This window comes from Neurospora hispaniola (assembly GCF_033458365.1).
Source record: "Neurospora hispaniola strain FGSC 10403 chromosome Unknown B0T23scaffold_3, whole genome shotgun sequence".
NCBI classification, from domain to species: domain Eukaryota; kingdom Fungi; phylum Ascomycota; class Sordariomycetes; order Sordariales; family Sordariaceae; genus Neurospora; species Neurospora hispaniola.
Genome location: NW_026944408.1, coordinates 900,361 through 1,022,256, shown reverse-complemented (window position 1 = coordinate 1,022,256; position 121,896 = coordinate 900,361). Strand labels below are relative to the sequence as shown.

At 45.8% G+C, this 121,896-nt stretch overlaps 31 protein-coding genes, 1 non-coding gene and 1 pseudogene across 33 annotated transcripts; 14 read left to right on the top strand and 19 right to left on the bottom strand.

The window, feature by feature from the left end:
- Window positions 1-3,936: 3,936 nt before the first annotated feature.
- On the top strand, window positions 3,937-5,742 carry B0T23DRAFT_376296 (AAR2 protein-domain-containing protein). Its single transcript, XM_062836947.1, has 2 exons — window positions 3,937-5,353; window positions 5,524-5,742. Exons 1-2 carry the CDS (start codon window positions 3,993-3,995, stop codon window positions 5,564-5,566), a joined length of 1,404 nt encoding a protein of 467 aa, XP_062693748.1. The 5' UTR covers window positions 3,937-3,992; the 3' UTR covers window positions 5,567-5,742.
- Window positions 5,743-5,853: 111 nt separating this feature from the next.
- B0T23DRAFT_105473 (EAP30/Vps36 family-domain-containing protein) lies at window positions 5,854-7,252 on the top strand. Its single transcript, XM_062831765.1, has 2 exons — window positions 5,854-6,628; window positions 6,750-7,252. Exons 1-2 carry the CDS (start codon window positions 6,156-6,158, stop codon window positions 7,078-7,080), a joined length of 804 nt encoding a protein of 267 aa, XP_062693747.1. The 5' UTR covers window positions 5,854-6,155; the 3' UTR covers window positions 7,081-7,252.
- A 776-nt stretch (window positions 7,253-8,028) lies between these two features.
- B0T23DRAFT_105483 (uncharacterized protein) lies at window positions 8,029-9,392 on the bottom strand. Its single transcript, XM_062831766.1, has 3 exons — window positions 9,131-9,392; window positions 8,706-8,981; window positions 8,029-8,640 (listed from the first exon to the last, which is right to left on the bottom strand). The coding sequence occupies exons 1-3, from the start codon at window positions 9,296-9,298 to the stop codon at window positions 8,161-8,163; spliced, it is 924 nt and encodes a 307-aa protein (XP_062693746.1). The 5' UTR covers window positions 9,299-9,392; the 3' UTR covers window positions 8,029-8,160.
- A 2,289-nt stretch (window positions 9,393-11,681) lies between these two features.
- On the top strand, window positions 11,682-13,594 carry B0T23DRAFT_313172 (uncharacterized protein; the record flags this gene model as incomplete). Its single annotated transcript, XM_062834731.1, has 4 exons — window positions 11,682-12,197; window positions 12,263-12,565; window positions 12,624-13,000; window positions 13,057-13,594. 4 exons carry the CDS (start codon window positions 11,682-11,684, stop codon window positions 13,592-13,594), a joined length of 1,734 nt encoding a protein of 577 aa, XP_062693745.1.
- A 569-nt stretch (window positions 13,595-14,163) lies between these two features.
- Window positions 14,164-17,168, top strand: B0T23DRAFT_376284 (heterokaryon incompatibility protein-domain-containing protein). Its single transcript, XM_062836946.1, has one exon. The coding sequence runs from the start codon at window positions 14,228-14,230 to the stop codon at window positions 16,853-16,855; it is 2,628 nt and encodes an 875-aa protein (XP_062693744.1). The 5' UTR covers window positions 14,164-14,227; the 3' UTR covers window positions 16,856-17,168.
- A 1,363-nt stretch (window positions 17,169-18,531) lies between these two features.
- On the bottom strand, window positions 18,532-20,952 carry B0T23DRAFT_394448 (ATP-dependent RNA helicase dbp-2; the record flags this gene model as incomplete). Its single annotated transcript, XM_062838128.1, has 6 exons — window positions 18,532-18,605; window positions 18,663-18,812; window positions 18,876-19,004; window positions 19,113-19,226; window positions 19,525-20,750; window positions 20,837-20,952. 6 exons carry the CDS (start codon window positions 20,950-20,952, stop codon window positions 18,532-18,534), a joined length of 1,809 nt encoding a protein of 602 aa, XP_062693743.1.
- Window positions 20,953-21,790: 838 nt separating this feature from the next.
- On the bottom strand, window positions 21,791-23,026 carry B0T23DRAFT_419061 (uncharacterized protein; the record flags this gene model as incomplete). Its single annotated transcript, XM_062839691.1, has 4 exons — window positions 21,791-21,957; window positions 22,002-22,016; window positions 22,336-22,661; window positions 22,704-23,026. The coding sequence occupies 4 exons, from the start codon at window positions 23,024-23,026 to the stop codon at window positions 21,791-21,793; spliced, it is 831 nt and encodes a 276-aa protein (XP_062693742.1).
- Window positions 23,027-23,055: 29 nt separating this feature from the next.
- On the bottom strand, window positions 23,056-27,552 carry B0T23DRAFT_355148 (SNF2 family N-terminal domain-containing protein). The gene is made up of 2 exons (XM_062836150.1): window positions 25,785-27,552; window positions 23,056-25,726 (listed from the first exon to the last, which is right to left on the bottom strand). Exons 1-2 carry the CDS (start codon window positions 27,061-27,063, stop codon window positions 23,484-23,486), a joined length of 3,522 nt encoding a protein of 1,173 aa, XP_062693741.1. The 5' UTR covers window positions 27,064-27,552; the 3' UTR covers window positions 23,056-23,483.
- A 172-nt stretch (window positions 27,553-27,724) lies between these two features.
- On the top strand, window positions 27,725-29,636 carry B0T23DRAFT_376277 (ketopantoate reductase PanE/ApbA C terminal-domain-containing protein). Its single transcript, XM_062836945.1, has one exon. It carries the CDS (start codon window positions 27,944-27,946, stop codon window positions 29,270-29,272), a length of 1,329 nt encoding a protein of 442 aa, XP_062693740.1. The 5' UTR covers window positions 27,725-27,943; the 3' UTR covers window positions 29,273-29,636.
- Window positions 29,637-37,318: 7,682 nt separating this feature from the next.
- B0T23DRAFT_105336 (uncharacterized protein) lies at window positions 37,319-38,486 on the bottom strand. Its single transcript, XM_062831764.1, has 2 exons — window positions 37,781-38,486; window positions 37,319-37,693 (listed from the first exon to the last, which is right to left on the bottom strand). The coding sequence occupies exons 1-2, from the start codon at window positions 38,360-38,362 to the stop codon at window positions 37,559-37,561; spliced, it is 717 nt and encodes a 238-aa protein (XP_062693739.1). The 5' UTR covers window positions 38,363-38,486; the 3' UTR covers window positions 37,319-37,558.
- A 3,738-nt stretch (window positions 38,487-42,224) lies between these two features.
- Window positions 42,225-42,586, top strand: B0T23DRAFT_312884 (uncharacterized protein; the record flags this gene model as incomplete). The annotated part of the gene is made up of 2 exons (XM_062834712.1): window positions 42,225-42,252; window positions 42,363-42,586. Coding segments are annotated over 2 exons (252 nt in total), but the record flags the coding sequence as incomplete, so codon positions are not given.
- Window positions 42,587-44,070: 1,484 nt separating this feature from the next.
- B0T23DRAFT_105310 (pre-mRNA processing splicing factor 8) lies at window positions 44,071-51,514 on the bottom strand. The gene is made up of 2 exons (XM_062831763.1): window positions 46,685-51,514; window positions 44,071-46,606 (listed from the first exon to the last, which is right to left on the bottom strand). Exons 1-2 carry the CDS (start codon window positions 51,369-51,371, stop codon window positions 44,169-44,171), a joined length of 7,125 nt encoding a protein of 2,374 aa, XP_062693737.1. The 5' UTR covers window positions 51,372-51,514; the 3' UTR covers window positions 44,071-44,168.
- Window positions 51,515-52,419: 905 nt separating this feature from the next.
- On the top strand, window positions 52,420-55,480 carry B0T23DRAFT_439696 (eukaryotic translation initiation factor 3 subunit C; the record flags this gene model as incomplete). Its single annotated transcript, XM_062840702.1, has 3 exons — window positions 52,420-53,102; window positions 53,177-54,159; window positions 54,218-55,480. Exons 1-3 carry the CDS (start codon window positions 52,730-52,732, stop codon window positions 55,478-55,480), a joined length of 2,619 nt encoding a protein of 872 aa, XP_062693736.1. The 5' UTR covers window positions 52,420-52,729.
- A 1,365-nt stretch (window positions 55,481-56,845) lies between these two features.
- On the bottom strand, window positions 56,846-58,203 carry B0T23DRAFT_376259 (40S ribosomal protein S14). The gene is made up of 4 exons (XM_062836944.1): window positions 57,990-58,203; window positions 57,862-57,916; window positions 57,486-57,646; window positions 56,846-57,430 (listed from the first exon to the last, which is right to left on the bottom strand). Exons 1-4 carry the CDS (start codon window positions 58,072-58,074, stop codon window positions 57,279-57,281), a joined length of 453 nt encoding a protein of 150 aa, XP_062693735.1. The 5' UTR covers window positions 58,075-58,203; the 3' UTR covers window positions 56,846-57,278.
- Window positions 58,204-58,251: 48 nt separating this feature from the next.
- B0T23DRAFT_105154 (60S ribosomal protein L7) lies at window positions 58,252-60,088 on the top strand. The gene is made up of 3 exons (XM_062831762.1): window positions 58,252-58,427; window positions 58,971-59,082; window positions 59,266-60,088. Exons 1-3 carry the CDS (start codon window positions 58,420-58,422, stop codon window positions 59,890-59,892), a joined length of 747 nt encoding a protein of 248 aa, XP_062693734.1. The 5' UTR covers window positions 58,252-58,419; the 3' UTR covers window positions 59,893-60,088.
- A 195-nt stretch (window positions 60,089-60,283) lies between these two features.
- On the bottom strand, window positions 60,284-61,103 carry B0T23DRAFT_403302 (uncharacterized protein; the record flags this gene model as incomplete). The annotated part of the gene is made up of 2 exons (XM_062838770.1): window positions 60,284-60,679; window positions 60,795-61,103. The coding sequence occupies 2 exons, from the start codon at window positions 61,101-61,103 to the stop codon at window positions 60,284-60,286; spliced, it is 705 nt and encodes a 234-aa protein (XP_062693733.1).
- A 1,055-nt stretch (window positions 61,104-62,158) lies between these two features.
- B0T23DRAFT_439692 (uncharacterized protein) lies at window positions 62,159-63,898 on the bottom strand (the record flags this gene model as incomplete). The annotated part of the gene is made up of 4 exons (XM_062840701.1): window positions 63,606-63,898; window positions 63,298-63,553; window positions 62,381-63,237; window positions 62,159-62,344 (listed from the first exon to the last, which is right to left on the bottom strand). Exons 1-4 carry the CDS (start codon window positions 63,762-63,764, stop codon window positions 62,159-62,161), a joined length of 1,458 nt encoding a protein of 485 aa, XP_062693732.1. The 5' UTR covers window positions 63,765-63,898.
- Window positions 63,899-65,380: 1,482 nt separating this feature from the next.
- Window positions 65,381-66,602, top strand: B0T23DRAFT_376245 (40S ribosomal protein S19). The gene is made up of 4 exons (XM_062836943.1): window positions 65,381-65,549; window positions 65,838-65,901; window positions 65,965-66,270; window positions 66,329-66,602. Exons 1-4 carry the CDS (start codon window positions 65,517-65,519, stop codon window positions 66,373-66,375), a joined length of 450 nt encoding a protein of 149 aa, XP_062693731.1. The 5' UTR covers window positions 65,381-65,516; the 3' UTR covers window positions 66,376-66,602.
- A 642-nt stretch (window positions 66,603-67,244) lies between these two features.
- B0T23DRAFT_312840 (uncharacterized protein) lies at window positions 67,245-69,940 on the top strand (the record flags this gene model as incomplete). The annotated part of the gene is made up of 5 exons (XM_062834709.1): window positions 67,245-67,984; window positions 68,038-68,193; window positions 68,266-68,365; window positions 68,411-68,881; window positions 69,122-69,940. 5 exons carry the CDS (start codon window positions 67,245-67,247, stop codon window positions 69,938-69,940), a joined length of 2,286 nt encoding a protein of 761 aa, XP_062693730.1.
- Window positions 69,941-70,017: 77 nt separating this feature from the next.
- B0T23DRAFT_105030 (mitochondrial distribution and morphology protein 10) lies at window positions 70,018-71,740 on the bottom strand. Its single transcript, XM_062831760.1, has 2 exons — window positions 71,504-71,740; window positions 70,018-71,431 (listed from the first exon to the last, which is right to left on the bottom strand). Exons 1-2 carry the CDS (start codon window positions 71,598-71,600, stop codon window positions 70,095-70,097), a joined length of 1,434 nt encoding a protein of 477 aa, XP_062693729.1. The 5' UTR covers window positions 71,601-71,740; the 3' UTR covers window positions 70,018-70,094.
- A 156-nt stretch (window positions 71,741-71,896) lies between these two features.
- Window positions 71,897-73,074, bottom strand: B0T23DRAFT_104881 (scytalone dehydratase). The gene is made up of 3 exons (XM_062831757.1): window positions 72,654-73,074; window positions 72,502-72,599; window positions 71,897-72,447 (listed from the first exon to the last, which is right to left on the bottom strand). The coding sequence occupies exons 1-3, from the start codon at window positions 72,694-72,696 to the stop codon at window positions 72,064-72,066; spliced, it is 525 nt and encodes a 174-aa protein (XP_062693728.1). The 5' UTR covers window positions 72,697-73,074; the 3' UTR covers window positions 71,897-72,063.
- B0T23DRAFT_104889 (uncharacterized protein) lies at window positions 72,616-73,319 on the top strand. The gene has a single exon (XM_062831758.1). It carries the CDS (start codon window positions 72,769-72,771, stop codon window positions 73,183-73,185), a length of 417 nt encoding a protein of 138 aa, XP_062693727.1. The 5' UTR covers window positions 72,616-72,768; the 3' UTR covers window positions 73,186-73,319.
- Window positions 73,320-74,911, bottom strand: B0T23DRAFT_104911 (uncharacterized protein). The gene is made up of 2 exons (XM_062831759.1): window positions 74,882-74,911; window positions 73,320-74,818 (listed from the first exon to the last, which is right to left on the bottom strand). The coding sequence occupies exon 2, from the start codon at window positions 74,477-74,479 to the stop codon at window positions 73,454-73,456; it is 1,026 nt and encodes a 341-aa protein (XP_062693726.1). The 5' UTR covers window positions 74,480-74,818; window positions 74,882-74,911; the 3' UTR covers window positions 73,320-73,453.
- Window positions 74,912-74,993: 82 nt separating this feature from the next.
- B0T23DRAFT_376235 (FAD/NAD(P)-binding domain-containing protein) lies at window positions 74,994-77,503 on the bottom strand. Its single transcript, XM_062836942.1, has one exon. It carries the CDS (start codon window positions 77,008-77,010, stop codon window positions 75,274-75,276), a length of 1,737 nt encoding a protein of 578 aa, XP_062693725.1. The 5' UTR covers window positions 77,011-77,503; the 3' UTR covers window positions 74,994-75,273.
- A 269-nt stretch (window positions 77,504-77,772) lies between these two features.
- B0T23DRAFT_104868 (major facilitator superfamily domain-containing protein) lies at window positions 77,773-79,677 on the bottom strand. Its single transcript, XM_062831756.1, has 2 exons — window positions 79,032-79,677; window positions 77,773-78,969 (listed from the first exon to the last, which is right to left on the bottom strand). Exons 1-2 carry the CDS (start codon window positions 79,409-79,411, stop codon window positions 77,847-77,849), a joined length of 1,503 nt encoding a protein of 500 aa, XP_062693724.1. The 5' UTR covers window positions 79,412-79,677; the 3' UTR covers window positions 77,773-77,846.
- Window positions 79,678-80,478: 801 nt separating this feature from the next.
- B0T23DRAFT_104844 (uncharacterized protein) lies at window positions 80,479-81,745 on the top strand. Its single transcript, XM_062831755.1, has one exon. It carries the CDS (start codon window positions 80,559-80,561, stop codon window positions 81,558-81,560), a length of 1,002 nt encoding a protein of 333 aa, XP_062693723.1. The 5' UTR covers window positions 80,479-80,558; the 3' UTR covers window positions 81,561-81,745.
- A 186-nt stretch (window positions 81,746-81,931) lies between these two features.
- On the bottom strand, window positions 81,932-83,244 carry B0T23DRAFT_403292 (S-adenosyl-L-methionine-dependent methyltransferase; the record flags this gene model as incomplete). Its single annotated transcript, XM_062838769.1, has 2 exons — window positions 81,932-82,969; window positions 83,002-83,244. The coding sequence occupies 2 exons, from the start codon at window positions 83,242-83,244 to the stop codon at window positions 81,932-81,934; spliced, it is 1,281 nt and encodes a 426-aa protein (XP_062693722.1).
- A 1,283-nt stretch (window positions 83,245-84,527) lies between these two features.
- On the bottom strand, window positions 84,528-85,344 carry B0T23DRAFT_313059 (carbohydrate binding-domain-containing protein; the record flags this gene model as incomplete). Its single annotated transcript, XM_062834723.1, has 2 exons — window positions 84,528-85,175; window positions 85,243-85,344. The coding sequence occupies 2 exons, from the start codon at window positions 85,342-85,344 to the stop codon at window positions 84,528-84,530; spliced, it is 750 nt and encodes a 249-aa protein (XP_062693721.1).
- A 1,981-nt stretch (window positions 85,345-87,325) lies between these two features.
- Window positions 87,326-90,232, bottom strand: B0T23DRAFT_403290 (uncharacterized protein; the record flags this gene model as incomplete). The annotated part of the gene is made up of 6 exons (XM_062838768.1): window positions 87,326-87,441; window positions 87,488-87,554; window positions 88,176-88,254; window positions 88,311-88,937; window positions 89,446-89,752; window positions 89,812-90,232. 6 exons carry the CDS (start codon window positions 90,230-90,232, stop codon window positions 87,326-87,328), a joined length of 1,617 nt encoding a protein of 538 aa, XP_062693720.1.
- A 541-nt stretch (window positions 90,233-90,773) lies between these two features.
- On the bottom strand, window positions 90,774-90,863 carry B0T23DRAFT_t125. The gene has a single exon. It is a non-coding gene; the product is annotated as a tRNA-Pro (tRNA).
- Window positions 90,864-91,257: 394 nt separating this feature from the next.
- B0T23DRAFT_376206 (S-adenosyl-L-methionine-dependent methyltransferase) lies at window positions 91,258-93,199 on the bottom strand. The gene is made up of 2 exons (XM_062836941.1): window positions 91,822-93,199; window positions 91,258-91,688 (listed from the first exon to the last, which is right to left on the bottom strand). The coding sequence occupies exons 1-2, from the start codon at window positions 92,761-92,763 to the stop codon at window positions 91,455-91,457; spliced, it is 1,176 nt and encodes a 391-aa protein (XP_062693719.1). The 5' UTR covers window positions 92,764-93,199; the 3' UTR covers window positions 91,258-91,454.
- A 3,023-nt stretch (window positions 93,200-96,222) lies between these two features.
- B0T23DRAFT_403288 (uncharacterized protein) lies at window positions 96,223-97,989 on the top strand (the record flags this gene model as incomplete). Its single annotated transcript, XM_062838767.1, has 9 exons — window positions 96,223-96,225; window positions 96,256-96,327; window positions 96,526-96,634; window positions 96,710-96,711; window positions 97,006-97,144; window positions 97,184-97,268; window positions 97,450-97,454; window positions 97,484-97,514; window positions 97,794-97,989. The coding sequence occupies 9 exons, from the start codon at window positions 96,223-96,225 to the stop codon at window positions 97,987-97,989; spliced, it is 642 nt and encodes a 213-aa protein (XP_062693718.1).
- An 8,970-nt stretch (window positions 97,990-106,959) lies between these two features.
- Window positions 106,960-107,046, top strand: B0T23DRAFT_t157 (annotated as a pseudogene). The gene has a single exon. The product of its transcript is annotated as a tRNA-OTHER (tRNA).
- The last annotated feature ends 14,850 nt before the right edge of the window (window positions 107,047-121,896 follow it).

Here is a 121,896-nt window from a genome sequence, read left to right as displayed (position 1 = left end):
AAATAATTTAAGGACGGGCGTACTTTTGTAGTACCGTCTTTATCGATCCTATTAATATAGAATTTTACTTTTTATTCCTCCGCCGTATTTACAATTTACTATTGGCCGGATACCCGGGCCGCAAAAAGACCTATTCATTACTATCGCAATCCTTCTTTTAGCTAAGGATATACGCCACCGTTAAATTGTATTATAAAGCGTATCTAACATACGCCAAGTCCAAACTATTACAATATACCCTCTATAATTTCTTAAAACCGCTAGTAATACTGTTCGTACTATAGAAGGATATTTCTATTGATTATATTACTCCATTAATTCTATACCTATACCGCGGGCAAGAATTTAAATATATTATAATTATCGTCGACCGCCTAACTAAAATAAAGTATTATATCCCTACCATTAGCCTAATAGTAGAAGAATTAGTAGAATATTTTATTAAAAAAGTCTATAGTATTTATAATCTACCAGACTCTATTATTTCTAATTATAATACCTAATTTATTTCGCAATTCTAAAGAACTTTATTATTATAATTAAAAATTACCCTTAAACCCTCCTCTATTTTCTACCCTACTATTAATAATTAAATTAAATGTATTAATATAAAAATAGAAAAATATCTACGTCTTTATATTAATTAGGCTTAAGATAATTGGGTAGATTAATTACCAATCGCAGAATTTATTAGTAACAATCTAGTATTTAAAACTACTAATATCTCCCCCTTCTTTATTAATTATAGATTTCACCCCCGTATAAGCATTAAACTAGTAAAACTATACCCGCCGGAAATATCAATAATATAACAAATAGAATACTTCAAAATTAACGAACTAGCCGACCGTTTTAAAAAAATTTTAAACTTCATTATTAATTAGGCCTATTAAATACAACAACATTACAAAGGCAATACGAACATTCAACGGTCGGACGCCCTAAAATATAAGGCAGGAGATAAGGTCCTTCTTAATACTAAGAACCTTAATATTAATTGCCCCTACACTAAATTTACACCTCTCTTCGAGGGCCCTTTTAAAATCCTTAAAATAAATAACCATCGGGTAATACTTAAATTTCTAATTAATATAAAATATAATCCGACGTTCTATATTAATAAAATTAAACTATAGGATAAAGAGGGTCTCCTAGGATAAATAAATTTAAAAGAATAGAACGTTCGTACTAACTATAGCCGGACTATAAGGAGGATTAACAATAAGGAGGATTCTATTAAATATAAATTCAAGAGGATAGATAGATATTAAAAGAATAATAAAGGTTATTAAAAATATTTTATAGTCTAAGTACCCCCGTATATACTATTATAATAATTGCGTACTAATATATTTATAGCCCCCGATATAGTACGGGCCTTCTACGATGGATACCCGGAAGTACTATACCTACTAGCCTAAGTAGTAGTAAAGAAAAAGCGGAAGGAGAAGGAGAAGGAGGTAGAGTAGGAGGTTCCAACTCCGCGGCGGAGGTTATAACGATAACTACTAGCGGTAATAAGGATTTTTCAAGAGCGGACCGTTCGTTTAATAGGGATTTCTATTATTTTATATAATATTAATCAACTATATAGCTTCTTTTAGTCTAGGGAAGTATTATAAGGTTAGTCTATATACTTTATACCTAGTACTAACGTATAACAGCTTCTAAGACTACCGTACGCTGTCATCACCGCCGGCAAGCCGACTATTGCCGGTAGTTGATTGGTTAGAACGCTGCCTGCCGCGGGTCTGTCAGACCCGCCGGCGGTTACCTTTATAAGGCTAGCCTTCTGGGTACTCGGCTGCACTTCTCTTCCTTTCTCCTTCGTGCAATTACGCATAATCACATCTACCACCTACCCTTTGCCCGTGATAATATTAAAAATATATTATATATTAATTTAATTTTACTTTATTATTTTACTTTCTTATAATTATTATTAATATTATATTCTATAAATTATAAATTATTTAAAACTTTAAAACTATATAAAATAATATTTTCTAAGAAGTTTTTTTAAATTTATTTATAAAAAAATCTAAGTAAGGAGTAAAGTTATATATTAGTAATAAAATATTATATATAAAATTGAATTTAAATTTTCTTATTTTTAATATTTATATTCGCTTACTATTTACAAATATATTTATAATATATTTATAATATATTTAAAATTATATTAAATTAACTATAATTGAAAAATATAATAAAATATTCATTTTATCTCTTCTTAATATATTAAAAATTAATTTTTATTAAAAGTATATTAATTAAATTACTTAACTTTTTTCTATATAAATATAAGTAGTATAATAGTTAATTAGACTATAAAATAAATAAGATACTCTTTTGGGGTTTAATTAACTAAGTTTCCTTATAAATAAAGATAATATAATAATTAAGTAAAGTAGAGTATATATTAAATACTTTCTTTAAATTATATATATTTATATAAATGAAAAATGATAATTAAATTATATATTAAATAGTAAATTTAAATATATAAAGTATTCTAAACGTTATATAATACTTAGAACTAATATAAAGTAACTTAAATAAAAAGTAAATAAGAATAAAAAAAAAAAGTCTTTCTATAGAAACTTTTGAATAATTGCTAATTATTCTTTATATAATCCAATTTATATATTATAATAAGTTCTTTTATAATATTCTGGATATTTTTAATAGAAAAAAAGTAAATAAGAAAGTAATATAATTAATTAATAGATATTTATAGCTATAAAATAATAAAAGTCTAAATTTCTTATAAAAAAGGAAAAAAAAAAGAAACTACAACGTAAATCGAACCTATAACCTTAATACCAACAATTAGCATATTAACCGCTATACTACACTTATTAGAAAATATTATTATTTATTTTATTTATATACCCTCCTTACACTACTAACCCTTCTAAATTCTCTTTACCTCTTATCTCTTCAAAATCTTATCCTTATCTTTTACTACTACCCTTATCTTACTACTTATTTCTATTTACTTAATTAATTTATTTACTATATAGAGATATTATATATTAATATATTAATAATATATTTTTAATATATTGAACCTTATATTAATTAGGGTATAATTATAAAATGTAATAAAAGTTAAAAAATTGGTATAATATATTAATAATATATTTCTAATATATTGAACCTTACACTAATTAGAATATAACTATAGAATGTAATAAAAGTGAAGAAATTGGTATAATATATTAATAATACATTCTCAATATATTAAACCTTATACTAATTAGAATATAATTATAAAATATAATAAAAATCAAAAATCTATTATAATATATTAATAATATATTATTAATATATTCAATCTAACACTAATTAGAATATAATTATAAAATGTAATAAAAGTCAAAAATCCATTATAATATATTAATAATATATTATGAATATATTCAATCTAATACTAATTAGAATATAATTATAAAATGTAATAAAAGTCAAAAATCCATTATAATATATTAATAATATATTATTAATATATTTAATCTAACACGAATTGGAGTATAATTATAAAATATAATAAAAGTTGAAAATCTATTATATATATATTCCTAATTAATTAATAATCAATTTATTCTGTACTATATTTTAGATACTATTTTAACCTTAGATTACTTCTATAAATATCCACCAATAAGAAAATTCAAAGAATATACAATACGAAAATTTATTATTAAGGTATCCGGCTTCGGCTGAGTTTTTTCTACAGTGTGGGGCAGTACCCTTGTTGTGGTCTTGGCGTTCCGATTGAGGGCCGAGGTCGAGGGCATGTGTGAGGTGAGCTACCCACTCACTTCTGGCCGGGGATCCCGGAGTCGGCAGGCAGTAATAGCGCCCCACTCTGTCATAACATCAGCCAATCGTCGAACTTGCCGAAACTGTTACTTCAATATCGGACTCTCCCCCAACAAGTCCAGACTTCCAGCGACTTGTATCTCACGCCATTCCCATCCACCAATATGAGCTTTACCGCCAGAGATGATGAAGCGGACCATGACATGCCACCGCTGGCGCAGTCGAGCAGCAGCATTGGCCACGGAGATGTCTTTTTACTTCTATCTCTCCCCAAAGACTTCATCGTCGGCCATGACGACATGGCCATAACCACCAGCGAAAGCCTTCTCGGTTTTCGTGACATACCTGCCGGCACTCATCTTCTGTGGGTTCAGCAACCCGGTGCCACATCCCGAAACGGATATTGGTATGTCACCCAGGAACAAAACAGCCGAGTGCACGTGAAGCAATGGAATCAGTACAACGAGGTCCTCTCCAGCCTCCCAAATCAAGCCGAGGAACGACACCAGGCCGAAAGGCTCGAGTCCATATACCCTAAGCTAAAGCCGTACGACATGCGCGGTGGTTCCAAGAGGAGGTCTGCCAGAGCCTCGCAGCCCATGCCGTTCTCCATCGCTGGCCGGAACGAGCCATCATTCATCACAGACCCAGCCAAGATGTGGCAGCAGCTAACCCACGCCATATCCGAGCCATTCCTAACTCGAATCACTGGCATAAAGTCAGTCGACGCCTGGCTCGTCGACTCCGCCGACTGTGCTGCTGGAGAATCATACAGAGCCCAATACAAGTCGGTGCAGTCCAGCGAGTTCAACTTCCTCTTTGCCCAAGACTTTAAGGATTTAGAGCTTCTCGACTCTGACCCGACTAGACGAGACGTGGTCGAGGACACCACGGATCGAGTTCTGGCTCTTCTTCGGAGCACCGACTCCAATTTTGACCCGTGTGAGATCATCGCCGAGCTTCAGTTCACGTTCTTGACAGGCACCCATCTGGGCAACCACGCTTGCATGGAGCAGTGGTGGGATCTTGTGCTCAAGATCATCGTGCGCGCGTACCGCCTGGTTCTCTTTTACCCGGTCCTCACTATTGAACTTATTAGGACGCTGCATGCGCAGATTATCTATACGGAGGAAAATGTCGAGTCTACCTCGGAGGAAGAACAAGAGAAGGGCCGCAGTGAGCATACCATCGGGCCGTGCCCGGACAGACCCATTTACCAGTTCAATCTCCAAAATCGGCGAAGGCTGAGAACTGCACTGGCTAAGTACGCCAGGAAGCTTGAGGAGGTATTAAATGGGCTGGGCGATGCGGTGACCATGGAGCAGTCGACAGCGAGGGCTATTTTTGGCGAACTCGAGTCATGGTTGTTTACCCGCGGATGGGACCTGGGGTCCAAGAATGCGAAGGTTGAGGAAACCAAACAGCGGGATGAGATAGGCGAGGATGATGACGATGATGACGATATGCCGGTTGTGGTGGATCTGGATGAGCATGGAAGGGAGGTTGGATTGGTTTCGTTCAATGACTGAGGAGATGAAGTACGGTTGGGTTGTTAGTCCACAACACGGACAAGAGATTGCTCGCATAGCATAAACTTGTGAGTTGAGAGTGATGATATGTGAAAGAAACACTATAATGTGCATCTAATGGAGCATGAACCTCGCTGTTTCCATGGTCATCTGTATGCATACGTACATTGTTGGATAAACAAGAAAGAAGTGTGTTGGTTAAGTTGTGAGATGGTGCCGTCGCTCGTTTGATGGTCTTACCTCGCCAGTCCAAGCAAGGTCTCAACGCGTCCACATCATCTATGCAACCAGGGTACAATGGTATTTTCATAGAATGTCGATGTTAAACTCCAATATCACGAGCAAGGGAACAAATTGAAGCGTACGGTAGACATACCTATGTAACTACATACGTAACAATGGAACTTCCCTGTTCTGGTGACGGGACGGGAAGGGGCTACTTATGTACTCATGCGCCCCACATGCCACATGCCCAGCACTCCATCAACCCGCTTCCCGAATCCCACTCCGACTGTTCCACCCAACGTCAACCTCACTTCTCCGCTTTTGACTTTCCATCTTCATCCTCATTCCCAGCTTCACTCAATCCCGCTATCACGTCTCACCTATACAAACAAAGGCCTTTGGATCTCCAATCCATCCCATTCAGTCATCACCCAACAAACCATCTCTATTGGCAGCCACCAGAATACCCACACACTCAAACCACATAACCGAACAGACTAAGCAACCGTCACAACTCACACCCCCATCACGCACTCACCCGCTTCCACTCTCCCCCGGCCCCCCCCAAAAAAAATGTCCCACCGCAAGAACAAAGCAGTCGGCCTCGCAGCCTTTGACCGCTCCCGCCTCACCTCCGCACAATACGCCACGCACGGCTCCGCCTTGCGCTCCTCGCAAGCCTCGGCTCTCGAGACCCAACTCTCCGTCTTCCGCTCCCTGTTACAGCAATTCGCCGCCACGCACGCCAAAGACATCAAGTCCAACCCTACTTTCCGGGCACAGTTTGCGCGCATGTGCGCGGCTATCGGGGTGGATCCGCTTTTGGCTAGTAGTGGACATGGCGACAGCAAGGGGAAAGGGGATAGTATGTGGGCGCAGTTGCTGGGGCGGACGGTGAATGATTTTTATTTTGAGCTGGCGGTGAGGGTGGTGGAGGTCTGTGGGGAGACGAGAGGGGAGAACGGAGGGCTGATTGAGGTGGGGATGGTGAGGGAGAGGGTGGTGAAGGGACGGGTAGAGGGGATGGGGGTTCAGGGGGTTACTGAGTAGGTTAATCCTTCTGCTTTTTTTTTCTTTTGGCTTTTTTTAATTTGTTTTCTTGGACCTTCTAAGAGTGTGTCGGTGGGTGGATCAACGAATGAATGGAGAGGCTGACACGATTAACAGAGATGATATTCTTCGCGCCGTAGGGACACTTAAGCCTCTTGGGTCGGCTTATTCGGTTATTAAGGTTGGGAGCAAGCAGTATATTCGCTCTGTGCCCAAGGAACTAAATACGGATCAGAGCGCCGTGCTAGAAGCGGCCCAGGTGTTGGGATACGTCAGCGTGTCAATGTTGATGGATAACCTGCGATGGACGAGAGCACGAGCGCAAACGGCGTTGGAGGATCTTGTGGGCGAGGGTATGCTTTGGGTTGACAAGCAGGGTATTGAGTGGGAGTATTGGAGCCCTGGGTTTATGCTCGAGGGTGATCTTCCATTAGAAGGGTTTGACTGAGCGGCGACGGTGTGAAGACAACATCGGCATGAGATTGGCCAGAACGTCGCTATGGGTTCTCCCGATAGGCACGCACTGAGTTGCTGGTCCCAAGATAGCAGTGTCTTCACGTGGATCAGCGATGACCGGGCACTGTCGCGCGCCGTGGTAATTGGGAAAGCACCCAAGTTCACCGCATTCTCCGGAACGCTCCAACCATGTCTCGCAGCCCGTGCCGACTGTCAGGTGGAGGGAATGGAAGGAAAGGCACAAAAAGCAGCCCGTGGCAAAATAGGCACTTCACATCTCGCATGTCCATCAGACAATCCTGGGCGTCAGCTGGAAAGCTTTAGGCAATGTTTGGATGCTGGAGGAAGGTGCTATCATGGGATACGTACGAGCCTGGCTGGACTATGATGTGACTAGGCTCGGTTGGAGTTGTGCAGTCTATTCCAACTGCTGGAACAGATTTCATTTTCCGCTGAAAGCGAGAAGAGCGGGTGGTACCTGTATCGAGGGTAATGTCATTTCATCATTCCATTCCCCTTCCCAATCACCGAGAACTAGAACATGTAGTCTAGGGACCGAGAATGGAGATCAGAGCAGGAGTTCATAAACAGTAAACGCGGACATCTCAGTGACACATTCAAGTATCCATCGTCAAATAAGCACACGTAATAACAGAGATAATACATTCATTCACACGCAGCATCCAACTTGCTCCGGCTTTTTCCCGCGCCTTGCAACAAAAAAAGATGTCAAAGAAGCCAGTTTTCAAAAGATCTCGTTTCTTCCTTAATTCTCCTCTCTCCAGTGTACAACCCCAATGTATCTTCATCTACACATAATCGTTTCGTCAGGAGATCCGTTGTATTAGTGTCGCTTTATGTGTGTGGCTGGGTTATACCTGTCTTCTTGTGGTGGGCCTACCTGGCGGACTGGCGCGGATGTTGGTTCAACGAGGACCCCACTCTCATAATTGGTATCATATATCAGGGGTAATCCCGGGGCAGTGTGTTCACATAGCAGTCACGATCCATCCGCAGCTCGAACTCGATGTCCATCACCGTAACTTGAGCTGGCCCGATGAAGCATTTATGCTTAGTAACGGGGGTTCTGGCCGAGAGAAGGGTAGTCCTGAGGAGGCGGGACGGGACCACCTCCGTGATGGCTGCCGAGAGTAGGGTTGATGGGACGGCCGCCGTGGGAAGGGCCGTGACCGTGAGGGGGGCTGCTATGGCGCTCACGCTCACGATCACGCTCCCGCTCACGATCATGTCTATGGTCGCCGTGAGCACCGTCGCCAAAGTGCTTCCTGCGCAAAGCGGCGAGGCGCTTCTTCTTGGTAATGTAGTTGATATAGGTACCGATGAAGAAGGAAACAAGGTTGAAGAAGGGCATCCAGGCGGCTTCGGGCAAGAACTTCTGGGCAAAGGCCAGGCAGAGGGGCGATGAGAGCCAGCTGACCTTCATGACCTTCCAGAAGCCGACACGTACGGTCGCTTGGACTTGCTTCCATGTCTTGGCGCCGGCGATAATGGCCATGGCAACAAGATATACCGAGTTTTGAATCGGGGCAACCTGGACATGAAAGAAGATAGGGTTAACCACGCTCAGGGCATAAGGGTCAGGGGACATTGACGCACAATCAAGTTGCTGACAAGAATCTGGAGGATCTTGGCCCTCAAGCTCTTGCGGTTCTGGAACATCTTCTGAAGGATCCAGATGAGGAAATGGCCTAAGGGAGCGCTAACAAGGGCGCCGTAGGTGGCCATCTTGGGGACGCGGGCCGTGAAGTAGTTGCCATTCTTGTTGCGATCCTTGGCGAGCCATGATGCGAGCAATTCTTGACTACCTGCCAGGGTACCGGCAGTGAGCATCTTGGTACGGAGGGGGTTGGTCTCCAGCTGCTTGAGGTAGGCCTGAGGTGGACGATGAGGTCAGTATCCATCACCATGATGCTTTCAATCCTTTATGACGGCCTTCCCCTGTACCTGTTCGACTTCATGGTGTTGCCGTATGAGCGCATCTAGGACGCGCATGTGGAAGAGGGAGTGACGGGATGACGTACAGTCAAATAGCCCTTAGTGCCGGCATTTTGCCTGCCGCCGGTGATGGCAGTACCAATGACGGCCGAGATGGGATGGTGGCCCTTGGTACCGGGCAAGTCACCGTGGGCAGCTTCGGCGACAGCCTCGGCGATGGCACCAACAGTGCTGTGGTGTTCTTTTACCGACATGGCGAGAGGAAGGTAGCGGCGGTCAAATCGACATCTAATAATTGGGATGCGTCAAGCCTGCGGAGGAAGGGCAGTAGTCAGCGGGGGCGCACGGGTATATGGTAGCGGTACCGGTACGGTACGGGCAGGCACCGATAACAAAGGGAGAACGTTAGTGTGAATCGGCGGGCGCGGACAAAATCGCCGTGATGCGACGGTCGCGCCCGGAGCGGTTGCGACGGGTTTCTCTCCGTGATTACGGGGCATCCGGCCGGGGAAGCTGGGAGCTTTCGCTGGAGGTTGGGGCTTTTGGGGGGCCGTTCGGAGTGGATAATGCGAGTTGCCAATGCTCCGCAATGACGCCCCGTCAGGCCCCTAGCCCGCGCCGTCCGGGCCCGTCACCGACTGTTTGGGACTCCTTCTGTTCGGGTTCCAAAGGGCTTCTCTGTGAGCATCCAAAAAAGAACAGCAAACTCACCGACGATGGGATGTACGCAGCGACAGGTGGAGAGGACAGCAGAACAGCACGAGTCGACGTCGATTGGAACCGCTAGAAGCGCAAGCAAAAAAGAGTGAAAGAGGGTCAGGGTTTGGCAACTGGCGCGATCCGGGGGGTGGTTCGAGGGAAGGGGAAATAGCAAATTGCGAGTCTTGAAGGCCTTTACGAGGAGGCTGGTAAACAGGAGCTGACCAGCCCCAGCTTGCGCCCAGGTCCCCGGCCCAGGAGCTGACCAGGAGCTGAGGGCTTGCGACTTGCGAGGGCTCTCTGCGTTTGCCAGATCGCCGCCGTGTCGCTCCCAATATCAAACCCCCGTGGCTCCCCAGGGTGGCTTCCAAAACAGGGACTGGAGCGCTGAGCTGCCCGAGCTCGAGCTCTCAGAGGTCCATCGCAGCTGCACAGGTTTGTTGTGGGGACCTGAAATCTAGGCCTGCCGGGGTCCAGTCCCGACGTGATTGGTGTTTTTACCCAACCGGCCGAGGTACCATTTCGTTTCCCAACCCAGAAGAGAAACAGACCGGGGCCGCACAGATCATCGACCCGCCCCCAGTGTTCGCTAGCGTTCGCCTGAGTGACATCCCTGTCCTAGTGTTCCTTGCATTCTCTGCGAGTGCTGGTCCACGATGCAGCCTTCCATCGCCGGCCGGCCGTGAGCGCGTTTTATTGGTTGTACTGGACCTCTGACTTTCTTTGCTGCTTCTTTGGGCATTAGGGCGCTGGGCTCACCGGGGCCAGGATCTGCTGCCGTCATCGATGCTTTTGTCCCTGTTGGCTCTCGGTTCTCCACAGATCGGAAAGTGTCATGTTCCCCTGAGTCCAGGCCGGCAAATGGTAGGGCAGCCAGGGGAAAAGAAGGCATGACATGCTTTTGAGCCGCATTGGTAGATTGGGTATCAGCTTCCTTTTCCCCCCCCCCCCCCCCGTTGGACAGGTCAGCACATGTATGACGACACATGCGACGACTAGAGCCCATGTCATGGGATCGACAAGTGGTACCGAGAACCGAAGGTGATCTGGAGAAAAGGCCATTAGCAGCCAAGAGCGAGAAGGGAGGGATATGGTGGAGGGATTCGACGTCTGGCAAGTGCCATGCCATTCTTCAGAGAGTGATAATGGATATCCCATCAGGGGAAATCTGAAAGACTGTTGTGTCGCGCGGTCAAGGGAGAGATGATTTCTTATTTTCGAATGGTGATACAGAGACTGTGGATGTTGCGAATGGTGGTCGATCAAGGGGATCAATTTGCTGGGTGTTGTAGGCTAAAGATGAGCCGTTTGGAGCGGGAGTTGGTTGACTATTTCCCATTAATTTTTTTTTTTTTTTTTTTTTCTGTGCGTCTTGCGTCCAAAGCGGGCTTGGGACAACTTGACAAGGTTGAAGGAAGGCGCGATGAATTGGATAGTTTTGGCAAGTGTCCACCAACGCAGATCCGTCCATTTGTGCAGTTCAGTCTTTCGAAAATCTGGGGGGACGGGATTTTAAGTTGATCTCATCTGCGTCGATGGAGCGACTTTGGCATGTAATGGAGGATGCTGACAGAACACTGGCTAGAACTTGATGTTGGTGCAGGATGTGGGCATCCAATTCTTGTCATCCGGTTTTACTGCCCTCGAGGTTTGCAGATGCTCGACGCGGGCACCACCGTCGCCTCACTTCGTCTTCGGCCTACTCACAGCGTTTGTCCGACAACGACACCAGCCCATTGACGCCTCCCAAGGTATCGTCCTGCAAACATTGCGAGGATTCTTGGTCGAGCTGGTCTTCGCTGGTCTTCATCCTTCTCCTTCGGCATGGCCAAAGACTTCATCGCAGCTTTCTCCACCGCCATCTATTGACGATAGCTCCTACAGTGACAGTATTCACGACTGCGACCGCGCCAGCAACTGCTCTTCCCTGCCGACATTATGGCCGGCCCTGACCTCCCGCGACAGCTTCCTGTCCGTCCTCGAACGCCAAGGCATATTGTCGACGCAATGGAGGCGCCCGACATGGGAAAGCCGCTTCCGGCGTTGCCAATCGCGACTCTTGCGTTTCCACCTTTAGCCATCCCCTTGTCCAATTTCGCCATCTATTCTCAGCGTTCCTCGAAGCGCCGATTCCAAACCAGATGCTCTCACTCTGTCATGACCCGCTTCTACTCTACGCGAGACAAGTGTGCTCTTTGCAGGCGAAAGGGCGATTTCGGTTGGGTCTACAGGTGTATCGTTGATCGCGATGCCCTGATCATGGGCAGAAAGGCCAATGGAATTCCTGTGGCCTTTGACGGCATTGGCTGTAAGTTCGCTGAGAAGATGACTCTTGGGAAGCATGGTCCAGACGCCCGCCACGAGGATTATAGCTTTCTCAGGGAGATTACTCCCGAACAGATGGTTTCTTACACCCCGTCTCAAATCCAGAAGATACTGAGCCAGCGCGAGAACGTACGTCTGCGTGTAGCTTGAGTTCAAAAGGCATTCGGTTTACTAACGTAAGCACAAACTCAAAGGTCAAGAATACTATAGCAGAAGAACGCCACCAATTCGATCACCCGCGCTACAAGCATGCTAAAAAGAGATTCCCCGACGACGACCAACCGTGGATGCCAAGCCGTGAAACAGAGTGCAGCTTCACTGTCTGTCACAATTGCTGCCCTAGCGCCACCGAAAAGAATCGTATCAACATCGATTCGGTGGTCGAAGACGATATCCAACCAACCGTGGCTGTCGGCTATGGCTTTAGCAAGTTAAAGTCAAGGCCCTACGCAAAGGCTGAAATTGTGCGCAGCATTGGCTACCGACCTGTTCCTGTGGTATGCTGTATATCGGCCCCACCTACACGGTTCCTTGTCTAACATCAAGTTGAAACAGCCCATTGAACGCTCTGAACACCATTCGGCCAACGCTTGGCTCTCCATACAAAGCAATGAGGCCCTGGATATCGCTGACCAGTACCTCGGGATGGCTGCGCATGATGGTTCCTCTGACGCCGGGAACATGATCACTCCGGTATTACCGTGCCGCTTGAGTCCGCCTGGCACGCATCCCCATTCACAATGTATGGTTGGTTCCTCAACGGATACGTTCGACTTTGCGTACGCGAACGGTTCATTTGCGAGCGATTTTCTCCATGTTCGACCTCCGTGGACTCCTCCACCGACACCCCAAGACACCCCGGAAGATGGCATCAATGAATCCGAGACACTCCCTACTTTCGATATCCGTTATCTCGTCTGCAATGGGCGCAGGTTTGTATCTGGCCTCTCCCACTGTCAATGACCTATCCCATCTGACTATTCCATAGCCCAGCTTCACTGAAAGTCAGTCCCGCAATGAGAAACATGGCCTTCTCCTCGGTGATCGATTTGCCAGTTTCTGAGCGTCAAAGGGGAACAGAGAGCACATTGGCCGAGCTTTGTCCTGAATTTTTGGACGAAGATCAGATCCCTATGCAGTGCGAAGAGGAGTACAACCCTAGCCCGATTCAAACCCTGAAGAGTAAGGTATACGTCGAGGCATGCACTACACCTCTTCCCCGACCCAACATGGACGAGATCATGTTTTTCAGCAATCGGGCTTTGCCGAGAAAGCCGAGTCTTAGACGGCACCGTTCTCAGTGCGAATTTGGAAGAGGTCCAAGACCTCTTACGCCAATTTCAGTCGCGGGGCAAGATAAAAAAGTAATGAAGTCCTTGAGTTCCGAGCCGATTACCTTCCTCAAAGGCATCGCTATCACTGAAGAGGCAGCGGAGTTTGGCACTCCTGATATTTCTGTGGCGGTTGATATGCAGCCGGTAACCTCTGCTTATCCCAAGCAGGGTGGCAAGGCGCTCAAGTTCTGAGTAAACTTCGGACTTTGTTGATCGATGGCTGTCTGATGAACCAGAGGCACCCGACATGAAGAAAGCCTAAAGGAAACAGGGTCAGCACACACCAACTGTGCTTGCGCTACGCCACCGTCTTGGTGACACAAGAACAAAGTCCTGTGGATTGTTTACCACCGCCCAAGCCAGAAAATCCACAAATTTACAAAGCGTGGATGTCTGAAAGCGTTGCGGGAAGGACTATCTAATGATGAGCAGCGTCTCAGTGGGCCCTAGGTCACTTGTTCAGATTTTATTGCTGGTAAGAAGTTCCATAGCCTGACAGTTGAGGATTTTCGAGTGGCAGTGAGATCGGCACCTCACTTGATCTATGAACGTCTTCAAAGTCTAAAAGACTCTTTCTTAATTCCGCATGAGAACTCGTCACTGCTTACCAGCTAGTCACAATGCACCTGTTTGAGTATTCATTTGTGGGAGGCGGAGTTGCGGCGGTGCATTAAAGACTGCCCGTGCAACTTTGCCTCCTGACCAACCAACTCGCTAGACCTATATACAGCCTCACTGTGGCCCTGATTATATATTGAAGCCTTATTTCGAGTTGAAGGCGATGAGTTCAGAGAGGCCATCATTCACGCTAAATGAAACAACTCAATGATGGAAGCCATCAAGACGCTGTTCCACAAATTGCAAGAAACCGTGACGCCGAATTCTGCTGCCATAGGGAACCCCGACAACGGCCGTATCAGTCTCTTGGCCATGAACGACGAGAATCACTCGAACGAAATCCAAGATGCCACTCCTCAAATCCAATTGAGCCCTCAACAACTATACTCTCACCTCCGCCTAGACCCTTCCAACCCATCCATTCGCGTTTTGGACATCGATCCACCCCACCCAAGAAAGAACCCAGACGCTCCTCTCCAGGGTACCCTCCGCGTAGTCCAACTATCCGACCTCCCCGCCTTTACCGCCCTTTCATACACCTGGGGTTCTTACTCTTCTCCTATCGTGGACACCATCCGTTGCAATGGCTATTGTGACATACCCATTACTAAGAACGGCCGCGATGCACTTCTCGCTCTTCGAAAACGGCATCATGCGGGGGATCCGGTGCGGAGTAGGACAACTTTCCCGCTTACTATTTGGATTGATGCCATCTGCATCAACCAGGCTGATGACACGGAGAAGGCCGGGCAAATCGGGCTGATGGCTGAGGTGTACACGTGGGCGAGGACGGTGTGGGTGTGGCTGGGGAAAGGGAACGAGAGGACCGCCAGGGCCGTAAGGGTTTTGGAGAGAGCGGCAAAACTCAGGATTGTGCCTGTTGGGGTGCCGTGGATTGAAGAGGACATGTACGCCGCCCGCGGTCCGAGGTCGGTGGCGTACTACAAGATGCAACTGGCCAAGAGTATGGTCAGGGTGTTCTTGCGGACCTACTGGCACCCCGTTCTATCGTTTCTCGAAGCATGTGCCCTTGGCAGACCTCAGAAGGGCGGTTTGCTGGCGTCCGGAGATATCGATTGCTTGCTGGATAGGGAGTGGCTGGAGCGAGTGTGGACATTCCAGGAGATTGTGCTGGCGAGCAATCCCATCATTGTCTGTGGAGAGGAGACGATCGGTTGGGCGCAATTACAGCAGGGGCTCGACTGCCTTAATCGGATGAGGCCGTCCTTTCCAAGCACGGGCAGCATCTGGGGCGACAGCAGCAGAGACGGGCCCCCTTCATCCATCAAGGTGCGGTACCAGCTTTTCAAGGGCTGGGCCATTTCCGAAGACTTCCAAACTGGCAGCGATTTGATAAGTCGGGCTGATGAGTCCATGACAATATCAGATGTTTCACAGCGATGGTCGAACCTTTTCCAGGTCTGGCGAACGGTTGCTCGCCCCACGAGCTGGAATGGACGAGCTTTTCGCAGTGTGCCCAAGCTGAATGGCCCAGAGCAGAACGGCAACAGCTTACAGAGCGGAAGCTATGCAAACTATGTCTCCGTCAAGGAATACGAAGGCCAATTCAACATCGGGAGAATATGGAATCAAGTTAGACCCGTGATCCTACTCCCATACGTCGGGCTCCTGATAGTTTTCATTGCCATCGCAATATGGGCTATATCTAGCTTTCTATTGGCTGATGACTTCGCAGAGGTAAAAACGACATATTTCTTCACTTTCATGTTTGCAGCAATGCTTTTTTTGATCAATATCGCTCCATTTCTTTATTACGTTTCTTTTACCATGGGCTATCCTACTGTAGGGACACATGCGCAGTCCGACGTCGATGCGGCCAGCGGTCTGGTTGCAATCATCCGCGTCCTTAGGGACCGTAAGGCCCAAAAGGCCCACGACAAATCCTTTGCAACGCATGGTGTGCTGAAGCGACTGGGTATATCGCTTCCACAGCCTGACTACACAAAACCGCTTGGGAAGGTGTATCACGAGCTATACACCGAGTTGGTAAAACGGGACCCATCGTGTATCGCCCTCCTATCGGACGTAAAAGGGTCAGCACTGCAAGGAGCACCGAGCTGGGTTCCGGGCTGGGGATCAGAGAAGCTACATTGGGTGAAAGATGATGCTATCTACAGCCGCATCGAAGGTTCGGCAAGGCCAGACTCTTTTGACTTGGTGAAGTGGAATTCGGAAACCGAGATCGTCGTCAGGGGACTCTTCATTGGAGAATTAAGCTACACTTCACAGCCTATCGGACGCGAGGACCGGGTTAATAGCATTGAGCCCGTATGGCGTGGCTCCCTCACTGCTATTGACGAGTGGCGGCGAGAGCTCGTCGAGTTATACGCACGACAAACGCCCCGGTGCGAGTACAACTCGTTCTCGATATCTCTGACGCTGTGCCCATCCAGTCAGTCATCACCAGCAGATTGGTGTGAAGAGGACTTCAGGCGATGGCACAAGATTCTGGCCTCACCTGGCTATGATGATGCCTCTAGGCATGAGTTGGTTAAATTGGCGCTGTCAGAGCGGGAGTTTCAAGCGCGCAGATTTACCGATTATATCTGCCGTGGTTTTGCCGGCACTGCCAGCTTGTTTGTTTCGAATGACGGATTTGTTGGAAAAGGACCGAGCGGGATAGAGAAGGGAGATGAGATATACCTGATCGATGGTGTCGGTCAGCCCATGATAATGCGGAAGCAGGGGGTCAGTGGCAAATATAGAGTCATCGGTCCAGCTTTTGCTTGCCATCTTAAAGATCTTCATACATTCGAAGATGGAGACCAAGGGGTCCTGGACAGCAAACGGTGGGGGCCGGTTACCCTTGTTTGAGTGCTCTACAGCCAACTTTCATTCGTTTAGGATTTGAGGCGGAGGAAAATTGCTAGCTTGAAGTTCGACAAACGAAAGAAAGAAATATCCACGTGAACGATTCGGGAAGAGGTTCATAGAAACTGAACGTGCTGCTAAAACTCATATCTTTCGCACCTGCCACTCGTTAGCCTTTTCACAACATACATACCTCAAGTCGTTCTCTCCTTACCTCGAATCGCTCCTTCCTCACTATCATTAATCACTTGACGATCGGACCTCAGCAGACACTCGAACCCATATGTTAAGCTGATGGCCATTTACCAAAATCAACACCGGAACCATAACGCTATAGTAGTCGTGATGTTGAAGCCCGCAAGTCCCTGGTTGGAGGTTGCTCATTTTTCTGACCTAATCATAAGACTAACCTATCAAAGCACACAATTCATACTAACCTTGAAACGCAGCACAAATTGTGCCAAGTGGCTTCTCTATAGTCAGTCAGTACCTCATAGTGAGAGTAGAACCGGAAATACTCTGCGAACATAAAGTACAGACCATCTAAACCGAATGTTACGAGACACATATATCAGGGAGATGCTCATATTGATATTTTATATGGAAGTGAAGGACTACTTCGTAGACAAGACTCATCGAAGTGAAACCCACAGCTTTATCGCGAGAAATCCAGAATCAAATCCTCAAATTACCCTACGATTCTGGGCCATCGTCACAGGTACACTTGAGCGAGACATCCACTTGAGCGTAAACCTCAAAACATTCAACCTCAATCACATTGACAGCGAGCTAGGACAGAGACCTCTAGCGTAAATGTTCTTTCTCATCTAAGCATGAAGGGTATCTTTCTTTGAAGACCTACCTAGTTCATTTCTACTACCCTCTCTCGGTGACAATTACCGTAAACATCCCACCCAGCTGGTGAGCAGTAGTCTTGCAGCGCCCAAGGGCGCAAACAAAGCGCGTGTTTATCTCTGACTCTCTTGGTGACTAGACAGATCCTTCGAAAATCTTTCAAGCCGTGATGCTTTGAAAAGGATCCTCTTCCTATTGTACAACACAAAAAGCTGAGGATAGTACCTATCGACTGCTACCACAAGTCTGCGGTAAGATCATCACTAATCAACGAGGATGAGAGGCGAGATGCCTGCGCCCGTCCTGTTAGGGAAACAAGAGAGTTGAAATCTCCTGTTCACACCTCGACTGATAAGCCGTCGTCATAAGTCATATAATGCCTTGACAGAGCAATGGCATGACGAGATATGGTGAAGGGTATAAAACCCGGCCATCTTGACCTGGACAGTTTGATGATCTGCAAGTGCAGTTGTGGTGCAACATGACCTGTAGATGAGACTTTCCGGAAAAATAAAGGAAAATTTTGGAACCCCGGCTGACCTCAGTGAAAATAGTAACCCGCAAAGCATGACAATAAGGGAATACGAGAAAAAAAAAAGAACAAAGCCACACCCATACCACCTAGACGTCAAGGTGAAAACAGACACCAGTGAGCGTCTGAAAGCAATAAACCAACCTCTAGACCGTATCCTCTACTAAAACGCCGTGATCATGTTCGAGGTCGAGATTGTCGCTGTCATGGGCCATTCGTCGTGTGGAATGACCATGGCGACAAGGGACCAGGAAGGTCAATCGATATGTGCTGTTTCGCTTCAAGTGGTGCTTTACCACCGGCGGTTGTTAAGCGGAAGGGCATTAGCACCACCGACGGAGCCGCCGCCACCACCGCCGCCACGGCCTAATGAGGGTTATTAGGATTGGAACTGCCAAATTCACCTGCGTGAAAATGACTTACCACCGCGCCATCCACCGCCGCCACGGCCGCGATAGCCACCGAAGCGGCCACCTCCACCACCACTGTAGCGAGCCATCTCGGCAAGTCTAGGGTCAATCTGCTGCTTAGCTTCTTGAAGGACACCGACGAGCTCACGAGCCTGCTTGGAGTCTGTAGAGGGATAACATTAACATTTCGTTCGGCTAAGGATGGGCAGATTCAGGTGACACTTACTGTCAGTGGTGAAGAAAGTAATGGCAGTACCCTTCGCACCGGCACGACCAGTTCGGCCGATACGATGGATGTAATCCTCGGAGTTGTTGGGGTAGTCATAGTTGAGCACGTGAGTAATGTTGCGCACATCTTATTTGAAGGACCGTGGTTAGCAATAGCAGGGTTTGGAATAACGACATTCCAGAACGGACGGAGAACACGAATATCTAGGTATGTTCTGTGATCCTCTGGTAGTACTTTTCTCCTTGGCAGGTGGGCTGTCCATTGCGAAAAATATGCCGGGTTGGGATCCAAGGTTCCAGAGATCCTTGGGCCATGCATGCAAATCCCCTTGGGAATCTTGGAGACAAGCTTGACGGGAATCAAGAAATGCCTACTCCTCGCTTGTACCACAACTGGGATAAAAAGGTACAATTGAAGAATCACGCGGGCGTAGCATAGTCCACTGTTTCTGCTACGTCACGAACCCAAGACTCCACTCAGATAGACCGAGTCGACACAAGGTCAGGCAAGTTCGCGCAATCAAGAGAGCCCCTAGACATAAGAGTAAAGCACAAGCACATACGTATGCTGGAAGTCGCCTGAGATGGGGGAGAGAAGAAGGGGGGGAGGGGTTTGGGCAGGGCGGAGGGGTAAGATGGATACATACCGATACCACGAGAAGCCACGTCGGTGGCAACCATGATAGGGCTCTTGCCAGTCTTGAACTGGTCCAAAACCCAGTCACGCTCGTTCTGTTGCTTGTCGCCGTGGATGGAAAGAGCGGGCCAGCCGTCCTGGCGGAGGAAGCGGGTAATGTCGTCGGCGACACGCTTGGTGCCGGTGAAGATGAGGATCTTGTTCTGGTTCTCGCGGCCCTCCATAATCTTCTCAAGATGCTTGATCATGCGATCACGCTTCTCGGACTCGGAAACAACCTCGACGATCTGGGTGATGCGGTGGTTGGCAGCCAAGTCCATGGAACCGATGTTGACCTGGATGAAGTCGGTCAAGAAGTCGGCGGCCAAGTTGCGGACCTCCTTGGGCCAGGTAGCGGACCACATGAGAGTCTGACGATCAGGGCGAATCTGACCAATGATCTTGCGAATTTGGGGCTCGAAACCCATGTCCAACATGCGATCAGCCTCATCGAGGACAAGGTAGGTGACACGACGGAGGTTGGTCTTGCCAGACTCAAGCATATCGATCAAACGGCCGGGAGTGGCGATACAGACCTCGACTCCCCTGGAAAGATCGCGAATCTGAGGACCCTTGGGGACACCACCGTAGACGCAGGTGTTGCGAATGCGGGACGACTTGCCGAACTTGGAGATTTCTTGCTGAATCTGGACAGCCAACTCGCGGGTAGGGGCGAGGATAAGGACGATAGGACCGTCGCCGGGAGCGAGGAGAGGTTGAGCGTTGATGTGAACGATGGCGGGAAGGCAGTAGGTGAGCGTCTTTCCGGAACCGGTCTCGGCAATACCGACGACATCGCGACCAGAAAGAGCCATGGGCCAGCCCTGCGACTGAATGGCGGTAGGAGCAGGGAAACCCTGAGCCTTGACCTCGTCCATAACGTAACGAGGGAAACCAGCCTCGTCGAAGGTCTCGACAGGCTTGGGAACGTTGTTACCGAAGACGGCAATGGAGTGGTCTGCGCGGAACTTGTCGACCTCAGCAGGAGAGCGGTTGGCGACGCTAGGATGCTCTTGGTAGAAGGACTTCTCGAACTTGGGAAGAGCGCTCATGTCCCAGTTCTGCTTCTGCAGGCCGGCACCGAGAGCAGACATCCTGTCACCGCCGCCACCACCACCGTAGCCGCCGCCGCCGCCTCCGTAGCCACCACCACCGCCGCCATATCCTCCGCCGCCGCCTCCGTAGCCATTCGAGCCACTGTTGAACCAGATGTTAGCGATTTGATCTTGACATGCAGAGAGAGAGAGTGAGAAAATGAGCAGGTTCGCGCTAAAACATCATACCCGTGTGAGGAGTAGTTGTTAGAGTAGCCGCCGCCATTGCGATCGTACCCGTTAGAATATCCACCACCACCGCCACCGCGGCCACCGTAGCCGCCGCCGCCGTAAGATCCGGACATGTTTGCTGGTTGTTTGAAAAAGGTTGACGATTGAAGATCGGTTGTTATTGGGGTTGCTGAAGGGTAGACCGAAACGACAAGCAAACAAGGCCTAGAGGCGCAAGGGTATCGATTGTCGGGAAAAGAAGACGTCGGAAAAGACAGACGTCTAGAGACAAGAACCAAACGACACGCGTGAAGTGGTTACAAGTAAGCAGTCCGACTGGTTAGAGACGGAAGGATCGCAGATGAAGAATCTTGCAGGATCGCAAGAAGTAGGCGGGAAGGGATATTGGAGATGGAGGGTGGGTGGAAGGAAGGAAGAAAAGGGCTGTTGCGAAGGGTGAAGTGCAAGTTTTTCTGGACGGAAGTCGAAACGAAAAAAAACTCTGGGGGCACTGGACAAGGACCCGTCACGTAAGGTTAGTATGGGAAAAGAACCTGACCAAAGGGAGATTTCGATGGAGGATTGGTGGGTTCCGCTGTGCAGTGCTAGTGGATGTGAGATGCGGATCCTGTGCCAGACCCGACTCGCCTCCAAGCGGGAAGAAAAAGTCTTTCCTTTTGTTGGAGGCGGAAGGCGCAACGCGTCCCTTGCGTGCAAGTGCCCCAGAAAAATATTTTTTTTTTCTTCCCTTGGTTCCCTTTCACTGTATGTAGTCAGGTCGTTACAGCGAAGGCGGATTTGAGGGGACCATTGCCGTACCTGTCCCCCAGATTACCATGTAGGGGCGGTCTGGCACCAAAAAAAAAAAACTGGACCCGACTGGCAACACTTGGCGGGCCTGCATTCTTTCACTGTTGACAAGCACAGATAAGCACAGATAAAGCGCCGATAAGGCATATGTGGCCTTACTATTCAGGCAGAAGTCCACTTTGAACTGGCGTCACCTGGTTCACCGACTCCGCTTTGCCAGAAGGGTTCTTGCTTCACTGGTGGATTGTGCTTGGCAGTCTTTGCTGCGCGTCGCGGTTGTTGGGCAATCATCCGTCGTCGTTCACCTGTCAGGGAACGGAAGAGAGAATCTGTAATTTTGACCACATTCTATAGCAGTTGCCTGTTCACATACATGTCATGATCGATGCTAGCATGTTTCTACACAGCCGTACTTAGACCTCATATCGCCATCCATCTCCCATCTGAAGACTTAGGGAGCAGCAACTTCCAGTCCATTCCGCAGCCGACCAGGATGTACACAAAGAGTGGCAATAAATCCATCACCACCGCCTGGTCTAGTCCACCACCATCAGCCATACTCTCAACACAAATCACTACTTCCATGTCCTGAAACATTTCTCGATCACTACACTACTCACGGCCTTCAAACCCCTTCCCTGACTTGCCCTCTTCGTTTCTTTCGGACAACAACAATCTCTTCGTTTCCTCAAAACTCCAAAACTTACTCATCTTCTCCTCTCCGCCCCAACTCCTCCACCTCCTAATTATGTCCAAGTGGATGGTACGGTGTTGTTGGATTAATTCACGGTTCGCTGCTTCTTCCATGTCCTCCTTTGGCCCCCCTGATACTCTTCTTCCGTTTCGCTTACGATGCTGATGCTGCTGCTGCTGCTGTTGATGATGATGATGATGATGACGACGACGTTGACGATCATGGGCCTTGATGGCAGCTCGGAATTGAGGCATTTGCTTTGCTATAAGGAGATCATGCAACTGAAGTCTTTGATGGATTGGTGAGCTTCTAGGTAGCGAGTGAAACGGAGCCCGCATTCTATGGGTTGTCGTTCAGTCAGTCCTGCTGTGCCTTGATTACCGTTGTCCCAGGTACAGGCTGTGTCGAGCGTATTGCACATCGAGCGAAAGTGATTGTGCTTTCATTTGATATTGAGGAATAGGGTGCAGGACAGGATGAGCACAGACAAAGTAGTCCATCTGCTCGGCCAGTCGGTGGTACACTGTATAGTCTCCTGGTGAGAGCGGTGGTGGCGCCCCATCGGTTACATTGCCGGCATTGGAAACTGCATCCGAAGTGACAACATTGCCGAGTCTCAGTCCGGCTCCGGCTCCAGTCTCTTGGGCTTGCACATCGCTGACAGCGATGTGCTCGATATCATGTTCAAGTTGAGGTTTGTGCATTTGATAAAGGCAGCGAATTGTCGCTGTTAGTGCTGGAGCGTGAAGAGCACCTTAAGTCTGTTGGTTACCAAATCTTTACAACCATTTATCTACGCGATTGATTAAGCAGGCAAGATTGGCCATGATTAAAGTCGACGCTTGGTTCTTGTCTTCTTTTCTTTTCCTGTTTTCTCTTTTTTTTTTTTCCTTAAAAAAAAGCTACAAACGTTGGTATCATAAACGCAACGAAAAGGCGACGCGATAACCCGTCCACTCTCTTCCAAGGTGGTGTAAGCTCCCAGGCATACATACCCCAATAGTGTCCTCCATAATCTTCTCCAGACCACCATCTAAATCTTGTACAAATCCATTGATGTACTTCAGGATTCCAGTCCGTCTTGGCAAGTTCGAGATCAAAACCGCCCTTATACCTCTGGCTGCCAATGTGAACCTTACCCGTGCATTGTCCGAAAGAACATCACTGATACTCCGGACGAACAGTCCAAATGCCCCGCATGCTCGACCCCTTCTTCTCCAACTTGGCCACCTTCTCCAAAGCAACCTTGAACATATCTGCCTGTCTCGCTCCCGTGCAATAGTGATTGAAGTGGTCGACGAGCGACTTCGATGGGACCCTGCCACCATGTCGTTTAATGAACGCCGGAATCATTTTTTCAAAGTCCTCTGCTTTCAGGTTTCTGTTATCAGACGGTGTCGCCGGTCTCGACGCTCTCGACGGACCCGCACCGCCTGCTGCACCGCGAACACCTACTGAGCTGGAACCTCCGCGTTCATGACGGGGCGCCGGACGACCAGCTTCGCCGTACTCGCCCGTCCAAGTGACCGTGCCGATGGGCACATTTCTGGCTTCCTCACCCGCACGGCGGAGAGCCAAGGCCGCTTGAGCAGCAACTCGGTCCGCCTCTGCTTGGAGAATTCTGCGGTCTGCCTTGACCGTTGGCTTTTTGCCGTTCATGATCTCGTCGTGTTCAAGAGCGCTGTGAATGGAACGTGCAAAGATACCCTCCATCAGACGGTCCTCCTCGTTCGGTGCAGGGGCCGGTCCATCGTCGTTGAATGTTTCCAATCCTGCAACTCCTTCAAGATGACGGAGGTTGCTTGTCTCGTCCTCACTTGTGGATTCGTCCTTGACTTCCACTGGTTTGCTGGCTCCAGGGGCCCGGAGAACTGGCGTGTCGTTACCAGGCAAGACTATCTCCGTGGGTCCTGAAGACAGGCGTTTGACTTCACTGCCCTTAAATAGCTCTGCTGTCTCGGTCTTCCCGTCTTCATACGAGCTTAGACTGAACAGGTCATGAAGGTCATTTAAATTGAATGAGGTCTGCTGCTTCGGGTCCTTCAATACCTTGTTTGACAGGAACTGCTTGAAGATCTGGCGGTGGTAGATTTTTTCTTCGATAGTTCCAGCTGTCATAAGCCGGTAAATAGTGACTTCCTTCTTTTGTCCCAACCGCCATGCACGTTCTCTGGCCTGGACATCGGTTGATGGGTTCCAGTCTGGGTCAAAGATGATGACCCGGTTAGCTCCCGTCAGGTTGGTGCCAAGTCCGCCCACTTTGGTGGTTAAAAGGAAGAGATGTAAGTCCGGGTCATTGTTGAACTGGTCGACAAGCGTCTGCCGATCTTTGACGGGCGTCTTGCCATCCATACGTAGGTAGTTGATGCCATCCTGGCGCCTCACAAATGCCTCGATGATGTCCAGCATTTGAGTACCCTGGCAGAACAACAGCGTTTTATGGCCTAGACGTTTCCACATGGGAAGTAATGACTTCACCACTGCCATTTTCCCCGACTTGCTGGTACTGCCCCACTTGTAAGAGGGATCATCTTTGAGCTGCGGATCAAGCAAATCGGGATGATTACATATTTTACGCAAGATATCAATACCGTAGAGGGACTGGCGCGTCCTGTTGAGAATGGCAGTCATGTCATCCGACTTGAGGAATAGCTCGTACGCCTCGCGCTGGGGCTTGGACAGCTTACAAAATAGGACCTGTTCGCTTTTCTTGGGTAAATCGGCAGCCACGTCTACTTTGAGCCGCTGAAGTAGGTAGGGGCTGATGGTCTCTTTCAACGTCTCTGCACATTTCTGAGCAGTCATGATCTGAAGGTTGGTTGCGTTGGCATAACCGCCAAGTTTGATCGGGATCTCGAACTGATTTCGAAAGGCAACCAAGGTGCCGAGACGCATGGGGTAGATGAAATCAAAGAGAGACCATAGTTCTGTCAAGTTGTTCTGCATTGGCGTGCCGGAGAGAATCACACGGTTGGGCGTCCGAAGTTCCTTGCAGTAAATGGTGATTGCTGTGTTTGGATTTCGGATTTTATGTCCTTCGTCCAGAACAGCATAGCCCCAGTCGACCGGGATCAATATATCGCCGTACGTCTGCAAACCGGCATAAGTTGTCACCAGCACATGGCCATGCTTAACAACGCGATCGACGATCTTCTTTGCAGCCTGGCTTGACTTTTTAGGCTTTCTCTTGCCGTAGTCATCCTCTCTGTCATCAAGCGCTCCTTCGTTGCGGACATTGAGCATGCCACTGCCAGACGAGTGAAGGATGGATACTCGAAGTGGTGGCCACCAGCGGTGAAACTCGTTTACCCATTGACGCAGAACTGTTGCCGGGGCTACAACAATGACGGGTTTGTCGAGCTTTTGACTGTAGTGTAACGCAGCCACGAAAGAAATCAGTTGCACTACATCTCGTCAGCAACGTTCCGTGGATTCCCAGGGGGGACATCGGAGAGAACATACCAGTCTTTCCTAAACCCATCTCATCTCCAACTATACCTCCAACTTGCTGCGCGTACAGCTCAGCTAGCCACTGTACGCTGGTCTTCTGATAGTCGAAGAGAGCTGGGTAAATGTCACCTGGCAATTTCAGCCCGTTTTCGAACTGGTGGTCAGGCTGGTCAGGCGCTGGCTTGAACCATTCCTCTGTCCCATCATCATTCTTATCAATTGGCTGGCCGAGCCTCTGCTGACGAGCCCGTCGTGCATTGCTCCTGCGCGTTACCCAGCCTTTCAGTCTTGCTTGATAGACTTTTTCGTTGCCATCATCGATCCCGCTCAGATCGACCTTGTCATCACCATCGGCTTCTCTGACTGCTTTCTTCCGCTTCTTGAGTGTGGTGCCCGCCATTTCATAATCATCGTAATCGTCGGATGCGTCGGCCTCAGGAGAAGCCGCTTCAGATCCAGACTCTCCCGGCACAAACTCATTGTCGGATTCGGGCGGCGGCTGGACCCTACGCCTCTTTCGAGAACGTAGAGAAAATTCGTCCGCGACAGCTACGGTAGCGACCTCATTTTCGTCGGCAAAGCCAGGGAGACGAAGATTTTGATGGGATCGAGGGCCGTCGTTTTCCTTTTCTTCCAGCTCTTCAGCGACAGCCTCGTCTTCTGCGTCGACAATGGCGTTGGCGAGATCACCTTCAACCTCGGCAGGCCTGGGTCCACCAAATTTGGCAAACGGCGTGATCTTGCCCGTTCGGATGAGATATTCTCGTTGGGTCTCGTTAGGGAGTATTTTGCCGGTGGCCGGGGCCAGTGTACCCGTCTCGCCCTGCTGGTTGCGCTGTTCGATGCGGGCACGGAAATCGGCAATGTCTTTGTCGCAAAGTTCGATTTCGGCATCAATTCGCGCTATCTCCTGTTGTATGCGTAATCGTGCAGTTGGATTGGTGATGCCAGGTCGCAGTTTCTGTTGCTGTGTTTTCTTCTGGTTCTCGAGTCTCGTACGAGTGGCCTCGGCCTTTTCGATGCGTTTCTGATCTCTCTTGTCTTCGGCTTCGATCAAGGCACGGCTGGCTTGTAGGGTGATATCACGTTCCAAATCGTCTTGGTCTCGAACGTTTTCAGTAAGATTCTTGAGCGCAGCCTCTTCGTCGAGCTCGTCAGCATTTGGCGCACTTGGTGTATCAGCGGTCGAGTTTTTGTTGTCGAGTGTCATTGCTTCTGTGTGTTCGGCATTGGGCGTCGACTCGGGCAAGGCCTCGGTTGTCTTTGAACATTGAGTTGTATCAGGGTCCATGATGGAAGAAAGAATGCAATGCCATTGACTAGAGCAAGCAAAATGGAGGGAGGAATGGCAAACAGGTATAGATAGCACTTGTGATTGTCGACTGTCTAGTCTAAGATCTCAGCGTTGGCTGAAAATCTTGGCTGGTTCCAGGTGACAAAGAAGCGAGGGACGATGGACAGTGTGGTCAAATATTGCAATGGACGGGATGAATAGGGTAGGTGAGCTCTTTCTGGTGGAAGTAGTACAACTGGACCTCAGGCGGAATCAACGAGTGGCATTAGAGAAGCGACGGATCGTAGCGGAGTCTTCCGAACTGGAGGCAAACGGAATGATGGATTCAGTTGTTGCGATGAAAAGTCAGAAGCCGCAGTTTACAGATCGAAGCTGCAGTGCTGTTGCCTGTTCTCTGCTTTTTGCGCCCGCTTTTGCTGCGTGTGATAGGCATTACTTGCGCAAGTCCTGGCAGGCGCAACATTAGGTATCAAACCCTGGCCCCCGATGACGCATTGCAAGTTCAGGGTTCGCGGAAGCGTTGGAGATCCTCTGCTTTTGGCGACGTACTTGTACCGACACGTCGTCATGTGACCTGGGCAAAGTGATTACTAAGCATCCCGATATCGCGACTGCGCGTAGTGCTTGCTCTGTTTCCACTCAGGCTCACGGTATGTAGGTTACAAAGGCGTAGCATATACTTTGTCATTCATTGCGAGCATCTCCTCTGCTTCGATTTCTCTTTTCCGGTTCCCTTATGCTATCACATGAGTTTAGCTGAATCCTTTTCATCATCCCTTCCTTCTGCTCTCAAACTTTAGTTCCATTTCTTCTCTACCACCACGAGAATCCCTAAAAGACCCATATTCCTCGCTCTAATCAGGTGCTTATAGCTGGTATGGCTCGATTCGTCACAAACATGTCGACGACAACACGCCTACTCGCACAATCAGTCCCTAAGAACGGTGTGACACTACCACCATGGCTTCACAACATCACTCAAAGTATTTCAGCTGCGCCCAAGCTCTATGCCTGGACTCCCGAAAACCTACCAAATAGCCGAAACAATGGACAATTCCAGTCGGCAACGCCAAAGGATCTTCAAAGACGCATCTTTATTCTTGGCATTGGTAACCTCGGTAGGCTCTATGCCAACTCCCTGGGAAAACTGGGTGAAGAAGTCCCGGTGACACTCGTCCTTCACCGGAAAAGTTTGTTAGAGCACTGGGTTTCCGAGCCGGGTATTGAGCTGACACGACACGGCGTTACCGAAAAAATATCATCTTTCGACGTAGAATGGTGGACAGAGGAAGCACCAGCACATGGGCCTGTGAGGGAGGTCTGTGACGGGCACAAGATCGCTAACCTTTTGGTCGCCACCAAGGCCCCAGACGCTCTGCCTCAGGTAGACAGACTGCGGCGCTATCTTGATGGGAACTCAACTGTCGGGTTTGTTCAGAATGGCATGAACAAGTTGTGGCCGCCTTACGGCGCCATATATAGTGAGCATCGCTTCCCGCCTAGACAACACCCGAACTGGCTGGTCTGTGTGACGACCCACGGCGTGTTTTCTCTGGGTACCTTCAAGAGTGTTCATGCCGCTCCCGCTGATATCGCCATGGGCTTGGTGTTGCCCAACCCAAACACGGCACACGCAGCAGACTACCTCATGGAACAAATTGGGAGGGCGCCCGAGCTGGAGGCTCGTAAAGTGCCACGGAATGCACTCTGGGTTCTTCAACTGGAAAAGCTCATCATCAACTCACTTATCAACCCCTTGACAGCTGTCATCCGTTGCATGAACGGTCATCTTTTTGACCAGCCAGCACCTGAGCTGAAGAAGCTCATGGACATTTTGGTAGATGAGGCCAGTCAAATACTCCAGGCTTTGGCTCAACACCCGAGTAGCAAAGATATTCTCTCTGGTGCTGACTCGGCCCCGGACGCCGACTTGAGCAAGGAAGCTCTCGTAGAGCGTTTCTCGGCTGTGCGGCTTAACGCAATGCTGCAACGAGTTGGAGAAAAGGTGAAAGACAACAGGAGCTCCATGTGTCAGGATGTTATGGCTGGGAAACAAACCGAAGTTCGAGAGTTCAACGGCTGGTTGGTACAGATGGCGGAATATCTTGGCTTGGAAGCGCCCAACCATAAAAAACTCTGCGAGCTTGTGGAAGGCGGTGTTATCGGAGAAACAAGCCTCCTGGAGGCTTACTTTGGCAAGAAGTAAATGCCTTATATCAAGGAGAAGGTCGTCCTGTACCCAGTTTACCATGATGTCAATGGAGTGCCAAGCAACAACGTCTGGCCTTTGTTGTCGAGTACAAACCACAATCGCCCATTGGAAGGCTCTCGGTAGCCACAGGGACGGTACGCCGACTTGAGGCACTGACGGATGCCAGCGTTCCCAGGAACCGAAACACCATTCACCAAGCGGTGCCAGTCGCCTTGTCCAACAGTAGGGTGCTTCTACGGAGGAAGTCCCGTTCGGTCCTGCCTACCCACTGCCCCTCCATTGCTGAATCACTGCTTTTCCGTATCTGACACTGCTCCAGGAGCTCTGCGTCACATCTTTCAGTCTCACACTTGTCGCCACCCCCCCGCCCCCCCCCCCCCCCCCCCCCCCCCCCCCCTACTCTACTCTCACACCCTCCTTTACATACATGAGTCCCAGCGAGCGGGCATACAATTCATTACTGGATTGTTTGTTAGCTTGGTTCTTCAAGTATGGGCTGAACAGGGAAGTTTTGGAGCTCTCATTGGCCTTTCAAGAGAGGTACTGTCTTCCGTTCGAAGCGACATGGGATAACGGCAAGGGTTTGGGACGCCACAAAGCCTCTGATGGCTGTCCTTTTATACTTGTCTCCGTCTCCTTCAAGGCCTTCACGATTGAAGATATAAATCGTACAGCGTTCACCTTTTTGAAAGCTGAACACTTTCCTTTGTCCTAGAAAGCTTTGGTTTTCTTGTACTAGGGCTCACAAACAAACCAGAGCTGGATTGTACTGCGTGGTAAGAAGCTGCGGAAAGCGGGGAGGAAGCGGGACCACCACTTCCCAAGCATCCCACAGACTTGGTTTGCCCTGTCACGCATGCTTTTCACGCCAACTTTCCGAATCGGCACCAAGCCTGTGACCCTCGGGCGGTGCGAAGGTATCCTCCTTGTTTCTCTTCCATCGAATCGAATACTTTTTCTCAGCTCATCCTATCCTTTCCTGGAGCGTGTCTCCGTGTGTCCCTGTCGTCTGTACGTGCGTCTCGGACTGGAGGGTGGGTGGACGGCGGAGCCTTAAAGCAGGGCCGATATATCATATTAGAATGGTTGATATAAGCCGGGTTTTGCGCAGTATAAAACATACCATTATTGCAGAATTGGACAGCGAGTTAGCGAGTAGCAAGTGCGGAATCATCATCCATCATCACACAGCCATCGCATTCCCGATTATCCTTCCCGTTCCCTCCACCATGGCTCCAGCCTGGCTCGTCGCCTCTCTCTTCCCCCCTTCGCTGATTTCTTTCGTTTGAAATGATGTGGTTTCCCTGCTCTCTTTCCATTATGTCTCCCTCGTCCGGACCTTCCGTTGTTTGATTTTGTTCTTCTCCACCCCATCGTGGCCGAAGGCCAGAGGTAGTCGTCATTCGAGGCTGTGTTTGGGCAAGAAGCTCATAGGTACCTAGGTAGTCGCGTCATCTCGTCATCGTTTCTTTTTGCTCGATTGTCCTCAGGCTAGTGGCCTAGGGTTCTGCAATGTGTCGTGCGTCTCTAGCGTGCTTTTTCGTGAGGCGGCCGAAGGTAACAACAAACCTGCCATGTGAGTCATGCAGGTCATTATCCTAATGTTCATCCCCGCGTCGGTGGCTTCGTCTCTTCACCGATAGTGACCGGTATTTGTCAAGAACCGCACTATCGTACAGTCCACCCTGTGCCTTCCTTCACGGAGGGCAAACACCATCGGACAAAATCTGAAGCACCTGCGCCGCCGTGCTTGCCTTGCCAACCTGAACCCAGGCCAAGTTGGCAGGATCTCCTCGAGGTCATATAACTCAACTGATCTCATTGAGGGTCTCTTCAATGTGCCCTACCCCGCTCCACGGTCCGGCGTTCGATCCGATTGCACGCCACGATTTCGCATTGAGCAAAGCTGGGATTTCAATTGTCGACACGTCCCCCGTAGCCGTTGCTGAGGAGAATAGTAGTGCCCTACTACTGTGGATCTTGTTTTCTCTTTGATTCATTTCCTGTTCACCACCCTTGGTGAGAGGAGGTGAAGCCGAGAAAGGAGCTGAGCTGGTAGTGAAAAGTGACGTCCCTGCTGCCAAATTCTGACAACAGCAAACGATTGATGGTCTGAACAATTATCACCACCAAGAAAAGGAAGAAGGTGTGCACGACGGAGCGAAGCATAGGATCAAAGTAGGGAAGAACGCATTGAAGAGGCAAGAGCCAATAAATTGTCTTGATTCGGACATTTCATTTCCGATTTGGTCCATCGTCCGTGTGAGGTCCCCTCGGACTGCCTCGCTTGTTGTAAGTGCCGGTCTTTCCCGGACATGCAATCAAGACCTAGCGGGAAAAGCTCCGGACTAGCATCATTGCCTTTTTGGGGACCGCCTTCTTCTTCGAGACAAGAGAGGGACAGACCGAGACTGTCTTTGTGGACAGAGACGAGACATTTGGAGATCCTCGACCGCAGTATACGTGGGTACTAGCCTCGTTCGGAGAATCCGTCCATTTGGGTGGCATTCGGCTACGGAGGGCAGAGTAACAGTCGAGTCATTTCGGGCTGAATGGTCGATCTCGCAAACACCTTTCGCAAGAAACATCTCTTTCCAGACAGTCTTTTGATCCACTCTCTATCTTGGTGTTATTCAAGCCATACACCTTGTAGCAGAGGGCGTTAATCCCATGTGGACCGCAGGGAACTCAGCTTGTTTGGGATAGGTACAGGTAAGGGAAGCAAAGGTTATCCATAATGGAGTGGCTATTGTATATGTCAGGCTCGTAGAGATTCCCCTTCCACACCTCATCTACTTATCACCATCTACCAACCTCGGAAAGTCATGTCGAACAAATCAGGTAAGCAAGCTTTCTACCAGGAACCGCTGGATCAACGTGACACCAAGTAGGGCTTACTCGGCGCGAAACTTCACACAGGCGCCAAACTTCTTTTTTTCAGATGTAACTACGAAAGCTAGAGGCATAACCCCTGCCCTGCCCTGCCCTGCCCTGTCTCCAGATGTCATCACTCACCCAAGGCTTACAAGACGCCCAGAGGGTGTTAGTTGGACAAAAAAAAAAAAAAAAAAAAAAAAAAAAAACATGACCTTGTGCTGATTCCTCTTCCCGCCTCACGGTCAAGACTACATGTAGCATCATGTTTAGTGCTGCGTGACATAACGAGATGTGATTGCCGAGAGAGCATCCTACGGTACACTGCTTCTTTACAACATCACAGCACGACATCACTACCCGTTGCGGGGCGCACAAGCCGAAAGAAGGGCAGAATCCTCGCTTTCTCGCTCGCTTCACTTCCTACAACGGCTAACGAGCGACGAAATGGGCGAGACGGGCAGGCAGGCACGCAGATAGGTTCCGTTATGTAGGTAGGTAGCGTGACGTGAGATCAACGAGTACTACACGACAGGGTAGTAAGGCAGGGCATTGTACGATGTATGGACCGTTTCACCGTCCATCTCCCCGCAAGATCCTGGCCCTTGTTCATTCACATCGAGGGTCAAACTACCTAGTTACCTACCTATGTTCATTTCGGTCGCTCAGTGACATCTCTGGAGAGTATTGAGTAAGTACCCTTAAGAGATGTCTGTTGTTGGATGAGAGCTACCATAGCAGGAAGACTGGCCTAAAAAAAGCGACAGGGGAGCGAAGCCTCACTGTCCAGTTCATCAACTTAGTCTCGCAGTATCAGCTATGGATGGTGGACGATACGTCATCATGGAAGAAAAGAGCACGATTTCCCTGCGTTAATATGAAGACGAGACTGGAGACGAAGGGCTTCAATCCCAGCGACAACCCTGCTGCCTAGGTAACGAGAGTAGGAAAGGAACCAAGCTATTGGATACTGGACGTGTTTCAGAAAACGCCGTTGGTTTGAGAAACAGCAACTTAGTCTGTGTAAGGCATGAAAGACGGGAAGTCGAAAACATATCAGATTGCTCTTTGCACTTGGCGCATACAAGTCGGTACTCGGAAGTTTTCGTCATCGTCAAGACTAGGTAGGTAGGTATTGTTGGTTGGCCTTTCCATGATGTCTCCGCCCCTGCCTCTCTGTCCAACATTGACTCCCAAAGGTGGGTGGTCTCTACACTAGTTCCTACCTGATGGGGCGGGTTGGATGTTCGAATCTCATTGATCAGTAATGTGTACGTATAAACTTACTGAAGTACCGATGATGTTCCCTTTGATGTTCTTGCACGGTGCTATTCCTGGTACACCGGATCATCTGTCCTGGATCATGGACAGAACAAGGTTGCTGGATACGAACAGAGTGATAAGAGGGATGAACTGTGAAAGACCGACATCAATAGTGGAGCAGTAGTAACCTTATTACCATACTGAGCAGGGACTTTGTTTTCCAAGATGACGCTAACGTTAATTTCCGAATAACCGTTGAGAAATCGCCTCATTCGGTATGCATTGCAGCTCGGCTCAAGAGACTCGTCTGGATCGTCTAAGCGCAATGCCAGGGGAAAGCGAAGGGCCGACTTGGCGATCGTCGTTCATTACACTAGTCCCCAGAGCCCCCGCTTACACCGCAAACTTACAGTGCTAGTTTAGTGCAGCGTCTTGTAGCCTGCTGTGACGGGTCGTTTGTCTCGATCCGAAACCTCGTTCGCCGTGATTCCGAACGCCCCAACAACCCCCACGGTAGGCAAATAGGTATGTTCCTTTTTCAACGAATGATACAATGCACAGTGGAGGGAGACAGACGCGAGGAGGGGAAAAGCGATAACTCACAAAGGGCTGTTTCAAGCGCCGGCGGGCAGGATGGGCCGGAGCATAGCAGAGAAGGCACCGTGTCAATAAAAATCCCAATGTTGTGCCTGAAGTACAATGGTCGAAGTGAGTGATCATGCAAGGTAGGTTATTTGGTCTCAGGAAGCATAGTCAAGTCAACGAGGAGGAGGGGATTAGAGAATCAAAGAGGGAATTGAGCGATTTGATTGACAGACAAGTACCGAAACGTCCTCTAGATCAAGGGTTTCATGACTTTCATCGACATGGCAACAGTATGGGGAAGCGGTAATGTCTTGGCAGTGAGTCGCTCCTCTGGTCTGATATCGAACGCAGAACATGAAGGATCTCCACTCGTATATCAAATACTCGGTGAGAGTGTATCAGGAAAGCTTTATTTTTGGCTCTCGTCCCCAGCGTGCCAATCGGTGAGCGGTTGAGGAGGCTGAATACATAGCGCAGGCTTCCTTAAAGAACCGCAGGATTGACATTGTTTGGCCAGATTTAGTGGAGGCGAATTACAAAACCGACAATGGCGTTGAACGACTGTTGTTCGCTTCGCGGCAAACTAACAAAAGATCCCCTGTCCACTCTAGTTGCTGGTGTAGTTTCGTCTGGCGGCTGGAGAGAACCGGACGAGATGAGATGGAACGAAATATAGAGAAACACAACTTGTAAGAGAACGTTGGAATTATGCAGAGATCAAGCAACCGGAGGTTTCGTATTCACTGAGAAAGGATACTATCAATTCACATCCTTCCTGCCTTGACGCAACAGGAACCCAGCACGTTGGTTTAAACCCCTTTCAGCACGCGGATCTGCGACCGTTTTAGACGACCCTACCGAACCGAACCGAACAACCGAGCGAAATCACAACCAATGGAGCCGAGGGGACTGACTAACCGACAGACTGCCGGACCCTTTCAAGGTCCTGGATCGATGCTAACGTTGTACCTTATAGTGGGTAACACAAATAAACGCAACACTGGTCATTTCCTCGTAGAACTCGTACGAACTTATTAGGTCGTTGAACAACAATACGATCGAGGTTCAACCAATCTGTAAATCTTAGTGTATCAAACATTTTACTGAGCTATCAAAATAAGGAGTTTGTTTGGCATTTTGCTTGAGTACCTAGTGCGCAACTCACAAGGCACCTAACAAGGTTAGTATTGAAAGGAGAAGCCAGTGTCCTAACCATTATGAGTCTCTACAAGCCCGCTGTAACTAACATGCCAAGCTAGATACCCTTGAATAATACCACTCTTTCACCACCATAGATCACCAAGATCGCACGAAACCCTCATGGGCTTACAATGGTTTACAGAATATCAACCTGAGAAAATACCTACTTTTGTTTGCAGATATGGTGATGTGGTCAAATTGAGGAGTGACGAAGGCGACCTTTTTAGCCTTTTTGGCGGGAAAATTTCAAGTTGTGCGTTCATTCATGGTACCCACTGTAACTAGGTACCATGTATGACCGTTATTGATATGACCGATCATCGTCAACGGTCGATGCTGGAACATCGGACATGGGGCACGGTGCTTAACTTCTGGGGACAGGGAGGGCATCGTCAATCTCCGTGCTCCTAGACTCCCAACAATGGCGTCAACGGCACATGACAGCCATTCAAAGGGTAGCGTACCTCGAGCGTACCTACACTAGGGCCACCCGTCGACGGGCGATGTAACGGTGCCTGTGTTTAGTTCCAAGAATGAAATAAATATCAGACCATTTTTTCACAGTCGCGTTCCTGTTTTGCTGGGTAGGGGACATCACTGCCCAGAGACCTGACAGGCTGACATGGGAACCGGCTAAGATGAACACAATCTTGTGGTTCAAGATAGCGGTCTACTATGTAGTCATTTATCCAACGCCTTTTAAGACGCCTCGTCGCCGAATAGGAAGGTGGCAAAGTGACAGGTTCGGCAGCCAAGAAATCAACCACACAATGTCGATTGTTGATTGGGATCCCATCTTCCCAGCGGACGGTCAGTTACGCACCGTGAGAATAGCGTCTATTTGGCGTCTTCCTCATTTTCACCTTCACTTTCAACAGCCCGCTGTGTGATGCATCATTGTGTTACACTTGGAATATCTGCGGTGAGACACAGCATGCCTCAGGTAGTTCCCCATTCCAACCACACCGTAGAGTACATTGAGCTCGCTTAAGTGGAGGGCAAATCGAAAAGACCAGCCCAGTTAAACATTAAACACAACGGTCTGAGACCAAAAATAAACCTAAGGTATACACACAAATTATGTGAGGGGAAGCAGCAAGTGTTCTGAAAAACAACGACATAGGGAAAATATGAAAACAGATCGTAGTGAGTGCTGCACTGTGCTGGGTATCGCGGAATGTGATAGACAAAGGAAAGATAGGTTGAAGTTCGACGATGTGTGCTTGTAATGGTGGTTGTTATGCACGCTCTCTCGAAAAAAAAAAGCCTTCCGCAACCCAACCAAATTTCCTGCATGAAATGAAGTACCCAACCAACTCCAAGAGACAAGCGGACTAGTGTTTGCCGGTTCTGTTCCTGACATGTTCCGCCCAAGCAACTATTAACCCGCCCAGGTGTTCATATTGCTGTTCTTCGAGTCTTGTCTCCCAAATCCTGCCCCCGCTCTGGCATCGAAGTGACTATCCCATTGCCTCTTTGAAATCTTTGCCTGAATCGATCACCAATTCCTCTTGGGCTCCAAATCAATGCCAGAGTTGTGGGCTTTTCTGGAACCAACAGACGTATAAACCATCCATCAAGCCCTGTTCCACCACGACCGCACGTCGGAGACCGATCTGAATCTTGTGTATATCGTCATCATCCATTTCGGTCGTGAAAGCCTGTATGGTAGCGAAGTGGCTGAGTATCGTTGTATAATGGTCATCCTTTTCCAATCTCATCAAGCCGCCTCCTATTGAAAACCTAAAAAAAAAAAAAAAAAAAAAAAAAAAAAAAAAAACACCAGCGCAAGACCCAGCACACCGCAATAGGAAATAAGGAAAAAAGGTTACTAAACGTTAATGTTAGATATAATACTTGTTGTGTATGGGGTATCTAGGTGTATAATGCCGCCTTCTCAAAGAATAATATCTCCCCAAATGATGATACAACTGATGAATCAAGCCAACAAGAGAATAAATATTAAAAGAAGGTAGAGAAAGAAGAAATGGAGTAATAAGGGCAAATAAATAGGGATAGGGGGTAAGGACGACAGAGAACTCCTGTGCACCTTCCTATCCCTGAGTGTCTCTGAATTTTGGTAGCCACGAAATTGGCTACTAACTTGGTCGTTCGCTCTCCACGAACGGAAAGCTTCGCGCGGTTGGTGTATTTGTTTGATTCGACTCGGCCGCGTTTGACTCAATCTTTGCCCCGTCAAATCGATTGTCATCGGATATTGGCCGAGTTTTTGACGTTGCGCATGGGGTATTGACGTGGTAGATCTTGTGCACTGCGGTGTGCTGCTCACTGGAGTTGTGAGGAATAGACGGTGTCCCCAGACACAGAAGCCGAAACTCCTGGTGGGGACATTGATTGCTATAAGTCCTCTCCCATCAACTCCGCCGCTCTCTCACGACATGCTACTGGGGTGAATCCTGTCCCAACTTTGTTGGCAATAATCCTCCACTTCTCGTTTTCGTAGTCTTGCAGCGCCGTCTTGAGCTTTTGGTCCTGCATGTAAGAATTAGTCAGAAAGCAAGTTACGTGGACAGCTAAGTCATTCATCCGGTAGAAAGAGATACGGTTGATCAGACTTACCGTTTCATCCGTCCATTGTGTTGTTTTCGCCTTCAACTTTGTACAGTATCGCACCTGAAGAGTTCCTGAAGATCGCCCAGGGAAAAAGTCGGCAATCTGCTTCCAGGTTAAGCTCTTGTTTTCCTTCAGGTCGATCAACAGCTGGTCGTCCTCTGGCGTAAACTTGAGCTTGGGGCCTCTTGGTCTCGGGGCTGGAGGTGGCATTCCTGCTTGTCCAACTACACTGGGAGCTCCACCACCGCCGCTACCTTCCCCTTCCCGTCTTAAAAGCTTGTTTGGGGGGCCGGTGTCTGGTAGGCGGTGATGATGATGCTGAGGCGGGGCCGCTGCTGCTTGTGCGTAGGCTGCTCCCAACGATGTATGTTGCATGGAGTCCAGGTCATTTTGCTCAAGGTTCGGGATTCCAGGCATTGTGAGATCGAGATCTTCGGGCCGTTGTCGTTTCAACCCACCGCCATGTCCGTGGTTATGCGTCAAAGGCGGGTAAAGCGGCGCAACTACAGTGTGTGGCGAAGGGCCCGGTCCGCCAAAGTGAGGTGGTCCGGAATGACCCATGTGTCGTGCGCCAGGATGTCCGCCCATGTGGCCCGAATCTGTGAGGATCGGAAGAGGATGATGGGCTTGGGCATAATGTTGGGACAGGCCATGATGGGGTTGGTGAGTGGGCGGCTCGTGCAAGCTCGGCAGGCCGGCATGTTGGAGAGACGGTCGGTGGTGGTGCGCTTCATAGGAGTGCGGAGCCTGGCTCTGCTCGGCCGTATGCGGCTCCTGTGACGAATAGTCGACATGGTAGTCCGGACCTACTCGGTAATTGCCCGCCAGCGTGACCGCTATGCATGAGGTCCGCCAGAGCGGACCGCTCTGGCTGGTCGCCGGGCTCTGAATTGCGAGAATTTGGAAAGATTGAGCCCCGCAGGGCTACTTTGGAAACGAGAGTGGCGTATAATTTGATCTGAGGTGGGCCTCAGATGCTGCGAGTTGATTTTTTGAGGGGTACTTGAGCTCAGTTGAAAAGAGACAGGTGTCGGTATGAACCCAGAGCACATGTATTCAAGCGAAGTCTTCGCAAACGAGTCGGTGGCGGTAGAAAGGCGACCGATGGTGATGTGGGGGTATATGATCTTCAGAGGTACGAGACGGTAGGTTGATTCTCGGATAGGCTGGCTGGACAATGAGGGCACTCTTAACGATTCCTCCTTCGTAAGCTCATTGCGTGCTGAAACTGGCTGGTATGACCGTTTTCTGTGGATACTGGTACTTGGTGTGTAGTTTGTCGACCCTCCCAGTTCAGCCTAGCTTCCAAAACGAACGGTTTCTTCTTCGTTGGTGGACTTAACGATAAAGCCAAAGTAGAATCAGAGCAGAGGAAAAGAAGCAGCGGGTAACGACCGTGATATATCTTGTGGTGTTTGATACTGAGCAGAGAAGCAAGTGATAGCCGCCTTGGAGGGACGGGGACGGAGTGGATATATGGATTTGACCCGCCTACTAATCCAAGGAATAAGCATACAAGCAACGATAAGTACGAGCCGTATTTGTAGCTTGAAATGTGGAGTTCAAGTCGGGTTCGACGACCGATGACGGTGGCATAATTTGAGGATCTTATGCCATGGACTGTCTTCCGGATATAGAACAGAACCCCGGCTTCAGGTAGTGATGCACCGAGCGGGCATGACAGCTCGTAGCTCAGATTGCTGGACAGGGTTGCCGCAGGACTAATTATCGAGGTCCAAGAAATTCCGGGCGCTCTAACTCGATTCAGATATTCAGTGAACTTGACGATCCAAAGAAAACGAAGCTTCGAAAACGCAAAGACAGAGTCAAAACATCAAGCTCGACAATGTATAGGATGAAACAAGCCCTGCCATGCGGCTGGGCCGCAGCATGGCAAGAAGCGAATTAGGAGATGCTCGTAGCAGTGTTCTTCTCTACAGACAACCATGGACAGCAGCGGCACCCGACTCACAAGGAATGCCAGTAACGAGAGTCTTACACTTGCAAGGCAGAGGGAGACAGGCAGACGATGGCGAGCGGGAGGGGAGCTTGCCGGGAGGGGTGGCAATGTGGCCGAGTCCATCTCCGTACACAGCCAGGAAGGTGGATGTAAGTCCCCGCAGTGAACAGTGTGCGGTCAAGCAAGGTACCCGGCCTTTCCAGGAGAGCCAGAAGAAGTCACTCGGAAGTACTAAAGCAGGAACATGATAGCGACAGCATACCTTGGCTGCTGCTGGGGGGATGTCCAGTTCTGGGTGTGGTGGAGTGTCGTAGGTGGCAAGCGGAGAGGGCATTGAGGAGTGGGAAATTCCATGGTCTCTGAAAAGGGAAAGATATTAAGACGGGGGGGAGCTATAACAGGTGCCCGGAAACAGATCGATGCCCTGACATACGATAGGGTCCCGGGGGTTAAGCCGCCTTGGAGAAGGGGTAGCATCCACCCGTGATGAAGGTAGGAATGCTGGATTGCCGAGCAGGGGCGAAAGAGAGGCTATAGAGTGAGGATACCATGCAGTGACCCTGCCCGCGTGAAATCTGAACCACATCATCTGAGATGTCTGATGTGACCCCAATCCCAAAGAGACCAGAGAGCTGCCGCAGGCGGTCTGGCAGGGCCCTCAAACTGAACAGGATGGTTTTGACAGGGTATCAAGTAGTCCAAGGTAGGTACTGTCTGTGCCTGTTCGGCCCGTCGATATATGGCGTCTGTGAAAGTGGGAAAGGTTTGACGAAGCTGCCGCCAGAAATGTAGCCGCATCATGGGGGAGAGAAGGCACACCTTCATCCCGGAATGAGGCACTAGCCCGCCAAAGGCAGGTATTGAAGCGAGAGTATTTGGGAGACGAAGATATTTTGGCAGACCGGGTCTAGGTTCTGTCCACTCGGTGACCTTGCTGAGCCTGGTCACCGCATGCGATCATGACGGTCATATGGATGGGTTCCAGACGCGCCAGACGCGCACCTTGACGTGATGTCTCTGGCTAGGCCTTGCGAGGAGATGCCGTTCGGGTACAGTAAAATTTCGTGGCTACCACTTGGATTATGCCATGACGATGATTGTCTTCCATATGGTCAGGTGAAGAGGTTGACGTTCGGCAACTCCAAAATTGCGCTTGTTGGGTGTCAATGTGACTGACGAATCGAGGCTGGAAGCTGCCGCAAAATAGCCCATTGCAATTGTCAGCTTCCTGTTAAGCATAGTAAGGCCGAAGTGAGAAGAGCTGCAATGAACAGGGCAAGGCAGCAGTATGCAGGCCGGAAAAGAGCGATACTCGGCACGACAGTTGTGATGGTGTTGGAGTGAGGGGGAGATGCCGTGGGGAGATGCCGTGAAGGAGTGGACGGTGTAGAATGTAGACCGAAGGAGTGTGGCCAAGATGTGCGCATGAAGGAAAAGTGTTTCATTCAAACCTTGCAATTAAAGGCTGCATTATGCTCCGCGCAAAGGCAGGATGGGCGTGATTTCGGAAGTTTTCTAGAAGGAGACAAAGCTGCTTCTAGCGCAGACCGGGGTAAGCTCTACTAGTGTGTTCTAGTGAGTGTAGTGGCAGTCAGAGGATAGCTATCGCCGTGGACATTGATGATCCCTCGATGGGCTGATGCCGCTGCCGTTGATATTCCGGCGTTCAAAGACGGTTGCCCGGGCACTTGACTGTGGTTGTCACAGGCGGGCAACTTCATGATGGTAGCGTGCAATTGGTGGTGGTAGTGGTAGTGATGATGCGGTGAAGCAAGGTGAAGGGTAGAACTTGAATGGTGACGGCGGTGAGAACCACAAGGGTCTAGGGCATTTCGATACAACCTGAACTATTCCCAGCTTGGCGACTGTCGCTAACAAAGCTTGACGCCCAGAGGTTTCGAATGGGTGGGTAGAGACTATGTTGCTGTTAGTGACAAACCTTGAGCTGGGGTTATGGAGATATTCGGGCAGTTGTGAACAAGGAAAAATAAACAAAACAACACAACACAACAAAACACGCAATGCTTCGGTTCAGTGAGCTGTGTTCAGTTGTGGTACTTGGTGTGGAACTGAAGAGGGACTCAATGAACCGAAGAATTTTCACATCGTTCGATTCTGACCAGTTGTGCCCTGTGACTGGACACCTAGTGTCGTCAAAAATACCAGGGAAAGTGTCGAGGGGCTCCCAAGATCGTCGTCGATGCTGTTTTTTTAACCTCAGCTACCTCTACCTAGTTCTTTCCTCCCCAGAGGCGCAAACCAACCAAACTACCTGTACTAACCCCCCTCCCACACAAACGATGTGGATGAAAGTCGCAGCCGCAGTCGCAGCCGAACAGCTCCTTCCCCTTGAAACTGCGTCATTGTCTCAACAGGGTGAATTTTCAGTCATGATGCCCCTCCCAGTGCGACTCCAACTCTCCAAAGCGCTCTGACTCTGCACAATGTCACCGGACGTCGTCTTCACCTGGAACTTGACCATCCAACGGAACTCTCAACCCATCACCAGGGCATGACCGTCTGTTGCTATATTGATCACATCAAAATGACAACAGCAACGACGACGACACCACCGTCACCACCACCACCACCGTGTTTCAAACGATCGACACAACGGCATTGATACAGCTGCTAATCCGGGACCGATACAATACCACGCCTTCTTTCGCGCTTCCATCATGCTTCCAAACATGACAAGCGAAAGTCACCAGATAAAACTTGATAAGTTGAGGCTGCTAAGCTGGAGGCCCAATGGAAGGAAGGGTAGCTTGGGGTGGGTTGCAGACATCATGTCATTCTGCATTGACATCTCGTACCTGCATCAACATGAACTTGCTAATGAATGCGTGTAGGCCTATGAGGTTGTAGGTAGGTAGGTAGGTAGGTAGGTAGGTACCGTAGGTAGTGCAGAGAACGACCGACATTGTGCAATGGCCATGTCCGGGTCTTCAAAACTAGTTCACAATCCTTTTCGCAGCCTCCACTTCTTTTGCTCAGTCGAGCCAAGAACCGCGGCTTAGAGGTACCTCTACCCAAGTGGGCCAAGGTTAGATTAGGTTGTCATCCGTTATAACGTATTTCCACATCGTGGGGAAGCGAGCAACGGCTAAATGTGCCACGGAGAGATTTCCGGGACTATCCGGTCCTCCCGCGCGGAAGTTACCCGTTTCTTCTCCGGCATCCGGACCGATCGCAAGCTTAATCTTGAGGACCGATGACAAGACAGCAAAGGAGTTCCGCAGCCTCCGGTGGGACCGCTGGAATGAGGCTGGAATGTGCCGTGACAATTTCGGATCACGGACGACGTTTCTAGACATAGTCAGGCCTAGTCTTGGCAGCCGTTGCTAGTCTGTCGTTCTTTCAATGCAAAAACCGATGCATGGAAGTCGGGACTCTGCGTCGGCCCATTCTGATCGGCCCCCGTGATTTGGGAATGTGGACTTTCCGAGTTGGGCCAGGTGTGCCCAAGGCCAATACCCCCATCCGTGATCCATCCCATCCCATCTCACCCCGAAGCAGAGGTACCTCAGGGTTTTTGACCAGCTCCCCCGGCTTATCCGCTTCCCAGTATGACCTTCCTTCCCGGCAATACCATCACATGCCATCCCCTTCCCACATCCCACATCCGGAAAGCAGACAGGGTATGTTGTCTTTACTATTCATAGCTAATCTGCCTTGTTACCAGGTGACGTCCCTTGCTTGACCCGAATCTTCATCCTACCTAGAGGTACCCCTCCATCCAAATACACCATCGCGCCAGCCTCGGAGATATGTCCGCGCTTAGCTTTACAATAAACCCAAGCCACATCGCCTAAAGCATAGATGCATGAAGCGTAATCTCTCGCCAACACCGTCATCACTTTGAATAGCGTAACATGGTTTAGCCTCCAGCATGTCTGGTGGGGGAACAACATGACGTACCCAGAAAGAATCTCCAGCACGGTTATTCCGCTTCCCGATGCTCGGGAAAACCTGAACGGGGTGCTATCTTGCATTGACCGTTCCCTGGGGTTCCCGTCGTGTCCAGATACATGGGGGGTCCCAAAAGTTTTGGGTAACCTCCCACACACGTGTCGAAGCTGTTGTCACACTGCTACCTCTGCATATCCACGGATTCCACATGTTAACAAACGGTGCGTTCCAAAAAAAAAAATACATGCTCATTGTTGCAAAAACTAACCACTATTGCCGAGTCCAAACCAGACGACATCCTGCCTTTATCCATGTCGTAGACTGTAAAACACGCTTTTGTGTTAAATACATATTTGTGAGACGGCCTAGCCTCAAATGCAGAACGCCGTGCGAAAACATGGATGATAATAAATGGTACACTCTCGTTATACACTCGGCTCTTTAGTCATAAACTTTAACCAACACATTCTTCTGTTCGCCTTCTCTCACACACACACATATACACACACCGTACTGCCTCTTTTAGGCAAAGTTATCCTGCCTATCAACCCAGATATCCTCTAACTCGTTGAAGCTCGAGAAGTGAATAGGTCTGTGCTGGTCGCTGTAAAAGGGCAGCGGCGTATCCAGCTTGACATGCACCGGCTTTTTCTCCAGGCCTCCAAACGCGCTGCCCATGAAGCTGTAGTTCCACTTGCCGCCATCCGGCACCAGGAAAAAGCCCCGGAACTTCTCGCTGAGGAGGAGCTGGCGCTTTTCGCCCATGCTGGTTGTGAACCCCTGCGGCTGGTCGCTAGCTATGTCCTTGTTCTCCACGCCCCACTTAAAGCCCTGAGGCGTGAGCGCCCAGGCCGACAACGACACACTGCCGGGCGTAAAGGAGACGGCGACGGTGAGTGTGTTTTGCTTGTCCCAATTCGGGTGGGCATCAAGCAGGCGTGCGTGCTCCGTAACGTCCATGGCGGACATATACGGTAGCTCGTTGCCCGACTGTGTGTGAATGATGCCGAGTGGCTCCATGTCCTTAAGGTACTCGTGCTGGGGAAGCTGGTGAGGCAGCTGAACGTTGCGCAGACCACCGATCTGAGGCACCATGACGATGCACTTGATCTCCTTGACCTGGTCGTTGTCGGCGGGCGAGGCACCGTAGAGGTAACCGGCAACTTGGACACGGAGATCGGCAATGGCGATGAAGCGCTTGAGGATGTTCTTGGGCATGACATAGGTCACGTCGTCCAGGTCACTATCCACGGGCGACACGTACATGTTGTTAGCCCTGGTGCGTAAGTTCGAGGTGGCGATGGCTCTGGTGCGCCACTCGGTCTTGGAGGCGAACGTCTGCTGTTCGAACTGCGAAGTGGTCGTCACAATGATCTCCTCGCCGTGCACGTTCTGCGTCTTGGTAGTGACGGCGGTGAGCTGCTGCTGCTCTTGCTGCTGCTTCTCAATCTCCGCGGCCTGCTGCCTCTGCAGCGAGGGGGCTGAGATCTCCATACCAAGAATGATATCACGGACTTCACTGCTAGTCAAACTGGACACGTTGACATTGTTCTTCTTGCCGTAGTCGTTGAGGATAAGGTCGCGGAGCTGCGTTTCAACCTTGATCCAGTCCTCATCGGACAGCGAGGGCCAGATGTGATGATCCTGCGTGATGACGGTCTTGTCGGGGCGCAAGATGAGCTTCGTCTTATCCTGGTTAACGTGCAGGGCACGCAGGATGAGAATGAGACGGGAGAAGGCAGTGTAGGAAGAGATGCTCTTCAGCCACTCGTCGTAGAGATTGAACAAAACCATCTGCGGCTCGGTGGCACGCAAGATCATGTCACCCAGCTTTTCGACCTTCATGGCGGCCTGGAAGGGAAGCTGCAACTCGGACGCGCGGATGGAGATGTTGGGGAAATCAAGCAAATTGACTTCCAAAGGATCCAACAGACCCTTTCTGGTGACGATAAGTTGCTTTGGCTGCTCTTCGACGGGTAGCGATCTGATAAGGGCTGCGACTTCTTCGGCAGTCTTCCACTTGGCCAACTGTCCCAAACGCTTTTGACCCGCCCAAACGCTGGTGTGAATAATCTTCAAGAACAACTGACCGGTACGGGGGTTGAAGATGAAGATGGCACCGTTGATCGGCTTGGTCGTCAAGTTACCTTCGAAGGTCTTGTGGATGGTAACACGGTAGACGTTAGTATCATCGATAAAGAGCTGAGTCTGGTTGCTGAACAGCTCCGAGTAGTTCTGCGAGTTCAGGAACTCCTGGTTGCTCTCGGAGGCGTAGAGCTGCAGACCCTTGCGGATACGCTCACGAAGAACGTAGAGCGCAGGGTTTGCCTTCATGATCTTGCCCATAGCCTGCTGGATCAAGAGCTTCAAGCCTGGGAAGTATTGACCGTAGGCAGAGTACAAGTTGTAAGCCAGATCGATGCCGATCATGAGACCGGTAGGAGATGGGTAAAGACTCATGCTGTCGGTGGTGTAGTCCAGATACTTGGCCCTCACGTATCTCTCAATATCGTGAGAGTCGTAGTCACCATAGCGAAGCTGAACATCAATCCAGAACTTGTTTGTCGTAGTGGACTCGATGACATCCTTGGTATCGAAAAGGAGCGATGGGCGAGTAACGTTCCATTTGTGGCTGGCAAAGAGCTGGATATCCGCGCAGGAGCTGTTCATCTTGTAAGATTTTCTGGGATGAATGGTTTCCTTTTGGACCGATTCGATGCTTAGAGCCTCAAGCTCCTGATCGAAGACCTGGCAAAGATCCATGACCACTGACTCGTGGATCTTCTGCCACAAATGGGCTCGGAAGATCTGGATCAGGGAGATCTTGAGAGTAGGAATCTTGCCGTGCAAGAAGATACCAGTAAGATCCAACTGCACTTGGAAACCGACGTAGACATTGGCTCTGTTGATGGTAGGCGACCACCAAAGCGTGAAACGACGATTAGGAATCTGGTTGAGACCTGCGCATTTCAAGAGTCAGTATATGTGCGTGCATATGATCATCAATTCATGGTAGAGAAATGGTGTGTTGAACTTACCGCTCCTCTGGGCATTTGTCAACTTCTTGAACTTCATCGACTCCTCGAAACCACTGGCCTTCTCCCAGAAGAGACCTTCCCAAGACGGGAAACCAGTTGCCTTGAACAAGGTATGCTCCAAGATGGTTTCGACACCACCAAGCGCCTGGATGACATCGGTACGATATGCGTTAAGGTTCCAAAGTTTACCGTCATGCCTTTGGCTTGTCCACCAGAAGGGATTGCTCTTCATCAACTGATAGATCTTGAACTCGGAACGGGCACGGAAACCCTTGTCGAAGCTTAACGTGCTACGGTCCTTTTGGAAAAGAGTGTTGATACGGGGCAGGCCGCGATCCCAGCTGTCCTCCAGATCCTCTAGGGTCAATCTGCGGTTCTGCTGGTTGGCCTCAAGACGCTTCTGCGAGTATTCCGTCCACACACGCTGGGAGTCGATAAACTCAGCTTCCCACGGGATGATGTAGCGGAAGATGTTGGGGATCAGCGTTTCCTCATCGTGCGACATGCCCGCACGGTAATGAGTAACTCCGAGATCTGTCTGTTTAGACCAGCGCTTGTCGCTAGTAGGGATAAGAATGTGTGATCCGGAAATCATACCCAACCCACCAAGCTCCTTGGGAGTGTAGAAAACGGCAGGAGGGAAACGGGAAGGCATCTTGGAGTTGAGACCAATTTTGACACGAGTCTGGATTTTGGTTTCACACTTGACAATCGTGTCAAGCAGGTTCACGGTCGAAACAGCAGCCTCGCGGTAGTACGTAAAGAGGGCAATCAGCGCCGTGTTCCACTTGTTAGCAATCTTGGTGAATGTAGTCGAGCCAGACGACATGAGAATCTGACGGATCCTGTTATTGAATTTCTGAATGTCCTCTTCGGTGACTTGTAGGAAAGCGTGAGCAGTGCGTTCCTTGGTCGTGTTGTCCACTAGCGACCAGACACTGTCTTTCACAGGGAACTCATCGTTCTGGTTGCGGATCTTGGGCAAGATGCGCACTTCGAAGCCGCACATGGAGAACAGGAGGTTCGGGTTATCCCTGCTGTACACGCTGGCGAAGGTGTCTTCCCATTCAATCGTCGTCACGGATCTTGGGAGGCGGTTCTTGAGATCCCAGAACACAGCTCTGCCGAGGTTGACGTCGTGCCTCATGAGACGCATACGCGAATCTCTGGGCCAGCACTTCTTGCTCTTGTAACCAATCACGTTCTCGAAGTTGGGATCAGGCTGCTCTGTCAAGAATCGCTGGATTAGGTCGCGAGATTCATCCGCGGTGAACCTCAAGAACACCCAGATCTTGTCGATGTACCTGGTGTACAACCTAATCGGGTGTCTTGTTTCAGTCTCCCGGTCCTTGAACTGGAGGAAGTCATTGGGTGCGTGGGGAGGACCGGCGATCTCGCTAGCACGCTGCGGGCCAAGCAACAGCAGATCGAGAATGAGACCATAGTACTGGAAAACGAAGGCTGAGAACTGCAGGCCACGAATCATACCATAGCTGTTGACATGGTTCATGTCCTTGTAAGTTAGGGTAACGTTATTCTTGGCCGTGATGTAGTCCGCAAGATTGTGGTCCATAATCAACCGAAGAAGCGAGTTGAGCAAGGTCAGCTCAATCTTCTCGTAGACCTTGGAGAGCTGCGTCTCAATCATGACATTGCACTCGCCATTCGCGGTCTCCCAAACCCTGTCGAGGTTGTTTATGCCTTGAGCCCACTTGTACACAAGCAAAGGTGGCACCTCCGAATCGGAAGGCTTAATCCAAGCGGGGAACAGATGGCGCTGGTCAGCTTGATACCACAAGTACTGGTCGAGATAAGCATCGCTAATCTTCTCGATCGGTTCAATATCGTAGACCGGGTTGATGGTGCTGTAGTTGTCGTTCATATCGATGCCGACTTCCTTGAAAGCTCTTTGAGTGAGTAGGAAGCGTTTGATACGCTCGAGGGTAGTGCCTGGACTGTCATAGGCCTGCTCAATCAAGGCCAACTCCTCACGCTGACTCTGGTTCAATCTTCCCTTGGTCGAGTAAGCCTCACGCAGGCGCTCCAGCGCCAAGATAAGGATCTTGGTGTCATGCTTGTAAGACACACTGGGGAAGGGGATGGGAGAGAATTTTCTCGATTCAAGCCAGTGCACCGTAGTGGTGTAAATGGCAACAGCCTCCTCAGAAGAGACGTAGGGACCATCCTTCATATGGTTGTGCTGGCGTTCTTGCTCGGCCTTGAGCCACAGACGCGTTAGGCGGCCAACGTTCTTCTTGGCAACGGTCTTATCGACGGTGGCACCCCGACGAATACGCTCACGGTTGTAATGAGCAACCGAAATCCACCAATCGGCCTTGGACTTGACGTAACGCAGAATGATGTTCTCAATGGCTGCGGGAAGTCCAGGAACCTTCCAAGGAATGTTACTCTTCCAGCATCTCCAGGCCTCAGAAAGATGTTGAAGAACCGTGTTGACCTTGCTCTGCTTGATACCTTCCGGCATCATGTCCAGCAGATCAGCCATGACGGAAGCACGAAGCTCGAGATCGAAGTGAGATTCAACACGCTGCTTGGTAACGGTCTTGGCAACTCCCTTGCTGTGGCGACCTTCGAACTGACGGGAAAGGAGGTTGCCAAGCCATCTTTCGAGAAGGGGAATGATACCGCGCATGAAGAAGAGCCACACACGCCATGCCGGCGCCCAGAAACCGCAGCCTGGACCCTTACCAACCGGGCCAGCGTTGAAGCGATAGTAGATGAGATGCTTGAGATCCTTGCATGACCGGATCTGGTGCATCAACTTGTACTTGTAACGATACATACCGGTCAACTGTCCGACATGGTTGAAGGCATACAGGATACCATCGGCAAGCTGGAAGGCGTCAATGTTGCCAAGACGGTACTGTACTTGGGCATCGACAATGAGCTTGGTCAAGCGCAGAATTTCACGCATAAGATGGAAGGCATTTCCGAATCTAGACTTCTTTCGCTCCTTGGTTGTCAGCGTCTTGACGGGCTTCAGGTTGAAGTTGTAGTCCAAATGGAGATATGTGAGGTTCTTGCGGTGGATAAGTAGGTTGAGCATGTTAAAGCCCTGTCGGCAGACTTGCAAGCCGGCTTCAACCCAATCGATCGTTGTCTGCTGGAAGAACTTTGTCTGTTTCAAGGTCCGCAGCAAGTTTTGCTTCTGAAGAGATTTTGGATGCTTCTTGTGCAGCTCATTGAGGACGTAGTTCTTGAGAAGCTTCTGGTACGAGACGCGCACCTTGACGGGCTGCTTCGGCGGGCAGTGCTCCAAGTACCAATGCTTTACGAGAGGTACATCCTGGGCACGAACCGTACGTCCAGAGCGGCGGTCGAAGGGGAACGGCGCCCACCAAAGCTCGATGGCCGATGCCGTCTCATCCGTATACAGCGATTCCTCGGCCATGAAAGACTCAACGCCAGCGGGCAGCTCAAACGCGTCCTCTTCCGGCTCCTCGATGTTGCCAGGTCCGAAGAGCTCATCTTCATGGCTGACTGTAAGGTTCTTGGGGGCAACAGCCCGCGAAGAAATCGGGTTGATGCTCGTGTCAAAGTAGAAAGCGGGAAGGTTGTAGTCTTCTGTGCGCGTATAGACAACTTGCGGGTATGAGTGGACTGACAACTGGACGCTTCTCGGAAGTGCATTATAAAGATGGGGGTAAGCTACACGGCACTCTGTTCGGATAGGGTTCCTGAAGATGATGCGATCCATAGCGTTGAACTCGCCAAAATCCTCATCATTGGGGTCAATGTCCTTGTAAAGTGGCTCGAAGCGAGGCCCGCCTGGTAAAGCCGCATTCAGGGCCTTTGCTGTGAGGAAACTCTTGAGCTCAAAGAGGTAGTAGTAGTTCTTGTCGACAACCTCAGACACCAACGGTCGGCTTAGACGGTATAAACTCGCCATTTGCGGCAGGGTGAGATTCCACTTCTTGTAACTGGGTCCGTTGACGTGGGGCGTGTCGAGAAGCGGCTTGTGGTCATAGAACCACTCATAGATTGCTGCTTCTTCGTCCTCATCCAACTCCATCTGAATGGGTTCAAGTGGCTCGACGTCCTCGATGTTCTCGGACCAGGACAGGGGCGGTTCTTCGTCGTCGAAAGGCGGAAATCGCATGCGCTTGAACAGCCGGCGGTCGCTCTTTTCCTTGCGCATTACCGTCCACATACTGGCCCACTGTGCAAAGAAGACGGGCTCAATGACTCTCGGGATCTCATTCACGAGGGTCAGACAGCCGTTGACGTGATAGAGAACCTTGACCTCTCTGGCAGCCTCCCAAGGCATGGGCATGTTCTCAAGCAGCTTCAGCACAGCATGGGGCATGAACTTGAGCGCCCCAAGATAGCTGCGCTTGTCACTGGTGTACTTTTTCTGCGAGACATCTCCAATATCCTTGACGATCTTCCGCAAGTGCTCTGGTGGCATGTCGGCCTTTTCCGTCTCAACAAACCCGCCCTTCCTCTTCTCGCCGAAGCGATTCCTCTGCGTGCGAAGCCATTCCTTCTTCTTCTGGGCGAACTTGGCAACATGGGGGTCGGTTGGTGGAAAGAACCCAGGCGGCGGCGGTGCTGGGAGGGCAGGAGGAGGTGGGAGAGAGGACGGGGGCGGCGGCGGCGGAGGTGCTGATGGCGGCGGAGGAGCGCCCCAGCCGGGGGGAGGAGGTGGTGGTGGCGGATAGGACATTTTTTCGATTTCTGCTCGATGAAGCTTTGTTGACGTTTATGTGGTTGTTTCGTTGTGATCGTCTTCGTCAGAAGCGTATACCAGTAGGCGTTGGCGACGAGATGGATAGAAGGCTGGATACCGTGAAGTCGCCTGTCCGCGCGATGGCGGTTTGCAGTGCGCGTGCGTCGTTCCAAGGCCTGTCTCGCTGAGGAAGAGAAAAAAGGACTGGCAAATATTAGATTCCCATTGGTTTTGGATGGAAATGGGCGTAGGTCGACCTCGCACCAAATCGCGGCGATGGTCGATCAAGCTGAGAATGGGAAGGTGGATGTTGTATTCGTGATGGTTGTGGTTTGGTGGCGCCAGGATGCTGGCGTTGACGTTGGCAGGTTCGCCTCGTTACGAAAAACTTGAACAGCCTCGCGACAGCTGCGTGGGCGGTCGATAAAGTTCAGAGGTCGGGGCGGGCGGTCCAGGTGCTGGCGCGCAAAACGGGAAACCTGGCAGCGGGATTCTTCGCTGTGCAGGTGCTTGTTGGCAGCTGCAGCCAGGTAAGCGTCCCCGCCACTCCAGTTAGTGAAAGAGGGCCTGGGGTTGGTTGCCTGCAGCGAATGGGCAGGCTGAGCTGTCACTTTTCACTTCGTGGCGAATCGTCTCCTGTTACGTACTGTAACTTTCAATACGCAATCCCCGTTACGTGGTAGATCTGGCTTGACAAGCTCACAGCACGTCTCAGATGCATGTAACCGAGTATAGTGATACATATCAGTTTAGGTAGCTGATACTTTTAAGGTGGGGCATCAGCTGGCTGGCTGTTTGCGCCCAAGTACCCAAACGACAGGTGTTGAACCTCATAGTGAGGCCTGACAAAGCAATGCTTGATATTGTTCCCTCGCTCCGGTCGCCAAAGTGCACATAAAAACCCGTCCCTCTGACAGCTCCCTCATGCGAACATCTGCAAGGTTCAGACCTTATCTTCATCTTCTAGGACTCCCGTCCTGCGATCTCCAAGCGGAAGCAGGTACATTCAGCTCATAAGTTCAGCCTCCCCCCCGCGGAGCAAGTATCCTCTCCCCCCACATCCCTTGCTCGGATTAAGTCATACCCAATCATTACAGCGCTCGAGGCCCAAACAGCTCCGCTCGATTCGCTAAGCCCCAAATCGCCCCCACCAAAACGGCCTTTCAGTGAAAATTAATTCTTTGACCCCTCTGTCCGCCTCGCCGCAGCCGGGTTTTGCTTTGCCAACCATCCGGACCATCACCACTTCCGTCCACCACTCCAAGTACCCATACCGGTAACCCGGACTTCTGCCTCGCGCCCATACCCCCGGAACCCGCATATTTATTCCGAGTCTATCGAAAGAGACCGCAACCATGTCTCGTTTCTTCCGCGGCGGTGACGACAGCTCCACCGACAGCAGCTCCGAGGAGGAGGAGGTCTACACTTCGGAGGAGGAGGAGGAGAAGGTTCAGGCCGAGGACGAGTCGTCGTCTGAGGAGGAGTCTGACGAGGAGGAGAGCGACGAGGAGTCCAGCAGCGACGAGGAAGAAGGAGCCAAGAAGAAGGGTGCCTCCCGTTTCTTGCAGAGCGACGACGAGTCCGAGGAGGAGGAGGAAGAGCAGAGCGACGATGAAGCCACCACCAAGGTCAAGAGCGCCAAGGACAAGCGCTTCGACGAACTCGAGTCCACCATCAGCCAGATCCAGAACGGCCAGAAGATCAACGACTGGAGTCTTATCGCCAACGGTTCGTATATCCTTCATGCATGTATACGCCCTCGATCTGTCCTGCACCGATGCTTACTCCCCTCCCCGCTTTAGAATTCGACAAGCTCAACCGTCAGGTCGTCAAGCTCCAAGATGGCAGCAAGGCGCCCAAGTCCTACATCAAGGCCATTGCCGATCTTGAGGACTTCATGAACGAGACTCTCGCCAAGCAAAAAGTCACTCCCAAGAAGATGAACGCGACAAATGCCCGTGGTCTCAACGCCGTCAAGCAGCGCATCCGCAAGAACAACAAGGAGTACCAGACCCAGATCGATGCCTACAGGAAGGATGCGGACGCTTTCATGGAGTCGGATGATGAGGTTGCCGCGCCCAAGGTTGTTTCCAAGGTCCGGTTCGAGGCTCCCGTCGTCAGCGCCGAGCAGCAGGAAGAGGACGACAAGGGCTTCTCTACGGTCGATTCGCGCGGCAAGGTTGTTCAGTACACCCCCGAGAGCATCCTCAAGCACCTCCGCGCCATTATCGAGTCTCGCGGCAAGAAGAACACCGACCGCCTCGAGCAGATCAAGGTTATGGAGACCCTCAACAAGGTCGTCCCCATTACCCCTTACCAAAAGATCCGTGTCCTCCAGACCCTTATTTCTGCCCGCTTCGATCTTGGTGCTGGTGGCGCCGCCCAGATGCCTTTGGACCAGTGGAAGGCCGCTGAGCGTGACCTTGCCTCTCTCTTGGAGATCCTCGAGAAGGAGAAGGACCATGTTGTTGTTGAGGGCGCTGAGGAGTGGGATGATGATGACAAGCTCCCCACCATCCCCGAGGGTGAGAAGTACCTCAAGGTTCCCGGCAGCGTTGTCTCGCTCATTGAGCGTCTCGATGACGAGCTCACCCGCTCCCTCCAAGCCATCGATCCTCACACCTCCGAGTACATCGACAGGCTAACCGATGAGGGCTCTCTTTACAACACCATCTTCCGTGGTCTTCTTTACTACGAGCACCTCCGCAAGGATGCTTCCCTCGAGGTTCCCCAGGAGAGCTTGAACCGCATCATCCAGAGGCGTCTGGACCATGTTTACTACAAGGTACGTATAGAGCTAATGCTGGAATACTCAGCCGTCTTTGCTAATCATCTTGTTTCAGCCCGCCCAAGTCGTCAAGATCCTCGAGGAGAACGCGTGGAAGCAGGTTTCTGCTGAGGCCGATTCCGAAATTACCTCCCGCAGCCAATCCGGCGATGCTGGCAAGCTCATCAACATTCTTTCTAACTACCTGTTCGAGAACAGCGAGGGCATCATTCGCGCCCGTGCCATGCTTTGCCAGATCTACTTCTTGGCTCTGCACGATGAGTACTACAAGTCTCGCGACCTGATGCTCACCTCCCATCTTCAGGAGACTATCGCCAACTTCGACATCGCCACGCAGATTCTCTACAACCGCACCCTCGTTCAGGTCGGCCTTTGCGCTTTCCGCAAGGGTCTCGTCTACGACGCACAGAACACCCTCCAGGAGATCTGCGGCAGTGGCCGTCAAAAGGAGCTTCTTGCTCAGGGTGTCATGATCCAGCGTTACAGCCAGGTCACCCCTGAGCAGGAGCGCCTCGAGAAGCAGCGCCAGCTTCCCTTCCACATGCACATCAACCTCGAGCTCCTTGAGTGCGTCTACCTTACCTGCAGCATGCTCCTCGAGATCCCTCTGCTCGCCCAGACCGGTTCTTCGCCCGATGTCAAGAAGAGGATCATCAGCAAGACCTACCGCCGTATGCTCGAGTACCATGAACGCCAGATCTTTACCGGGCCTCCGGAGAACACCAGGGATCACGTCATGCAGGCCTCCAAGGCCCTTGCTGCTGGTGAGTGGAAGAAGGCCACCGACTTCATTCACAGCATCAAGATCTGGGACTTGATGCCGAACACCGAGGGTATCAAGACTATGCTCGCTAAGCAGATCCAGGAGGAGGGTCTCCGCACCTACCTTTTCACCTATGCTCCTTTCTACGACACTCTCGCCATTGCTACCCTCAGCTCCATGTTTGAGCTCGACTCTCGCAAGGTCTCTGCTGTCGTCAGCAAGATGATCAGCCACGAGGAGCTCGCGGCTGCTCTTGACCAGGTCACCGAGACCGTCATCTTCCGCAAGGGTGTTGAGCTCAGCCGTCTCCAGAGCTTGGCTCTCACTCTCTCCGACAAGGCCAGCTCCCTTATTGAGACCAACGAGCGCACGCTCGAGCAGAAGACACAGGGCTCCGCCAACGCCTTCTCCAGGAAGGACAACCGTGGCGGTGGCCAACGTGGTGGTGGCCAGCGCGGTGGTAGAGGTGGCGCGAGGACGGGCGGCAACCCTCAACGGCAGGCCGGTGGTACACAGTTCACCGGTGGTGCTCTGGGTAATGCAGTCCGTGGTTAAAGCTCCGTGGAATAGGGAAATTGGTGGTTTTCGTTTTGCTATTGCATTGGGCTTTGGTGTGTGACTAAAAAGCAATTCCCCAGGTCTTCTAATGGTGCTATCCCCTTGAATGTGTCGCCCCATGGTTAGACCCAGCGAAGTTTAGTCTAGAATCATAGGTTCTCTCGGTTTAATTTGTGTTTTTGGTTCGGGCATAGCTTCACTCAAAATTGCGCGTTTGATATTTTCTTCATGATGTGTTAGTTTATCATATGGAAATTGTCTGAACCTGTGTATAATGTACACCATGTCAACCTGAGTATTCCTACAGCCAACCCGAAACGAGTGATCTTTGATGAAAAGGTTTGCTCCATCTCTCATATGAACGAGACTTAGTTCCACGGCTACTAATCTATGTAGTAGCTGTGTATAGGATGAGCCCGTTGGAAAATCGTGATCATCATTCTAGGTGAGCCACACGGGATCAGCGATTACATTCAACCGACTTATGATGAGGCGCTATGATCTGCATTGGGCCGCTTCATCATTACTCTAGGTAATCTCAAGACACCGAAATCTCGGGACAATAGTAGTGTTTGAAAGGCTTCAATATCAGACCCAAGTATTATCCCCCAGCTTAGCCCAACACAAGACAGCATCTGATGAGTTTACATGCCAGCATGACAATAGTGAGATCCCGGTTTTTAGCCAAGTAAAAATACTTTGTAGAGCCAGCCGCTCCGAGCGAAAACATCTGTATGACTTGAGTCCAGCCTGATCTTGGTAATAAGGCAAGCTGAAGATCGGTGTGTGTCAAGCATGACATGGAGAGAGATGGCCAGGACCACGGAGAAGCCCTTGTGAAAAGTCTGTCCTCTTCCTACATGAACGGGTGCCGCACATGAATCGTAAGACGGCTTGATCCTAGGTAACTTCGCTCCATTATCATCCTGTACCTATTGCGGTGAAGTAATGGTGCCAAGCAAGAATACGAAGCAGACAGAAAGAGTGTGGTCTACAATTAAATATGCCGAGTTTGAACGATATTATGGGGGAAAACTGTGTCAGTAGTGGTTTGGGTGAGTACTTGTCAAACCCAATCGGAAATGGAACAGAAGGGTAAGGAGCAACAGGTTTTCTGGCCAATGTACCAGCTGAAGCGAGAAGCACTCTTTAATTCTTGTGGCCAACAACCCAACATTTACCGTTTGTGTGAAGTACCTATCGTGTATATCCTTGGCTGAATACAATGATGGTCAAAAAATACTGTCCCCCCCCCTTCACCACACTGAATCAAGTCTTTTCTTTTTGAGTTGGTTTGGACAACACGGTGACCATGCGTGATGCATGCACCAAATTGCTATATGGCGGCCGAAAGTTCAGGTTCATTTTCCATTAGATCTTAATATTGAAGTGCATTTATCTGCCAATTCGAAGATGAACGACAACCGAGTAACACCTCACGGGTAAGGTTGTATTGATGAATCAAGAAACACTCCCAGGTTCCTGGGAGCAGACCACACAACTACGACCCGCAACTGGATTCACAAAGACAAGCATACATGGAAAGGATCACATTGAACACACACGAAAGCCAGGCTGCGATCTGAGCTGCCGGTGGCAGCGAAGGGGGTTTTTTGACTCCCATCTATATTCATCTGCTGCAGTTGTGCCAAAAGCAACATGTGACAAGCCAGATCATATGGAGACCAGGCAAATTAAGGCCGTTCTCCTCGTAGTTGTCAACGCCACAGAGAAAACCAGATGATAACCGTTTTTTCTTTTCCGCCCAGAAGCCAGGCAGCCACTCTCTGATAAATCAGAGACGACGACCACGGCGACCACCCTTGCGACGAGTAGAGTCAGAGGGGGTGGGGGTAACGTCCTCGATACGGCCGATCTTCATGCCAGAGCGAGCAAGGGCACGGAGAGCAGACTGGGCACCGGGGCCGGGAGTCTTGGTGCCGTTACCTATGGAAGTTGTTAGGATCAATCATGTGTTTAATGTGTAAAGGGGAACACATACCACCAGTGGCACGGATCTTGATGTGGAGGGCAGTAATGCCGAGCTCCTTGCAGCGGGCAGCGACGTCCTGGGCAGCCAACATAGCGGCGTAGGGGGAGGACTCGTCACGGTCGGCCTTGACCTTCATGCCACCAGTGACACGGCAGATGGTCTCGCGGCCACTGGAATCACCCAGGATGTTAGCCTCAGAACCGTCATAATGTTTGTCTTATTGTGGTCAAGTTCAAATTCTGGGAGATGGAGCCGGGATCCAGGTGTCGCAGGATATGGCATGGAATTCGCCAAGTCCACTCCTTCCTCTCTCCCCGAATACCGCCGATTCCATCCGCCAAAATCGATTTCTCGTCGCAATTGTTTCTTTCAAGTGGTTACGAACCTGAGATCGGTGACGTGGACGAAGGTGTCGTTGAAGGAAGCGAAGATGCGAGCAACTGAATTGATTGTGAGCCTCCTATTTTGGCCAATGTCGCTGTCGGAAAATCGCAATTGCAGGTCGCAACTTACCGCCGAAAACGAGCTCACCCTCACGGATCTGAGGGCCAAGGGAGATGTTCTCCTGAGCGGGACGGGCGGCCTTCTTCGGGGGCATCTTGACGGTTGATCTGGTGTCTTGGACGTGTGGTGTTGATACTGTCAAGTGGACGATCTCCAGTTTTCCAGCATAAAAATTCGGCGGGGGTAGTTCGACTTCGTGCGGTTGAGAATGCCCTATCGAACTTGGCGGTGAAAAGTGGCAGAAAGCGGAGCACAGGGCAGGCACCAAACCTGTCGGACAAACCCTAAATCCCCTTGGCGGCTGAGCCCGGGCTCCGTGCAGCCCCACTGTTGTCAAAATTTCGCGGGCCCTACTTAACGATCGATCAACGCCTTTTTTCTCTTCTGCTCGTACTTCGACATCGAATTCTGGCATCGTCGCAGATCGACCACCGGCACCATGTCTACGTATGCCAACCCCGATCCTTCCCCTTGACGCCAGAGGAATGGTATCGTCGCGTGTTTCAGGAACAATCTGCAGATAGTCGTGGTCCTCTCACTGGGTGTCTTTGGCCTGTCTTTTCGCGGAGCAGCCATCGTCCCAGCTCGATCCCTCTCATGATTCTCCCTCTTTTCTCTAGGCCTTGGACCGACCAGGCTTGCAGACTGAGAGATGTCTCGTGGGGTGTTGGGGCTGAAGGTCTCCTGGCCTTCTCCCTTAAATTCATCGCTGCTGCGACAGGAACTTGGACGAAAGTGTGAAATCTCGAGTCTTTGCTTCCAGTCCCAGTTAGCTCATCTTTTGGGCATTTGTTGTCCAGGTTGTACATGGTTGTGTGATCCTCGCGCTGAAAATGCCGAGCGCATCTCTCCAAAGTTACACCAAGCAGCTATACCGAGCTGCGAATCGAGTCAGCCACGAGAGAATGCCGCACTTGAGCAGCAGTTCTCCACCGGCGCTCTACCACATACCTCTGGTATGCTGGACCCGTACTAATCTGAGATGTTTAGTTCCGTCCCCACCAAGAACGATGTCCTGGTCCCCGAGACCCTCCTGAAGAAGCGCAAGTCTCAGGAGAAGGCCCGCGCTGAGCGCCAGGCCGAGATCGAGAAGAAGAAGGCTGTGAGTATAACCACTTGAGCTTCCCCCTTCCAGAGGACAACATGATGCACAACATACCATAGCGACTAGGTTCGCCGATGCTGTTGCTAAATACCATCTTTCGGGTCTGACATTACACCTCAACAATGGACTATTTGAACTCACTTGCACTGTTCTAAATTCGTTGCTGACTTCAATCAACAGGCCAACAAGGAGAAGCGTGCCGTCATCTTCAAGCGCGCCGAGACCTACGTCAAGGAGTACCGCGACGTTGAGCGCGAGAAGATCCGCCTTCAGCGCGCCGCCAAGCAGGATGGCTCTTTCCACATCCCCGCTGAGGCCAAGCTCATCTTCTTGATCCGCATCAAGGGTATCAACAAGATCCCCCCCAAGCCCCGCAAGATCCTCCAGCTCCTCCGTCTTCTCCAGATCAACAACGGTGTCTTTGTTCGCGTTACCAAGGCCACCGCTGAGATGATCAAGATCGTCGAGCCCTGGGTTGCCTACGGTTACCCCAACCTCAAGTCCGTCAAGGAGCTCATCTACAAGCGCGGATACGGCAAGGTCAACAAGCAGCGCGTTGCCCTCACCGACAACTCCATCATCGAGGAGAACCTCGGCAAGTACGGCATCATCTGCATGGAGGATCTCATTCACGAGATCTACACCGTTGGCCCCAACTTCAAGCAGGCCTCCAACTTCCTCTGGCCCTTCAAGCTCTCCAACCCCACCGGTGGCTTCCGTACCCGCAAGTTCAAGCACTTCATCGAGGGCGGTGACCTCGGCAACCGTGAGGAGCACATCAACGCTCTCATCAGACAGATGAACTAAATGCAATTGGGGTTTCGTTGAGATCTCACGAACCTTGTCTTGGTCGTTGCGGATGCATGGTGCTCGGCGTTAATTGGGAAGCCATAAAGGCTGGATGGGAATGAATGCAACTTTGTCGTTTTCCGATCACAAAATCTGGTTCACCGGTGGATTCGTGATCCTAGCCTGCTCCGTAACTGGCCTTGACTTGGGCCCAATTCTATCAAGTTTTGTGTCTACCAACATTGTTTCTACTCGTGATCGTATCCCCTAAAGTGACATATATGAACAAGGAAACGCTTGTTGCAGCTCTATTATACATACTCAGTAGACGAGGCCTCCTATCCAATACAGTCACATAACAATACACTCAACCGTGCTGATGAGGTCCTTCGTTTCATTACCTAATCCCTCAGATCTTGATATCAAAACTCGTACCACAACCACAGCTACTTGTCGCCAACGGGTTATCGACAATCTTGAACTGGGAACCGATCAACTCCATGGTGAAGTCGACCTTGCTGCCCTTGAGCAACTCCAACGAGGGCCCATCCAAAATGATCTTCGGTAGCGTCAGATCGGGGGAGGACGGCGCTGGGCTGTCATCAGGGTAATAGCTGAATATCGTATCGTCTTCACGAATCTCTGATTCCTCCGCGGCCTCTTCGGCAAGAGGCAACTCGGGAAGTTGCTCTGGGAGGGTGACCAGTTTCATGAGGTATTGAAAACCGTGGCAGCCGCCGGACTCGACTTGAATGCGCAGCGCAAGGTAAGGGTTGGAGTCTTTGGTCATGATTTCTGAAAGGCGCTGTTTCGGCAGGAGGTTACCCATGTTAGTCGGTCTGTCCGCTAGCACAATGAATAGGAGGAAAGGGCCTAAAGGAATAACGAGCCTTCGCTGCCCGCTCGGTAATTTCCAACACCATCTCGTTCCCATCCTCGTCGTTCTGGGGGTTGAATAACGTGTGTGTGGCCTTGCTCGGGGCTGTGGTAGTGAACAGGCGCATGTTGAACTGGCTTGGAGATAGGGATTGTCTGGCGCGCCATGGTGTCTTGGAAACCGGAGTGGTAGTTGGAACAGTCGCTATTCTCCTGGCGACGCTGTGGTGAGCGCGCGCACGCAGCGGGAGCAGGATATCGGCCAGAATAGGGGACGGGGCGGTTCGGCGCATGCTCAATTGGACGAAGAGGCTCGCTGGTGCGGGCGCATTGGCGCAGCGGAGGGGCGGCATGACGACGGCGGTTGTGTAGAGGTACTAGGTGTAGTTGTTCGCAATTTGCTAGGTTCGTCAGCGTTGCCGGAGATGGCGCTTGGTCGTGGCTTGGGTTGTAAAAAAATTGCCGTTCCGGGAGCAACTGGACAAGAGCGGGTGCGTCGGCGCAGGTAGTGACGGCGGGGGAGATGCGGAGTTTCGGCTTTGGGAATGTGTCAAAGCCGGTCACTTTGGCAGCGAATTTTCGGGGCGGCGCATGATGTCAGGTCCGCCTGCGAACGGTCTCGGGAACCACTGATTGCGTTGAATGATGCGACGGGTGGGCAGGTGGCTAGCAGCTGACAAATCAAGGGATATCTTCGTCCCAAATAACTTCCACTTCAGGAACCACTGCAGTAAATGACCTCACTACCAACATTTCTCGAGGAAACTACACGTCTACAGTCCAGTACTGGTTTGTTTGTTAGCTCGAGACCGCGTGTCAATTTTCCTATGCGTCTTTATAGCTAAGTAACGCGTATTATTAACTTGGGAACGCCATTCTTGATATTCAATATGTTATATCAATTCCTATTAATGCCTTTATAATTCGTACTCACCCATTTCAATTTATCCTTGTAAGCTTTGGGACTATTCGGGACTGATTTCGTCTAGTATACACCACCAGAAGTACCTACCGAGTGTACCAAGCTAACAAATAAACCAGCATCGGACTGTAGACAGGAATACCATTCAAACTGAGGAACAATCATCCCGATCGAATCAATTCAAGGGCAATGTATGCATGCGGAGATTTGGTAATGATCACCAGGCTAAACATTACTTTTCCCAAGGTTTCCTGTCTGTTCAACCTCTGAACCATTAAATGCGAAGCAGTTGCTCTTCAACAAACGTCGAAACTCATTCCTGTTGGAAATTCCCAGAGACATATAACAAAAAGTAGTGGTACAATCCAGCAAGCGACAGTACTGGCTTTGCAGGTCACCGATGGACACAACCCCTGATCTCTTCTCCCCAGAAGCTGTTGGTTTCAAGGATCATCATGAACCAGCTTGAAAGCTTCCCTTCAAGACCTAAAAGATGGAAAACAGTTGGCTTCCATCGTCGGGGCATGCTCCCGAGTCCACCCTCTCATCGCCAGCAATCAGGCAAATCGAGCCCTTCTCACTGATCGGTGCAAGAGCAAAGCTGGTTGCTCCGTTGAACGGGAATTGTTGTCCGGTGCTGGTTTCACCCTCTGTGTGTTCGCGGTCAGAAATCTATCATCTCGGCAAAGCATTGGTGATTCGACTCACCACCAGCGGCACGTCCACCACAGGAGAAGAGCATGACTGTATCACCAGCCGCTCGGCGGCCGTCAAAGTTGAGACAGCCCTGAGTCTGCATAGACCACGCTCAGTTAGCCCGACGTCGCTCTTCACCACGTCATAGATGTGCAAACAAACCAGAGTGCTGACTATCAAAGCAGCCGGTGTCCCATTTTTGTCCTGTTGGTTATGCTTTCCCGAGGTAAGAACGTCCCATTTCTCATTGGGGGATCCAGTACACTCCACCAGTAGAATGGGGATCAAGTTCTCGCGAAAGTCGCCAGCTGTCGGATCAACAAAGAGACACCGTCCGTCGGGGGCCCGGATCGAGACATCGCTGAAAGTGCGGGTGGCCGTATCATCTCGCTGGTGAGACTCTGCAACTGCTGTGGACTGCAAAGTACCACCTGCCCGCGAAACCGGTACAGCTTCGGTCGGGTTGAAGGTGGGAATGCCGCCGTTTCCGGAACTGCTTCCTGGACCTGAACCCGACCCGCCGTTCGGGGACGAAGTGACGGACGCCGTGGCCGTAGCATCAGCTGTCGTGGTGACTTGAGTGGCGAAGGTTGTCGGCTGTTGTGAAGTGGTGCTCTCTTGTGCGTCGGTATTTCCCCCAGTGTTGGTATCCCCTCCCGTGTCAGCGTTTCCTCCTCCATTGTTGTTTCCACTACCGGCGCCGTCTCCAAAGGCGAACGACTGGCTAGATTCGCCCGGGTTGCATGGTGCAACGTTAATAGTGTCACCCGAGACCGTGAAGCATGTGTCCTTTGCATTTTGAGGCTGGAAGGAAAGAGGTCCAGATGAGCCGTCAAAGGCAAATATCTGGGAGTCAGTGACCTCGCCACCTGGAAGATGTCAGTGCCAAACATCTCTGTTGTAGGGTACTTTTGCGACAAGTTACTTACCACCATCAGCTCGGCCACCGCATGAAAAGAGAATGACCTGGTTTCCAGCCGCCCGACGGGGATCGTAGCTGAAGCAGGCTTGTGTCAACGTGCTCACCACGAGCATACCACCGTCTCCGGAGATATGCTTGCCGCTCGTGATAACATCCCACCCCTGACCATCGGTAGAACCACAGTCGGCAACCTGTATAGGGGTCAAGTTTGCGCGGAAGTCGCCGGACAGTTGGTCAACGAAAAGACATCTCCCGTCCGATGTCTGTCATCCAGTTAGCATTGGTTGTTTCAAACCTTATACTTTGTTTAAGTACCTTGATTTGGACATTGGAAGAGGCACGGGTAGCACTGTCGTCCCGCTGTTGGGCTTCCGCCGTAGCCTCTTCGTTGAGCGAATCGACTGCTCTGGGAAGCAATGGACTGGCTCTAGCAATCGCTGCTAGCGCGAGCATAGAACCAAGAGAGGCAAGCATAATGAAGGAAGAGGAGATTCAACACTTTATCGACTAGTGTCAAGGTGTTCAAGAATGATCAGGGTAATGAACGAAGGAAAACAATGTCTGTGTAAATGAAGGTAAACCTGCCAGCAGGTAAAACAGAAAATGTCTGCAAAAGTACACTTAGGAAAAAAATAAAAGAAGCGATGCCAGTCACAAATTAAGCGTAAAATCGCGAACGCTATACCGGAGGGAATAAGAACCTATTTATTCCAGGCCACTCCGGCAAGAACCAAGACATTGTTTATGACAGACGCAGTGTGAGGGCGTTAAGCGCCTGTGGAGTGATTTGGCGTACTGGTTGCTGTGTCCGGCCCAGTTCGGGACTGATACTTTGCGTAGAGTTTCAAGCCGCTCTAGCGCGTCCTGCAATGTCCAAGTACCCAAATAGAAGATCTCTTCGCACGTGGCTTTGACAGAATATCGTGGCATTCGCAGGTATCTTCAGCCGCAAGCCCGGAGAGCGGGAATATGTCGTTTCGGTGAAGACAAATTCCAAGTTTACGGGGCCTGTGACCGGCCCGCTCGGAGCGCCGAGGCTGGTAATTGGGACATGGTTGTGTTGGAGGACTGCAGCGACCTGGTCATCACCCGTCGTTAACCTAGACGGCTATCACCTGAAAAGTGATCAGTATCCGTGATGAGGTTGACAGAGGAATTGATATTATCATGATGAAACCGTGTCTGTCAGAGATACCACGAAGCTGGCGTTAACGAATGGCAGCTATTTCAAGTCTTCCAGACAAGCACCTCGCTCATTGGCAAGAAAACCTTCCCGAGCGACGAATTGTTGTGTAACCCAGTCCTCATCCATCCCTACCATTGGTTCAATGATGCAGGAGGTATGGCTGTGGCGGCATGGGAGGCCAAGTCTAGAGGGCGGCTCGCGGATCTGGTAATCTGAAGATCTCCCGAGGAGACAACATCATGTGTGCAGGTATCGTGATAGTCCAGCCTATACGAGAGAGTGTGTTTTTACACAGGCCCTGTGACCACTACACACGACCGCCACTAGGTCTGCAAAGGGTACCTCCGGTGTACAGACAGGTATAAGAATGCCCATCTCACCAAGATCAAACCCCTGTTGATGTAGATATGGGAACGTTGGTGTTGCAAATATGCATCACAAGGATTGGGTTTAGTCAAAATTCTTTGAAGAAGGGGGTGTTTGCATTGACAGAGGTTGCTACCTTACTGTATCAGGCTTGCTCAGAATTTACGGAGGTCATTGGCCGATTGTGATCTACCAGGTACCTCGTGGTGTCATCAATGATGAGCAGCCTATGTTGCTGAAGAATGAGTGAGCGAGTGTCCATGATGAGTGATTGTGAGTCCCAGACTTCACATGCGGAGATGATGGATTCACACAGTTAAAGTCAACAAGGTTGCGCAGTGGAGTGGAATGGAATGCGGACTTTGGACTTGAGCTGGGATGATCCCAAATAATTCCAGACGCTGCAGGTGTTCTGCCAAGGGAGCTTTGCGGGGGTTAGGGTTGGTATGGCCGTGATTTGGAGGCGCTCCCACTATGTAGGCGAGCACAGGCAAGGTGCAGAGGGCGGAAGGGCCACAGCCCTAATCGCCGCGGCGGTACTGGCCCGTGCAGTCTTGATGCCAAGACTTCCATCCACCTAGAAAATTTCCACCGCCGGCAGCTATCGCGACTCTTTGCACAACCGAGCGAGCAACTTCAATTAAGTCGGCTAATCAACCCAACCAACCGTCAAAATGCCTGGAGGTGTCACTGTTCGGGACGTCGAGGTAGGCCACTACAGATCTCCGTCTTGAGATCTCCTCTGCGGCCGAACCAGAAACTTCAAATCGCAAATCGCTGTCCGAGTCCGAGTCGATCGGCTGGCAAACGCAATTCTGAGCCCTCGAAAGATGAGCTGAGCTGGAGCTTGCCGAGCTGGCCGGCGATCACGACGACGAACCACAACCAGCGGGCACGACAACAACGAAAGAAGAAAATGGGAGCAGGCGCGAGGGGGTCGAAAGACTTCCGATGACGGAATCATTGCTAATACGGTACTTCTATGTGATATGTAGCCCCACAAGTTCGTCAACGCCTATGCCGCTTTCTTGAAGCGCCAGGGCAAGCTGCCCGTTCCCGGTACGCTTTGCATCCCAAAATATCTCCCTGCAGAAGAGGCTGCCGGCTAACTCGTGATATCAGGTTGGGTTGACACCGTCAAGACCGGCCCCGCCAAGGAGATGCCCCCCCAGGACATCGACTGGTTCTACGTCCGCGCTGCCTCCGTTGCCCGCCACGTCTACCTCCGCAAGACCGTTGGTGTTGGCCGTCTTCGTCGCGTCCACGGCACTGCCAAGAACCGTGGCAGCCGTCCCTCCCACCACGTCGAGGCCTCTGGCTCCGTTGACCGCAAGGTCCTCCAGGCCCTCGAGAAGATCGGTGTCCTCGAGCACGATGAGGAGAAGGGTGGCCGCCGTATCACCCAGCAGGGCCAGCGTGATCTGGACCGTAAGTTTGCTTCTGGAAACAATCTTGGACGAAACGGACGCTAACGGACATCGTACAGGTATCGCCCAGACCGTCATTGAGGCCGATGAGGAGGATGACGAGTAAATCCGTCTCTAGATATCATGAATAATATCTAAATCTTCCCCCATTCACGAATACGATACCCCCAGTCTCTGGAGTGAAGGTTTTGCGTCGCATGATTTTGTTTTCCCGGTAGCATATCAGGTTTCAGGTGTCAAATGGATTGCTTCTTGGTCATGTGTCGGGCTACTGGTCCTCCAATATCGTAAACATCCCAGTGTGAAATATCACCCCTATACATCCAGAGACCCCTATTGACTTGCCTGTGCTCAGTGCCAATGCCGTGGGTATGTCTCATTTCACCCATCGTAGTGTATGTACCCCTCACTTTGTCGTCCAATCTTCAAAGTGAGGCTTGCGAGTTTGCTAGGGAACGTTTGTTCCCTTGCGCGCCCACTCCTGTTACATATCACGCCGGAAAGAGATGGTTTGACAACACTCTCGGACCTCGCGCGTTTCCTCCCAAATCACAATCGATATTCTACCACCCATCTTGCCTGCGCGTCACACTCCACTCATACTTTGGAATTGGGAGAATCTATCAGCAAGATATTCTCTCGGAGTCAACCGTCTTCATTCACTCCAACTCCATCACCACCCTCGCGTTGGGGCAATACTTTCTGTATCACGTCTATTCTTATTATTTATCGGCGTTCATAGAAGCCAGTACCATCACCAGATTTTTTCTGTCCCGCGTTTATACCCAAAACAACTTCGTGAGATCCTCATCTCGTTCTGCTGTTACCTTGAGCTCACCTCGAGATTGGTGGTCCAGACGCAGGATTGCGAGTTCCATACCAACTGTGGCATCCAGAGTCGCATATCCTCACAGAACGACTTCACAAGTCATATCACCACGGAATCAAATCAAACATAGGTCACTATCATCCAACATGAAGCCCTCCGAGTTCATGACAAAGGCGCTTGGTCTACGCACAATACATGAAGCTATTCTGGAAGGAGACCTCAAACGGGTTACGCGGATCCTTCACCAGGACAAGAGCGCCGTGAATACTCGGACCATCAGAGATCAGGTCACCCCTTTGCACTTGGCTGTGCTCAATGGTTCCCTCGCGACGGTCAAGCTGCTTCTGCTACGGAAGGCTTCCTTTAGTATCAAAGACAAGAAGGGATACACCGCACGACAGTACGCTCGTTCAGCAACTATAAGGGCAAAGAAATTGAAGCAATACGAGCGACTTGGCTGGCAGCCAGCCAAAAGGAGGAACAGAAAGGCTCGGTTCATTTCCACCATATTTCGCGAACCGGAAGCCCTTCGCGCGATACTTTCCGCGAATGACCATCCTCTCTCAGGATCCACGATTCTGACAGACGGGACGAAGCTGGCAATTTTACAGAAGGTTGTCACTACGAGTCTGACGTTTCCTGTCCAGAATTCTACCTGTGGCTTCATCGCGTCATATATGTCGTCTGTCCCGCAGATGATAGCAGTCAGTGGATGGAAGGGCGAGGGGCGGTCATCCACCCAAGGGGTCCTTCCCAATGAAACAATGACAGCTTTGGTCAGATATGCATGCAATATCATGGGTTTCCGGCTCTACATGCAACCATACGATTGCCCAGGAGCGAGTGTCGTGCCCCCGGAGCATGTTGGGAGGTATATGGCATCACAGTGAGTTCTTCATTCATATACCATTCATTTTCCCCTGTCCTAACTTATAACAGCATTGAAAAGCAATTATCAACAGCTTGGGTCCTGAAGCTACTCCAGGACTTTCTCAAGACCAGTGATTTGGCCCGCATGGGTGAGCTGAAACATATCAAGCTACCCACCGAGCGATCCGAAGCGAAGATATTCTTGAATCATAATCCATGTGGCAGGTCAGTCTAATTTCAAAACTTGTTATTGAGCTTCGCGCTATTAGTTCCTTTACTAACGGCCTCCTTTTGTAGTTGTTTGGGCTATCTAGCCAAGATTCGTCGGGTGACTGGCGTCACTTTTGCCGTTGAAACCATTCCGTTCGCAGTCCCCGGAAGTCGAGCCAAGTCTACGGTATGCTCCAATTGCGGCGCGTGCAATATAACAACTGCTTTACAGCCAATCCCGCCATCGGGTGCCCGAAATTCTGCACCTGCCGCCGAGGCAGAGACAGATATAGTCGAGAGAGACAACGATTACGGAGAACTCTGCCGGCAACAGAAGTTCGATGAGGATGGACCCATGGACGACTTCGGATCGCTGGCTAGCGATGAAGATAATGAGCTTCAAGATGAGCTCCCAGTAGAGCCGAGAGCCGACGACGAAGACCAGGTAGAAATGCAAGAAGAATTCATAGCCCCGATCAAGCCGAAGACCGCCACCGAACCAACTCGCCGGCAGGTCGTTGCTTCTAGACGGCTCCAAGGATTGCTAGGCACCTCTCCTCCGGGTCACTGGGAGGTGTTCCAAGGGCAAAATTTTTGTGCCAAGCCGTTGAAGGGTGCAAGAAAACGGCTAGGGCTCAACCAAGAGGAATTCAACCAATTCCTCGAAGCACAGTCTCCTCGACGCTTTCTGGGATCGCCAAGGGTTCCGTTGAGATCAATCAAATTTCGCACAACTCAATCCGGAGCTCGCCTAGAGGTACTTGGAAGCCCTCTTGCGGCGCCAAACGCACAGGGACGGTCTGACCAAGTGGTGAGAGAAGAGCATTTCGGCCGAGTACCCAGCCAGTCTCAGGGAAAGGAGGAAAGGTGTAGCCCGCCAGAAGGGAGCGACGGGGCCTGCATTATACAGAAAGGCAGCGAACAACCCATTGACTCGACCCAGGCCACCACCATTTCGTCAGTGTGTGCTTCTTTACTCGAGCCTGTATCAACCATAAACGGCCGTTCGGTTTATTTCCAGACTCCAGTTCCCGTATCGGCCCCATCACCGGCTACAGCTCTGGATCCGTCGTGTTTACCGTCGATAGCAGCCTCAGTACAAGGACCTCCAGTACAGCATTTCAAACGTCTAGATCAGACTGTACAGCAATCTTCATCACCGCCGCCTCGCTTGGAAGTGTGTCTTCCACGCCTAGATTCATCGGAAAGGTCGCAACATAGGATGATACCAGACGACGAACCCAAACAGCTGAACTTGAAACGGTTCAGCTACCGAGGAAGTGCGCATCATAAAGATGTCTATCCACATCTCTTTGGACCTCCAGCTTCTTCTCACTTATTTCAGCGTCTCAAAGTAGGACAGTCAAAGGGGTTACAAGCCAGCAGTACGCTAAGTTTGAAAAGCGCTATCAAAGACGCATCCGCTTCCACTAGAAAGCCTAGTATAGCAGAAAAGCATATACGGCCCAGTAAGATTAGACGTATCCAGGAGAGGAGCGTGTTCGCTAAAGTTGTCAGGCAGTGTCAGGAGAATCGGCAGCATCAACAGCAGGCAAACAGCCAACAGCGGGACGAACATGAGCTACAGCAGCAAAAGTACGTGAAAGAGTCGATGCAACATGGTGGGCACCCTGTGACTTCAAAGGAAAGATCCCCCGATGATACAGGGTCTCGACAAGTCTTGAAATCGATCGAGAGAGCTGTCTCCGCTGCTCCATCCAGGGACGGCCTTAGTCTTGAGACCCCGATTTACCTGGAGTAGCGCGGCCTGAATTTCCGTATTATTCATAACGGTGGTCCAGTATTTACCATTACGACCATTTCAGCCACTTGGTTTACATTGTACGAAGCTTGGCCTGTCTGAAGAACAGCTGTACGAATAATGATGTTGGACTAGGATGTTTGTCGTTCGATGATCAAGAGGAGTACTGAACCTCCAGGCCAAGGCTCCTAAAGGGCTCACCCAATTTATGCAGATCGATCCCCGTTCCTATACTGAAAATAAGGGACTTGGCTCTTCCTTCCCACAGCAACCCCATGCGAAGGTTGTTGTCAAGGCGAGCTTTTAGGACCCCCTTGTACTCGTCGTTCTTTTTAGTTTTGGGAGTAGGCTCGGGTTCGGGTTCAGGCTCAGGATCATCAAGCCGCCATTCCATTTTCGCCTGAAAACTCCTCTCCTTCTTCCTGGGTGGGTGTGATTCCGGCTCAAAATCGTTGGAAGGGCTCGCGCCGAGCAGGAAGCCGGCTGGTCTACGATTACTCCAGAGTTCCATACCTACCGCCCACTCGCTTTCATAACTGTACACGTTGAAATCGACCCGCGTTGCGAGCGAACAGTATTCTCGAGCTAGAAGGGCATACGTGGCATTGATGTTGCCCATAAGTGGGTTTATGGTTAGGGTTGCGGTGAGGGGTGTCCCACGGTGTGCTGGAAGGGTGGCAAAACGTGCGCCAAGCGACATGCCGCCGGATTTGTTGAGGGTTCCGTAGTAGAGCTCTCCGCCGACGCTGAAGCGACCGTAGATGCGCTCCTTCTCGCCGGCCTGGGCATTTCCGTTGTTACTGTTGTTATTGTTGTTGTTGTTCTCTCCTGGCGTAGGTGTCCAGGGATCACAGGTCGAGGAAGAGGCGTCGCCGCCAAAGTTATAAAGACCACGAAAACCCAGCAGACCACCGTCGGTCGAGTAAAGACCTTCGAGACCATACTTGCCCTTGTCATACTGCACCAAGCCCAGGATGGTCCCGCCATTCCTTAAGGACTGCTCACTGACGGCTCTTACTTGGACTTGAAGCGCTTGGGTAAAGCGCTTGATAATCATACCCTCGAGCAGTGATTTGGGCAGATACAGACGACCGTATAGAAGAGAGTGTGTGTATATGCCTAGATCCTGGTCCGTATTCCCTCCATCCAGCGCCCCACCAGCTACAGCGGCGTCTGGTGCTGCGCCTAGTAGTGCTCGTGCGCTTTGTGGTGATGGCGGCAGTCCGGACAACGGGTCGGCATCGAGTATGTAGTGTTGTTGGCCAGGCGAGCGAAGGTCGTGTAGACGGCGGTAACATCGTAGGAGAGCGGGGAGCGGGATCTTGTCGGACTGGGCGGCAATATGGGTCAGGGGAATGGAGCTATGTAGGTATGATATAGAGCCGTCGACGACGCCAACACTGCCAAGTTGGTAGCTTGTCGCAAAATGGGGTGTTGCGAGCGAGGAAAGGGTCAGGCGCAAGCCACGGGGAAGAGGAAAGTCGATAAGTTCTAGTTCGTGAGTCTTTGTATTAGTCTCCAGGTACCACTGCAGGAGGTCCACCGACACTGTTAGGATCGCACCTCTAGATGTTGCATTCAGCTCGTTGTACTTATTGTCTTCGTTCCACCCCGTTGCGCCGTAAAAGGCATTGGTGATGTAGTTCATGAACTCGCGCATGATGGAGTGCTTCCCGTGTGGTTAACGTAGTCGCGAGTCTGTCGCGCCTGGTCACCTCTGGAGTTTCATTGAGACGATATATATGGTAGGGAGGAGGAGAAAGAAGAGCGGTTGTTGTCGTTGATGTTGTTCCGTTAATTGTACGTAGTTGGAAAATCAAACATTTCCACCATCGCATTTCCACTTGTCATCGAGGTACGTACCGATGCACCTAACTGGGGCTGATGGCGCCTTGGGCTGGGCTCCACAGACCCGCTCACTAGAGGTTGTAGTGTGAAACATCCACAGTGATCGACAACAGCGATGAGTGAACAACTCTACATTTTACCTCCTCTGATGTTCCCACAAACAATGTTCAACATCGACTCTCCTCGTTCACGTATCATATCATCAGGCTCCTAGGTTATACTCGATTCGAATTCGCTACCAAGTCTGCTAACACGACAGCGCCCGTCTTATCGCTTTAGTTGACCTCGCCCAATTCCTCACGCCCGTCAGCAAAGACCTTGTTAAAGTCACCCTCGGTCCAACGAATATCCGGATTGAGACCGGCAAACTTCCAGACGCCATTGATCTTCTTGTAATAATGGGTGTTGTGACTGTGGGCGTGGCCCGTGACAGCAACCTTGGTGCAGCTCGAGTCGGTATAGACCTGGTGAGGCACGCGGAGCTGGTGGTAGCCGATAATCTCGGTGTCCGACACCTTCTCCCACTTGCTGATGCCGCTCATAAAGTGCTGCGTCCGCAAAAGGGGGTTGCCAATCACCTTCTTATCTGACACCATCTTGATGAACTCCTCAGCCGGCATGGCCTCCCAGAGCTTATTAAGGAACGAACGGTAGTCGATCTAAGCCCGGGTAAACATCAGCTAAAGTCACTTGGAGGGGATCTCTCATCTTACCCTCAGGGTCGGAGCGATGCACTTCCTCAGCCGGTCAAAGTCCTTGGTGTCATAGCTGTCCGCCCACTCGAAGCATGCCTCGGTACAGCCGAGGTACTCTGTCCTTCTTTTCAGCAAACATTATGGGGCTTGGGGGACAAGAACGTACTAACCCTCAAAGGTGATACGTTTCTCGGGGTTTGCTGCGTTGGCCATGGTTGACGGTGATATTGATCAGGCTTTAGAGAGGAGCCAGAAACGAAAAGGGGTCAGAACAAGTCCCAAGAGATGGGCATGAAGGCCTTATCACTCGTTGTAGTCTGTCTCCCTTGCAGTTCGCAGCACCTCGTCCAAGCTCGTCTCACTCCAAGGCTACACAGTCTTCCAAGGCTTCGGAGGACCGCATGTAATGCCCCCATTCCGGAGTCCGAGACGTGCATGGTGGGGATGTGCGGCCATGTCCCGCAGCCCACCGTTCCCGGTACCTGTATCTGGTTCGCTTTGGGAAACGCAAGGGGTGTTGGTATGGGGGCTTCCGATGCACATGTAGCCTCTCGGCTCTTTAGACGTCCCATGCTTTCCCGCAGTCCAGGATGGCTGGGTTTCCTCAGCCAAAAGAATAATGTTTTCTTCCAACAAAGAATATTACTCAAACAAGACCGTGCTACCCCATTATGGGTGAGACACGCTGGATGTAATGTGTAGTTTCAACAGCAGGACCGTCGGCGCCAGAATTTTGGTCTGCGTACAAGTATACCAGGCCTTGGTCCAAACAGCCAACAGGGCGCAAGACGCTTCTGTTGACTGCATACTGACGCTGCACGACTTCGTGCCATCAAGCGTAGCCCAGGCACAGGTCACAGGTTTAAATGTTACAGAGATCATGGAATATGCATGGTACAGTTGGTCTCGTGGCAGCTACCGGCATGTTGTTACGTTGGTCAGCCATTGTGCAGCCACTCAGCATAGACCATCAGGTCCGGCATGGCTTTGACCAGTGATGGTCGTTCTGCCGCGACTTTTTCCCAGTGGCGTTGCCAAAGCTGATGTCGCTCCAGTTGCTCCAGTCCGATTCATCGCCGTCGTCAAAGTCAGTGTCCTCGCCTCTAGTAAAGACAGCTTCTTGTCCGTCGCTGTCGTCGATGACGATCGGTTCTTCCTCGGTACCTCCCAAAGGTTCGATTCCTTCCCTGGCCATACGGCGAGTTTGAACACGTAGGCCAGATACCTTTGATTTCCTGCTTGCCTCAGCTAGCAATCTTCTGTCAACGACGGTTAACTTTCTGGTTCGTTTTGTCTTGTTGTGTCGCGCGGTCTTTGCATTGGTAGCTGCAGTTTCGAGTGTTTCCTCCTTCTGTTGTCTCTTGTGCAATTCGCTCCTTTCCTGAGCTGTTCTTGTGTCGCTTCCATCGTTTCCGGCCTTTCGCTTGAGCCCAGTACTCTTCGCCGACCGTCCACCCCACAGTCTCGCAACCTCATTAAGCTTGCTGAAGACCTGTATTCTGGCTTTTTCGCGATTCGTGCCCTGTCTCAGTAGCTGTTCATACTCCGTATGCTGGTGCCGGATATGTGCTCGCACCGCCAGCTTCACCTTGTCATCTAGCCGTACCGTCCCGCTTCTTCCCACTCTCCTGCTACGCTTCTTGAGCGCATGGCTCACAATCTTGGCAATGGACTCTTTGGGTGCGTTGGGGAACAGCCTCTTTAGTGCCTCTTCAAAGTCGCCTTCAATAGCTGCATCTCGCTTCTGTACAGCCTCTGCACGTTTCGCAGCTGTAGCCTGGTTCAAGTCTTGGACGGCCTTGAAGATGGAGGCAGGACAGCGAAGGCCGGTCGGTTTCCGACGTTTGTCAACCACCACGTAAACGGTCTGGCCGGCCGAATATGTCTCCTGGCGACAATTTTTAGTGATGTATACGTCTCCCTTGGGAACGAAGACGTATCCCGATGGCATGGGATCGTGAACTCGCACTTCTGGCTCGTCTTTGTCGCCTGCCATGGTGAGACGCGTCGGTGCTCTGGTGACTATATTGGTTTGCGTCAAGGTGACTTGGGACTGAGGGAGATTGGGAATTAAAATTTCAAATTGAGACTGGGGAAAAAGTGAAGAGGGGAAGCAGGTGAAAGAAATAACAGTGGTACTTGCAGGCTGCTTTCCGCCCTTCGAGTGTTCCGCGACTCGATGACCTTTTTGCTGAGTTGCCTGATGTTTTCTCGCGAAAGTGGGTTTCCTGGTGTGCGAATGAACGAGTCTTCAACAACAATAACAGGAACAAAAGATGGAAACTGAACTGTCCCGCGTTTGAGAGGACCCATCAACGTGTAGCAGCTGGCTGGGCTTTGTTTGCTTTGTTTGATTTTGTTGACTTCGTTTGATTTCCACTTTCCAACGGTAACTTACGATTTCAGGGGTTTGCACCTTCCTCCACTGACTGTTATGTGCACGGTCCACATAGGGGAATCCAAGAAGGTCATTGATCTTTTTTTTTTTTTTTGGGGGGGGGGGGGGGGGGGTTTCTTTTCATCTCCTTTCCAACCATATTCACGAAGCCGCATATATAATCGTCATCATTATCATCGACTCACTGAAAAGTACCTCCCGACAAGCGGCCGACATGGCGCCATTCCGTCACATCGATCATCTTTCATTACGGATACACGGAACCAACCAGGACATGGTGTACACTGAATCAGTGGCTGCACAAGAGACAGAAACAAAGATATTCCCATCGTCTAGTTGACAGTGAAATAAATCAGCGATGGACCCCAACAACGAACGTTACTTTCAAGCTGTTATTCCTGCAACTCCCCATCATTCTTGGCAATTTCCGGGTACAGGCCCCTTAACCTGCTTTTCAACACGTTATATTCCTTCAAAAATTCCTCTGAATGAACCGGCATGGGCTCGCCTCCCGTTTCCTTCACGTAACCGTTTACCCATTCCGCGAGATCTCTGACATAGGCGATCTCATGCCCAGGTGTTACCAAGGAATGGAAGAAACGTCCTCGCCCCTTTTCCTCCACACGCTTCTCATATTCTCTTCGCATGTCTTCTTGCGTCGGCAGTTTTGCCCTACCAGCGAACACCCTCGCCAACGCCTGGGCCTGGAAGTCGAAAAGTGAAAAGGTCGCGACGTGGTAGGGAACGCCAATGAACGCCAGCGTCGGGTCGTTGATGTAAAAGATATCCTTATGGAGGTTATGCGTCATAATGCCATCCGATGTCACAACCAGCTCGTCGTCAGGATCGGCATCAACAGCCGTGTCGGAGTGCAACTGCGGGAGAAAGGGGTAGGACACAATGTATCCAGTGGCTAATACTACTTGATGAATATCTTGTAGGATTGTTCCGTCTGTGAGAACAACAGACCCGGGTATCGGCTGATTATTCCCGAGTGTCGGCTCTTCCCCTTCAATCTTTGCCTCTAGAGGGACAAACTTCTCCACTGACGCTACTCGGACGGCGTTTGGAGGCAGTACACTCGCCGGAAGGTCAAACCGTCCGTTGCGAGTGCTCTGGTACGTTTTGTGAGACACCTCGCCGAGTTCTTTACAGACGTCTGTAGCGGACACGCCGGCTCCGATCACGAGCACGTTCTGGTTCCGGTACTTCTCAGGATTCCGGTACCTCTTGGAGTGAATAACTCTATCGGGAAAAGAGTCCTTCCACCCTTTTAAGCCTTCGATTTGCGGAATACGCGGCATATTGTAATGCCCCGAAGCGACGACAACCAGATCAAAATCCCTGACTTTCTCTGTGAACTGAGCGCTAGGGATCCCGTCTTCAATTTCCAGCGCTAGGGTAGTGATCCTCCATTTTGAACCGTCGCTTGTCTTTCTGACATCCTCAACTCGAGTGTTGAACTCCGTCACTGCATCCAATCCGGATCTTTTGGCTAGAGATCGGATGTATTGGAGAGCAGCGGAATGGCTGACCGATGCCGGACTCCCCTCGGGCCAATTCCCTAACGTAGTTCCCATCAGTGGTGTTGGGACATTGGTCTTTAGACCGACATAACATGGGCTCGGTGGCGCGAATCGTACTTCAAGATTCAAAAATTTCGCGTCCCCGCCGTCAAAAACGGCACCTGGGGGGATGTGCTGCTGATCTCCGATGGACGGTGGACGGTAAATATACGGGGGATCTTCCGGTGGGCGTTCGTCGAACTTCCATACACCGCCGGCGCCGTTGGACCGTTCAAAGACGGTCACGGAGAGTCCATATTTGAGAAGATGAGCAGCAGCACAGACTCCACTGATGCCTGAGCCTATCACCGCCACCGACTGGTGCTCCCCAAATCGAGATTCTGCATTTGATGTTGAACCGGATTGGAAGTCGGTATCCACGATGAGAGGCATAGCTTGGGGTATTTGACTTTCAAGATGGGTCGGTCCGTCGGTCTTTAGGGGTAGATGGGGAACAAAAGCATGAGGGAATCCCGCTGTTGCGGCGGACATGATATTGATGTTAAAGGCAAGACGATGTGATGGCCAACAGGGAGAATGACGCCAAGTCGTAGACTGCTTCATTGCATGAGGACATTAGGTATCTACGCGACAACCCCCGAAGTGTTTATTGTCATTATATCTTCTTAACATCATCGAGGTATCCTGCGGCCGAATGTGTTCCTCCGCGCCGTCAAGTCGTCTCATTCAGTAAGGATTGACAGAGCACGCCATCTTTGATCTGATTGCGTATCAGTAGGCGACAGATGGTTATCACAAATAAAAGCCGACATTGGTACATCTGACTAGTGACCCCCGCACAACGACAATCTTACACCATATCCCCTTGGATGACGAGATGCCATTTCAGCTGCACGTTAATTAACATTACAAACAGCCTCACTCGTTGACAAAAGGTCAACACCAAGACGACCAGAATTCTCGCGTACAGTCCAGTACTGGTTTGTTTGTTAGCTCAAAACCTCGGGTTAACTTTCTTATGCGTTTGAATATCCAACAAATATGTGATCTATCCTTGGAAACGGTGTTCAGTAGGCCACATCAAATTTTGTCAATGCCTTTATGATCCGTACTCAGCCATTTTGGCTTTTCCTTGTAAGCTTTGGGACTATTCGGGATAGATTTCATACAAACCAGCATCGGAATGTACCTCTACCTAACTACGCAAGGGAGGTATTCTGGAGCAACTACCTCTAGACGTCTTCAGTTCGTCTAGCACGCCCAATTTTTGAAGCTTAGAGGTACACGGCAACATCCCGTTATCAGCGCCTAACTATCATCGGTTCAAGTTCTTTAGTCTTGTTCATGCGTTACAGGAAACTTGAGGTGCCATCGGGATAGTAACATATTCATTTCTACCTGTATATACACACACACAAAGTCTCTTACTATCAGCCGCTTCAAGCATTTGGCTCTTCCGCAAGCAGCTTTCTTGCTCGTTCCCTGTGATGTAAAAACCTAACCAAGACCGCAGTAAGTATCATTGCCACGGCAATAAAAATAGAGGTCATATACCCCTTGTGGTACACCGGCGCCTCCACTTGCTGCCAAATCAGCAAGGGCAGCCACGCCTGAAAGACATAGGCCATCTCGTTCATGGTGCCCGTCACCAGCGCTCTTTCCTCGTTGTCGTCGCCGCAGATTTCATGCGCCCAAGCAAACGTCAGTCCACTGATACCGCCGCCGAAGCCCGCCAGAAAAAAGCAGGCCCATTTCCATCCGTCGGGAATGTTCCAGGCTGCTAGACTGGAGTAGATCACAATGTTCACCAGACCCGAAAAGACAATGGGTGGCCATCTAGCACCGCGGAACACAGTATCAGACGTCCAGGCGTAGATGAGCGTCGTGATCACAGTGATGGCGGCCGTGATTGTCGGATAAGTGTTCACTTCGGTGATAGGGTGTCCCTTCGACTTGAGCCACAGCTGGAAAGCTGGCTGGCCGGAGGCTCCGTTACCATTGTTGAAGAAGATGTAAAGTGCAGTGAGGAGGTAGATGTGCCAGCTGGAGAATATCTTTTTGAACTTGGCCTTGGTGTATGGCGCTCTAGGAGCACGACCTTCGAGACGCATACGCTCCTTGGCCAACGTAATCTCGTCCGCAGAGAAGTACCACGCTTTGGTGATCTCGGGCACGTCTGGCATGAGGAAGAAGCCTGAGATGGCGATGGGCAGGGAGATGACTGTGTCAATGATGAACAGCCACTGCCAGCCTTTGAATCCTCCGACGCCGGCTAGTTTCTTGTGGACTGCCGCCATAAGATACCCGGAGAACATGGTGCCAATGGCGCCACTGGCATGGAAGACGCAAGATCGCTTGGCCAGTTCGTCTTTGCGGTACCATGAGCCGATAATGTATTGCATGCCCGGGTAGAATACACTTTCGGCGAGACCGATGAAGAAACGCAAGACGTAGACTTGAGTTGTGGTCTTGCATTTGGCGAGCAAAATGGTCAGAATAGCCCATACAACTTCGCAAGCCGGGATCCAGATAGACGGCCGGATACGAGTCAACAAGATGTTGCTATGAGATGATTAGCATTGGGAGTAAGCGGAGAAAACGTCATCGGGGGAATCAATACTCACCTTGGAATCTCGCCAATGACATATCCAACCGTCCAGCAAGTCTGCATATAGTTCAACTCATTGCCAAACAGCTTCAAATCTTCCTTCATTCCGGACACGAAGGCATTTGTGATGTTGACTTGGTCAAGATACTTGATGAAGTATCCGAGGGAGGCCAGAGTCAGAATCACCGCGTCAAGCTTGAAGAGGAAGCGCCTTTCTTGGGGAGACTTGTCCAATGTATCCCAGACGTAAGAACGCCAACTTCTCTTGGGTTGTTCTTGCACCAGTTCTGTTGTTTGTGAGTCTGAGGTGTACTCGTGACGGGAGCTTTTGAGGGAACTAGATGGGGCCCGAAGATCGCCCTCGGTAACGACGCCAGGATCTGTGCTTTTCGACATGATGTTCAAACGACAATGCTGGTGTTGTCATAAAACCGACGAGTACGACTCCAAGGGACTTGATCGTTTGGGGTTCTTTTGTGTCCATATCGACAATAATGAGTGGCAGCCATCGCCATTGAGTCTAAGAAAGACGCCATGAGCTCCAATGTCGCCATGGCCGGTCCATCACATACTCTGCGTGGGGGTGAAGTCAAGTCTAGACACAAATTTGATTCCTGTATTGCTTGACCTACGAATATTTTTAATGGTCGACCCAACGATGCTGGGAGTGGTACAGGCCAATACAAGTTTGCTAGCTAGCTTGGTACTCTTCGTATACGAGATAATATCCGTCCCGAATTGTCCTAAACCTCACAAGGATAAATAGAGTGGCTGAGAACGGATCGAAAAGGCATTTACAAGCTTCCATATTAGGTTCTGAACTTCGGAAATACATATTCGAGGTAAAACACCCTTTCATAGGTATGAAGATAAACGAATGTCTTGAGCTAACAACCAAGCCTGTGTTGGGCTGTAATTGTTGGTGGTGCAATAGTTCAAGTGCAGCAAAGCACACAATCCACCCCAGCGGATGGCGCAAGATGACATAAAAAGAGGGCACCAACCATCTGGGCATAACAAACATCCCAAACGCTTCTTATCACCTATGCAGTAAATCCCCTGATTGGATATCAGTCCATGCCCTTTTGTTCGTTGCAACACACGGTAATGTCGCTTCCCCAACTGGTGTACCTGAGGCTTCAAAAAGACATCACTCTGGAGGTAACCCCTCACAGCAACCGCGGCCGTGGCTCCAATCCCGCAATTACACAGACAGATTTGACCATAGATAAGGACAAATGTCAGAATTGTAATCAAGTTGCTGTGCTTGATCATCATACGTCTAGCGGGGCGATACTCGTTCCGGTTCAACAACCACAATGGATGACTTCTGGAAGAAAAGTTACCTATACGGTGGCTAATGGAATGACTCTGGACTCTTGAACTTCTCGAGACATATAAACGTGCACTATATCCACAAAGCGAAGAGGGAAAAAGAACTGTACCTCAAAACAAAGTCGACACTTGACTTGCCAAGGCACTTACACTTACCATTTGTCACAATATATATCAAGATACAACATTTACCAACTATATTCACAACATGGCGCCCGCACCAATTCTTGATTCCATCGTTGACACGATTGAGCCCAGGAAGGAGACCCTCCCTCTTCCGGAACCAGCACGTCAACGTCTCCTCAAAGCTGGAATCGACCTGTCCAAGGGTTATCCATACCGCCCATCTGTGCCTCTTTACCTTCAAGACGTTTACAAGATTCGCGACGAGGAGCGACTTTACCAGGACGCAGGTGCTCGAGCTGACAAATCAAAGAAGAACCTCTTCTCAGCAGCAACCAAGGTGACCGACTTGACCACACACATCGGGACCGAGATCGAGGGTCTTCAGCTCAAGGACCTCACCCCCCAGCAGCGCGATGAGTTAGCCCTTCTTATTGCCGAGCGGAGCGTCGTCTTCTTCCGTAACCAGGACCTCACTCCCCAGCAACAAAAGGAGCTGGGTGAGTGGTTCGGCGAGGTCGAAGTTCATCCTCAGACTCCCCAAGTCCCTGGTGTCCCCGGCGTGACCGTTATTTGGCCAGACCTCTTCACCCTGGAGAGACCGGCCGACTTCCGTCGTCCTGGCGGTGCCTCAAACTGGCACAGCGATCTCGTTCATGAACGGCAACCGGCGGGTATCACCCACCTGCACAATGATACGGTACCTCCTACCGGCGGAGACACGCTTTGGGCGTCTGGTTACAGCGCTTATGAGAAGCTTTCGCCTGAATTTCGCAAGATCATCGATGGCAAGTATGCCGTGTACCGCTCTGCACACCCATATCTCGATCGGCAGGACCCCAATGCAGGACCCAAGTACATCGAGCGCACGCATCCGCTTGTGCGAGTTCATCCGGCCACTGGGTGGAAAGCATTGTGGGTGAATCGATCAATGACGGTGCGAATCGTGGGGCTCGATAAGGCTGAGAGCGATGTGATTCTGAATTACTTGTATGATGTCTACGAGAAGAACGTCGACATACAAGTGCGCTTCAAGTGGACACCGGGGACGAGTGCGTTGTGGGACAATAGGTCAGTAATTTCTTGATAGTGTTCATGAGGTATGGTAACTTACCACGAGTAAAACGTCCCAGAGTTACCATTCACAACGCCAGCTGGGACTATGGTGGCAGGCACCCCCGTCACGGAACCCGAGTGACGTCTTTGGCTGAGGTCCCTTACTACGATCCAAACGCCCCAACACGGCGCCAAGCGCTGGGGCTGCTGGATGATCAAGAAAGGAGTGACTTGGGAGTGACTGAGTAAGTAGGTTGGAGTCATCAGAGAGTACTTGGAAAGTCCATATTCAGAGCTCAATGTGAATGTGTTTCTCCCTGAAAAAGAGCAGACTTAGACCTCCCCTTTCAATCCTCTGGTAATTGAGTTGTGGTATTGGAATGTGAATGATGTACATTCTCTTCAACATAACAACCTAACCTCAACCAGGCTATCCATCCTCATTCGTGGCTTCCCTACCATGTCGGTGATCTTGAGCCTGCCATCGGCGCTCGCAAACAGCTCCTTCCACTGGTCGGTAGATCTTTCTTTAGCGTTGAACATCGATAGCATAGTCAAATCAAGTGCCCTGATCACTGCGTCCTGCGCCTTTGGCACCGAATTTGGCTCTGGCAAAACAATATCGCAGTTGACGATCCTACTTTCCGGCCCCATAGATTCGGCAATCGGTTTCAAGATTCGCTTGCAGTACAAGTCAGACCAATTGTGAAGAATGTTCCTCATGAAGTAAACGGCGGCTCCTCTGGCTGGCTCTGGTTGGGGGTCAAAGAAATTATGCGACACGAACTCGACTCTATCCTTGACTCCCTTACTCTCCATCAATTCCTCGGCCGCGCCTCTCAGATCTTCAAAGTCCTGCACCTGAAACCGCAAATGAGGATGTGCCTGCGCAATAGCAGCAGAGATATGTCCGATGCCACCGCCAACATCAACGACGAGCGCTCTGTTCGGTAGTGTCTCCCAGGGGTAGGCTCGCGCAATGCTTTCCGCCGAGTCGGCGGAGCTACCACCGGAAAAGGCGTCAACAAATTGTCCAAATTGGACCATGTTTTCCGGGTGTCTCTCTTTGTACCCGAAGAAGGCGTCTCCGAATGCCAGCGAGAAAGCTGTGTCCTGTGGCTCAGGGGAGTCGGGGTACCGCTTGACCATGTCGACGAGCTTGGATACGGCAGGGAGCATCTCGGCATGGCGAAACCAGATGCAGGCGCGCATCTTCTCGTCAGTAGCGAGTGGCTTGGACCAGGCTGAATGGGCGACCAGACCTGGTTCAGGTTCGGTGAAGTAGAAGTTTGCTATGGCCATACGCAGAAAGCGTGGAAGAAGAGCTTCGCTTAAGCCGGTCTTGGAGGCAAGGTGATGGAAAGTGATGGTTCCTTGGAGCGGGACGTTCTGTGGAATCTCGAAATGACACAGGACTTGCATTGCGCCGAGGAGATAGATCTCGTTGAACAGAAGTGCTTTGTAGTTTCAACTGGCCCGACGGCGAGGGCGTGGAGGGATCTAGTGGCTTCAATGAGAGCAGTGCGTGCCCGTGAGACTTCTTCATTGTCATCGCAAATTGGCTGCCGGGGGCCATCGGCGGAAAAAGATGGCCATGGTAGTCGCCTGGATTCGATGTGCGAAGATAGGAGAGTCGCACTGGACGAGATCTCATCTGCGAGCGCGGTGAGAAGTGAAGCAGAGGTGTCGGCCGGGATGTCAGACGTTGCGACCATTGTATTGAGATTCTACTAATGGAGAGTTGAAAGTTATCTGATGAACGTGCTGGAGATGTCTAGGTATTAACATGCTGGCTTCTTGAGAATGGAATTAGTACGCGTGTACAGAGAGTGACGAGAACAAGATCGTGTGACTTGTACAGCAGTTGGAAGAACAGTAACCTGCAAGCAAATGTATGGCTTAGTTGTGATGTACTTGGTGGAAGAGGATGGCCTGGCAATGGCAGCCTATTTGTTGACATGTTCACATGGTGCGTTGGCTTGAGATGGAGGGAGTCGGTTGGTGACGCTGCCTAGGTAGGTAGGTACCTAACCATACAGCAGCAATGTGCCTCCCGAGTAAATGCAGCCCGCTCTAGCAGGTCATTTTGCACGCGTGCATTTACTGGGTCCTTGCATTTAACAGTTAGTCTTCTTCTTATACCAAAAAAACACAGATACACAAATCTCTGGCAATAAATGGTTCGCTACATTTACACTAATAGGGACTAGCATTTACAGGGCGCATTGCTGTACACGTGCCCGTACTATATTACGTACCTATCTAGAGGTAGATTACAATGGATAGCGGGGGCTCGTGAGTCCCGCGGGCTGTAGGGCTGTTAGCGCCTTCTCCAGGTTTCGGGTGGGCCTTTGCCCCTGGGTATGTACACTACACTAGGAGACTAGAGGTACCTAGCTGGACGGGCATCTAGCATCTTCCCCGCCGTCGGGCGCAGCCTTTTCACAATTGCTTGATTTCACTTCTTGACGCTTTTCTTCCTTGCCGTCCCTCTGCTTTAGTTTTTGACATGGCGGCCCGACCTCGAGAGTTGCGACATCTACCAAGCGCACTTCACCAATGGCAGGATCCTGCCCCACCGAGGCTTGGCCTCTACTTTGGCTTGATTCCAGTGTCTCAATCTGATACAAGACAATATGGTAATTATGTGGCGGTGAGATGAGAGGAAGAAATTAGTTGTCTCAGCTCCTACGCGTCTATACTGTAAGTCCAAGGGCCATGCATTGCGAGATTGTCGAAACATTTAGGACCGTCACTAATGTTCTGTCCTCTCATCGGCAGTTCCGAGACAGCAGCGAGCTCGGTGTACGTATGTATGCTATTACATGCCGACCACCACGCGTCGTGTCCGTAATCACTAACTCCACGAGTAACATTACACTAACACAATCGTACATCTCGTGGTACAGAATGACGTTTTATTACAACTAATCTACACGACCCATCCGTTGCTCAATCAGCGTTCTTCCCCTATAGGGCGATATTCGGGAATCCACACTCAGGCATACTGCCAGGCACCAACAGTACCGGACGGGAGAGGGTTGATCTTGAGGTTGACAGGAGTGCAGGCGGTCAAGCTAGCCGCGTTCGTCTCGTTTCTTCCCACCAGGTTCCACGCGGTGCCGCCACCGCCAGAGGCCTGAGGAGGGCAAGCTACCCAGCCCCAGCCATTACCGTTCAGATTGACGAAGCCACCACCCTCGTACGCACCGAAGCCCTGGGTTAGGCTGCCCGCAGGAATGTAGGCCGAGTGAGCTTGGGTGTAGTGCATGTTCCAGTCCGGTCCAAGATAGGCTTGCTGTCCGCCGGGAACCATGGTGTCCATGGAGAGGCCACCGTTGCCGGCGAAAAAAGCCGTGATGTTGCCAGGAGGACACGCGGCACCAACCACCTCGACGGGGCAGTAGGTGCTAGTGTTGCCTGCAAGGCTCAAGTGCAGACCGCTGGCAGTCACGGGCTTGCCGTCGATGGGCAAAGTCGGGTTCGACACGCTGAGGGTGAAGGGTGTCCCAGTGTGAGCGGGCAGCAAGCTCAGGACGTTGTTCTCGCACTTGTACATGAACTTGCTATAGCACGCTCCGTTGCAGAAGGAGAGCGGCTCGCCAGCCGTGATGGGGCAGAGGAACTGATCGCTCCAGCAGACGTACTATCACCTACGTGTTAGTCATATGGCTTCCTCCGGCAGCACCCGTGTCTCGACATCCCAGACATACCTGAGCAGGATCGTACTGTGACTGTCCACAGCTACTCAAGGCGTTTACGGCGCTGTCGCCGAAAGCAAGAAGAGCCGCGCTGAGGAGAGTGAGTTTCATCATGGGTAAGATCGATGAGTGAGATTCTGATGATGATTTCGGTTATACCACCATCGGACACAAAGCAGAGGGCAGCGACCCGACATTTATATCACTAGGCGGTTCACCTGTCTTGCTGGTGTCACTACAGGATCATCAAGATCCTCATCTAGCACCTCAGCCGAGGGCCCATCTTCGCAGCAGCGTACCCAATGGGTAAAGTCTTTTGGTGGAATGTCTCGTATCGTATTCCGTGGCACCGCTTGGCTGATAGACTAACGTTGGTAGCAGCGATCTCAGGTAACCTTTCCGAGGCCTTGGTCAGCCTCTTTTCTCCATAACCAAGCGCATGATTGGACCACCCAGCACATGTTTCTCCGCGCTGACATCGATCAGCATCGGCCCATGTGGTTAATGTCGTGGTTGTGCAGTTCTCCATCCCGAACAGGCCGATTCTGCACGATTCCACTGGAGGCCCCTGCAGGGTCAACCATCCCAGCTTATCCGATCATCAGTGACCCCAATAAATGGGAAATCCGGTTATGGTCGCCAGTGGCGACAGATACAGTCTGTTAGTGCGGTTCTTGCAACGGAGGTCTGCAAAGTTCACAGAAAAACGGCTGGATAACACCAGTAACAACTAAAAGTTGAATAAAGTAGGTATATACGCGTCCAAGAGTATCTAGTTAATACGAGCTCCTTCTATTGAATTTGGTGGAATGGAGGTTGAGTTACGTAGAGTGCGTGTTGAAAACCCGCGCTGACTAACGCCCGGCACCAGGGGTCAACTGTACAGTGCCGCCGTTATGCAAGCCGGCCGCCATTGATGGAACCTGAGTAATCCAAGCACCAATCTTTACACCACAGTACCTCACTACACTAGTCGAGTCCTCGTATTCACCAGAGTCATGTGGTCGGCTGAAGCGCTAGTGTGGTGTAGAGAGCATGGGAATAGCCTGGGGGATGATCAAGCTTCATGATAAGGCCGAATTTCCCTCAGCTTTTCAATCCGGCACCGCACTTCCGTACGCCTAGACAATTATTTCTACGTATTGTCGTCATGGATAGGCAATCGTCGGAGTTACCCATTCTTCACATTTCACGCTGGTAGACAGAAACCATCAGCCCATTGTAACGTTGATACTGTCATATAGAATGAGGTCAAGAAGTCATGACTCGCACTACGTCAGAAAGCATACCTCAGCTTGGAGGTGGGGACGTAACAAGCTTCCTCTCCGTGAAGGCCCTAACCCCGGCCATGCCATCGAACAGACCATAGCCACTGCTTCCACCAGTCCCTTTTGGGGCAGAGTTGCCTCGACATACACGGCAGGCCCGTTGATCTGACAAGCACACCTGCCCGAACTGCCTCACAATATCCAATGCTCTGATAAATTCCCTCAAGCAAACGCTTGCACAAAGCAAAAACTCACTATCGTGGGTCAGCGCAACTGCTTCCTCATCGAGTTCGAATCCGAAGAGGATCATGACGAAAACCAAACGACTCCGATTCCTTCTTCATGGGGCCTCAGAATGATCTTGTTGGGACCCGTGATTTTAAGGTCACCCGCAAGCAGCTTCGTGCCGCCGCCATGAACCGCTGACTTGACCAGGTCAATGACACGTCTTGCTGGTGCCGGCTTTAAAGGCTGAACTCAAATGGCTTCAACAGGATTGTGTTCCCGCAAATGACAGAACGGGCCACCGCTTTTGCTGTGGAAATCACCCATTGATACTTATCAGCGCTTGAAAAATATAACAAGCTCGGGGCAAGCTCCGCATTATTTAGGTACTGGGGCGTTCCAAGGAGCTATTCCAAACACGACACCGACCAGCCGTCTCTCATGAACGCCGTCGTCCAAGGCCGATCCGTCTGGATGATTTCGTCTCGTATCTGAGCGGCCTGAGCGGCAATTTCCCTCAGTGTCCCGGCGATGGAGTGAATGTTAATCTTAACCCGTCAACCTGGCGCCGAGGTCTACTGGGACATTATCTCACTGCTATACTAGTAGTGTAAGTACAACTCGAGTATGTCGGCAGTCTCCAGAAGACCGTCGTTTAGCGGTAGGACCTGTCTTCGACCGTGACCGGTATGCCTCGTAGGCAGTTTTGATGGCAAGACTGTAGTCATCGACAGAGGCTGATGCGCAAATGTATATGTGCTGACCCGTCATCGGGTTGTTGACAGGGAAGGTGGCACCGTCCGCGCTCGGTTGGGACAGTCCATTGATGTACTATGTATAGCAGCTGTAGTTGTTCCATGAAGTGGACAGGCCAGGGCTAGGTATGTTCATGAGTCTCGGTCGTCTGTAAATTTGACTCACGTTGCTTGCTCTTTTAACAACTCAGTCAGTAACTGTCTAATCGAGTTGTCTTTAACTTGCAAACACGACGAATCCAGCTGGGAAATCCTGTACCACGACAAGGGTAAAGCGCTTAAGGCTTGAGTGTCGAACAGGGCCAAATGCTTCATATAAGTATCTGCCTGCAAGAAGAGCTCCCAGCGTAGCACTTGTGACGCCGTCTAAATAACTTCTTCGGCTTTAAAAGTATTGCCCCCCACAAACTTTTCGAGGTCAGTACGTACATCCATGAGAACTTACGCAGAAAGACAAGGTCATGAGCTGGGAGCGATAAGCTTCCCAATGATGCCGAACTCAGAACAGGTAGCACGCTGTTCTACACAGCGTATATCAATACAATGTGAGACCAGCTGACCAGGGACAGTGGTAGGTAAGATCTCAGCTACCTGACTGACGACCTTGAACGGAGAGCTACACATCTACACCTGCTTCTTTCCTCGACGCCTCTTCCGCGCCCTTTTCAACTGCCCGATACGGAGCTGTTGCACCCACGATCCTGCAATAATCGTGGATGGCCTGTGCCAGTAGTAGGAGCCCAGTGGCCAACACCACAGGGACCGCAATTTTCCAGCTACAGTTTCGAGATTAGTAGAGAAGTGACTAACAGAGGCATGTAGGGTTACTCACAAGTAGTCAATCGAGTGATTTGGCCCGGGAAAGTGTTGAAAGTTTTGACCAAAGTAGCCGGTAAGGAACGTCAGGGGAAGGAAGATGATGGTGACTATCGTAAGTTGCTTCATCGACTCATTTTGGTTTGCCGATATCGTGTTGAAGATGAGATCAATCATGCCCTCAGCCGAGCCCTTCAGCTGGGTCAATGTATCAGTGATCAAGAGGCAGTGATCAAGAACATCTCCAAGATAGATGTAAGTTGTCGGTGTGATGATGACGCCATGACTCGGGTCTTGAATATTTCTGGTTGCTGCTTCTTGTGACATATTCGTTTTGTGGTCGCGAAGCGCGTTTATGAGAGTAATCACTGGGTTTATAAAGCTCAGCATCTTGTTCATCTCAGTGACGAGAATGTAAAGGCTCTTGGTGTGCTTGATATTGGGCTTGGTAAGCACGTCGAGCTCGAGATCGCCAATAACTTCAGTATAGCACGTGGTCACTGGCATCGCTAGGTCGATGATGGCGTCAATGATAGCCTGGCCAACCATTGAAGCGTCGCAAGACTGCCGGATGATGGTATCCTTGGTTTGGAGACGGCGGATGATGGGAGCCTCGACGTCTTGAGCCGAACACTCGAAGAAGCTGATAATAGTGTTATCTTGAGTAACGAACATAGCTACCTGTTCGCAGGCAACGGCAAGATCCCTAGACATTAAGGCTGAGTGTTGTTCCATGTAATGAGTGCGTGGCTCATCCCATCTCGAGTGGTATGTCTGTAGTGTCCGAAGCCCGTGAAGATTTAGATTGCGGAGGGAGCTTGGTGAGGAGCCGGTCTGGCCGCGAGGACTAGCTGGTAGATTGGGATTCCCTCTCCCGAGCTTCCGGTCCAGGGAAACATTTCTTGCGCGGGTGTAATATTCTTTCAGGCGGCTATGAAGGTTAGGACCGCCATCGCCACCCAACCCACCATTTCTCCCACTGTTGTTCGCTTTATCGCAATCAACGTATTTTGATTCGCTTTCTTGGGCATCTAAGTTCTGTATGCGAACAAGTTTCTGGAGAGTCAAGACAATGAAAACATGAGTTGGGAACCTAAGTTCTTCGTCAGATCCTGACCGAGTTGATGAAGGGTCCGCACGCATATACGCACCATTCAGCTTTGGTTCTGTTTCGCGTGTTCAAAAGATCTTCGATAGCAAGTCGATGCAGGTTCTTGTGCCGACCCAGTAGCTGGATGACATCCCAGCTCAGACCATTGACGCTGATCCAGCGGCATTTGACCCATTCCGGCTGGGGCAGGCTTATAAATGAAGCGAGCGTTTCGTTATTGTGCCTATATGTCGCAAGGCGACCGTGTGAGAAGTCGACCACGGTAATATCACATGGTACACTAAGAGTAGGCATCGAGGCATGTCCTCCATCAGCCTTCCTCGGATCCAGCCCTGGTTCTGCGCCAGCTACAAAGAATCATAATTAGCATGCGACTTGGGAAGCCGGGTGTAGGATATCAGCGTACGGTGCCAGCCAGGCCCACCAACATCAAAATCCTGGAAGTCGTCAACGGTCTTGAAAATACCAGAGCGAACAGTCGAACGACGGAGGACGTTGGGAAGATCCGCGGTAGATACGGTGGACGGAATGTCCATGCGGACCGGGTTAGTGCCCATTGGGTTGTCAAATGGATAGTATACGTGAGGCCTCGACCATCGGTCGTCACTTAATCTACCACCCTCCCCATCTCCAACCGCTCCTTCCAGGGTCATGGACGGTGCTGGCCGTGCTCCCAGTGCAGCGAAGTCACGGGCGTTGTGATATTTTCCCACATTCGGGATTGCCTCGTCGTTTTCAGCAACAAAATCGCGACTGTGACTGCGACCGTGACCGGCGTAGTTTTGCACCCCGAGGTTATCAACATGACTGGGCGACCTGGATCCCATTGTGCTCCGATAATTTTCAAGAGACAAATCCTCCTATCGCGTTTTTGACCGGAACGATATCGGGTTCAGGGTAGCTGACATGCCGCTGATGGAGAGTAACCCACGGCTCGCGAGGAGGGGATGCAAGGAGAGACAAATAAACAGGGGAGTAACTTGGGGAAGAAGATGATACTTGTAATAGAGAGCTCGAGTTCCTTGCATAGGCGAGACCTATTGAACCCAACGATGCAGTGATCTACTTGATATCCTTTTTTTATCGTGTCTCGAACCAAGGTTTGTTACTCGTAGTTGTATAGGTCTAGTTGTTGCATTGGATCCTAGGAAGTGGCAGATCATCCAACGTCGCGTGGGTTTTTCTTGGCAGTTAGCTCACGAACAAACAATCCAAGCCTTGGAAGCGAAGGGCATAGTCAATAAATATTATACAAATCATAAATATCAGAGCAACCGGTATACACAGCGAGACGAAAAGGACAGGTGGAAGATGTACTAAAAATGCTATAAGGAGAAGGAACAAAAAGACCAAATAGGAAAAGATTATGGGGCCACCCGGGGATTGAACCCGGGACCTCTCGCAAGAATGCTCAGGATTGAACCCTAAGCGAGAATCATACCACTAGACCAGCGGCCCTGATTGGTTATTGAGATTGTGCTTTGTAGAAAACCCCTATACTCCAATGAAGTAATTCTCTCCTCGTCGGGGCAGCTGTAATCGCACCTTATTCCACTCCACAAACTTCCATCCATATACTCATCTCAATATTTACAGGTCTAAACTAGGCATTATTTCTTGTTCCTAAGCTTTGCTATGGGCGGTGGACTAGGTTGTCCCTAGACACACTACTATTTGTTGCAATTTTGCCCAATTATACTCGAAGCTTTCATCACTTCACAGCCTGTGACCAAGTTCACTCCAGTCATCTACAACTGAAGACCAAGGTAATGCAGCTAACGCAGTGTCGGTCAACAGAGTCCAGTAGCAGGCAATAAGCAAAGACCGGGGCGCGTGCAAAAAGATACACAAATCGAATCATCGAAGCCGTGGCCGATTTGAATATAAAAAACCCGCCATAAGTACGCGAACATCGATCGGGTAGATTAGGTACTCTCCAGCTGAGAATTCACGTCTCTAACACAACTACCTCTACGCATCTTCTCCCATGCCTCGAGTCTGGACTTTCGCTCATGGAACATCTTTCAACACTTTCATTCTTATTCTCCCCTACTCCGGCTTTTGACCGTACACCACCTTCCACCTTACATATCCGTGTATGCTCATATCTTTCAATTCTCTGCGCGCATAAGCAGCAAATACCGCGATCTGCTCCTGTGTCCATCCCAATACATTTGCGAACATGTACTGCATGACACCTTCAACATCAGACAAGATCGCCGCGTAGTAATAGAGACCAATTTCCTTTTGCTTCGGGTCCTTTGGCCAGGGCGAGGTAGGCATCTATAACACCCAAATTAGCGTTCAACTTCCGCGTGCCAGTGCAACTGCTATTAGGCACAGTGCTAAGGGGCTTATTTTACCGACAAGCCTGTTGGGCCCCGCAGTCATGGATGGGGATCAAATATGACCATACCTTGAAATTCTTTACTTCGACGTTTATAAAGCCGGCATCCCTCATCGCCTTCTCCATCAGGCCATTGTCAGCCATCGCCATGATCTTCCCGATTTTCTTGCCCGCCGCATCGAACAATTTACCCCACTGGCCCCATGCAGACTCGGGGAGAACACTGCCATCGTCAGACTTGATCATTGTCGAAAGATCAGAATGCTCGAGCCAGCCGCCAGGCTTGCAGCACCGGTACGCCTTTTTGTAGACTTCTGTCAAATCTCCAAAAGCCCCGTTCAAAAACTGCATATGGATGAAATCGAAATGGTTTTCCCTGAAAGTCCACTCTTTGGTAGCGTCATTGATTTCGAACTGGAGATTGGGGGGAACCCAGCTAGGCTGGACAGGCGAAATGTCGGTACCGATTACATTGCAGTTGTTGTATTTGTCCGCAAAGTCGATAGCCCATATTCCTGAGCCTGTGCCGATATCAACTACATTCCTAAGGTTGCTCTCTACGAGCGGTGCCTGATGTAGTTTGCCACCAAGCATGAGATCGCAGGCGTGGTAGATAATATCGAGGGCTTCGATGTGTTTGGAATCGTTAGGACCCCAGTATTCCCCGTCGGTTACGGAGTCGCTGTGGTAAGTCCGGCCATTGATAGTACGGTAGTTCAGGATGCTTGAAGAAATCGAAGCAGTTGAACTGTCGATATCGCTTCCCAAGGCTGAGTCTGTATCCTCATTTTTGCCGGGCCTCGGAAGGCCTTGCTGAAGCCAATGTTCGCCAGAAAGGACACCAGTCGGTTCGGTTGCCGAAGCTTCGGCGGCAGATGTCGGCAACTTTGCCCTTCCAGCAGAAGATGCTGCCCTAGGAGATGCGAGGCCAGGGGTTGATATCTTCGCTTTAGTTACGCTTGGAGTTTCAAGTGCCGGCGACTGGGGCTTCCTCTCCACGGGAGTACTCATGGCTGGAAGCTATTATCTCCCAAGTCCAGTGGTTGTAGGTACGTGTTAGATCGAACAAGAGGAAAAAAGATACCTGGAATGTCAGGCAAGGACGCGAGGACGTGGTTGCTTGAAAACTAACTCTTACGCGGCCGGGAATGCTCAAACGAAACAGAGTCCCGTCCCAACCACGCCAACCAGGTGCTTCGGTGCCCTTAAGCCTATCTAGGAATCGGTTACGCTAATGTTACTAAGGGCGTGTTCGAGTCGCCCGGAAATGAGTCCGGAAATAGGCTTTCAGAAGAGCTTCTTACGTGGAATGGTATAACCCATTTGGAACGGAATTTTGGCGGTAAATTCCAACGTTTAACAAGAGTTTACTTGCCCGCACCCCCCAAAAACTTACACGCACCCACCCCCACCCAGAAAAATGGGACGGTTCAACTAATGATACCTAACATTGAAAACCCTGTTTTTACCCGCAAATTTTCGTCTTTTCAATGCACGTAACATCGCTGTACTGTGGTCATTTCTTTTCCCCTTTTTTTACACGGCCAGTTGCACGCAGTCACACCAGCACTTTACACGCAGTCGCGCCAGCACTCTATACTGACACTCCACAACAACCAGCTCTTTACATTACTGTAGTAATTACAAATTACCTCTTAACGTACGTAAAGTAGTTAGATTTAATTAATTTCTTAATTAATCGATAGTACTAAATGCTTTTTCACTTTAACTACCATACCCTTAAAGCGCGCTCGTCGCAACTTAACTTTTACTTTCAATTCTAACGCCTCCTTCAACCCTAATACTATATAAACTATATTAGTAAATAACCCTTTCTTTCAGTCGAGCCTGTTGATAATTATAATAGATTGTTCGCCTACTTTATCAACGTTTATTATTGCTATTACTTAAGTATCTTGACCTAGTATAATCATACGCTTAAAAACTGGAATATAAAGACAATAATTCCATTATTAAGGTTATACTCTATTATAATTACGTAAAGTATTGCCCTTAGCTGGTTGATAATGAGAATTTAAAGAAGTAATTTATATTGCGAAAGAAAGCGCGCTACTATCCCTTTAAAATTGTATTTTAAATTAAAAAAAAGTATAAGGTAAATATAGTTACACAGGCTATAAATCGTAAGGGGACAGCAGAGCAATACGCGGGTGCTAGCCATTGTGTATATATTAAGGTTCTACGAAGAAAGAAACAAGAAAACGCTACCCTCTAGGTAGCTGGAGTGCTAGAATTTAAATGGCCGTGCGTTCCGGTATCTTATAGCCTGAGGCTGCTAGAGAATACTTTAAAAGATTGGAGCGCTACTAGGCCGCAGTCCGAATCGATTAGAGCAATTTTAATACGGACTACCGTCTTAGTATTTAAATTTAGCTAATTAGAGTTAAATACCCTATTGGGTACTAATTTTATAATATTAGCTCCCTCCTTCTCCCTCCAACTATAAATAGCGCGCTACAATCAATATTTATAAGTAACCCTCCCCGCACCCTACGCTTTCCTACTAGCACCCTCTCAACCCAAATGTCAGCTGTTATGTAAAATATAGAGTTTTGGTTGTAAATTTCTATATTTTTGATATCTAGTAACATCTATAGCTGGGTCGAGATTTATCTGTATATACGTCCCTATAACTCAAATTTCGTGATATTTCTATAGTATTAGATATTAATCTATTTCTACCTTATTTACAATCTAAATATTGACATCTGACAGCTCAGAAAGCTCGTTAGATAAGCTAGTTGAAGATATCTCAACGGCTTCCTCCTTTTTCGTTTTATCCCGCCGCTGTACCTCCCGTACTTTTTCTACCTAGTATCAAGTTAGTTTATTATCCTTATCCTTATTTTTATCCTTATTATTATTAATTGCTTTAATATAATTACGTACCTCGTTTTTGAAGCGTGCTTCAACTATGCAGAGGAGGTGGATGACTTTCACAGTCTGGAGGTTAGGGACCCACATCTACCGGAGCGGCCTATTAAAGAACGGTTCGTCTACAGTCAGGTCTTCGTACAATAGTTTCCTATACTCTCATTGGCTCAATGCGTGGCACGGCCCTATAACTGGTCAGGGCGTTTTGACCCGCTACGTTCTTATTGGTCAACTCGTGGATAGTATCGATGACAGTCCGCGCTAGAATACACTGGGTCCTTCCGTTTCTAAAATCCTTTACCAAATCTTTCGATATCGCTTATCGATAAGGTTAAAAATCGTTATCCTTTTTACTATTACTAAAGCAATGAAGTAATGAAGTAATGAAGTAATGAAGTAATGAAGCAATGAAGAAATGAAGAAATGAAGAAATGAAGAAAAGAAATGAAGAAATGAAGAAATGAAGAAATGAAGAAATGAAGAAATGAAGAAATGAAGAAATGAAGAAATGAAGAAATGAAGAAATGAAGAAATGAAGAAATGAAGAAATGAAGAAATGAAGAAATAAAGAAATGAAGAAATGAAGAAATAAAGTAATAAAGTAATAAAGTAATGAAGTAATAAAGTAATGAAGAGCGATTGGGTGAGGACGGCTGTAGCCGTCCGAACGAGGAATGCAATAGCAAGAGATGCAAAAATCCACGCTTCAGTAATACAGCGGGCGTTGCTTGAACTAGGGATCCAGCATCGCATCGGTGTCTAAAAACTATTTTAAGCATTTAACTGTTTGATATTGGGCCTTACTTCGTACCGGGAATAATTACACTACGTTAAAGCTTATTATTAGGCGGCCAAGAGGCGACTACTGAAGAAGGGATTTTACAAGCCTACAGCGCCGAGGCCCTACTTCGCCTTACAAAGCTTCTACCTAATAGGATTATAGTGACTAGTACCCTCCTCTTCCTAACAAAGCGCCGAACTAATAATAATAGGGTACGCTACGAGCTAGGTATATAAAAGGGATAAGTTAACGCCGCGCTAAAGCCGCATACTAATATTAAATTCTATAATACTCAATCGTAAGGAAGTGTCATGGCCCAGTCCCGCTGACCCATGCCCACTGCCCAGTCGCATAGCTGCATTACACGGTCGCTCGGATGCGAGTAATTTAATCAGTTGTAGATTAGATAAGGAAGAGTGGTCCGGGCGCTCGAAGGTCTAGAAGCATATCTTCCAGCCCAACAGCCCGCACAACTCTTACCTTTTGTTTTACTCTTTAGTTATAAATTCTATATTGAACGTTAATAATGCTGTAGCCCTACTTCGCCCGTTACGTGCCTTTATACTATTTACAATTTATTTTTCCATTAGGGATGGTATTAAATATTCTACCCGAAGAAGAAAGGTTATGGCGTAGCGACGTAGCAATTAAAATAAACGATTGGGGTAAGCTAAAAATTCGATGCGTAGCGTATTGTAATTGTCCTCTTCCTTTTTTAAAAAAAAAAGAAGTTCCGAAGAGGAGATTAAACCGATTAATAATTAGGTTAACAATTATTAGAATAGTTAGCTACGATGGTTCGTGATAATACGGAAGCTGTGTAATAGCGCTATATTTATTTCGACCCTAATATTTTAAGAAAGTACGCTCCTAAGGCGGGTAAATTCCCTCCTTTAAAGGTTAGACGTAAATCCTTCGATCCTAACGATTTTGTCGGCCCCGATTTTTAGGGCGTTACTTCTTATATTATTAGTTAAAATAATAATAATAATAATAAAGAGTTTGATTTATTAAACCTCTCCTCCAAGGAATTCTATAAATACTATTACAAATATATTTAACTTATTATTTATTACGTATACTATTTTCTTAATAAGGAAGTGCCTACTTACAATTTAAAGGAATACTTCTATAATTTATTTAAATATATATATTATAACAGAGACGCCTTTATATCATTTACCTTTATAACCTCTAAAGGTAAAAGTAACGCTAAAATTGAATTGTTTAATAGGCCGATAATTTATAATTAATTTATTACCTTAATTTAAATATCTCTAGAAGTTATATTTTTAAAAATATATATCTATACCGCTTCCCTTATAGGAACTATTAAATAATTTAACGATTTTACTAATATATTTAATTGTGCTGATAAGGACCTCTATATCCTCGAAAATTAGATTAACTACTTCGGCTCTATTACGGCGATTCTATTTTAAAAAATCGCTAATAGAAATCCTAACCCCCCAATTTCTAATACGAATTTCCATACTTCCAATACTAGCTTTTAATAAATTTTTACGGAGAATTAACAATTTGAAAAAGAAAATAAGTATTTATTAACTTTTTTAAAGACGGTTTTAAATGCTATAAGTAAAATTATTAGAAGCGGAGACCTAGATAATTCTAATAGAGATTCTAATAAATCTATAGCCTTTAAAGGTTTAAAGAATAGCGGTCCGCTTAACCCCTATAATTATTATTCCTATTTTAGTATATTTACTATTATAGCCGCCTCTATTATCTATTTAGCCGATAGAAAGTGTTCTATTAAGGAGGAGAGTATTGGAAAATTCTATAATGATAATAAAAAGGATAAAGTAACTTTTAATATTTGGTACTATTAGATTAAAATTAAGTTTAAAATTAATACCGATTATTTTAATACCGACCGCCAAAAATTTAATTATATTACTAACTATTTAGTAAATAAAGCTGCCTAAGCCCTACTCCTTTATTTAAATATTAACTACCCTAACCGGTTAATTACTTCGGATAATTTACTAAAATATTTATAGGAAGAGTATTATAACTATAATACTTATAAAAAAGCCTTTATAGAATTTAATAATTTGGAAATAAAGTACGGTAAATATTTCTAAACTTTTAAAAATACTTTCTAACATTTAATTAATTAATACCGCTGCTCCTATAATTAGTAGAAGAATAATTTTCGTTATAAAATTACTAAAGAGCTTTATTAAGTGGCTAAATCTACTTATTTAGATTCTTCTAAATAATTTAATAATTATATCCTCCTCCTTAATTTATTTAATGAGGGTAATTGAATAGATATTTGGAAGAATTATTAATATAATAGAAAATAAAGCTTTCGCTATAATAAAAATTCGAAGGAGATTAGTACTATTACTTCTAAGGTTGTAATAAAGATTCCGGTATTCGAACGTCCTACTCCTAAGGAAATAAGAGAATTTATTCGTAAAGGCCGTTGTTTTAATTGCTATAAGAAAGGTTATATAAGTAGCGAATATTCCTATAAGGAAAAGTTCGTTAAGTGTTTCGATGCTTATTTGAATTCTATTACTAATATTATTTAGGGTAAAGATTCCTTTAACGTTAAGGATTTGTTCGATACTCCGTCTTCTAATAATGAATCGATACCTTCTAATAATGAGGATGCTGTTTCGGACTCCGTTAGGGGAAATTAAATATTTTAAGTTAAATTTCCCCCTAAGATAAAGTATCTACTATAAACGTCCTTAATATATAGTATTTAGATTTCGATTTCCATAATTATTTAGGAGGAAAGTCTTTCTTTCTTATAATATATAGTATAGTACTTAATAGAATTACTATTACAATTTCTAATATTTTCGTCGATACTAGAGCTAATGCTAATATTATTATAAATTTATCTTTCGTTTGTAAATTATAGAAACTATTAAAATTGCCCCTATATAGTAACTTCAATCCAGGATACGTTACTCCTTACAAAAAAGCCTAGCCCGATTCGGTTAATATTGTATTGAAGGGATATATTAAAATTTAGAATTTTAAGGTTAAGGATTAGTAGATTATTATCCTCCCTAACCTAAAATGCGATATAATTATCGGAAATATATAGTTAGCTAAGAATAATATTCTTATTAACCTATTATATTCTAGACTACTATTTCCCTTCGATTAGAAGTTGGACTAGTTCTGAGATTTTAAAATTAATAAGAATTCTATTTTGATAAAGTATCCCGATTTCTAGAAGGATACTAACATTCGAGAAATTTTATTGAAAAAGGAAGATAAATAATATTGAGACGGACGTGATAATTATAAAGTAATACTAAAAAAGATTAATAAATTAGGAAGGGAACGTTAGTTAGAATAGACGATTCTTAATTCTAACCTTCCTTAGTAATCCCTTTCTATCGTTTAGAAACAATTAAATTAATTTATATTGCCCGATATGATAAAACAATATTTTAATCGAATAGATTACTAATTATTTAAATAGGATAATAGTTTCTCCTTTAAATTTAAAGAATTCGTACCGTCCCTACTTTGAAAAGTAAAGTTAATGTTAATTTCAAATTTATATCTATTATATAATATATATAGTCGATATTGATTAAAGTGTAATTAGGAATAGATTAAAAAACGACCGGTAGACTTTGCGTTTATTAATGCCGAATTATTCTATAAAATAGCGAAGGAAATGCACTTCGGCGTTATTAGTCTATATAAGTTAGAATATTTTATTAAAAATAAGAAAGATATTTATAGTAGTCCTTTAGAAATAAACGAAATAGAACTTCGTTAAAAGATTTTTAAAGAAGTCCTTAGTTAATACTACGACTTTTTGGAAATTTTTAGTAAGGTTAAATTAAACGTTCTCTCCGACTTCCGCCCCAATATTAATTACTATATTTTTTTAAATAAAAGCGCCCGACCGGAAGACTTCTAATATAATCCCCTTTATAAAATATCCTTTAAAGAATTAGAGGCTTACTAAAATTATATTATAGAAAACTTAAATAAAGGGTTTATTAAACCTAATACTACCCTATAGGCCGCCCCGGTTCTCTTCGTACCTAAAGTTAATAGAGGTTTAAAATTTTATGTAAATTATTGTAAATTTAATACACTCTCCCGAAAGGACTAATACCCCCTACCCTTTATTAATGAAATTATTACCTGTTTCGCTAAAATTAGAATTTTTATTAAGATTAATATTCGTTAGGCGTTTTATTATATTTGTATATTCCCTAATGATGAAGACCTTATAATCTTCTATATGTACTATAGTATTTATAAGTATAAGGTCCTCCCTTTTGGATTAATAAATAGTTTAGCAATTTTCTAATAATTTATTAATAAAATTTTAATAAATTATTTTAATAATTTTTATAGTGCCTATATTAATAATATCCTTATTTTCTTTAAGATTGAAGAAGAATACGAGATATACGTTAAGAAAGTATTAGAAAGACTATGAAACGCCGGTTTATAAGCCGATATTAAAAAAAATAAATTTTACATTACCTTTATTAAATTCTTAGGATTTGTTATATTTATAAATAGTGTTTCTATGGACCCCAATAAAATCTCTATTATTTATAATTAGAAGGAACCTACTAATATAAAAGGGGTCTAATCTTTTATTAATTTCTACAATTTTTATAGGAAATTTGTAAAAGAATTCGGAAGAATTATTCGCCCATTTACTAACCTTACTAAAAAGGATATACCCTTTCGATAGACTAAAGAGTATTAAACGTCCTTTAATAAATTAAAAGATTATTTATTAAAGGTACTAATCCTTATTTACTTTTATTACGAAAAGTTTATACGAATAGAGACTAATACCTTTAATAGGGTTTGTATTAGTATAATATTATAATAATAATCTAAGGATAATAAATAGCACCCAGTAGTATTCTATTTAGAAATTATATTTCTAGTAGAAATGAATTATATTATTTATAATAAAGAATTATTAGCGGTAATAAAGGGTTTCGAAATCTAGCGTATAGAATTAATAAGAATTTATTTATTTCTAATTATAATAGATTATTAAGTATTAGAATATTTTTTAACTAAGTGATTTCTTAATTTTCGTTAAGCCGGGTAGGTTGAATTTATATCCCAATATATATTTAAATTTATTTACTACTTTAGTAAAGAGAATATAGTGGCTAATACCTTTTCCCGGAAATTAGAAGACCTCCGAACTATTAAGGATAAGAAAGAAGATTAAAGGACCCTCTACCTCTTTTAATAAAATAGCCGAGAAATATATTTTTATATTAGAAATAAAGGAGATCTGCCTACGGCTAATATATAGGTATTAGTAGTAGAATTCTACTTATTAGACGATGGATAGGAGCCCCTACTACTATTTAGAATAGAATTAGTTAATACGCTTCTAAAAGTTAACCGAAAGGATTTAACGTTAGTAATTTACCGAATAAAAATAAAGAATAGTAATTCCGAATTCAATTTCCGTCTAAACGGCCTGTTATTTAAGCAAATTAACTAACTTATAGTCCGCAAAGGAGATTTCCATTGTACTCTCATCTATAAAGCTTATGTACGCTTTATTATAAGATACTCCGGTTGCAATAAAACCCGCCGCCTTATATCCTAATAATACTAGTAGGCCGGTATATCTAGCGATATCGACTGCTTTATTAATAACTACTAGATTTATAAAGCTTCTAAAATTCTACGTAATAAAACCCCTAGTCTTTTATACCCCTTAGGAGTACCTAACTATTTATAGTAATATATTATTATTAATTTTAAAAGTATATTAAAGGATAAGCAAGGATATAATAATATAATAGTAATAGTAGACCGCTTATTTAAAGCCTCCTAGTACATCCCGTATAAAGATACTATAATAGTTAAATAAATAATTTACTTTTATTACTATAGTCCGTAGAGGGTATACGGCTACCTAGAAGAAGTGGTTAGCAATTGCGGTCCGTAATTTATCTCTTCCTTTACTAATAAAATATTGAAGATTCTAAGTATTAAATAGAAACTATCTTCCTTAAAATATTCCTAAACTATTAATTAAGTAGAGATAATAAATAAATATATTAATTAATGCCTTCGATTATTTATTAATTATAATTAAAATAATTAATTAGAGGCGCTCTTTACCCTTAATATTATTTAGGCCTCCCTTCCCTACAAAAATATTAGTATATCCCTGTATAAAGCTATTATAAGTTACTTAATACTATTATTATTCTATTAGGACCGATATATTATAATCCCTATTTTGGTAAAGGAGAGATATTTAAAGGAGGAAGCTTAGGAAGTAATAAGAATTCTATATGGGTTTTAAGAATTAATTTGCACTACTATAATTAAAAAGTAGGAAAAATAAATTATATAAATTAATAAATATTATTACGAACCCGATTTTGGGGTAGAAGATCGTATTTTTATTATTAAAAAATTATAGGCTACTAATCGATCTAATAATAAATTTGATTTCCCCCTTACCCGTATACTATATTATATTAAAGTTTTGTCCGGGTATTCCTACGAAGTAGATTTACTACTTACGTAGCAGGGAATTAGAGTATATTATACTAATTAATTTTGTAAATACCTAAATAATTCTCTACTGGGTTAAATAAATAAAAACCTAATAGGAGAAATGGTCGGAGACTAAAAAGAGTAGGAGGTCGAAAAAATTATAATATTGTGCTTAATTAATAGGAAACTCTATTACTAAGTAGAATAGAAAGGTTAGGACCCGGATCCTACTTAGTATTCTGCTTGAAATTTTAAGAATATACCTAACGTACTTAAAACTTACTATAATATAAACCCTGAAAAGCCCGGTTTACTACGTTGCCTACGTATTTAAAAAGGCGCTTAAATAAAGGATTTAGTATTAAGCGATTATAAAAATAATAATATACCTATTAAGGGAGTATAGGGACGATTATTAAGGAGGTTGAATCGATTGCGTAAGTAAGGAAAACGAGGATAGGGATAGAATAATAAGTAATTACTATTAGAGTATATATAATAACGATTTGTAGAATTAGTCTAATAACGTAGTAATAGGAGTAAAGGCCCCTAAATTATATTATAGGCTACTCCGAAGGTACCCCTCCTCTGTTTAGAAAACGATCGTATATAAAGACTATAAGTTCGAACTATATTTGGGTTAAATTTTTTTTTTTTTTTAGTAAGATCCTAAGGGTAGAATCTTCGAAAAAAGGGGGGGGTAATATTATAGCCTAATCCCGCTGACCTATGCCTACTGCCCAGTCGCATGGCTGCATTGTACGGTTGCTCGGATGCGAGTAATTTAATTGGTTGTAGATTAGATAAGGAAGAGTAGTCCGGGCGCTCGAAGGTCTGGAAGCATATCTTCCAGCCCAGCAGCCCGCACAACTCTTACCTTTTATTTTACTCTTTAGTCGTAAATTTTATATTGAACGTCAATAACGCTGCAGCCCTGCCTCGCCCGTTACGTGCCTTCATAGGAAGTAGAATTTATATTAACATAAAAAGGGCGTAAAGAAACGTAATTTATTATAATCAGTAACTATTAATATATTTTTAAATTAACCCCTAACTTACTATCCCCTACGTTTAGCTACAACCGTAGTCACCTTAGCCTACCTTTCCTTTATATTCTTAATAAATTCATAATTCTTCTTCCGGGAATTAAACCGATACTATTAAAATATATATACGTAATAGCTAGTTTATTTCTCGTACCGCCGAGGCTACCCCTCGTCCCTCGCGTACTATAACCCCCTTAATATTACCGCTAAAGCCGTACTACCTCCTCTACATTTATTACAATTATATTAACCTACTATAGAGTTTATTAAAGTAAATAATAATAAAGACTACCCTCTTACACCGCTCTAAGCTTCCCGTACGTACCCTTACCTAATTGAAGCCGATGAATTTATATATAAATAATAATTCTTCGAATTCTAATTTACTACTATTAAACTCCTCTTAAACTACCCCCCTTTATATATATCCCAATAGGAGTAGCTCGCCTTTATAAGCCTTATTAAATAAAACTTAATTAAGAATTATCTTCCTATTCCCGCCGGGTTCTATTACTAAAATTACCTCTTTTATAATTAAACCTATATTTCTACTATACCTCCCTTTACTACCCCCTCTTCTATAACTATTATTATAACTACCCTTTTACTATTAATAGCCTTATTAACTCGTATTAAATACCGCCCTAGATACAATATTACTAAATTTACGGATAAGAATTTCTTATAACTCTAGAATTACTTCTATAATATTAATATATATTTCTAAAAGTACCCCCGTACCTCCTTTTCGTTTATTATTAATTATATTAAAAGCAACCCTAAAAATATTTAAATCAAATATATATTAACCCTCCGTAGTAAACCCGGGTATAATACTATTTACAATATACCTATATAAAACAACCTCCGCGCTTTCCTAGAAACCGAATATAATAGTAATACTTAAGCTATTAAATAGTCCGCCCTTAATAAATTCGAACGTATATACTAGGGCGCCTTTAAAACTATTTATAATTTCTATAGGGGGGATAGCTCAATTGGGAAGATCTAAGCTTGGCCCCCTTTCGGTTTTATTCAAAAGGTTGTAAGTTCGAATCCCATTCCCCCCCCCTTTTTATCCGGTTTTTCGCCGCCGGATCGGATAAAAAGATCTTCCCCGCTATCGCTCTATTAAATATTTATAATGAAATTAAATATAGGGGCCTACCCTAATCTAAAACCCTAAATATATATAATTGGGTACATATTAAAAATTTTATTCTAATTGAAGATATGCCGGCCTTCCTATTCCGCTAATAGGGTTTAAGAATTAGAACCCTACCTCTAAAATCTATTCCAGAATTATAATTCTATTTAGATAGAATTCGTCTAATCCTATAATATTAGACTAATTAGTATTATCTTACTAAAAATCCTAGCTAATTAAAAGACGAAAATTTCGATTAAAGAAAATAAAACCCTACTTCCCTACTCCTACCCTAAAGATAGGATAAAAGAAGAATACCCGCTTCCGGAATGAAGAAAAACGCTACTAAAGTATTAAGTAGGGAAGTAGGGCTTTAAAGAACCAACTAATTAAAAATTGCGAAGTCTACTAGGATTAAAAGAGATAATATACCGAGAAAAAAGATAAAAGAAGTAATTAAGGTTCTCCGGGCCCCCTACAGTGAAGTAGGACGAAGGGTTCGGGTTAGGGTTAGGGTTGGATATAGAGAAGTTGAGGGTTTTTATCCGGATTTCAACAACACGGTTTTTCCCTTAGACTACGAACGAAGTAGCACCGCATACCCCCCTGGGTAGACTAGTATAGTTAGTTAGCGTGTATAAGACCAATATATATATAATTTCTATAATCGCTACTATACTAAAGAATTTAACCTATTCTATAACTAATTAAAATATATTCAGATTGTTATATAGGCTAATTAGCTATATCCCCTTTTTTAATAAAATATCCTCTTAATAATTAATATTAATACTATAAATAAAGTAATAGCGTATATGGAATAATTAGAAGGCCTAGAAAATATTAAACCGTCTATATCGTATCGTCTAAACTAAGTGTTCTTAAAATATACTTAATCGTCTTCTTTGTTTTAACCCCCTTCTACTTCCTCGTTGAATATTCCTCCTTATTTATTCTATAATACTAATCCCTCCAATTTACCTCGTCGCCCCCTCCCTACTTTTTAAATAAATTCTAATCTTATTTATTCGCTCTATTAATAGAAAAACTATACGTATAATTATTATACTTAACTGAAACCGCCGAATACTTACTACAAATATAATATAATAGGCTATTTTATAGTAATGTATCCGAATTGAATTTATTTCAATTATAATAGGGTTAATTATTAAATACGGAATTACCCTTTCCCTACGGATAGCCCCTTATATAATACGAACGCTACGCTAATTATAATTAAATCGGCGGCTATACCCGTTTAAAATAATATAAGTAGATTATAATTATATTTGGAAATAAAATTATTAATAAAGATTTATAGAAATTAGCAGAATATACAAGGATTAATAAATTTAAATACAAAATTAAATCTAATTAATAAGTATTTACTCCCGTTAAACGTATAAATTAATCCTATACCCTATTATTTTATTAATTTCTCTCTTTAATTTATTCTAATATACAAATTAGTTACTTATTTTATTAAATTATATAATTCCTATAATACCTAATAAACAAAGCGAATTATATTTACTATTATTAAATCTCTAATCATAGAAATTTTTTTCAATTACCCTTAACTTTGTAAATAGAACCCTGATATTAATTAATAATAGTAGTCGTTTTAATTCCGTATTAAAACTAGCGATCTTAAATTAAGTACAACGCCGGCGAAGGAAGTATATAACACTATGACTATTTTAGTAGGGCTATAGTAGGACTCTATCCCGCTTCTAAATCCTTAGGAAATAGCGAAAACAGAAGAAGGGTTCCGCCCTCCCACGTATACAAACATTCTATTCAAAATTCCCCCTTCCTTAATAGTAGAATTTATAACCCTACTTATTATATTAGAATCGGCCGAAATTCCCCCAACCCCTACCCCCCTAGCGAAAGTCTTCCGAATAGCCCTCGACAATATTTACTCTACTTTAGTAACCCCTGCGGAACTAACACTATTACAACCCCTAAAATTACTAAAGGAACTAAAAAATAAAACTACTATTCTTAAACCAATAATTCCACCGGAATATAAAGAATTCCAATCGGTATTCAAAGCTTCAACTACGCCCTTACCTTAATATAATCAATTAAAATACTATATTAATTTAATTAAAAGGGAATTAGTACCTTAAAGACCGATTTATATACTAAATATTAAAGAATTAAAGGTACTATATAAATAATTAGTAAAAACACTTTAAAAAGGGTAAATTCGCCCCTTAATTAACTTAATAAATATTCTAATTATCTCTATTCTAAAAAAGGGTAGGAAACTAAAGTTTTATATCAATTTTAGAATATTAAATAAAGTAATAAAGAAGAATCGGACAACGTTACCTCTTATTTAAAAAATCTTAAATTAATTATCGTTATTTAAAATCTTTATAAAATTAAATTTAAAAAATATATATTATAGGATTCGCATTCGGGAGTGAAACGAGGAGAAGACGGCGTTTTGTACAAAGTACGGGTACTATAAATTTTTAATTATACTAATAGGGTTAGTAAACATACTAGTAATATTCTAAATATATATTATTAATATATTAGTAGGGCTAATAAATACAATATATATCGTTTATTTTAATAATATTCTAATTTATAGTAAGAATAAAGAAGATTATACTAATTATATTAAAGAAGTTCTATAACGTTTATAAAACTAGGACTTCTATTTAAACTTAGGTAAATACGAATTTTATATAAAAAAGGTATTATTCCTAAAATACATTATCTCCCCGGAAAGTATTTCAATAGACCCAAAGAGGGTTATAATAATTATAAATTAAAAGGCCCTAATAAATATTTATAATATTTGAATCGGGGGGATAGCTCAATTGGGAAGATCTGAGCTTAGCCCCCTTTCGGTTTCATCCGAAAGGTCGTAGGTTCGAATCCCGCTCCCCCCCCCCTTTTCATCCGGTTTTTCACCGCCGGATTGGATAAAAAAATCTTCCCCATTATCGCTCCACTAAACATTTATAGCAAAATCAAATATAAGGGCCTACCCTAATCCAAAACCTTGGGTATATATAATTAAATACGTATTAAAAATCTTATTTTAATTAAAGATACGCCGGCTTCTCTATTCTATTAATAGGGTTTAGGAATTAGAACCCTACCTCCAAAATCTATTCCAAAACTACAATTCTACTTAAATAGAATCCGTCTAGTCCTATAATATTAAATTAATTAGCGTTATTTTACTAAAAATCCTAATTAATTAAAAAATGAAAATTTCAATTAAAGAAAATAAAAACCTACTTTCCTACCCCTACCCTAAAGATAGGATAAAAGAAGAATACCTATTTCCAGAATAAAGAAAAATATTACCGAAGTATTAGGTAGGGAAGTAGGGCTTTAAGGAACCAATTAATTAGAAGCCGCGAAGTCCACCGGGATTAAAAGAGATAACGTATTGAGAGAAGAGACGAAAGAAGTAACTAAGGCTCCCCGGGCCCCCTACGGTAAGGTAGGACGAAGGGTTCGGGTTAGGGTTAGGGTTGGATATAGAGAAGTTGAGGGTTTTTATCCGGATTTTAACAATACGGTTTTTCCCTTAGACTACAAACGAAGCAGCACCGCATACCCCCCTGGGTAGACTAGTATAGCTAGTTAGCGTATATAAGACCAATATATAATATTTGAATCTTCCTAAGGTTTACCGGATTCCATCAGCGTTTTATAACATTATATTCGAAAGTAATTATACCCCTAACCGAATTATTGAAAGAAAATAAATAAAGACCGTTCAAACTTATAATAAAAGCGAAAAAAGAATTTACAAAACTAAAAAGGTTATTCTAAAAAACTTTTATATTATAATATTTCAATCTAGTATTATAAATTCAAATAGAAACAAACGTATTAAATTTTACAATTAAGGTAGTTCTTATACAATTATATAGTAATAAATAGCACCTAGTAATATTCTTTGTAAAGAAAAAATCGCCGGAAGAGATAAAGTATAGAATTAGGGATAGGGAATTATTAATAATCATTAGGGCCTTAGAAACGTAGAGGTAATATTTATTATATATAAACGAACCGTTTTTAATAATTATAAACTATTTAAATTTACAATACTTCTAGAATAAAGAGTGGGCTAATATAAAGTAAAATTGGTAAGTATTAAAATTAATAGTATATAACTTTAAGATAGAATATCGACCGGGAAAATTAAATTTAGCGGATAAATTATTAAAGAAATTATAATTACAAAGGGAGGAACCGGAGAAAGGGGGCGAACACTTATTAATTAGAATTATCGAAGGGGGTAAAAAAAAGGGTAGAACAATAAAGGAAGGTTAAACATTAAAAATATTAGTAAAATAAATGATATTAATTAAGAAGGTAAATTAAAGGATAGCAATAGAAGAAAGAAAATAATAATAGAATACGAATAAAGTAAAAAAGAAATAAGAATTAAAAAACGGAAGGGAGGAATTATAAGAAGAAGGGAAGGAATTAAAGGGAGAAAATAAATTAAAAGAGAAGGGGAAAAAACAAATAAGAGTTGAGGATAATATAGGGAGGGGAGGGTCGGCGGTAAAAAAAGTAAAATTTATAAATAAAATCGCCGCTAAAGCGGAAGAGAGTATAACGGGAATTATTATAAAGAATATAAGCGTATATATAATAGTAGCGAAAGTGTGGAAGGATAAAGAATATTTCCTACTATTAGAATAATAATTGTTAGAAATATAGAAGGAGGACCTATTTATTACTAAAGAATTATAGAAAAATAATAAAAGAAGGAGATAAGCGAAGAATTAAAAAATAAAGGAGGATAGGACTCTTTAGTATTAATATTAAATTTATATCCTAGAACGTATATAGGCCAAACTACTTTATACCTATTATAATACTATAATAACCGGGTACCTAAGGTAGCGGAAAATATTAAAGTATATTAACTAATTCTATCATTAATTAATTATTGCAGCCGATACTAAAAGATATATTTACAAATATCCGGCGTACTAAAAGGCTAAACTTTGCAATTATCGACCTTATAACCTATTCAAATCGTTACTTATCCTTATTATTCCTTAATAAAATATTTTATATAATTTTATTACCGGACTACTAAAAATATTTAATCCTATCTCCAACTAGATATATAACGCAATCCTAATTATTATTAATTATTTTACTAAGTACACTTTATGTATCCCTATACAAAAGACAATTAATACCCAATAATTTACTTCCCTCTTTTAACAATATATATTCCAATAATTCAACCTCCTAAACTCCATTATTTCTAATAAAAGCAATCTTTTTACTAATTAATTTTAGAAGACCTATTATAAATTCTTAAATTTTCGCTAATACCTTAATACCGTTTAATACCCCTAAATAAATAAATAAATAAAGAAGTAGAACCAGAACTTAGAATTATACTTTCGAATTTTCTACGGAATAGAATAGGTTAATTAAACTAAAAAATTTATATTAATCCAATACATATATAACGACTATTTCTATACTATTATTAGAGAATTCTTATTAAAATTATTCTTCGGGTATTACCTTTAAAGATTAACAGACCCGGAACGAAAATAAAGAATAATCCTCCTTATAGCAATTACTAATTGAATTAAAAAATTATTTTAGGGCTGGGTTAAAATAATCGTAATTTTAAAAATTATTAACTAAAAATACGCTAAATAATATAATAAAATTCGGAAACTTAAAGAATTTAATATAAGGAATTAAATCCTACTTAATATAAAATATATTAAATAATACTATCCCAACGCTAAATCAACCAACAAATTCCTAAAGCTATTCCAAATTACTAAAATAATTGGAAATAAAAAGATAGTATACTAATTTACCCTTCCCGTATACTATCGCATCTACCTAATATTCCCTATTACCCTACTAGAACCGTACTATAATAATCCTACTATAATAGTACCCCGAAGAGAAGTAGTAAATATTAAGGAGGACGATTTATAATATAAAATTAAATTAATTATAAAATACCGTAGGTCCGGTCCCTATTATTAATTTTACTTTAAATAGAAAGGGTATTCCAATAATAAAAATTCGTAAGTCCTTTAAAAAAAATATAAATTACCCAGACCTTTTTAAGGCCTACAAAACTAAGGAAATATAAAAGTAAAGGGATAGAGGGGGGCCGACTATTAGATTTATAAAAGTTAGTTAATTAATAAATAGGAAATATCGAATCTTTAGAATTTAAAAACGCCGACGTAAAACGCTAATGTGAATTATAAATGTAAAATGTAAAGTAAAGACGCAAACGCAAGATATAAATGTAAAACGTAAAGTAAAAATGTAAAAGCAGGGATACAGATGTAAAATATAAATGTAAAATATAAAATAAAAATGTAAAAATAAAAACGTGAAATACAAACGTAAAATATAAATATAAAATGTAAAGTAGAGACGTAAAAACAGAGACGCAAAAGTAGAAACGTAAAAATAGAGATACGGACGTAAGACGTAAATATAAGACGTAAAGCCAAATTAGAAGAGCAAGGATTAAGCAAAAGACGGAAGGAAGCTTGGAATTATTATAGGGAATTAATAAAGCATTAGGAAGAGTATAGCCCGTATTTTCTATTATTACCCCCAAATATAAAAAATTCCTTAATAATACTATTATAATCAATATAGGATTAGAACCTACAACTTCAGGAGGAGAACTCCTACATACTATTATACCTATTAATATTACTAATCAATATTACCTTATATTATTTATTCCTTATAATCCTCCTTTGCAAATATTAGTAGTTCGTCTAATTTTCCGTTTATAACCTCTAACTTTATATTAATATTACAACGCTAAAGGGTATTACTATAATTAGGAAAAGGCGCGATAAGGGTAGGGGAGCTCTATAACGAAATTTATATAAAGAAACCGCTATTACTACCAGGAGGATTACTAATTATAATTATTAAACTAATATTATTATTAGTATCGCCGATAATATAATAGCCGAATCTCCAATATTACTTATAATTAAAATTATTAGCGTAGAATATATTAAACAATATTATAGGGAGACTATTATTAATAAGGCGTACCTATATTACATTCTAGAACGCTAATATATATTAATAAAACTACTATAAATCTAAAATAAATAAGGGAATATTGATTATAACGAAGGCCATAATTTTAACTACTATATACAAAGTGTTCTGTAAATCATATATACTATAGGGGACCTCCAATATATATCTATATTATAATAACGAATATTGCAATTTTTCAATAAATTCTATGAAAATATTAATAAGGAAGGAGGTAGAGAGAATAAAAGGAAGGGATTACCCTTAATTTAGCAAATATACTCAATAATTAAATAAAGAGTAACGTACAAACTAAAAAGGAGGGTATCAACGAATGCTTAAACTAAAGTAACACTATATTCTAAGTAGGTAAGGAGGTAAATATTACTAAAATAGAAAGGAAGAAAGGTAGAAGGGTTAGTAAGGAATAAAAAAAAAGAGTAGTAGGAAGGAAGGCGGAAAGTTGAAAAAGAAATATATTTATTAAATTCGAAAGTAAAATAAGGATTAGTACGTAGGATAGCTATAAAAATATACGTATTAGTAATAGGAGCCGGTTTAAATAGGGAGGATAGGGCCGCCGAAGTAACTTCGGAATAAAATAAATTGAAAAAACTAACGAATTCATTAAAAAAGGAGGTAATAAATATGATTGTAAAAATAGGGAAATAAAAAAAAAAGGAGGAAGTAAAAAAGGTAGGAAAAAAAGGATATTATATAAACGAGGGAGGAAGTCCTTATATAAATATAAATTAAAGTAAGTAAATAAAAATCCGAATAAATAAATACAAAAGAAGGTAGGGGGGGAATTATAAGTAATAATAATAAATAATAAATAAAAGTAAATAAGAAGGCGGAGCGAAGGGAAATAATAGAAGGAGGGGAATAGGACGAATAAGTAGTAATAGTAATTATAGAATAGAAAGAAGGGGAAGATAGGAAGGTATAGTATAATAGAAAAATATTCGTAAGAAAGGAGGATTATAGGATTATAGAAAGTATAATAATAAAACCGTCCTAAAGGTAATATAAAGCGAAGGGGAAGGTATAATATAGGGAGGGAATACCTATATAAAGGAAGGAACGTAAGGATTATAAAGGGAGGAGATATTATAAAGGTAGGCGGCGATAGTAAATAATAGGAATAGAAGTTCTACGGACGGAACCTACGGAGAAAGAGGGTCGTATAACAACCTAAGCGACGGCGGCGGTAGGCGTTATTAACCTAAACCGATTGGTTATAATTACTTTAAGCGTAACAGCGGCGGCGGGCATCGTCAATCTAAACCGTAATAACCCAAGCGACGGCGGCAGTAAGCGTTATTAACCTAAACCGGTTAACTATAATTACTTTAAATATAATAGCAGCAGCGGGTATTATTAATCTAAACTATGATAACCCAAGCAATAGCGGCGGCGGGCATTATCAATCCAAACCAATTAACTATAGTAGCTTTAAGCAAGAAGGGGATAACCGGTAGTACAAATTAGAAGCGAATATTAAAAGCGGCCTAAACATAATAGTAACGGCCGTTAAAAATAACAATAGACTTTCATAGAAAAAAATTTAAAGGTTAATCGTATTAGTATTCCTAAGGTACTTATTAATATTTTTGAATTAAGTATAATACTACTATAGGGGTAATTATATTAACATTTCTAAGGTACTTATTAATACTCTTACATTAAGCATAGTACCGCTATAAGGGTAATTGTATTAACATCCCCAAAGTACTTATTAATACTTTTAAATTAAATATAATACTACTATAGGATTAATCGCATTAATATCCCTAAAATACTTATTAATATTCTTAAATTAAACGTAGTACTCAATTTAACACTAGCGGGTAACTATTATACTCCAAACTCAATCAAGGCAGCTAATACTATTAACCTAAAGCGGTAAATAAGGATATTACCTATTTACTAATACCGAAGTACTAAGACCCTCGACCGTCTAACTAAACTTTAATTTTAATATACACTATTACAATAAAGGCCTTAAAGGTTCCGAAGACGGAATTTATAAAGGAGGGGGTTATATTAGGCAACCAAGAGGCGACTACTAAAGAAGGGATTCTACAGGCCTATAGCGCTAAGGCCCTACTTTACTTTATAAAGCTTCTACCTAATAGGGTTATAACGACTAGTACCCTCCTCTTCCTAGTAAAGCACCGAATTAATAATAGTAAGGTATACTGCGAATTAAGTACGTAAGAGGGATAATCCAACGCCGCGCTAAGGTTGTACGCTAGCATTAGACTTTATAGTATTTAATTACAAGGAAGTAGAGTTTACGTTAGTATAAAAGGGGCGTAAAGGAACGTAATTCATTATAGTTGGTAATTATTAATATATCTTTAAATTAACCCCTAACTCGCCGTCCCCTACGTATAGCCACGACCGTAGTCACCTCAGCCTACCTTTCCCCTACATTCCTAACACTTATATAGGCTAGGTATTCTTAAACCAGTTACAGGGTTTGTTCTTTTGCTTCTTTTGAGGTAGTAGTATAATTTTATTACTAAAAGGGCTACTTTAGTTAGGGGGGCAACCTTTACGTACTTTTTAAATAGTTAGGCGAAGTTGTAGATATTTATCTACTGTACTCTACTATATAAATTGGTATAGTAAGATTCGGAGTAGTAAGAAGGGGATTTTATACAACGTTAAACGAAATACTAAAAGGGGTAATAATTAACTTTATTAACTAAGATTACCTTACTAGCTCAATAGGCTTAGGAGGGGGTGCGATTATGATGGACATCCCTCACGATTAGTTTACGGTAACCCTTCCGCTGGAGGTCGGCGATGTTAGAGTAAAGGGGGCGGGGAAGAGTACGAATATTAGTGGGCAGGTCGTTATACTCCAGGCGCGCATATATACAATCGGCGAAATTATTAGTAACGCGAACGAAGGATTCTAATTTCTAATTGAAACTAGGCTAACTATCCGATAGTATAGTAATAATTACCGCCTAAATAGCATTACAAACGTTGTAAAGGTTAGCGGGGACGTTTAATATTTATTTATTAATAGTATAAATATAGGTTGTATTTTAAGAGCCGGTAATTATAATATAGGAGTTAAATAATAATAAGGAAAGGAATAAGAAAATAAAGAATTTATTAGACGTTGAAACGTAGTAAATTTTATTAATAATAATTATACGGAAGGCGTTAGGGGAGGCGGGTTTATTTTTAATTTTTAAATAGCTAATTAAATTTAGGGTATAGTATAGGTAAGGGATTTTACGAATAATATTAATCGGGTTAGTATATAAATTAGAAGAATAGTAAAAGGAATTATATTAATTTTAAGGAATTATAAGGCTAGGAAGACTATAGAAGAAGTGGACGAGGGTTGTAGGTCCTAAATATATTAAGAATATAGGGTTAGGGGATAGTTTAAGGGAAGAGACCTTTATATTAGAAATTAAATTAATTACGCTAGGGCGACAGTAATTAGAGGAAATTATGTTAGGTAAAATTATAATAGGAATAAAGAAGGATAGGAATTAGGAAAGGGCGTTAAGGGGAGGATTATATAGAAGAAGGAGAGGGTTTTTATATTATTATAAATAAAAGTAGAAGTGTAAGGTAAAAAGTAAAGGGCCGGGGTGGAAGTAATTATAAATGGGATAAGGAGGTAGGGAAGTAGAGTAATAAATAGGAAAATAGGATAGGGTAGCGGGGAGAGGGCGGAGGAAGGAGTAGTAGATATTAGGACAGAGGGACGGTAAAGGGAGGCGTCGCTTTGGATTTGGATCCTATTCCTATTATTTTTATTATTTTAAATATTAGAATAACGTAGCAGTAGGAGAGATAAAATTAATTCGCTATAATAGTAGGTAAGAACTATTATAATTATAAATAAAGTAGGAGCGGTGTGAAATTTATAATTGAAATATAGTTGGGGGTTTTTATCCGGCGGCGTTTAACATTATACGGTTTTCCTCTCTAGGGAATTAGAGAAGGACCCTATGCCAAGATGGTACTATAGTTATATAGTATAGGGAATAAAATTATTATTAACTCAGTAGGCTTCCTTTGTTTTATAACTTAGCTAGGCGTATATAGGAGCCGCTCAACCAATTTACCACCGTTAAATAACAATATCTTATATACTACAATCCTCCAATAATTAATATATAACTACTATTTCCAAACTACACCTACGGTTATATCTTAGTTACGGTTACTATTTTTTCTATAGTTTATTATATAATTATAATCCGAAGACCGTAAGCTTATTTAAATAGTCCCTAAACGGAAGGTCCAATGTATGTTTAGGGAAGTCGCGAAGGAATATAAAATTTATAATACAATCGCGTAGACTAGCACCGATTATTGAGGCGCCGATGCATTCAGAGCTCAAGCGTTGTCTGGGCCAGAAGTGATATGGAAGAATCCACACTAAAGGTCGTGGTCCATGGGCCCACAACGCAAGCGAGGAAGGCGCGGCGTATTTATCTATAATAGGCTAGAATATAGAAAATTACCCGTCTTAGTAGTCCTAAATAGAAAACTTTAGCGCTAAGTAAGATACGGTTTGTATGATAGAGCGAAAAAGCCACTTTTTACATTGCAATAGAGATGCATCTACAACCGTCGCGTGTATTAAAGTGCATATGGTGTTAAAATGACGAGAAAGAAAAGGCGGTTATTTTGGTGCCAGTTGTATTGTGGTGCACGCCCTGGTTGTTGAGAAAAATGCAAAAGAAGTTAAAAATGAGGATTTTGGTTGCGACTGTAGCTTAGAAATGACTAAGTCCCAGAAATAACCAAGTCCCAACCCTGGAGATCCAAGGGGGGTTAGGGTTAGGGTTGAAAATCGAAAATTCAAGTAAAGAGAAAAAAATAAAAAAAAATCCAAAATTTTACCTTTCAGTTTTTTTTATTTTTTTGTTCTTCTTGGAATTAGTAATATTAGAGAGTAAATACAATTATACCTTTAAGAAACTATTTGAGCTTTATAGCTCAATGGTTATTATTAGTATTACCTTTTAGGAAGGTTATTTGTTCAGTTCAACTTTAAGTTTTTTTTTTTATTTTTTTGGGAAACCCTACCCGCACCCCAACGGTCCCTACCCGCACCCTATGTCAGCCGACATGTAGATTATCAGGTTTTAGCGGTAAATTTCCATATTTTTAATATTTAGTAATATTCGTAGAAGGTAGTTGAGTTACCTACTTATAATTCAAATCTTATAATATTTCTATAGAGTTGAGAGTTCTAATTCTATTAATAATATAGTCTATTCTACTCTAATCTAAATACTAACGTCTAACAGCTTAGAAAACTCATTAAATAAGCCAATTAATAATACCTCAATAGCCTCATTCATTGCCGGGCCTCCTCTCGCCGCCGTGCCTCCCGTGCCCTCTCTACCCAATACCGACCTAACTTATTATCCTTATTATCGTCAACTACCTTAATACAACTACGTACTTCGTTTTGAGCATCCGGTTCGTTAATGCTAGGCCCAACCTCGTATCGGGAATAATTACACTGTATTAAAACTCGTATATGGTAAATATTCTAAGAGCTACTATAAGGTCCCTTAAATTTACTACTTTCAATAAGGAGGATAGCCTTATTACTAAAGGGACCGCTCTAATTAGGGGGACGACCCTTACGTACTACTATAACGGCAAAACGAAGTAGTAACCGTGGGTGTGTGGTTGGGGATATCTGTAGAAGCACGCAACACCTACTCTCTTGCAGAGAGTGGGTAAAAAAATCGAGGGATAGCCAGAAATCGAGGGTCAGTTAGGTCCGTGCATTAAATATAGCCCTATTTTATTTTGTTAGCGAATCGCACCAAAAATGGAACTAAATTACCTCAATTAACATTATCTTACTATATTGTAACGACGGCTACCCCTATCCCTATCCTTATCCCTATTAGATAGTATGTGTTTACATTGTAACGTACTCTCTAATATTCTTTTATTTATTTAATTAACGTTATAAACGCTCCCCATACCTCTCAAAAGGGATAATGTAAATCCGCTCCTATACGTACCGCCCGATGGCTTTTCGCTACCTAGGGACAATAATATATATAGCGTATTATAAAGACTATTAAATTAGTACTAGAACTTAATATACATAACATTACTCGTATATTTAATTGTACTAGAAGTGCGGTACAATAGTATTATAAGGCTTTAAAAGATACTAATTACCCTAATTTAAAGGGTCGTAGTACTAGGCGGTTAATAAGTTTTAACGTAGCAAAAGATCTTATAGTTAAAATATATACTCACTAACTAATTAATATAGGAGGTATACCCGGTAAAGATCTTATAGAGGATATTATAAATAATATCCGTACTAGATATATACCTCTATTATTAATTATATTAAAGTATTAGTATAAGAAGTAGAAGGAGGATTACCCTTAGTACTTTAATACTAAAGTGAAGCTTATTGAAGTTAAATATATATTGGCTTAATAATACGTCGATAACATCGTAAAATTCTTTAATATTTTTAAAGCCGCGGTAACCGATTATACCTTACTAGGATCTAGAATTTAGAATACTAACGAGACCGGTTGCTATATGGCTATGTTCGGTAATAACTTCGAAGTTTTAACGGTAATTAAAATAAGGAAGTAGTGGGTTAATTAATATTCTAATAAATTATAATAATAATGATACTGACCCTAATAAATATAGTAAGAAGTCGTTAATTTAATTAACTATAAATTAATTACCCTAATCGGTAGAAGTAACGGTATTAGTAACTATTTACCCCTCTTCGCTATATTCAAAAAATAGCCAATAGAGGATATAGTAGATAATAATTTTAACGGCGATACCTACTTTACCTAATTAGAGACCGCTTTCAATAATAGCGATATTATAATAGACTGGATCCGCCATTTCAACCTTCACTCATAAAAGTACTATACTTTAGTCTAATAAGATAGTCTTTATTTAATAGAAGGAGAAACTAATAATTTTATAAAGTAGTTTGGTTATAACGAGGACTAATTCAATACCGACTTGAATATCTATATATACGACCCCGACGAAATAAACGAAAAATATAGTATAAGAACCGCAACACCATTAAATAACCATATTTATCGATTGTTAGTATTAAACTCTTTTTCTACTCATTATAATCTAGATTTTTATAAATATTACTTATAATTTAATATCCGTATCCTCTTCTTACCTCTTCACAATTCCTATTTTCTATAGTCTATAAATATAGGCGTCTTTTAATTACTAAAAGTAACCTACTAAAAGAAACTTAAAGAACACTTCCGGTATAGCGAATTAAATTCAAACCGCGCCTAATATACTACCGGGTTACAAAACACTTAGAATTATATATTTAAACGCACAAATATTATTTCTAGCTTTGAAAAGAGTAGTATTTACTTACTAAATCATACGCGTATTCTATTAACTCTACGCGAAAAAGCAACGTCTAAAACTACGACCAACTTTCTAGAGATATTACTAAACGAGGACCGTTAGAAAGTTAACGCTAAATCCCTTACCCTATTAGCAAAAAAGTTAGGAATCAATATAATATATTGCAATAAAGAGGTTAAATATACTTCTAAATTAATTGAATCGCAATTTTATAAGGGGATGCTCGCTTATAATTATTTAGAGAAATATTAGTTAAAACAGTCTTAATAATTAAAAATACTAAATTCTAAGAAATCTAGGAAATATACAATCAAACTAGAGGGATAGCTCATAAACAACATCGCTATCAAACACATACAATATAAAATTAGGAAACGCAATAAAGTAGAAGTAATAATTGAAAGGAAGAAACAAATAAAGTTCGTCGTAAATAAGCAAAAAAAGGAAACGACTACTTTGAGGGAGAAATAGCAAATTAAGAAAAAAAACTCTATTAATTATATAAAGTCTAATAAAAATCGCTAGCGCCAACCGATTTTCGAAGAGTAGTTAGTCAAGACTAATAATAATAGTAGCTATCGTAACCTCAATAACCTTCATCATCCTCCCTAAATATACAATAGCAAACGAAAACTAACTTTCATAATCGATATAGGAGAAGCGCCCTTCATACTTAACTCAATACTACGGCCACTTTACAATATAGTCGTTACGGATAAAAGCGCAACATTACCATTAATAATAGTTAGCAATATTTCAGGCGAATCCAATAGCGAATCTAATAGTAAAAAAGAGGAGGAGGAAGGGAAGGGTACTAATTAAAAGACTATAATTAATACCGATAATAATAGTAATAAGGAAGGAGAGGAATAGGTAAATAAAGAAGAGGAGGGTAATAAAGATAGGTAAAAAGATAAAGATAAATTCGTTTTTAACCGAAAATTATACTAACTAATACAAATTCAACCGCGCCCTCTAAATAAAGTCCTTATTACATTAAAGAGAGCTCCCCTCCCAACAATTAACTCTAATTATAAACGCGGTAATATAGTAGAGAATATATTTACTATAAGAAGTAAGCGCGCCAATAACCCTTTATTTAAACGACTAAGTAAAATAATATTAATTATTAGCGACGTACGCCGCTTCTATAAAATAAAGGAGATAGATTAAATAGCTAAATCTTAGCAATATAGAACTATCGTTAACTTTTAGAACTATCTACAGTTTTATATTTATATTATCAATTGAATCGATTGACTTTATAGTGTAAATGAGGGTATTTTGGTAGTAGGCGCACGGACCTAACTAACCCTCGATTTCTAGCTATCCCTCGATTTTTTTACCCACTCTCTGCAAGAGAGTGGGTGTTGCGTGCTTCTACAGATATCCCCAACCACACACCCACGGTTAGATATTTATTTCTTATATCCTATTATATAAATTAGTATAGGGATAATCGGACTAGTAATAGATAGATTTTATCTAACGTTAAACAAAATACTAAAAAGGGTAATAATTAACCTTATTAGTTAAGATTACCTTACGAATATAGTAAGCCGCTTTTATCTCGTAAATATAAGGGAGCCTATACTAAGTACGAAAGTTATATAAATATATCTATAAATAATTATTATTACTATAAAGGTCTCGAGTATTAGGGAACGTTACTTTTAATTATTAATATTATTTATTAAATAGATTAACCCCCTATAAGGTTATCTTTAAGGGTATAGAATTAAGCTATAAATAATTAGGTCCTATCTACGTAGTACGCGCGCGGATTGCTAATGAGGCTAGTTTTTAATTAAAGAATTTATAATAAATAGTAATATATATAATTACAACCTTATAGAAATTAGTTAACCCCCTACGAACTAATAACTTATATAATTTTAATAACTTATTATTAAATTTATTTAGTAATGTAGTACGTTGCCTATAATTAAAGTATGACCTTATATAGCAATTAATTTATTTTAACTAGTAAAATATAAATTTAAGTCTAATTTACTTAGTAATAGCCTCCTATATTCCCTTAAATTAATAATAAAGGAGAGACTATATTTTATTAAAATCCGATTTAAATAAGAAGTAAATTATATACTACTATAAATAAAAGAGGCTAACTCTAATATTAGTAACCCTCTTAGGAATTAGACCTAATTTAACCTTTATTTTAATAGTAATTTTAATTTTACTATATATGTAGCGTAACCGTTTAATATCTTCTTTGTTATATTAATTATATACTTCTCTTTATTAATTAAATAATGAAGTATTACAATTAGAATTATTACTATAGAAGTCCTTATTATTAGACTTATCCTTATCGCTCTCTTTATTGCTATTTTTATTATTATTATCATTATTTTGAGGCTCGCTATCTCTAAGTACTATAACCCAATCATCTTTAAAGTACTTAATAATATTATAATTAATATACTAAACGTAGCGTTAATATTGAATATTAAGTAAGAGTCGGTCAATAGCAAAGATAAACTAGGCATTACTATTAATAATAAATATAGTAGAGTAAGGGATTTTAAACTCCCTATTAACCTTATCGAGTACCTCAATTAATTATATAAATCCCTCCTCCCTCTCATTATTAATAACCGTTTAAAATACTAGTATAGATAATTTTTCTAATATAATAATTAATCTTTATACGAGCGGCGTATAATACCGGTTAGTCTTATATATAATGTTAATAAGGAGTATATATAAGAACCGCTCCTATATAGACTATTAGGAATTAATAACCTAGAAGGCATACTATAGTATAGTACCTTCCCTATTATTTCCCTTATCCCTATGATAATTAAAGAGTTAACCTGCCCGCACGCACCAGAAACCTCCATGTACGCACCCCCACCAGAAAACTGGGGCAATTCAGCTAATAACACCTAATATTATAAATCCCGTTTTTACCTGCAAAATTTTGTATTTCTTATATCCCCCAACATCCCTCTAACCTAATTGTTTTTTCCCCCTCTTTTTCACACGGCCAGTTGCACCAGCACTTTACACACAATTATACCAACTAGCGCTAATACTCTCCAATAATCTATATACGTTAATACTAATACTCTACTTACTTATTAACAATAACCTCAACGTACGTAAAATTATTATATTTAATTAATTTTTAATCTAATTAATCGATTTAAATACCTTCTACTAAATACTCTCATTGTATATTATACTTATCGACCAATACCTTTACTTCTAATACCTCCTTTAACCCTAATATAATATAAACCGTACTAACTAATAACCCTCTCTTCTCTTTCGAACCTACC

Coding starts and splice junctions, on each gene's coding strand:
- B0T23DRAFT_376296 (XM_062836947.1), top strand. CDS start 3,993: ATGAGCTTTACCGCCAGAGATGATGAAGCGGACCATGACATGCCACCG. Junction 5,354..5,523: donor GGATTGGTTTCGTTCAATGA/CTGAGGAGATGA, acceptor ATGCATACGTAC/ATTGTTGGATAAACAAGAAA.
- B0T23DRAFT_105473 (XM_062831765.1), top strand. CDS start 6,156: ATGTCCCACCGCAAGAACAAAGCAGTCGGCCTCGCAGCCTTTGACCGC. Junction 6,629..6,749: donor GGGGTTCAGGGGGTTACTGA/GTAGGTTAATCC, acceptor CACGATTAACAG/AGATGATATTCTTCGCGCCG.
- B0T23DRAFT_105483 (XM_062831766.1), bottom strand. CDS start 9,298: ATGTCGGTAAAAGAACACCACAGCACTGTTGGTGCCATCGCCGAGGCT. Junction 8,982..9,130: donor GCACTAAGGGCTATTTGACT/GTACGTCATCCC, acceptor CGTCCACCTCAG/GCCTACCTCAAGCAGCTGGA. Junction 8,641..8,705: donor TTCTTGTCAGCAACTTGATT/GTGCGTCAATGT, acceptor TTTCATGTCCAG/GTTGCCCCGATTCAAAACTC.
- B0T23DRAFT_376284 (XM_062836946.1), top strand. CDS start 14,228: ATGATGGAAGCCATCAAGACGCTGTTCCACAAATTGCAAGAAACCGTG.
- B0T23DRAFT_355148 (XM_062836150.1), bottom strand. CDS start 27,063: ATGGACCCTGATACAACTCAATGTTCAAAGACAACCGAGGCCTTGCCC. Junction 25,727..25,784: donor GATGGGTTTAGGAAAGACTG/GTATGTTCTCTC, acceptor GACGAGATGTAG/TGCAACTGATTTCTTTCGTG.
- B0T23DRAFT_376277 (XM_062836945.1), top strand. CDS start 27,944: ATGGCTCGATTCGTCACAAACATGTCGACGACAACACGCCTACTCGCA.
- B0T23DRAFT_105336 (XM_062831764.1), bottom strand. CDS start 38,362: ATGGGCGGACATCCTGGCGCACGACACATGGGTCATTCCGGACCACCT. Junction 37,694..37,780: donor CACAATGGACGGATGAAACG/GTAAGTCTGATC, acceptor TCTTACATGCAG/GACCAAAAGCTCAAGACGGC.
- B0T23DRAFT_105310 (XM_062831763.1), bottom strand. CDS start 51,371: ATGTCCTATCCGCCACCACCACCTCCTCCCCCCGGCTGGGGCGCTCCT. Junction 46,607..46,684: donor GACAAATGCCCAGAGGAGCG/GTAAGTTCAACA, acceptor TGAAATGCGCAG/GTCTCAACCAGATTCCTAAT.
- B0T23DRAFT_376259 (XM_062836944.1), bottom strand. CDS start 58,074: ATGCCCCCGAAGAAGGCCGCCCGTCCCGCTCAGGAGAACATCTCCCTT. Junction 57,917..57,989: donor GGGTGAGCTCGTTTTCGGCG/GTAAGTTGCGAC, acceptor CAATCAATTCAG/TTGCTCGCATCTTCGCTTCC. Junction 57,647..57,861: donor GTCCACGTCACCGATCTCAG/GTTCGTAACCAC, acceptor GGGTGATTCCAG/TGGCCGCGAGACCATCTGCC.
- B0T23DRAFT_105154 (XM_062831762.1), top strand. Junction 59,083..59,265: donor AGATCGAGAAGAAGAAGGCT/GTGAGTATAACC, acceptor TTCAATCAACAG/GCCAACAAGGAGAAGCGTGC.
- B0T23DRAFT_376245 (XM_062836943.1), top strand. CDS start 65,517: ATGCCTGGAGGTGTCACTGTTCGGGACGTCGAG. Junction 65,550..65,837: donor TCACTGTTCGGGACGTCGAG/GTAGGCCACTAC, acceptor TGTGATATGTAG/CCCCACAAGTTCGTCAACGC. Junction 65,902..65,964: donor GGGCAAGCTGCCCGTTCCCG/GTACGCTTTGCA, acceptor TCGTGATATCAG/GTTGGGTTGACACCGTCAAG.
- B0T23DRAFT_105030 (XM_062831760.1), bottom strand. CDS start 71,600: ATGCGCGAGTTCATGAACTACATCACCAATGCCTTTTACGGCGCAACG. Junction 71,432..71,503: donor GCTGAATGCAACATCTAGAG/GTGCGATCCTAA, acceptor CTCACGAACTAG/AACTTATCGACTTTCCTCTT.
- B0T23DRAFT_104881 (XM_062831757.1), bottom strand. CDS start 72,696: ATGGCCAACGCAGCAAACCCCGAGAAACGTATCACCTTTGAGG. Junction 72,600..72,653: donor GAAACGTATCACCTTTGAGG/GTTAGTACGTTC, acceptor AAAGAAGGACAG/AGTACCTCGGCTGTACCGAG. Junction 72,448..72,501: donor GCATCGCTCCGACCCTGAGG/GTAAGATGAGAG, acceptor ACCCGGGCTTAG/ATCGACTACCGTTCGTTCCT.
- B0T23DRAFT_104889 (XM_062831758.1), top strand. CDS start 72,769: ATGGGCATGAAGGCCTTATCACTCGTTGTAGTCTGTCTCCCTTGCAGT.
- B0T23DRAFT_104911 (XM_062831759.1), bottom strand. CDS start 74,479: ATGGCAGGCGACAAAGACGAGCCAGAAGTGCGAGTTCACGATCCCATG.
- B0T23DRAFT_376235 (XM_062836942.1), bottom strand. CDS start 77,010: ATGAAGCAGTCTACGACTTGGCGTCATTCTCCCTGTTGGCCATCACAT.
- B0T23DRAFT_104868 (XM_062831756.1), bottom strand. CDS start 79,411: ATGTCGAAAAGCACAGATCCTGGCGTCGTTACCGAGGGCGATCTTCGG. Junction 78,970..79,031: donor GTCATTGGCGAGATTCCAAG/GTGAGTATTGAT, acceptor ATCATCTCATAG/CAACATCTTGTTGACTCGTA.
- B0T23DRAFT_104844 (XM_062831755.1), top strand. CDS start 80,559: ATGGCGCCCGCACCAATTCTTGATTCCATCGTTGACACGATTGAGCCC.
- B0T23DRAFT_376206 (XM_062836941.1), bottom strand. CDS start 92,763: ATGAGTACTCCCGTGGAGAGGAAGCCCCAGTCGCCGGCACTTGAAACT. Junction 91,689..91,821: donor TCGAAGTAAAGAATTTCAAG/GTATGGTCATAT, acceptor TGGGTGTTATAG/ATGCCTACCTCGCCCTGGCC.